Source organism: Cygnus olor, chromosome 3 (assembly GCF_009769625.2).
Source record: "Cygnus olor isolate bCygOlo1 chromosome 3, bCygOlo1.pri.v2, whole genome shotgun sequence".
Lineage (NCBI taxonomy): Eukaryota > Metazoa > Chordata > Aves > Anseriformes > Anatidae > Cygnus > Cygnus olor.
The window spans coordinates 110,518,943-110,646,042 of record NC_049171.1 but is presented as its reverse complement, the minus strand read 5'-3'; the positions used below and the strand labels follow the sequence as shown (position 1 = coordinate 110,646,042).

Genomic DNA, 127,100 nt, shown 5'->3' with positions numbered 1-127,100 from the left:
TCCACATGCGGGTGATGGCAAGGGAAAGGAAAGGTAGCATTGAAGTGTGTTAAATTAATCTGTTATTTCAATTAATTTCAGGAAAAAAAAAGAAAAAAAAAGACATTCCATACATAATGTGAATTAGAAATTGGCAATTTGCAGTGACTGAAGCAAGATGAGGTATGACCAGAAATTTCAGAGCTGACTATACCACGGAAGTAGGACGTGAGGGCAGACTGCCAGGTGCTTGGTAAATAGGCCACGTGTGAGAATATTGGAGAGATTAAATCCTGACTCCTGTGTCACTTGGAAGCAGCATACAAGAGGTTAGGAGATGGAAACATCTGTATGCTGGCTTCCTGGTCTGTGGGATGCAGGAAAGCCTACTGTGCTACTGTGCTGCAGGGTGTTTCAAGCTCCCCTTCTTCACAGTGCTTGTTCTGCTGTCCTTGGAGAGCTTTACACAATGGTTTGAAGACCAGGCAGGTTTGACCAAACGAGAGACATTTCATAATGAAATGCAGTCTCCTTCATTAAGTAGCTTTTCCAGAAGGTGTAAGAATTGCCACTGTGGTTCGAATTGCACTTTTCACTTGTTTGCAAAAGACTTAGCTTTTTAAAACCCTTTTGTTTTTAACAAAGACCAAACTGATTTTAAAAAATAGGATGGATTTCTCAGAAATGCTGGACATTTGCAAAGTTGATTGATTTATATGCAGTGCAGATGCTCAGCAGATTCACTTTTTTACCATACTCCATTTAGTGGTAAGAACTTTATTATATGTAAGCAACCCAAGACCTATTTCAAAAATAGTGGGGTTTTTGTTTGTTTGTTTCTTTCTTTCTTTCTTTCTTTGTTTTGCTTGTTTGTCTTCTGCTTACTGCCATGGCATAAGGGAACTAATTTGTTCAGTGTTGAGGTGGGAACTAGTGAGTAGTGTCCTTGAAATTCCTCACTGCAGACTTCTGGAAGCCACCTTGGTTGGATGAAAGCTAAAACTTACTAAGATTAAGAATGAAAATGCAGAAATAGCTAAAATAAGTGGATGCTCCACCAGCTTAAAATAAGGAAAACCTCTCTTCTGTTCATACACTGAAAAATATCTGAAACTTTCAATGACCAATTTTGCAGAGATTATTTGCCCTACATTTCAAATGAAATAAGGCAAAATAGATGGGAAAGGAAAGGAAATAAAGGCATTTATTTTTTGTAAATTTCAAGTGAAAATTGAATGTAGCCAAAACTTTTGTCTGAAAATTGTTCTGCTTCCTTACAAGGAGAATATCAAGGTTTCAGGCTAGAAACTAACACCGTCATGCACATTTCCTTTGATTCCAGTAGCCAGGCTCATGAAAAGAAAGTCTCAGACTGTGAGTTTTTAGCCTAATTGATTAGAAGCAAAGAACCATCAGACATCTGAAGTGTGCAAAGCATAAGTCTGTCCTATAATTTCTTAATTTCAGGGTTTTTCATGCCACTTGAATGTGAGGTTAGGATTAATCATTGGGAAAAAATGCAACCTTTCTGTCTTTAATCTTTCTTCCTTTAATCAGCAGTTTGTAAGCACTGTAACATGTTTCAGATGTCAGTAATTCATTTTTATCTGCCAGTTGTTGAACGTGTATCATAAAATGAAGAGGTCCATTTTTTGAAACACAGCATAGTGAAACACAGCATGGTGCTGCCTGAGGAGGAAATCATCTCCTTTTTGGATTTTCATTAGATCTAATAGCTATGGATATCCGTGGAAGTGTAACGGTTTGTAAGTTATATTGCCAACATATTGCACAGCTGCTCTACTTCCTGTAGCTCATGTAAATCTTTGTGACTGATTGTTTTTGAAGAAACATCCTTTCTTTCTAGAATTAGCCTTACAAACAAAGGAGTTGTAGGAGAAGCTCCTTGATCAGGTTACTAATTTGCCAGTGAGTGACTAGGGATTTAAGACAGGAGGTGGCAGCCTTGAGTAGCAACTCACTGCTCTATCTGCCGAGTTAAGCTCAGATCTGAACTGTAATAGGAGGTAGGCACAAATAAATCGGGATCTGGGTCCTTTTTCTTAAACGTTGCAATGACAAGCTGCTTAGATATTGAAGACAGCAACAACTAGCTTTGTGCTTTGTGTCTGGTAATTAAAAATGTAGCTAAGTTGTTATATGGCTGTAATGTCGGAGTTGTATGAGTTTTCTCAGATTTTTTTTTTATATTTGTATCAATATCTGCAGAGGGAAAAACTAACACAGAGGAGAAGCAGAATTGAATCTATCCTATTTTCCTCTGGGTTTGTTTCTTCTTACTTGCAAAATCATGTTGCAACATAAAATACCGTCTCATTTTATTTCAAAATAGATGTATCTAATTCTGGTGCTCCTGTAGGTATCCTGGAAGGTTGGGTGTTTCTCCATTGCTCCTTGGTGGCCAGAAGCAGATAGTAAGACACTTCTGTCTCTCTCATGAACTACCACAAAGTAATGGCAAATGAGCCTACTTTTATTAAAAAATGTCACTGACTGAAATTTTCTAATCCACAAGACAGTGCAAAACCTTGCAATTACCCTGTCTCAGCAGAGTGGGGAACTGGATGACATCATTGTTTTTTCCCTGTGAATGAAAAAGCTTAGCTGGAAAAAGACAGAAAAAGATCAAGTGAATCACAGTAGCTACATGCAACATCCCATTTTTAATCTTTGAATAATCTTGAAGAGGCCCACTCACTGGGATGATCAAAACGTAGCCAAGGGAGTTCTGCAACATTGCTTTTTTCCACTGGCTATTAACAGTAGGATTTTTTACTTGTAAATTTTACTGTAAAATTTGTGCATCTCTCGATTGATTTTTTTCCCCAGAGTCCCACATTTTAAAAATATGTATTTTTGACAAAATATCAGTTTATATTTTTTTTTTCATTCTGATGCACGTGCAATGTCTTCCTCCAAAAATTTACATGTAGCAAAAGTTACACTCAAAATCCTTCAGATAGGATCAGTTGCGACTCTGTTCTACATAGAAGGTATACGTTTGTGTAAGCCTTGATCCATGACAGAACTACAGAACTCATTTCCTAAGCTTGTTTTTTGTCACAGCCTATAGACAAAAACTCTTTTTATTATTATTTTTTATATTATTTTTTATTTTATTTCCCCTGTGGCTGGAATCCTTCAGTTAGACTGTGCATGCACAAATCCGTCTGCTCCCCACAGAGACAGTGGTCTACCTGGATGGATGTAAATGCAAGACTGGGTTTTCTGTGATACTCCAGTCCTGTTAGACCTAGCAGACATTGTCGTGAAACCTTTTGTTTAATCTTTTCATTAAACAAATATTTTGGTAAGTTTGCATAAGCAGTCGCCTAGCCATGGCTTCCACACCGCCTTTTAATGACTAGCAGGGTGTGGTGATTAAATTTCCTCAGAGGCTTTTCTTCCATCTGACTACCAAAGAGTAATTTATTCCTCAGTTAACATCATTTGCTTGCTTTGCTTCTTCAGCCTCCTTCATCTGCAGGAGATAGATCAGTGAGTTAATAGTTGTTTTTTTTTTAGTGCACAGGTGGGGGGGGGGTGTGATTCGTTGATTTATTCCCTAAAGAAATAAGGATTATGCGATCATACTCTGCCTATCCCAACACTCAGCACTAATAACACGGAACCCCCTTGGCCATTTCACTTAAATATGAAAGACAGAGGACTCCAGTCTTGCAGCACATGGAATTGATAAATTTTATGAAAACAGGTAGCTGGGAAGAGGGAAGAGATCCTGCTACTAACTTCAAGAGAAAGAAAGCTTGTAGTGTGAGCTCATTTCTTACTTGCCAACTGAAAATTTATTCAGGCTCTCCTTTGAGGCAGAGATCTCCAAGAGGCTGGTGTTCACTACTGCGCCCATTGCTCAATTCAGTATTGCTCACATTGTTCGCATTGCTCACCATATATTCATCTAGGGATAGTTCTCGCTTTGGTGGCTACTAGTGGAGACAAGGCACAAGCTGGTCTTAAACAGTATTTGTACTTTGGTTTTGTGGAGTTCTGCAGTGGGATGACAGCTGCCACAATGTGAACATGTGGCTTACCTTTGTAGTGAATACGAGGCTGTCCCGTGCCTCTTATATCTCGATGAGGTACCTGCACGTGGGTGTCGTGGGGCTGTTTTAGATAACTCGGTCTCTAAACATTCCTGTGTCCTTCTGGAGGTGCAATGCAACGTACTCAATGCTTAGGAGGTATGAAACGCACAGAATTTTGGAGTGTCTGTAACAGAAAATGGTATTTGTTCATTTAGAATATAAACGCTCAGTTTCAGATAGCAAAGTGATTTATTTGGGGTCAAGATGAGTACCCATCGTTGTGTGTGCATGTGTTTATTTTTTAAATAAGGCCACCGAAATCATGAAAGAAAGTGCAAAATTTGCTTCACACAGTTGAGCAGTACTGGTCTTACAGCAGTCTTAGCTGGAGGGCTGAGTCGAACAGCTGTTCTGGGTATGTCTTTAAACTAAACTTTTTAATTTTTACTCCTTCACAGTCATGTTTTGGGGACTGGAGAGTATGCCAAAATTTTGCTCTATGAAAAAGTGCAATAAACTTGAACCTTATAATGTCTGTGGTGCAAGAGAAATATGGTTTCCTTTTAAAATTTTTTTTAGACTGCTAAGGACTTCATTTCTGTTTCTTGGTTTTCACAAGACAAAAGTAGCTGCAGCCTTGGCTAGTCTAGAACACGGGCAGAAGTTTGCTCCAGATCCAGATGTGCAGAGGAAGGAGATTTTCCATCCACAGCTACATGGGTCCTTCTAGCTGTTACAGACTGACCAGTCACACAGCAGGTTCTGTGAGTCCTCTCTAATTCATATTAAGCACAGTTAGGTAGATTGTATTAAGCAGTTTAAAATCCTAGTCTGAGATACGGCAGGTAGCTTTGCGTCACCTGAATTAGCAGTACCCCCATAAACTCTTCTGTTAGCACATTTGAAGAGTGGCGAGGAACTTCTGTGGTTGTTAAACCTATCCACTGGCATTGCAAGATGTAGAAGAAATCATCTGTACATGGCCTGAAGCCCTGTTGATAATGCACAGGCACATGGCATCACGGGCATGACTTCTGCCTGCACAAAAGAGAAATTAATACCGTTTGGGAGCTTGAATATCCAAACTTAATGAACACAGAGAAAAAGACTGACTCGTATACGTATATATACCAATGTCAGTGAGCAGGATCACATTTTAAATACGGCCACTTAGGCAAATGGTTTCTACACTGAGAAAAATCATAGGTGGATGGAAGTGGTGTATTTAAAGAACTACACAATGGTTTGGGGCACCAAGGAGATCTACTCTGAGTATGGAAAGAAGTCCTCGCTAAATACACACTGGAGATTTAAAGAGGAAGGGATAGCTGGAGTATAAGGGATAATCTTGGACTGTGAATGGCACGAGCAGATATTTAAGGAACCCTAACTCTCTGTGTGGTAGGAAAGTTTAAGAGAAATGAGCAAGTACTTTCACGAGCAATGGAATCAGTGAAGCCTGATTTCCGATAGGTTTGTGTCCCATAGTGGATTCTGTTACATCTAGTCAGATGCAAGATCTGATCCACGGTTTTCCCCTGGCCTGGATGCTCTTTGTATCTGTCCTAGATGGATTGTCTTGTGTCTGCTAAGAATGGGGCTTTTACTGCGTCCTTTCCCATGGCTGGAGGTGATGTTTGTATCTCTTCTTCCTAGCTGGCCGCTTATTTCTGCTAAACTTGCAGCAAATTTGTATCTTGAAGCCTGTGTTACGCTTTCAAATTTATTTGAAAAGCAGGCACTGGATTCAAAAGCTATTTGAAGAGGAAGTGAAGACAGCAGAATAGGCGCTCACACAGAATGATGATATAAGCCTTTTTTCCTTAGGAAATCGGAACAGTTAAAGAAGGCACTTCCCTAGATATGGTGGTTTCCAGCACTGGCAAGGTCATTGCACATTGAGGGGTTCTTGTTGGCATAGAGAGCATAGACATGGAAGCAGCACTGAAGCCTGTTTTCACTTTGTGGCCCTTGAAGTTGTTTCGCAGGGAGCTGGCATACAAGTTCATAGCGTTGTACTCTTGTGGTGGGTTTGCTGGAGTTTTTTTCTTTCGTTGTTGTTGTTTTGTTTTGTTTTGTTTTTTAAACTTGATTATTACTAGGTGAAAATATTCATAGTTCAAATTCCAGATTTGCTCAAAATCTATGTATAGATTAATTTTTTGTTAGGCTGGCATTACTGATATGATTTACTTTGCTTAACCTGTTAGTCATTCCAATATATATTTTCTTTTCTATGAGAGAGTTGCATGTATGTGCGGGAAAACAAAATCCAGTAACAGGTGCATAAAACAATCTACCTAAACATGCATCTAGATCAATTTTAATAGGCACATTTTGTGAACTGGAGCAATTTTCTGTAGTTCTTATCAGCATCTTTATCAATTCTTCATTCCAGTAGGTCAAAACTCCATTGTTTTGCTAATGTTTTTGTTAACTTGAAAAATAACCCTCCTTTGACTATTTCAGACCCCGTAGCTGGAATATGTGGCAGAGGTAGGCTATTCTTTTGTCTTAGGAAAAAAAAGAAATGCTTCAATGGAACAAGAAAGGAGAAACTGTCAGAAGAGTTGTACAAAACAACTCTGTCTCTGAAAATTTCATTTAGCTCCTGCCATGGGTTTGGATAATCTAGTTCATATTTTCAAAAACAGTTAAAAATTTACTGTATACAGTAATATATACCTCGTATCAGAATTAGTAAAATAAAATGTAGACTTTGTGTAGATTACATCATTGTATGTAAAAGATACACATGCTTTGCACAAAGCAGACTGCTCTATCTAGATGCTTATCCAAGTACAAGTTTTCCCACCAAATACAAAACATCTGTTGATGTAACTAGAACAGGAGACTCTCTGTAGATATTGGCAATAACAAGACTTCTTTGCCTCTACGAAATAGTCTGTACGATCCTCCCAGCTACTAGGGCTTGTAATAGAATAGCCATTTCAGTTAAACAAACTGTGAGATTATGCTTCCAGAAAGTGGTAATGCCTCTACAACAGCGATACATAGACTAGACCTTAGTACGTCTGCTAGAGTGGTCTAACAACACAGTTCTTATCCAAGGATAAATTTGTTTTAAATCTGAGAAAGTTAATGTCTATTAACTGCTTTTATATAATTTCTTATATTACTCTGTGAAATAGTAGATTCCCATATTCAGTTCCTGCCTTCCAATCATTCCTTTTTCAATCCTAATAAGCAGTCAGCTTGCAAGGCACGAGCCCTTCTATCAACAGTTGCAGTTCATAATATTGAACAATGCTGAAGCAGATAGATTGGGATTCCCCTCTGTAAGGAACTCAGGGCATTGCAAAACCCCCCAAATGACTCCTTTACAACACTCTGACACAGATGGCATGACTGGTGTGCTCAGCTGACTCCTGTCCGAGTAGTGCAGGGGTGGTTGTAAACAAGCAGTACCTTGACTGGTCAGATCTGTGATTGCATAAGCTTAGCCAACATCTGAATTAACTCCTGGTATAAAAAAGGTAGCAGTGTTGGTTTTTTTTTAGGCTCATTAGACCATTTTCCTGCACTGAATGTAAGGTTTGTCAGCAGAATGGAACTGAACCTTGGATATCATCTGTGAGTTTGTTGGGTATGTACAGTAAAAAAAAGAGTTGTCTTCCAAAGAACTCCTTTTAGTTAAAATTGTCAATAGCAAATCCTTAAATTTGACCCGAGAGGTGCTTAGAAGAAAGAAAGCTGTTCTCTTTCATTCCTTTACAGTGTATGAAAAAGGCCTGGCAGGTTATTTCTTAAGTGAGAGGAGGAAGTCTTGGCCTCTACTTCTGCTGCTCCAGAACAAAAATATTCAGCTGATACCTACGGCTAGCTGCTACACCAAGAGCTGAAAAAGGTAGAATTACTGAATCTTAAAAAAAAAATAAAAAAAAAATAGTAATAATCCGCATTCCCAAGTATTAATTCATTAATGAGGGTTCATATTTTTAATGCATAAGATAAAAAGCATTATTCATTATTCAAAAGCTCAACTGTCATGTTACGATGTTTTAATTCCACTACTTTATAACTGTAGTATTCTTTCAGTAAGGACCAGAACTCCTTATATGTAAAAACAAGTTTGGGAAGAAAAGAAAATATAGTTTGAGGCCTCCATGAGATATTACGAGGGTTAAATGCCCTCTTTCTGTTTGTAGTAACACTTTATATACTGTGTGAAGGAGAAAGAACACACAAAAGATTTAAGTAATTACCCTGTATTCAAAATACATTCAAATTGGTGTAGGAATAAGGCTAGTAGGAAAAAATGATGCATCTTTCAAAAATACTAAAGAATATTGTCAGCTTAAAAAATAAGTGTTGTTCAAGAGTATTTCACTGATTTCATTGGTGCATATCTAAGAAAATCTGAAAGCTATAGCTCGTGAGCAGGACAATTTTTCATTCCATTTATTTTTCTTTCCTTCTCCCCATACTTTTTTCTCCTTGAAGCTGTCAAAGCCTTGCATGTTGGGAATTTTACTCCCTGGTCTCATGCCCTGAAATATGACCTCATCATTCCAGACCAGTTTGTGGCAGTCATTTAGCAGTACCTCTGCAAAATATGGGGATATTGAAAAAGCTATCAAAAAGCATGCAGCTTACTTTCTAGAACCCAGGTTAAAAATTTAGTGCCAATGCAAGACACGTCTGCTTTTCTCTGGTGAAAATGAGAAGACTGAATTACTGAGACAATAAAGATGGAGTCCCATGATGGTGTTGTACACAGCTTTTCTTTTCTTTAAGAGACCTCAGAAGTAATTGACAAAATAAAATGAATCACACCCTAAATTTCAGGCATTTTGTCTCAGCAAATGGTCAATAGTCAAGGAGCAGCAGGCATTTGAGAAAATGATTTGTTCCATTTATCTTAGACACCCATATTGAGATAGAAGAACTTGTCCCTTAGAAGGAGGAAGGGATACTTGTCTTGTACGTGCAGCTATCGTCGCTTGGCTTTTAAATGAATTCTACTCTAACTAGCCCATCTGACCTGTTTTCTGGTACTGGAAACAAACGAAAATACGATCAGTATTTGCAAATGCAAAGCTCTACAGAAATAGAATTAATTATTCTATATTTCACCCTACTTCACAGAGAGGAAGAGAAGATTTATTTATTTATTTTTTTAATCTACCCAGTAAGAACGAAGTGCTGATTTGTGTCTATGGTTCTTGGAAACTGCCTTTGCTCTGCTATTTCCTGTTATTTTCTCAAGCTGTGTATTTCAGATGTGAATGGGAACCTACTCAAAGACTCTGTTTGTAGCAGTATGATATGATGCCTTGGACAGATGTAGATGAGTGTTACTTGCCAGTGAAAAGGCAATGGAAAGTGAAAGCATGGCATAAAGTTTTCTCATTTTAGTTCTGAGGATTTGATCCTCCCTGTCTATGCACTACGGTAAACACCCATAGCCCTCACCAATGCTGACCTTGCTTGGCATGTTCAGCAGAAGCTGCATCCTAAATCTCATTCCCTGGTAAGACCTTCAGCACTTTGCATGACTGTTGCTCGTTTCATCCTCAGACACACTTTACACTGCCACACGGTGAGACAGCAAGTGCTTGCTTCTGTAGCGTTGGCAGTAGCACCGAGCAACTCCTCTCACAGCGCTTTGCTGCAGTCTGACACTGGGAAGTTGTCTGCAGGCCAGACAGTGCTGCAGGACAAGCAGGCACTTCTGAACAAAATTTCTGGCTGTGTCAACAGATGATTAAATTTAAAGACTAGGCATCGCCACTGTTCATTTGAATGATTGTGGTGCTTCAGCGCATGCTAGTGTTTGGTGACATATGTAATTTATAGGAATTTGTCTGTGTGTCTTGGGAGGGGGAAATATATCGTTGCAGTGATCTGACACCTCATCTATGTTGGTGGCCTTATTTCAAATCTTTTTGCAAGCCAAATGGAATAAGGTGCTTTCAGAATCTGTAAATGACCTGGTAGGAACCGAATGATTGTCCTTAAAACCATTTGTACTTTCTGTTTTGTGACCTTGGCAGATCAGCGATTGGGAAAGTTGTTCACATGCCATCTGCACCTGCTAGTTTTGCAATGCAGCAAGAGGTCATTTCCTTTCCAAACATGACTGGCTTCTGATACCAGTGGGAAATTGGCAGCTCTTATATGAAAGCAGTAGATTCCAGTTTCTTCTTTTGGCTTTTCACTGAGATAGGAAAGGAGTTGTTATTGTTATGGCCCCAGTGCTCTGTGTCAGAGCTCTCTTCCCCACGTAACGGCTTTTTCAGTCACTCAGAAACAGTTTGTCAATAGTATATGGCATCATATCTTGTATTGTATAATATTATATTGCCCTGAGATACTTTTTTTCCCAGTATCACGGCCTTAATTCTAAACAGAGCTGCACAACCTACCGCAAAAATATTTGCCTTTTATTTTGTATCATGGCCTTTCTTTCTCTTTTCTGTGAGAGAAGAGGAGAGTGCAGAATAAAGTTGCTATCTAGACCTCCATGTGGTAGGGCTTAAGAAACAACATAGCAGGATCAAAGTGTGCTTTTCTCCTTATTTCTTTGCCATATCAAAAAGATGAGATAAAGGGGTGTTTGTTGTTCTTCTAATTCTCTTCTCCAGAGAGGATGGAAGCTGTTGCAACTTCTTTATAAGATGTCCTTAATATCAGTGGGTAGGGAATCACAGCACACATGGCCTCATGTCCAGCCTGAAGCAACACCTTTGCAGAGAGAGAAGTGTAACGGAGCTGTGCTGCTGGGCAGGGAGTGAAAGGAGATGGTGAATTTTGTTCTCATTCTTAACAGCATAAAACAGCTGCATTGGCTTTACGTGTGCTTCAAAGATTTGCTTTCTCTGAAAGTTAGGGCAAATTGGTGCGTACAACGTGTGTCTTTACACATGCATGGTCTTTTTCTTCCTGTCAGCTATTAGAGATGGTGATAGGATCATGTGTTTTTGTCCACGTTTTCTTGTAGCCTTGTTAATGAAACAGGTAATCCTATTTGTCTTAAAATCAAGGCAAATATCTCTCGTGGTCTGTCCATCTGTTCCAGACACTAACAGCATGCTCATCACCATGGTATTGGAACAGTCTGGTACACAAATAGCAATCAGCAGTTATTAACATAATATTATTACTTGGTCCATAAAGCTAATATTGGCAGAGATACTAGACATCACACACTGTGAGCTAGTTTCTCAGCAGATGTACTTTGTTCTGCCAGAATATGATAATATTATGTATAAAAATGAGTAAAAGGATGTATTTTTTAAATTATTTCTTGAAAACAGCATAAATTGCCAGTATAATATAAATCAAAAGTTTCTCTTTACATCAAGTTAACAATTCCCGTTAACAATCCCATTGCTATCTTGAAGAACAGTATTCTTCACAAAACAAAGTTTTGTTGTTTTTTTCTTATTGTTGTTTTTTACATGTATTAACTAACATCAAACCACTGAAAGTTCCTTTCTTCTCTTCTCTGTCCTCCAGTCGTTGATGCAGACTGATACGGAAGTGACTCTTTACATGCAGAAGGTCATTTATCTCAAACCTGAACTGCACAAGCTAAGGTCTATTCAGGACGAGATCTTCCTGCCAGGAAATGGTAAGTCGCACTACTTCTGCACATGCTGCAGAGCTTCGATACTTTTTGAAAGGAATAAAACTTGCTTTCTGCTTTGCTGGCCTGTGGAAGGAACGGGGACATTTCAGACCAACTTTTTCAGGACTCATGTTCTAAGGGAAGCAGACTGCAGTCCCCCAAAATATTCTGACCACCCTGTAAAATTTGGAGGTTCCCTACCTGTCCTTACACCCCTCCATGCATCTCATTTTCACACACTCAAGAAGTCCAGCTTCAAGTGTCTCCTTTTCATTTGGTCCCTCTTCCTATGATATAATGTAAAGATTTGTTTCAGAGTTGAACAGCCACACTTTTTTAATCTCTCGTTAATTGCTCGTTAAAATGAGTCGTTTCCTCTCAGGTGTCATATTTGTGCAGATCTGGTTCAAGGAATAGCTCATATATATGTATATATGATTTTCCTTTCCTTTCTTAATCAGAATATATTCCAGGGAGACCTATTCTGCGAGCTTGTCTACTGAGACTTCTGTACAGAATCAAAATGGAGCCTTTTCAGATTGCAGCTTTGCAGTTGCGGTGTTAAAAGTATGAAGCAAAAGTGAAACTGGGCCATCATATTTGCTAGTTTTCATATACAACTACTTTTCCTTGCTTTAGATAGCAAATTCCTGCTAAACTAACATTTCTGTAAGCATGAAAGTGTCCAAACGTGCTGCTGTAATGAAAGGAAACATCTTTATCTGAGCTGGTTGTGATTATGTCAGACACAAACAGGTTGTGGCAGTAGTTCCTCTTTCACTGAACATGAAACTTCAGCAGTCACGATAGTGGTTCAGTCTCCATTTTCATATCAATAGCACTTTTATTTTTTTAATGTTAACATAAAAAAATTACACTTGTAAAGCAAACTAATTAAAAATGTAAATGGAACATTAATAGCGCTGTTGCCAAGCAGGCTGTATATGTGTGTAACCTTGCTAAAATGGATGGAAAGACCAGGAGGAATCTTGTTATAAAAACAGAGGATCATTCCCTACAGCTCAGTTCTGCCTTCAGCACTTAGCTGTTGGCTCCACTGTGGGAAGGAGTCTAAAGTACTGGGTGACTTTCATACATGTCTAGATACAGTGCAGGGCAAAGTACAATATTTTTTATCCTGTCATTCCCTTTTATCAATCTTAGTTATTAAGCAAGTGGTGCAAATTAAGATCAACCTTGACTTTAACATTTAATAAGGATTTCTCATTAGGCAAACTACATACATGTGTCCCACTACACTTCTTGCAGGGTCTGTGACTCATGGATGCCTGCCAGGCTGTCCATTCGAGATAGAGTCCAGCGAGTAGGGAAAGAAATATGTTTGGCATGACTGCAATGAACTTAAAAATAAATAAATAAATAAAGTTGGAACTTTCTTGGATCACTCTCTTCTGTCTTGCTATTGTAGGCCAATATCTTGGTTCTCTGCTGTCGATTGCTTTGAAGCAATGTTATTGAGAAGAATGAGTCACTTCTGTCTCGGTTTAATGCGGTTATCAGGACTGAAAAAGCCATAGCTGGACAAAATGCCTTCTCCGCAGTTCACTTTATGTAGCTCTTTTTATCATGTACAGTGACTGCCCACCAAAAGAAAATGAAGATGCATCACTTCCCTTTTTTTTTTTTTTTTTTTAACAGGATCTCTTAACAAGTTTTGTTGTATCCATGAACGGAAAGTAGTTACAAAGGTCTAGCTTTATCTGCTCCCCTGATTGCAACGGATATTGCAATATTACCTAATGCCACCGTGGAGTTCTCACTTGGTCTCTTAATTTTAGATAGGCTGCATCTGCCTCAACAATCTTTTACGTTTATGACTTGAAGCATAATATGTAACCACTAAAATAGGGTGGAACATTATTTTGCACAATTTTGAATGGCTACTCAAAGTAGGAGCTGGGGGAGAATGATGGCCTCGTAGTTTTGTAGAAGTTGGTGCCTCCCAAAATGGCTGCTCTGAGTTGGGGTCATTTGACAAATGTTGCTTTAGTACACGGGCACACTCTAGAAAAGATCAGGTGGAATGCTTTGAATGGAGGCTGGGGTCTCTGATAATGGTAATTACATGCTGGAAACTGCAATAGTCCCCTGCTCTTTCTGAACCGTACTACTAGAATTAAAAGCAGCTGAAAATCATCTCAGCGGAAGCTATTACCCTTGTTCCCTCATGTGCTGTATTTCTTCTGTGAGGATCTCCAGTGGATACCAAGCAGGCAAGCAAGTGTAGTTGTCCTGATTTTTTATTCATCAGCTGCTATCTCAGATAATAAGTCTGTGTGGCTTTCTGACCCACCCCACTTGGTGATGCTCTTGATTTAGATATGATTTTGCTACGTGTTCTGAGCCATGTATTTTAGCAGATTTTGTATTTGGGCATAAAACCCCAGCCATGCAATGAATATTACATGGGACAGTATTGTGTTAGATAGCAGCTGAATCCGAATAATGTCATGTATTCAAAATGTGACCTTTTTTTTCTACAGTACAAAAAGAATCTCATTACTTAATGAACATAGGCAATACTTGCAGTGTGTAGGGATTGATTGTGTTTAACTGTGAACTACTTGATCTTTAAATGGCTTTTTGTTTTTTTTTCTTAAGCTAAAAGGAAGAAATAATTTCAGTACCTGATCTTGAATAACATTCTTTCAAATTATTTTTCAGCACAGTAGCCAGTGAAATGTAAATTTTTTTTATTTTTTATTTTTTAATTCCTTAGCAGTGAATTTATAGCTCCTGAAATTATATATCTGTTCTGTCTCCTTTTGTTTGCTTCTAGGGAGAAACTGAAGCTGCTTCACCAGTGCCATTTCCATACTGCGTTTGATCTCAGGAAAAGGTCTGCATTGATGAATTAGTGCAACAACACTACCAGCCATAAAAGAATACATCTAATGAGAAAATCCAGCGGTGACTTCTAGGCTGGATTGGTCATCCCTCACCCACAGTGGTAAGCAGTCTTTTGAGATCTGGGGGAAACTTTTTGGTATACCTGGAAATCAGTCTTATTATTTAAGCATCTAAATATAGAATTTGGAATTTAGCATTATGTGCTCTATGAGAAAAAAAAAAAAGTATAATTAATTTCCACTGTGGACATTTTAGTACTGAATTATATTTTCATTTTGGTAATGTGTCTTGTATCTCAAAGCCTTTGCTTTCACAGTTTGTTTTTTTAAAGTTTGTCGGACATTACACAATGTCATTTTGAATCCAACAAAGCACCCTTCGGTCATGCTGAGTGGTTCCAGTGAATACCAATTGCAGAATTAGTCTGCTAGTAATTAAATGTTGCTGTCTCTTAGCTTGAAAATGAAACACCTCTATTGAATTTAATGCTTTATTTAGTTTGTGTGTCTAAATAGTATGGATAGGTGTACCAGGTCAGTGTAGACACCATTCAATCTGAAAGAAAGAAAGAAAGGAAAAGGAAAGAGGGAAGAAGAGAGCATGACAGAGAAAGTGAGAGAAGGAAGAAAGAATCCACCCAATCATTAAAACATTGAACTGCAGTGGAAAATTTTCACGCTTAGCTGAACCCTGAGTGTAATTTCCTAATTTTGCCTATGTGCTATCCAGATAAAGGGTTCATGTCTATATTAATTTTCACTTACAGGAACTGTATTTGAAAATCAAATGACTATTCACAATTTGCAAGTGATAAATTGTGTAAAATAGAATGCATTACCTATTTGTTGAAGCCTACAGGTGAGGGTGTACTTATTTCAATAAAGCAGAATCTAGGTTCATTACCTTTTGTGGACTAAAGAACCTGTTGAGTGCTCGCTTCCCATCTTGGCCTTACTACTGTGCTGAGCTTTACTGCTTGAATTCAATCATTAATGTCTTAAGCAGAATTAAGCCTCTATTATTATTAATTTTTTTCAAACACTTTTTCCAAAAAAGAGTATTTTACAGTTTAGACAGCACTTTGCTTCTTCAAAGACTTTATTAAACTGATCTATGCCATCCTCCTCACAGGACTCTAGTAGGGTACCCTTGAATGATACAAATGAAAAGAATTGTTAGATTCTGTCTAAAATAATAAGGATGATACCTAATCCTGAACTGACATCTGAAAGATTTGATATAAAGGTTAGCAATTACAAATCTGTAAGCTAGCCTCAATTAGCATTGTCTGTGCTGCTTCAGGATGAAGATGAAGGCATTTGACTGTTAACAGACACAAAGCCTGAGCTTTCTCTCTCGGGTTTTTGTTACATTTAAGGACTCATGCTGAATAACAATAACAAAAGATGAATCCCATCTGGTTTTCTGTTGATTGTTAGTTTAATTCAGTGTATGACTACTCAAAGTTTAGTCTGCCAGCCAAGGAAGGTATGCAGTTATCAACATTACTGATAGGATAAACCAATTATGTAAGCTTATTTTCAAAGTCTCTCCAAATCCCATAATACATAACAAAGCAAAACTCTTGAGGTGAAATGCACCTGTTTACAGAAAGGTTCAGTATGAAATAGAGGTGTCATTTAGAGCTTTGGGTAGACTAAATGACCTTGTTGACTGATTCTCTGCCTCCAGTTCTCTCTTCCCTATTGCCATTTTTAGGCATGAAATAGAGCAGGAAACTTAAAAGGAAGTATGAACAAGAAAAACACAGAGTTGTAAGAAAGATTTTTGTGTATAGAAGGCTGTGGGGGCCCAGGCACCGACAAGATCAGAATGTGCTGTGTTTGGGGGGTCTAGTTATTGCTGTACCTTTGAACTTTCACAGTATTTCCCAAACTGTATCTCCAACCATTGACATGGCAGGGGTACAAATTAATTCTGTGTGGGAGGATTAATACTGTGGGGAAAGAAAAGTGCCTGTGGGACTTGGCAGAAGTTGCTTGTCCTTTCCTCACGAAGATATGCATTTGTTCCTGGGTAGTGTGGGAGGTGGCTCCTCCTTTCTCCCTGCATTTGAAGACACCGTGATAACAGATGATTGCAGGAGACAATCAACTATGCAACTGCAGACCCAAATGTCATTGTAGAGGTCTGAGATTCTTTCTCCCAACACACAACTAAGCTGTGCGTGCACATGTAAGCAGCTTCACAAGGTCACTAACAAATGCCCCAAACCAAGTTAAATGGAGCTCACTTGGGGTGTGAGAACAAAATGTGAAGGGGTCAGAAAAAAGAAAAAGCACGAACAATAGGAAATCTTAAAAAAATTAAGAGGTCAGAAGGGAAAATAATGGCATTAAAGGCTGATATTGAAGAAAAGGTGTGAGGCAGTGGAAGATGAAAGAAAGTACAGCCAATGACGTGATTTGTCACTGTTCATTCGAACTGTATCCCTTTGCCCACTTCTGGATGCCATATGCATATGTAAGAAAATACCACCTTTTTAGCCTTTTTAGGACTCTCCAGAACCCTCTCCTCCAGAACCCTGGCATCAAAACACAATAAAACAACCTTTGGTTTTAAGTCATTGACAGTTTTAAATAACATCTGTGCCCAGCAGAGAGATGCCAGCCCAGCTGGATGAATACATGCCAGAGCATTTAGATGATAACTGGTATGATGAAGCAAACAAATACCCAGGTACGAGAGCAGAGCGACCAAATTCCAGGGTGCACTACCCTGCTATCTCCGCTGGGTTGCAAAATGCATGACTCAGAGGTAGGAGATAGCCCTTGGCAGTATCTGCGAAGAGTACTATGATCCCCACTTAAGCAAACCAGTGGGTTCTTACTTCCTGATATTTCTGGGTCCTTTTCAAGTGTGCTTTCTAGCAGTACTCTGTCCCAGTGTTTATGTGGCAGTCAACCAAAGTCTGCATCAGTAACAAAGGGTTCACTACTAGAAGGAAATAGCTTAAGCTAGCTTGAGCTCTCTCTTCTTTATCTCTGGTGGCACTGAAGATTATAATTAAAAAGATGCCCAGGATATAACCAATGAAGTAACATGTACTGAACTCACCAGCAACCTTAACTGAAAGCCTGAGCTGCTTAATTTATCCTTGGAATCATTTTACTACTGAGCTTTTTTAGGTTTCTTGTGGGTGCTGTCATAAATGGCCTACGGGAACAGGGGAATTGCCACTTCTGGAAGGCTTTAAGAATATTGCTGTTGGGATTTAAATAGATACAACTGAAGCAGAGGAAACAATGAGATTGTCTCTTAGTGTCTCTTCCAATGTTACTTTTTTCTCTGATTTTAGCAGATGCATTCAATTACAGCCCTGAGCTTGTAGTGTTCAACTGCTTCCACTAGGCTTGTGCAACAAAAGGTCTAACTACCAAACCCCCTGCTTCCTCTGTGGCACCTCATGCAATACAGAATGCGGTCTTGTCAGTTTTGCAGCAGGTTGGGAAATCAAGATCTGAACTGTGTCGACACTACAAACTAAAGTAAAAAGTAAAGAAAGGTATCAGAGTTAATAGTTTTTTCAGCTTAGTTTCCTCTGCTGCTCAAAATTATCTTCTTCAAATTTGATTTACAGTTACCTCGAGAACTCCCATGTGCTCACCACAGCACTGAAGCAAAACCGGGCCTGGATTCTGAAGAAAAGAGCCAGAACAAGGTGCTAGATCTCCTTCCATAAGTTTCCCAACAGAGATTTACCTGGCCAGAGTTAGATGGCTGCTCTTCAAGGAGAATGCCCTTCCCATCCCACCAAATGCTCTTGACACTTCACCCTGCTTGTACCTACTTGTTTCCGCCTGCGACTGGAACCAATGTGAAACCTCAGGATCTGGTCTCCTCGCTGTAAGATGAAAAAGCACAGGCTGTATGAGGCAAAAATAAGAGGTAGAGATGGACATCAGGTGATTCCTGGTGATTTTCAGACCTGTAAGTTCTATTACACCATCTAGTTACCCGCCTCCTGTAAGAAGCAATGCGTGATAGTGGGCCAGCACTTTTAAATGGTTCCAGAATACTATTTCCCTCCCCAATTCTGTTTTTCTGACATCAGACTGTACCTGAGTGTTGGTTCATTGGTTCTGTCCCTCACAGTGGCACCCAAAGGTCCCTTTCCAATGGGCAACTTAGTTCTCCCTTGCCCTTTGCTTCCTAAATCAAGAATTAATAAAGAAGAGAAGAATGTGGCAACACCATTTTAGATGTGCTGCCAGCACATCTGAAATGGGCTGGTTGTATTGTCAGAAAAAACATCGATAGCTGAAAAGCACTGCAGAGAAATTAAATACATGGGAGGATTGTGAGCAATACAAGAGAGACATGCTGCTATTGATAAGTCAAAAACACTGTTTGTTTGTTCCCCAGCACTCTCAGTATTAAAAGAGTCATTTGCAACGTCTCAGCTTGCTGTTGTGTATTCCTGGTACCTGACCTTCTCAGTCTGGCTGTTGTGCATCTGTTAGCCTGTGACCTTCCCACTGCATGGATCAGATATTGAGAAGGCAGGGGAGAAGGAAGAGCAGAGGAAGGCAGGTAGGGAAATAAATAACTGAATCATTTGTTTTGTTTTGTTGTTTGTTTGTTTATTTTTGGTTTTGTTTGTTTCATTTTTTTTCTTAATTTATGCATAGTCTAGGGAAAAGGACGCTGCCAGAGGCCAAATGATATCTGAATGCCACTGTACTAACATGACAGCCTTATGGGGAGGCAATACCTGAGTCAGAGGCATGATTCCCCTTACCAATGGTTCAAGAACTGTTACACAGGTCAGAGAAAAACTTTTTCAGGTTAAAAACCGTTAAAAACTGGTAGAGAGCAGACCTGAAACCATCCCTCGCCCTGTGAGCGTGTGGCATGATTAAATAGCTTTAAAAAAATATTGACCATTTTGTATGAAATAAGGGCAGAAGAGGAAGGCAGAGTGAATCCTATGTAGCTCCCCACTTCCTGCAGGCTGCAGTCTGTAGGGGCAATACCCTTATGGTCCCACCAACAGTACTGAAGTGGAGTGGTCATGTGGGTTCCATACTGCAACAAAAAACGTGCTCAGAAGTGGATTATGCAGCTGTAGCATTCTTTCTCCATCATTTGTGCTGGTTCATTCCTCTACACCCTTAAACCTGCCTGTGGCCATCGCCACTTGCTCTCTCCTTCCCTTCCACTCCCTGACCCATGCCCTGTCCCCTTCTACCCTCATTTCCCCGAGCATCCTCTGGCAGTGGCTGCCACAGGCATCTTTTGTGGCCTCAGAAGGAGAGAGATGGGAAATGGCAGGTCTCAGCTTGCCACCTGAGCAGGGACAACAGCAGGGATCAGCAGAGTTCAGCCTCAGAAACAGGAGTTAGTGGGTCAGAATAGTGCCCTGGGGTGCAGAGAACCAGGGGAGGCGATTATAGTTCAAGGTAATCTGCACTCATGGCTTTTCCTAGGCTGCTCCAGTAGAGCAGTAGAGCCAAAGCCAAAGGAAATTCCGCAGCTGATTTCCCTAACAGGATAAAATCAGCTGCTATTGGCACAGGCAGAATGCAGCCCTGGAGGTATATGAATAATGTTTCCCCAACTGGCATCTGAAATCGCTGCTTGCGTTATGCTCCTTTTAGTGAGAGACAAGCAAGGCATCTCAGACCGTCCAGTGGTTTGTGGTGTTCAGGACAAACCATGAATGCCTACTTAAGCAAGGGGGAGGAACAGGACACAACGTGATACACTGACAGTAAAATTATCGCTCTGATCCCAGCGAGAAACCAGGCAGGGGTCCTGAGCCTGTTCATCTGGTTAAACAGGTACACGTGCAGAAACTGTGACAGCAACAGATGACCTCAGCCTACAACATGGGCAATGGAAGGTCATCCCTGCACCTCTCTGCAGAGCTGACGGAGACCCACCTTTTGTGCTGCCCCCAGAGAGCTGACACCCAGCCTGGAAGTGACAGGTTACCATGCCTGCCATGCCGCTGCTTCAGTTGCACAGATAAAATATGCTCTTCTCAGACACGGAAGCTATTACTTCTCTGCGATGAAACAGCATCCCACACTCTTATTAACCTGTGCCCTACTTCAGAAGCAAATTTAATTTGCAGCTTTCATAGTTAGGTAGCGCTAGCATTGGTTTGTTCCTGTGCCTGCTCTGAGTTTGCTGGATCTGTACAGTCCCAAGTATGGCTGAGCCCTATTTACTGTGGCCTATAAGCATTATTCCTCAGAAAAAGAAAAAAAAAAGGAAAAAAAAAAAAGAAAAAAGAAAAAAAAGAATAAGGCATTGGGGTGGTTGAAGCTTTTTGTTTCACTGGAGAAAAGTCAAGGCACAAGTGTTAAAAATGTCCCTGCAAAAATGACTTCTGTATCAGCAGAGAGTGATGTTCTGTCTGCTAAATGAAGTTTGTCATCTGGGATATTCCTACACATCTGGTCACTTTACACAGAGCATTTCAAGAACCATGCTGTATGGGAGAGAAAAGAGAGTTTCAAAGGATTCTCTGGATTTCTGATGGCAAGCATCACACAAAAAAGGGTATGGTTTCACAAATACACCAAGTAATAGGGAAAGGGAAGTAAGAGTCTTCAGTGATGGCCACCACAAAAGCAGCACATACAGTAATTTATGTGGTAGATTTACACGTAGATCATTACCGAACGAGCAACTCAAAAAGCAAAGGACACCCATTTTTTTAACCAATGTTTAATATTTTAATTTATAGTTCACACAGTTTGTTGACTTCTTTTAAGGAAATGAATGTAACCACTAAAAACACGAAGATATGTGGAGCGTGAATGGCTTTTCACTGTCTTATTGTGGGGAAAAAAAAAGGATAAGACTATGCAATTTCAGTTCCTCTGGGGATTCAGCTCTGTCGCTGCCCAATTGCAAGACTCCTGTTCACATCGGTTATTTTGGTAACCCCTTGTACTTGCATGGCTGGTGACTTGCAGCTTGGTGGAAGTCAGTTTGTGAACAGATTAATATCTGGATTGCTGCAGTAACACTTTTCAGCTTGCCATGTGAAGATGACATAAGCACTACACACACTTCTTTGCCTGCCTAGGATGTTTCGGTGATGTGGTAGTCTTTTTGTGGACTGTTTCTCCCATCCTTTGAGCCGGCTGGAAGATAAACTTTGGTCAATATGTTACACTATGCCCTTTGTAATGAAATAACATCAGATAATATGTGTTTAGTGGGGATTTAAATTCCTGAGCTGATTATGAGGAGCTGTTAAGACGTGTAAGGTTTAGCAGTTCCCTGTGTACGATTCTAGAACGACGACATACAGTATTTCAGTGACGTGCTCCTTCTGATGGCGTTTGAAAGGGCAGGACTTTGTTAGGAATACACTTGAAAGCGTAAGCAACCAAAAATACCAGTGACACAACTTGATGGTTAGTAGGAATTTAAGTGAAAACTAGAAAACTAAGCTCCTAAATTCTGAGTTCTTCTAGGTTTAATGAGACTTTTGCTTGGAGGTATCAGGAGTATGACAGGGTCGCCATCCCTTTGCTTCCCAGGAGGAAAACGAGTGTAGTAATGTTTAATGTACCTGAAGGACGTTATGTGACTGAATAATGCTTGGAAACCGCTTTAGATAACAGATGTAATGGTTGTTGTGTGGAAAGGGACTGATCCTTATTACTGGGGGGGGGGGGGGCGCAGAGTATGATTTCATGAGGTGATTTCGTGAGGTGATTTCATGTTTTTTTTAATTTATTTCGGCGGGCAGGCAGCTGGCCCCGCCGGGCACGGCAGAGCCGGGCCGGCAGCGAGGCCCTGTGGGCTCCGCGCCCCTCAGAGCTGAGGCCCCAGGCCCAGGCCGCGGCCGCGCCCGGGCCCAGCCGGGTGGGGAGGGCGCCGGCCCCGCCCCTCGGCGCTTAAGCCCCGCCTCCCTCCGCCCGCCCCGCGACTCGCCCGGGCTGCCACGTCTGCCCGCTGACGTCACCCCCGGCCGGCCCCTCCCCGGCCAATCCGCTGCGCCCACCGCCGCGCCGAGCCGACGGGGCCGAGGGAAGAAAGGCCGGCCGACGCGCATGCGCCGCCGCCGCCGCGGGGGCCGCCGGGAGAGCGAGTCCCGGAGGGCGGGGCGCGGCCGGCCGCGGGCGCGGGGCGGCGGGCGTGGCGCGGACTCGGTTTCCCGGCATGCCCCGCCGCCTCCCCCCGGCCATGTAAGCGCTGCTGGGCGAGCGGCCGCCCCGTTTCCTGGTCGGGCAGCGGCGGCCATTTTGGGCTGAGGAGCGAGCGCGGAGGCCGCGGAGCGGAGCGGGGCCGGGCGGAGGGGGCAGGCCGGGCCGAGCCGAGCCGGGCGCAGGCGGCAGCCCTCGCACCCCCTGCATCCGCGGAGCGCCCGCCTGGGCGGCGGCAGGTGCCAGGCCGCCAGCGCCCTCCCCTCGCAGCGCCCTACGCCGTCCCTCGGGCCGCGGGCCCCACGGACATGTCCAGCATGAACCCCGAGTAGTGAGTGCGGGGCGGGGGCGGTAAGGGGGACGGGGCCAGGGGGCTGGGGGCGCAGCGGAGCCGGGGGGAGGCCCCCCAGGCCTTGGGGGTGGGGGGAGCCCCCGGGTGCCCCCCCCCGGTGCCGCCCTTTTGGGGGGACCCAAAGGGTGCGGGCGCCTCGCCCTGCCCCGGGGCCGCCCCCCGGTGAGCCCCGCCTGGGGGGAGCGGCAGGGGGGGCAGCCGGGAGAAACAGCTCCTCTCCGCGGGGGCTGCGCGCCCCGGCCCGCTGGCAGGCTGGGCAGGCGGAGGTCCGCCCTGCCCCGCTCCGGCTGCGAGTCATGTGTGTGTCACATGGCGCTTGCAAAACACTCGGGGCCGCTGTGGGTTCTGCAACGCTCCGGCTTGGTCATGAAGCAAGTGATCTTCGGGGTTGGACTGAGCCGAAGTAGGAGCTGCCTGGAGAGCCTGGTGATGGCACGGGGTTGTGGTTTTCTCTGGAGGGTCGTGGTGTGAGGGTGGCCTTGTGCTCGGCAGCGGGGATGGCTGAGGGCTCTGGGCAGTAGTTGTCTGGGGTCTGGCAGCAGTAAGAGCAGCGGCTTGCCCACTAGGGTGTTGGGGACAACAAACCTCGGCTCCCTCATCTTTTATTTGAGGGACTGGGGATTCATTTAAAAAGCACTTTAAAGCCAGCCACTTTGCTCTCACTACTTCAGTGCCAAAGAGTGGTTTTAGGATTCTTTCGCCTATGCTGGCACTCCAGTTTGGGATGACAAAGCTGCCATGCCCTCTAATGCAACTGACGTGGTTTTGCTCTTGAGCCCCGTGTGTGGTATGACATTACTGCTCTAGATCCCACCACCTCTTTATGGGTGAGACTCAACCAACTTTTGTCCTCAGACCTTGTGTTCCCACGCAGCTGTGGCTGCTGGTGTGCATGGTCACGGCTTTCATGCTCCCTGTGTGTGGCAGTGTGACTGCAGGCACTCTGTGCCCATTAAAATCACCTGGAGAGTGAGCAGGAATAGAAGGCGAAGTAATCATCAGCTAGCTCCAGATAGTTGGTGAAAACTGAGAGGTTCAGCCAGGAACTCAAGTTACATCTTGGCAAGATTACATAACAGGTTTGCTGGTATGGCTTCTGGAAGCACTAAAACAGTAGCTGGATGTAACCAGTGGATAAACAACAATTTGTTGGTTGGTGCCTTCGTGGTGGTAAAGGGTCTCAGGGTTAAATTCGACTTCATCTCGTGGACAGGTGGGGTTTGGCACTGGAAGGCTGCCTGTGAAGTGTTAGGCCCTTCTGGGTGGAAGCAGGTGGAAGGGGCTCTTCCCCCACAGATTATTTCTGGCCTTTACTGAAGCCTCCCAGCTTTTTAGGAAGAGCTGACTGAGAGCATAGCTTCCTGCAGTCAGATAACAAGTGCTGCTATGAAGGCGAAAAAGCATTTTGTGGGAGCCTTGTTCTCAGTGGAGTGTGTTCATCCCTGGAGGTGGGGACTGGACTCTTAAAATGAAGAGGGAAGACTAGTTTAAGATTAATTTGGAATAGTAAATTGTTACTTTTGGCGGGGTTGTGTCTGCTGGATGAGGATAAGAGATGGGAAGAGCACAGTGAGATTTAAGGATATTTTTCTCTCCCTATAATAAGTGTACTTGGATCAGTGTTAAACCGGGAGTAAGATTTGTGGGGTTCTAGTATTCTTCCTAGTCCATCTCTAACAGGTGCAGGTATCCATTTGTGCTTTTAGTGGTACCTTGCCTGTAATGTATGTTCTCAGCTCCTTATCAGGGCTTCAGATGGGGCTGTAGCCCAGATCCTCTGTCCTGGGCGTGTCAGAAGTCAGTGGGTTAGCTAAATCTTTTTGTTAAACTTGCCTCCTTCAGTTTTCTTATTCAAAAAGCTGCAGGATTAGAAGCTACTGGTGTCAGGGTTTGAAGGGAGTCTGCTTCTGAGCTCCCCTGAAATTTCAGTGCTGTAGGACAGCTTGGTGGACTAACAAGTGTGCTTTTTGTGTGTGAGAAGGAGCTAGGGAGGGCTGGGTGAGCTGTTAGCGCTAGCATTTGTGAAGCTAAATTCTCAAAACATCTGTCCAGCCAGTGCTGGGTTGTGTTCCTTTTGTGTTCCTCCCCCATTATGGTGTTTAAATAGTCAAAATGTCAATATTGACTCTGTTGTGACTAGATCATGCTGAGGTCTTTCAGGCTTGGTGCTTCCTACCCCTTGTGCAACTGCATGCAGCAGGCTGGCTTGCACAGATCCACCGGGGGGTGAGCCCTTGCACAGATAAGCAGGCCTGGGAGTTAATCTTGATGAATGCTCTGTAGTGTCTGGGTCTCATTCCAGAGACCTTCCCTAAGGGGTGATAAGGGAACAAAGTGATGTTGGAATAAACCTGGTTTTGGTATTCAGAGGTGTTAGTGAGCCCCTGTGTGGGCTTCTCAGGCTTGTGTGGTGGAGGTCAGTGGGTGACAGGTGAGTGACAGCTTCTGGAAACATCTGAAATTATTTGTTCCAGCCTTTCTAAGCCATAATCTGCGATGCAGAGTGGCCTCTTGTCTTCTGGATTCTGTTTACTTGCACATGCAGTGTGTAATCAGAGTGACAGTCATGCTCCTCTTCAAAATTTCTTGGGTGGTGGAACAAAGACAGAGGATTTGAGGCTGCTGTGAGTATCTGTTTACAATAAACCTGCAGCTGACATCAATGATTAAAGCTGACTCCAACAGTTCCTTGTAGGAGATGGATGACTACCTCATCTTGTCTGTTTGGGATAAAGCCTTCCTGGTTCTAGGAAAGAAGTGCGTCTGCCTACATAAACAACGTGCTTTAGAGGCATGCGGATCCCTTGTCCTGCACAGCTTTGGCCAGCTCTGCTGAGCTTGCTGGCTGTGGCATGGAAAGTGCCTGTGGTGGAGTGCTGCTCCCCTCTCAGATGTGGCAGGGCCCTCCTGGAGGTGCCTTTTTTGCAAGAATTGCAGTGTATCTAGCAGTTCTCCTTGGCAAAAGGAAGTTAGCCTGTTCTCCTCCTGATTAGAAGGGTTTGAAAGCCTCACTCATGCTGACAGCACCTGCCTGCCCTGCTGCCGCACATCCTCCAGCGAGCAGTCTTGTGTAGTGTGAAGTATGACTGCTTATATAAAGAGTGAGAAGTGGCTGAACGATCAGTCCGAGTTCACGCCACCTCCAAGTGCTGTGGAGAAGGCTGTGCTGCATGGCCTGTGCCCAGCCTGCGCTACGGGGGCTTCCTGAGCTCCAGGAGCTAATGGCCCAGGTCTTCAGACTGGGAAAGCTAAGCTCACAGCTTCAGAAGTGATTGAGGCTTTTCAGGAGCAAGCACCAGAATTAACCTGGGTGACTGGGATGCGTCACCACAACTGAAGCTGTTTACTCGAATATATTCCATCAGCAGGGTTCAGTCTGGAAATACATTTCAGCAAAACTTTGTAGCTTGTTCTCCTTTTTCTTGGATTTAGGCTGTTGTTCTGTGGTCTCAGCCACCACACCGTGTGTAACATAGTTCTCAAGGTCCACATACAGACACCTGGTGTTGTAAAACACCCTAAAGCAGCTGTATGTGGAAGTGGAGCGCATTTTTGGGTATTAAGCATGCAGCAACTTTAATTTTTGAAAACCTAAACAGCAAGGTTGCACTTTAATTATCTTGGAGTTGATGCAGGTCTAAGTTTCAGTCTTGCTTATCTGGCAGAACTAGGTTTGTGACACAGCAGCCTGTTCTAGGGTAAGAGTGACTTGATAAAGGCTGTTTGCCTCTTGCCTCAGCCTGAGCTGTGCTGGCCCTGCTTTGGGTGAGGCAGCTGGCTGGAGCTGCTGTGTGACCCGGTGATTGCTGTCTGAAACAACGGAGCCCAGAGTCGGGACACGTTTTGATAGTAGAGATGTCAAAAGCAGCATTTAAGGACTTTTGGATTCCTGCTGCTTCACCCACAGCACTACTGCTAAGTTACACTATGGCTGCTCCTGTTTGCTTCTGGCCAGGGAATGCCTGCATATAAAATGGAGGACTTAATAGCAGGGTAGGCCTGGCTGGGAGCTGCCCGGGAGTCTGAGGGATGCGAGAGGAGGACAAACCCTGCAGGGTTTGGGGGCTGAGGAGACCTGGGCCCTCCTTGGAAGCAAGGGGGGCTTGGGAGCTGTAGCTCAAGTCTTACCTAGGAAGGAATTAAATGTTTTCTAGTGACATGAGCAGTGAAATTCAGGTGAAAGCACAGTGGTAATATTCCTGTGTTACCATTCTTAAGGGGATTATGCCATGCTGCAGGCTCTAGTACTTGGAAGGGTATTACTGCTTTCTATAAGTAATAATTTAGCTTTGCAGAGAACTGGCTGACCCAAACTTGCTGTTAAATCTGAAAGCTGTGTGTGTCAATTTGTGTGTGATAACCTAACAGAGGGCCAGATGTGAGAGCTGGTGTGCCATCACCCTGTTCTCTAGCCCGTGTCAGCTTTGGGGAGCTGCAGTTATTAGTGGGGGAAAGGGGAGGGAGCTCGCTCCTTCCTCAGCTCCGGGCTGGGGGCGGTGGCTGGGAGGCCGCAGAGGGAAGGGTCAGACAGTCCCGCTGTGCTGGGGCGGGCAGTTAGGCCTGGAGTGGTTTTCTCCTGATAAAGCACAGCGGGGTGCCCGCAGTCAGCTCGTCCGTGTGGCTGGGGCAGCTTCTGCAAGCGGAGCCACAGGAAACGCGAAGCCGCTTCTGAAGGGCGCGGGGAGGAAGTGTGCAGGGCGGTGTGTCGGGGCAGGGACAGCGGTGTCAGCTCCTGGGCTGCCCTAGCTCCACGAGGGGGTCCTGCGTGGTCCTGGGGAGCGAGCAGTTGTAGTGCCGCTGGTAAGTAGCGGTGCCTCGACTGGTTTGAAGCTGTTCGGGTAAGTGGGTTGTGATGCAACCTCACTTACCTCCTCTGAACTACGCGGGGTAGTAAGTGCACTGCACTAAAACCATCCTGCCTTGGTGCCGCACACCGTTTGACAGTAGTGAGCTCTGAGCCCCAGAAACTAAGTATCTTCAGATGACTTTGATTTCTGAAGTACCTTGAGTGCTTTCACTTCAGGCTGGGGAGGGGTGAGCCTGCATTTTTAAGATTAGCTTATTAGTCGTTACATTTAGCACTTTGACTTCCCTCTAGCCTTGAGAGAAGTGCTGCGGCAGTGGGTCTCCTCCGTAGAACGTGTTCTCACAGCGAGTCACTGGGGCACTTGAGCTGAGGAGTGGAGGAGAGCCTGGTGGCTGGCTGCTGAGGGTGGGTGCAGTGCCCTGGCTGGACTCGTGGCAGTGGTGGGGAATAGTGGGGACAGCTGACTTCAGGTTTATTTTTGTTTGGTTAAGTGGGGGTGGAAATGTGCCTCTTGTAAGCTTTGGTGGTTAAATGAGCATGGGACTTAATTCTGGGTGTTGTGGGGCTGAAGAGCTACAAGCCTGGAACTAGCTTACCTAACAAAAGGTATTGCTGTGAGTGGTGCTTGGTTTTTTCTGTTCTGCTTGGTCTCTGGTATTAAACCACCCCATTTGGCTTGTGACTAACATAACAGTTTAATGTTTTGCTAACAGTGAAGTCTTCGTTGCTCTCTGACATGTAAGGTAGGTCAGCCATACTGTGCTTGTGCCCCCAGTATTGGGAGGGCTCAGCATTAAACAAAACACAAATTGTTACCCCTACCGATGTGAATTAAGAATTATTACACCATACCTGACAGGAATGTGTGCTGACATCACACCTGAGTGTGGATGTATTACCTGGCAATGTGTGCTTCGTTCTTAAAAGATGAGTGGAATATATGGCCACTAATATGGCTGTTAATAGCCTAGCATGGAAGGCAGATGTTCATTCTGCTTCAGCAGGTCATTAAACCTGGTGCTAATGGCTTGTACACCTCCGTCGTGTGTTCTGTTGGATCCTGCTGAAAGCTCAGTCTGGGTAACTTAAACTGAGGAAGGACGTGGCTGCTTTTGGCCAGCTACGTGGAACTTGTGCATACAGGCAGTGGAGCGAAGCCTTTGACTTACAGATGGTATGAGCTGGCTTGCTGTCCACCAGAACTATTATTGCTGATGTGTTGTTCTACCAACCAGTGAGGCTCGTACGTAACTGGGAAGTGTGGTTTTAGTTTCAGCTAGACCACAAAGGGCTGAAGTAGGACTCTTCGCCTTGCTGATAGCTACCAATATCCCCGTTGTAACTTCCTGGAACAGCACGCTTCAATGCAAATGCTGTGCCCAGGGCATCCACCTCACACCTCCCTTACACAGCAACTTACGTGAACTGAGAGCACCTCACCTGGCCAGAGGGGTTCGGAGTTGGAGGGTCTGTTCCCTAGCAGTGAACTGATCTGCCTGACTCAAACAGTGTACTGGCTGTCAGCAGCATTTGTCACTAAGTGCCATTTTTTTCTCCCTGCAGTGACTATTTATTCAAGCTACTTCTGATTGGAGACTCCGGTGTTGGGAAATCTTGCCTTCTACTTAGGTTTGCAGTAAGTGATCATGCTTAAACTTTTATATAAAAGCTGCCTCAGGTACTTAGCAAGAATTTCTCCGCTAGAAGAGCGGCTTGAAAGGACTGATGGCTGTCAGGCCTGGTGTACCAAGGAATAATCAGTGTTTCAAAGCCTTCTTGTCTCCTGAATGTTTCCAGCTAATGTATTCATGAGTCATATCAGAGATATATCAAGAATGCCCGGTTAAATTTGATTCTCATTTTCCTGTTACTTGAGAACAAAATATCCTAATATAAGTTCCACCATTGTGGTGGTGGTAGAACTCTGAAGGTGGAAGAACGTACTTGAGGTCTGGGGTCTCGTAGTCCTCATTTTCAAAGTTGTAATGTATGCCAAAGACCTTAATTAGTTATTACTTGATCTGAATATTTTCAGCTGGGTGAAGTTTGACATCTGCATTGAAAAGGCCTACCAATTGCTTAGCCTGGGGGAGAGGTAATTAAAATAATAATCTAGGAATAATAAGGCCTTAATGCTTCCTTTAGTGAAGGAACGTATACAAAACTTTAAAATTGCTGGTGGGCTGCTGTCTTGAACTTCATGCAAGAGGCTCCAATGTTCTTGTCAACAGGGAGAGTTTGAAATGTTTGACAGCTCCTGGTGGGAAGAGCTGGAGTCCAGAGAACTCTTCACCTGTGTCTAGCTTAAAGTGTTGCTGTGGGAGGAGATTCGAAACTAAGTTTTGATACTAGTGCAAGACAATGGTGGCAGTTTCAGACTATAAACAGCTGCTCCAGGCACCTCTGGAAGTTCCCTGTTACTTAGGTGAAGTGGGTGTCTGCTGTGTGCAAATAGCATTGCACCAGTGGGAGCCCCCATGGCCACTGCAGTGCTACTGTAGTAGGACAAGGCAATGCTAAAACCAGTGCGAGCACCAGAGTGGTGTAACCTGCTCTGCTCAGAGCTCAGTTAGTGGATTGGAAGTGACACCGAGGCTGGAGCAGTACTCACACATCAGTGTAGCCTGTTTTCTTGCAGATGTTTCACATGAAGTCAAATTTATTCAAAAGCATCCATCTATTCTTTTGGATAACCAGCTTATGTTTGTGCTCAGTTATCTGGTGTTTCTTCAGCTAAGAAGCTTTTTCCTGTGGAAATTTGACTTTCTAAACTAAGCTTTTTTACATCGAATGCTGCAATAAGTCCTTATGTTGCTTAATATGTTCCTGCTGCAGGTTAAACAGCAGCAGGCTTTTCAAACATACCTTTTTGAGTATTGGAACTTAAGGAAATGAATGTCATGTCATTGTAAAAGGCTTAATGCTTTCCCGTTACTTGCGTCTGTTCCTTCAGACAGCTGTATTATCTGAGGTGTCTTCCATTCACAGCACAAAGAAACCCCTTGCTTTTGTGAGAGCTGCTGGTTACGTAAAGCCTTTTGTGGCATGTTTAAGTTCTGTCCTGCTGGTACTTTGCAAATAACCTTCCTTCACGCCAGTAGGCTAATGAACACTCGCATGTAGTGGAGGCTGACCCAAAGGTTTCTGTGTGCCGAAGACCAGGTGGGGCCTCAGCAGCCAGGTCTGTGCAGGCTGTTAGAGCAGCGCTGTGTTTCCTGTGCTCACTCAGACCATGCAGCAGAGGACTCATCACGAGTACCTAAGCTGTAACTCTAAACTGCTGTAGTGGCAGGGGATCTGAAATTCAGATGCGGAGGGCGAATGAGGCAAAGCCTCTCACTTGGTATAGGTAGCTGCCATGTAACAGATGAAAAAACACCAAAGGAAGATAAAAATTGGAGGCACTTCAGTGACCTTAATGGTTATTCTAAGTAGCTCTTCAGTCTGCCAACTTGAACAAAGGCTGTCTTCTGAACTACAATTCAGGACTTAACGCTATAGCATTTTTGGAATGAGTTATTGACTAGTTGGGGAACACAAACCTTGCGGTATGAGGTGCTTAAAAGTTTTTTGAAGAATTTCTAAAGAGTAAGTGTTCAGTGAAAAGATCTAGATTGCTGCTGGACTTTGCAATGGATGATCAGACCATTTTTTCCTAGGAAATCAAGTACCTTTGTCTGCATGGTGTTTGCCTATTGCATAATAAAGTAGGTGACTGTGGAAGTGCAGCTGGCTTGACTTATGTTCACTCTTCTTCCTAGGATGACACGTACACAGAAAGTTACATCAGCACAATTGGTGTGGACTTCAAAATCAGAACTATAGAACTAGATGGGAAAACAATCAAACTTCAGATAGTAAGTAGTATTTCTCAACTCCTGGGCACCTTAATCTGTTCAAGCACAATTGCATTCATGATTACTGGTACTTATCTTTGTTTCTATTTTAATGATTAAAGTACAGTGTATTCCCTGTTCCAAGAGGCTAGGCAGTTTTCACAGGACTTCCCATGACCTGTCCCTGAAGAAGGATGTGATCAATGCTGCCTGCCTGAAAGGGGAAGTGAGATGTTAATCTTTTTTCCTTTGGGAAGAAAAAGCTTAAGTTTTAAAAGGCACCATGGGCAGTGAGCTGAAGGGTAGGATCCTGTGCTGGTTTGCTCTCATCAAAACCAGTATAGTTTTGCAGTAACTGTTGAGGATCTGTGTAAGTGCAAGAACATCACGGTTGTCCAAGATGCCAGAGTTCTCCAGCAGCTGTTAACAGCTGTGTGCACTACCTGGTGCTGGGAGTGTGCTTTTGTGGGTCTGAAAGGAAAAACTGACACGTGTGCTTGCAACTGGCTTGTCTGCCTTAGTGCTGAGTAGTGTCTTCTGGCTGTTTGGCCTTCCCCTGCAATAGGCAGGGGCAGAGACTTGGCAGTTCTCTCCTCTAATCTTGAAGTGCTCTAAAACGGTGACTTGTGTACTGAAATCTAATATCTATGCAAGGTCACACAATCCTTGTCAGCCACTGCTTCCAGCTCCAGCAGAGGCTCTCAGGACTGGAAGGCAATGACTCAGGGATTCCAGGCTGCGCTGTGGAGCAGCCTCTAGTTCCCAGCCAGAAGCCTGGGCACAGTTGTGAGCCTGCAGACCATCAGAACAGCCCACCAGGAATCTGTCTGCGAGTCTATTTTTAATACGTGCTAGCCCTACTCCTGACATGGCTTTGGGAACAGCGGTGTGTAGGTGACTTCCTGCCCTGCTGGGGGGAGGTGAAGCACCAAATGCCCTTCCTCCCCTCTGCCAGCAGGAGGAAGGAACCAGGTTTGAGTTGTTGCACTTCATCTTTCAAGGAGGATGTTGCCTGTAAATACCTTTGCAGCTCTTGTACCAAGGCTGCTGAAGGGAGTGGTGATGTTAGGTACCCCACATCTCTCAGATCTTAGCCTGAACGGGTTTTCAAGCCCTGCCTTGCATTTGTTCTGACCACTGAACCATGGCTTCTGTTTATATGTGCAGAAAGGGCTTCTGTTTGGGTCAGAATGACTTGAAATGTTTTCTGTGAGATCTCTTCAGTGCACTCGGTATAAAACCAAACAAATGAGCAGTTCTAGAAAAGCACCTACTGAAGCGTACTTCCCAGTTAAAATATATTGGTTATCTTGAATCCTGTTTGACCATCTCGGAGCAGTTTCTGCAGCTGGGACTTGGAGATGCTTGCAGTTGGGTGGCAGGTCAGCTGAGTTGTGTTCTGTGAGCTCCTGTGACCCCGGCACCCTGCTCTGCAGTAACTGATCCTGTTTGCCTTGCAGTGGGACACAGCGGGACAGGAGAGGTTTCGAACTATCACTTCCAGTTACTATAGAGGCGCTCATGGCATCATAGTTGTGTATGATGTTACGGATCAGGTAAGTGGTGAACTTGTGCCAGGAGGGGTTCTCCAGGTGGAATGCACGAGGCTGACGTGTAAATAAAATGCAATTTGATGCACTATGTAGGATTTACCAACTCAGCGTTTCTGAAGCATGCAGTGACTGTTCTCCAGCTGTGTTGAAGTTTATTGAGCTGAATGGACAACAGTCTCCAGTTTGGGGCTAAACAAGTACAGGGAGCTGTGAGATAGGTGGGATACTACTCTAAAGTAACAGTGTCTTAGGCTTAACCTGGAACTTGCTGGGTAGGTAAGTGACTGAATACTTCTCAACCTGCCTTTAGTGGTGAGGAGTCTGAATTACTGATACTGTTCAAAAATTTCTGGATGTACTTGAACTTTGGTCTACAATAAACAAATCTGAAACTGAAAAATGTCAGCATGTGCGCAGTGTACAACTGAGGCAGTGTTTTTTGTGAAAATCTCTGAAGATCAGTGGTGCTGTTGTCCTGTTTGAAGGGCTCTTCGGAAGTGTAGAGTTTCCTGAACTAATAGGAAGGGAACAGTTGGCTTCTGTTGCTAACTCGAATGTCAGCTCAGTGCGGCAGTTCTGTATTTTTGGAGTCAAAGGTTGTTCCAGCATCTCTCTCCACAACAATGTGACTTGCACCTAATAGCTGGTGCTTTGTAAATGCCTGGGATTCTTCTGCTTTCAGCTGTGTACTGTATCTTCTGCCTGCTACAGGAAGAGGAGGAGGAGGAGTCCCTGATGGTATTTGTTCGCTATTCAGTATGGAGCAGGGAAAAATAATGGGGGGGAGCCCAGCCAGGGAGGAAGGGGCTGATTGTGCACTGCTTGGAGCAGTGGCCTGAAGAATGGTCTAGACCCTGTGGTGACTCCCTTATCCAGAGGGAATTGGGAGCGGTGGTATGGATAAAATACAGTAGCATTAGTAGTGTTGTGTCCCTTGTAGTTGTGAAGCACACTGATATGTACGTTGCTTTACCTTTTTTCCAGTTATTGCTGAATAGTGTTGAACTTCCCTTGTGGTAGGGGTTCTGCTTACAGCTCTCTTGTCTCCTAGGAGTCTTTCAATAATGTAAAACAGTGGCTGCAGGAGATAGACCGCTATGCCAGTGAAAACGTCAACAAGTTGTTGGTGGGGAACAAATGTGATCTGACCACAAAGAAAGTAGTAGACTATACAACAGCAAAGGTATGTTGGTACTGACATGGGCTGGCTTGGCTCAGTGCTAGGCTGGGTCATAAATGCAGTTGAGTTCAGTGTAGGGAAGCAGCTCGGTACACAGATGTCAGTGTGCCACAAATGCAGACAGCTCAGTGACCTGCTAAGTACTTCAGTACAAGTCAAATTGGGGTTTGGGTGGGGGTCTGCGAACTTGGGGTGGATGCGGAGGTGCACCAGGAAACCAGGTGAGCTGTGAGTGTTGGCGTGTGAGCTTACTGTTTGCTGTTTCTCGATTCACAGGAATTTGCAGATTCTCTTGGAATTCCGTTTTTGGAAACCAGTGCAAAGAACGCCACAAATGTAGAACAGTCTTTCATGACCATGGCTGCTGAGATTAAAAAACGAATGGGTCCTGGAGCAACAGCTGGTGGTGCGGAGAAGTCCAATGTTAAAATTCAGAGCACTCCAGTCAAGCAGTCTAGTGGAGGTTGCTGCTAAAACTTGCCTCCCCCCTTTTGTCTCACAACAATGAATTTGCAATCTGAACCCAAGTGAAAAAAATTTGCCTGAATTGTACTGTATGTAGCTGCACTACAACAGATTCTTACCGTCTCCACAAAGGTCAGAGATTGTAAATGGTCAATACTGACTTTTTTTATTCCCTTGACTCAAGACAGCTAACTTCATTTTCAGAACTGTTTTAAACCTTTGTGTGCTGGTTTATAAACGTGTAATCCTTGTTGCTTTTCCTGATACCAGACTGTTTCCTGTGGTTGGTTAGGATGTATTTTTGTTTTGATGTTTCTATTGGCATGTTTAGATGTCAGGTTTAGTCTTCTGAAGATGAAGTTTAGCCATTTTGTATCAAACAGCACAACAGTGTCTGTCAGTTTCCATGCATAAAATTTAGTAAGATATATGTAAGATCTGATTTGCTAGTTCCTTCTTGTAGAATTATAAATGGAAAGATCACACTATCTCTGATTAATAGTTTCTTCATACTCTGCATATAATTTGTGGCTGCAGAATATTGTAATTTGTTGCACAATATGTAACAAAACTGAAGAAATGTTTAATAAATATTGTACTTATTGGAAGTAATATCAAACTGTATGGTGATAAATATTGTCTTAATTTGTATTGGCTAAGGGGGAAATCAGGCTTGCATTGTGCACAAAACATACCTTTGTGCAGCCATGGCTCTCAGACCTTGTAGTAGACCCAGAGACCTTCCCTGCAACAAAACTAGTGACTATGGCCCAAAAGACTGAGGTGTTGTGGTGCTTAAGGCATGTGCGCTGTACCAGGAACACCTAGCCAATGTCCATGGAGGCATAATGCACTCTGAATGTACTACAGTTCCCTAACTTAGTCTCGGAACTTAATTTATTTCTCAAGGACTTGACTTAGGGAATACCTGTCTGCTTTGTGTAGCAGGGGGACAGAAGGGTATTTCCCTAATGTGAATACTTCAGCATAACCTTGAGGTGGTAAAACTTTGTACCAGTATATTATGTCTTTTCTATATACTGTTAATTCCATCCTCTTTTAATTAATACTCTTCGTAATGCAACAGCTTAGTTTCTCTTTGGTTATGCATAAAGGCATCAGAAGGATGAAATGGGGACAGTGAGATCCCACACCAGACTGTTGCTCATGTAGGCGCTCTTTCAAACAATTTGGAACTAACCAGCAGCCAAGAGGTTTTGGGCAGTGTGATTCTTTGTACAGAGCTAATCAAATCATTAGTGCCTGATGTCTAGCTAAAAGCCACAGGAAAGCTAGCCTATAACACTTCCTATACATGTAAAATTGTTCAGCTTTATCTAAACTCAACTGTTCAGCCTATTCTGTAAATAGTCTCATCTTTGAAAGACCATGTAACATTCCCCTAGTAGTAAATACACCCTGTGATAGTAACAAATATAGCCTAGGTATGTTGTGAGGTATAAACTAAAACTGGTGCAAATAGCCTCTGATTTTTTTTTGGGGGGGGGAACTTTGGCTAACAGCTTTCTTCAACATAGTTGCATCAATGAACAGGCAATTGTAATACATAAAGTATTGTCATGGTTAAGTTGAACTCTTCCACGTGAGACCTTCACAAAATAAAGTGATGTGCTTTCTATTAGAGATGTGCTTGTTGGTATAATTCATTATGTGACTCGCTCCTCCTGGAGAGCAGGAGCTGTAGGAGTAGTGAGTGCTGCTAAGATCAGGAAGCGAACCAGAAGGAGGTGTACTGAGGGTAAAACATCTTCCCTCTAGAGAACTGCACAAATGAACTTAAATGTCAAGATGCCTGCTACATACTATCCAAAACAATGTTAATATATACAGTAATAAAAGCATTGCAAAACCAACTTGGGCTACACCAGTTGTTTGGTGGTTATTTTTTTCCCTAAGTTACAACTTGACAGGGTGGCACCGTTAAAAGCTCCAGCCAGGTGTCAGGCTCGAGTACACAGCAGAGGACCCAGCAGGTTTTAAAAAAATCCTGGCTGAAGGGTTCTCACCTGTGAGCTGACTTACTAAATAGCTTCAGCAGCCTGGGCCAGGCCTACAACTGGCACACGGAGACAAAGAGGCAGCAGTAGCGTTTCCTTTCATCAAAGCCGGGGTGATGTTGGCTGGGTAATTCCTGGCTGGTCCTGCTGCAGTAAGACTCCCAGAGTGCCCGCCTGCAGGGGAGCCTGGGGTGGTGAGGCCAGAGTGAGAGCAGTCTCACTGCAGCACTGTCCTGGTGCACGCTGAGCTGGGAATTGTCACCTGCAGCCTCGTGACTTAAAAACCTGCTCTTGAAGCTGAGGGGGAGGATAGGGGAGGGTATTAAAAAACAAAACAACCCCAAGCCCCCAAACTAAAACAGTTAAGAGCTCTAAATAATTTCACTGTGCTTTCCCCCTTCTACTTGCGTGGTACACAAACCTTATCCGCTCTGTTCATAAGAATGGGAGGAAATGATGTATTCTGCAGGAGAACACAATGATAACCATTTAGTTTAAAGGTTAATTAAAACCAAGTACCAACAGTCTGTAATTGGCTGTAACTTTTTTTTTTGGCCACTTACCTTGTTAATTCAGGCCTGCCCTTTTCTATGGCAGAAGGGGTTTGGGAGCCCTTTCCAATGGCTTTGCTAGCACCGATGAGCAGTGCGAGCTGTGAGGGAATGGCTCCATCCTCTTCACCCAGGGAAACCAGCACTGTGTTCGCAGAACTACTGCAAGGGGTGGCAGCAGTTCACACACAGCTTGCCTGAGTACGCACCTGCTTGTTACTTCATCAGGAGCCACCCACAGCATTGGCTCTTTGCATTTCTGCCTAATACAACATTAAAGAGGCACTGCTGCAGCAGTGGATGGTAATTGTAAGGAAGAGTTCTGTTTGCTCCCAAGAACCAGAAAGAGCTGCTAGTTCTTGGCTTCCAGCAGCTATTTTTGAAGGGTATAAACACAAAATGAGAACACTTCTATTATAATCACACAGCTTTACTTAGGAGTTGCACTGCACACTATGGATTACTCAGATTAAAAAAGTGTGTGCCTGACATTTTGCTAATGCATGGAACAGGCCACTTCAGTAAAAGGGAACGCTACATAAAAAAAAGGAGAAAAGAACCAGCTGTACAATCCTCACTCACAAAACCCCCAACTTAGTCAGCAATATTAAATAGAAATACAAGTAGCCAAGTAACTGCACAGCTTGCCTGTCTCAAGCCACAGTAAAAAACAAGTTGAAATCAGCCCGGGCTGGCTAACTCCAGACGCAGTGATTCAACACGTTTTGGCATCTCTGCAGGAGTTGGACGTAGCGGTTTGTTGCGTGCTGCGGTTCTGCTCAGCCGTCCTGAGAGCAGCCAACAAAGCCCAGGTCTGATGGAGGCAGCACCTGAAATAAAGCGGAAAGTTTGTTCCTGTGCAGTGGCTGCAATCCCAAAACAAAAACAATGAATGCACACTGTACCTGAATCACCTCCACCTGTCCTCTGTAGTGTGTAGGGTACAGCTATATTCATTAGTCAATTTAAAAACAAAAAAAGCTATGCAATATATTATTACTCTTCTAAAGTTCTGGAAATATCTTTCCCCTCTGCAAGCCAAAATTTTAAAGTGAGCCAGGGAGAAATTGAAATTCTTGAGCTAACCTCCCTCCTCCCCCAGAACCCAGTTATCTTCCAGCTCCTGAATTCCTACCTCTGGGTGTGCAGGAGCTGCACGAGCCTTCCTGCGGCCCTGCACTGGGCTCCTTGCTAGCACCAGCAGTCATTTCGTAAGGACACAGTTTTATAGCAACTCCCAGTTACCGCTCCAATGGCTTAGGGAAATCTGTCCGGATCTACTCCGATGTGACTTTGCCCTCAATCACCACTCAATACAAACGTCCCCTCACCCCTTACTCTCACACTCCTGTCATTCCCTCCCGAAATGCTGTTGTCTCTGCCATTGTAATTGAAGGGAGGTGTTCAAGAAGTCAGCCAACAAGTTTTCTAGCACATATTTTACACCTGGATTGCCTCGCTTCCCTTTCCCACCATTAAATGAGGAGTACAATTTTTCTGTGAGGAAACAGAAGAGAGCCATCTCCCTCTTCCCTGCTGCTCAGTGATTTCGGTAAAGCAGCTGCCTGTGCCTGGGCTGCTGAAATCCCATCCCCTGCACCCTGCGTTTAGTGCCTGCCTGCTCGATGCGTCCCTCTGACACGCTGGCAGCGCCCTCACCACACTCTTGTCTCAGCAGCGGGTTCTCCAATGCACTGCTCTGTCCCTGACACACTTGAAGACTAAGGGCATCCATTTCGAGATCACCCTCAGTTTTCTCTCCTTCCAGGCCTTGCAAACATCAGATTAAAAAAAAAAAAGCCTGATTTACAGTGTGCTAATTTAAGTGCTTCTCTTCCTATGCTTCCCTCTCTCCCACCTCCAGGGAAGGGCCGGTTTGCTCCCCTGCTTACCCACTGAGCTGCTGCCTGCCGCGTGCTGTCATCCTGCTCCCTGTCCTCCCCCTGCACAGGATCCACAGCAGCCAGAACCGACTTGTACAAGCGCTCCGCGTGGCTCTCCAGCTCTTCTGACTGCTTTGCGATCAAGCCCAGCGTTTCTTTCAAAGCTGGAAAACAGAAAGGATGGAGGAGGCAGTATTAACGTGACAATTCAGGCTGGAAGAACAAAGAAAAGGGTTCCTGGCAGACACCACTAAGCTGACGGCTGCCCCTTCCAAACTGTGATGCAATGTTACGGGGGCAGCGGGAAGTGACCCAGGAGGCTCCAGCTTAAGGCTGATTACAAAAACAGGGGCTCCCAAAGACATGCTCAAACAGACGTGGGAAACCTCCTTTAGGACCAGGTAAAAAAAAAAATAATAAATCCATCTGGATGCAAACCCAGACCACTAAAAACCCTTTAGTGACTGCAGACACGGGGTTTTGGGGACCCAAAAACCCACAGAGAGCCACGTGTGGCCACACACCGTTTGTGGGCTCCCTTCACCTTTCCAGTGTCCCTACCACCCTGAGCAGTCTGTGCGGTCTTTCCTTTAGAAATACTGGGGGGCCCCAAATTGCTGCTACCAGCTCTGGGATTCACCCACTGCAAGCAGGTCGTAAAAATCACCCTGAATGATGAAAGAATTTTCTCCCAGCTGCAGGCTGACAGCAACCCAGGGCCCGGCAGGAGCTGGCCAGGCAGTGGTTAAGATAAAGCCTAAGGCGGCGCCCACAGGAGGCAGAAACACATCCATCACCCACACGAGCAGCAAGCACCCGTGATGGATGGGGTGGCGTGAAGCAAGGTCAAGGCACAGGGCAGCACCAGCACCTCCAGGCAGCAATGGAGGTGTAAACCTCAGCAGCATCAGTCCTTTCCCTAAAATCTGTCTCTGACCTCCCAGAGCTGCTGAATGGCAAACTCTGCCCACCACGTCTCCACCCCTACCCCCCTGGGGCCAGGGATTTTGGGGGCAGATGCCAGTGCCAGCACTGCCAGATGTGCCCGCGAGCAGCCAGGTGGAAGTGCCCGTTCCCCCAATCCCCACCCAAAGGCCCCTCTCACCTGGTGAATTCGATGCCATGCACTCGAGGAGAGCTTCTCCCCGCTGCAGCACGCTCTCTGTCAGACTCTGGTGGTCAGCCACGTCCTTCCTGAACTCCTAGGAGGAGAGGAGCGCTGCTTACAAGTGTTTGGGGCAGCACACACCTGGAAGACCCGCCTGTGCTGCACGGCCACACGCTGCCGGGGGAGTGCTTCTCCCCACGCAGGTCCCAGATTTGGCTCTGCACACCCGCTGCACTCTGCAGCACCTGCCTGGGTGGTGCCTCGCTCCGTGCTGCAGCTCAGGAAGCCCCGAGAGGGCGTGGGGCACCCAGCCTGTGCTCCCAGTGCCAGACGCCAGCTTCAGGTACTTATCTACCCTATGCAGAGACACGTCCCTGCCTCGCTGCTGCTGCACAGACCCAGTCGAGGCCGATGCGAAGCGTTCCTGCCTGCAGCACTGCGTGGAGAGGAAGAAGAGATGAGGGTGAAACCTACCAAGTAACGGCACAGCGCTGCCTTCACGCTCGCAGCGTCTGGCGTCGGTGGTATCCAGCTGTCCGTGAGGTCTGCTACATCATACAGCCAGCAAATGAGCTCTTCCAGCTGGCAGCAAAACATCTACTTAACAAATCATAACAAAAGGCATTACTTATCTATTTCTCTAACAAAGAAGAGGCAGCAGCAGGGATACACGACTGAGCAGCCTTTCGGAGAGCACCTGCTCCCTGCTGCTCCCCTTTTGCAGAGCCAGTGGCGTCTGCCATCCCTCCCAGCACACAAACATCCCTAAGCTCAGGTCAACAGAAAAAAGACAAGGAAAAAAAAAAGGCACGAAGGAAATTAACCCCCTAAACATACCCAAAATACCATGTGGAAAGAAGCAAGCGTCGCCATTAAATGGCTGCTATGGAGAGGTGTCAAAAGCCAGCAGCACCCAGGCTGAAGGAGGGGCTTTGCCTCCACCACCTCCCTGCCAAAGAAACGCCCTCCTCCTCGTGGCAAACCAGACCCACCGAGTTAATTTGCAGTTTCTTCTCCCTGAGGGTTTGTCTCGTTCAATTAAGTGCTTCCATTTATTTTTAAAGCGTCTTGGTAAGGGATTGTTTTTGTAAGATGCTGTGTAAAACCCTGGGGCCTCTGCTCCTGCTGAAACCAGCCTCCAGCCCTGCTTCTGTTCCTCAGGAGCTGAGTTTTGTTAAAAAGCTGAGCTGCTTCTCCCTGGCTCTGGGGCACGATAACCAGATACACCTGGGAAACTTCCCAGACAAAGCCTGCCTGGCCTTATTATATCTACAGGCAAGACCCAGTCTGGGGAAGGCGAGCGAGCCGGGGCTGAGCTGCAGGGATGGCCACGCCACATCAAAAAAGCCTGGAGCGATGGAGCAGGCAGCAAACACGGGTTTCGTGCTGGCCAGGTCCAGCCTGCCCCTGGCTCTTGTATCTTGCAGCTTTGCTGCAGGAAGGAAGGGCTTGGGAAGACAAATCACCACATTTCCGTCAAGCCCAGCCCCACGACGCTGAGCCCTGGGAGAGGCGAGCCTGGAAAGCAAGGCACTAAAATGGGAAGAATTTGTTTGTGCTGCTGCACCCGCCGCTAAGGAGCGTTACAGGGGAAGGTCCTGGGCAGACACACACCTCTGTTCTGCAGTGTGGCTGCACCCTGAAATTCAAGCCCTCCCAAAAAGCTGTGGCTACCTTTAGATGGACTCAGACCACCAGCGGGGATACCCCAGACACCAGAAATGCTGTGAGGCTGCAAAACCCTTCACTGCCAGAGAGGTTCTTGCTCCATCAAAAGAAATCATCTGCTCCAGTGAGCCGCCCTGCGTAAATTACTACCAGCTGCCAGGGACCAAACATCATGCAAAAGGCACTGGGAGGCCAGGAACTAAATATAGGCACGCTGCACACGAGATCTTCCCAGAATACGCTTCAGTTTCTGGTCTTAGCTTACCTTAATGCACTGGGCCAGGGACTCGCCCTGCTGGCCCTTCTCTTTAGGATGCCGCTTAGCACCCAGCTCACTGGGGCACATCCCGTCCAACGCGCCCCTGACATCTGCAGGTAGGTGAAGCCTGCTCAGAGGATCCCTATCGACCTGGCTACACGATCCAGTGTTTTCCCAGCTGGGCTTTTGGAAGCCGTAGGGTTGACACAGCCCAACAAAACCTTCGGTGCTCTCTCTTTGGTGTCTGCTGCATGCTGCTCTGAAAGGAGACCGCTCGGACTTGCTGTCGCCGTAAGGTGGAGGGGTTTGGTGGTCTTGCCTGGATGTCCTTTCAGTTAAGGAAAGTTCGGACAAGATCTGAGACAACCTCTCCAGCTCCCTGAGCCGAGGAGGCAGGGAAAGAAATTCTTCATCACCATCCCACTCTTTCCTCAGGGGGAGCACTTGTGTTGTAGGTAAAAACCTGCTAGTGCTTTTTGCCTGTCCTTTGTAACTTGACGAGGGGCTCCCTTTCAAATGGCACCAGCTTCTCCCATCCACATCAGGGCGATCAAATGAACTCAGCCCCGCTATCTCCATCCTTAAGTCCTTAGGAAAACCTCTGGAAGGACCCGCTGTGCCATTAGAGGAAGCACTCTTTGCAACAGATGCTTTTGCAGTGGCTGAAGGTTCACAGTATGAGATAGCTCTCACACAGCCTGGTTTTCTAGACACTGGGGTCGAGTATCTCCTCACAGAGGCCCCAAACCCCTGATGTGGATTTTCTCTGCTTCCCTGAGCCTGCCAACCTTGACCGTAGATGCTGGTGGATGTCAGAGTGCCCTCGGGAGAAAGGGAAAAGCTGTCCAAATCTATTCCTGAATCGTGGAAGAAAGGCTCTGGCGCCTTTCCAAGCTTGTACCTCGGCCTCAGCGGATAGGCGTAATCCAGCAAGTCCTCGTACTCCTTGTTGGGGTTCCAGTGGGGTGACTGACGGTCTGGGGAAGGGGGCAAGGAGTCCGGAATGGCGCACGCCCAGTAATCAGCCTGGTAGGATGACATCTTCCTCACACGCCCCACAGTTATGTGGTCATCCAGCAGAGGAGCGAGCGACTCACGTGCCCGCGGTGCCTTCCCTTCCGTCACGCCCGGCCGACGCCGCAGGTCCCAGGTGGCGGTGGCTGCAGGAGGCACGTCCAAACCAGCTGGCGAGCCCGGGGATTGCTTCACCTCCTGCTGCTCGGAGGCGCTGTTTTCTTCTAAAGAGAGGGTAGAGAAGCTCGATCTGGAGCGGCTCCGCGAAGGGCTGAGAGGGGTCGGCTGAGGCAAGGACTCCAGGGTGGAGGAGAAGGGGGACGGGGGTCTTTGGCTGCACTGGCTGGTAGAGATGTCGTGAGAGACGTCCGCAATGCTGCTCACCTCTGTGGAGCTCTGCGCGTTGGGAGCGCTGGACATTGGCTCCAAGCAGCCCACCATTTTCGTCTGCTTGGACATCCATGGATGAGGGACCCAGGGAGGGGAGAAAAAAGAGAGAGAGAGGCATAAAATGAAGGTAATTCACACGCTTGCTCGGTTTACAACCTCTGCTGTGTTACATGCCTCCTACACCACTGGGAAACCCCAGCAGAAAGAACCGGGAGAAACATTTCTGACACTTAGGGAATGGTGAATAATACTCGCATTCTGTGCCTGGACAAAAAGCCCCTTCATGCAGCCAGGCTACAGAGATAAAAGCCCAGCCCGGGATCTGCCCGAAGAGGAGGCTCGAACGTGAACCCTGCTCCTTCTGTGGGACTGCACGCAGCTCCTCCGGGCCTGCACGGGATTTGTTTTTACGGAAAGGCATCTCGAGGACTTGGAAGGCTGCGTGAGTCATTTGGCAGCCACAGGCACTGTTACTTAAGGAGCTCCATCTTGAGCAGCTTCCAGCTCCACGGCGGCAACGCAGGAACCAAGGCAACAGCTTGGGCATCGGTGCCCGATCCCTTCCCCGCCGCGGGAGAAGGGAAGCCCCCAGCAGCTGCCTCCTGCCAACACCCCCAGCTCACATTTTTAAGCGCTGACGTTTTTAACTGCTTAAAACCGAAGGGCTTCTCCTTCCTGCTTGGGGTGAGGGTGTTTCTGGCTCACCTCAGCACGGTTTCAAGCACGCAGCAGCTGGCAGGGCAGCAAACGCAGTGTCAGGGGATGTGTACTTTCCTTCTACGCTACAGAAGGATTTTGTTTGATGTCAGACAAGGTCCCTCACCTCTGGGCCTCTCCTTCCACTTGAAATGAAAGCTCTTTGGGGCACACACTCCTTCCCTCTTTCACAGGGCCCAGACAAACAAATCCCCACCTTGCCTGGGCCTGACACAGCAGCAGCAGGCAGTACAACCCTCTTACCTGCTGCTCTTCCGAGGAGAGGAAACGGTGGCTGAGGTGAGGATGGGAATCACCGCCACGAGCAGCTCTGGACGTGGGTGCCAAAGGGACCCTGGGAAATCTGGACGTGGGGGCTGAAGACGCTTCTCTGCAGTAGCTCGAGCCTCTCTGGGTGATACCAGCGACCAAGCAACCGTGTCCACTCTTTGGCAGGCTCTCCATCCCTTTCAGGGAGGGTTTGGCTTCCTCTGCCTCTAAGAGCCAGTGCACGCTGTCAGCCAGCTCTGGGCAGTCCGTGTGTATGTCTGTGTAGTCCCACCTTCCATAGCACTTGGCCTTCTGGCTCAGCGAGGCTTCAGAGAGGGATTTTCCCACATCCAAGGCCATCGGCACAGAACTCCTGAGAGGTGCTGCTGCGGCCTGGGCTCTCTGAAACACACAACACACGGCAGCACCTCATCACCTCCCCTCATCTCCTCGCGAAGCAAAGAAGCTGGCTACGTTTAATAGCAAAGATCATAAGCATGTTCTGGAGCAAACCCCCAAAATCATAAAAATCACGTCTTGGAACGTCAAGTGAACACAGGGAAGAGCAAAGTGGCCTTCCAGTCCAACCGGTGTTTCCTGGTTTCCGTGACAAGCCGTGCAGGCACAAACTAATTAAAAGCTCTTACCGCTCCGGGAACAAACCTGTGTTTTACACCTTGCTGGCACAGCACAGCTCTGTCCTGAATGAATAGCCAACCTCACCAACAGTTCATTGGGCCCAGATGAGACATCATTAATTAGAACCTAAAGCATGTATTAACGTGGCTGAGCCCTGAAGGGTGCTGAGGTGGAAAGTTGAGGTTTTTTTTTTTAAAAGAAAAATACAAAAAACTTGAAATGGAAGCCACCCAGAAGTTAAAAGTATATAAAAAAAGTTAGAGGGGGAGGTAGGAGGCTATAAAACCCAAATCTTGGCACTTCGCTGTGCAACTTCTACCCCAACTCACAAGTGTTCATGAAATCAACTTCTTGTGAAAGTAATTAGTGGAAACACTTGCTCAGCTGATGACACATTTGCAAGCAAGCTGTAGAGCCAAGCCCACTGCATCTCACTGCAGAACCATCAGACAGCTCTCCTGAAGCCTGAGCCCCGGAGCCCTGTAAATATGTGGGGCTCCTTTCTCTCTGGTTTCGGCCTCTGATTCACACACGTACACACGCCAGAGCACGCCTGTGCCTGGCCGCACGCCTGTCAGCTCAGACAGGTCTGACAAAAGCCATCTCAGGTGACTGGCTTTCAGACCACTCCTAATTTCCACCCGCACAGTGACGGTTTGGGAAGCCAAGGAGAGTGCCTACTGCTGCCTCTGCAGGCCGAGCAACCCGAGGCAACGCGTCGCAGCCTCTCGAGGAGCCATGTGGCCGGGGCACGAGGAGCTGCCCTTGTATTGGGTTTGTTTGCTTTAGCAGCTGCTCCCGGCGCTTGGGTAAAGTCCTGAGAGGGTGCTGGGGAGGTGGGACGGGCACCCAGCTCCTGCCGGGGATGGATTCGGGCTCTGCAGGCACTCCACGCACAGGGATGCTCTGCCAGCACCCTCTTGCTGCCCTTGCTGGACCCCCGCTGAGAAGCTGCAACAGGGTAGAAGAGTTGGGTTTTAATAATGCACACCGAGCACTGTTAGGAAACAAAGGATCCCGGCAAAAAGCCAAGTTTAAAAAAAAATGTGAAAAATGAGCTTGTTACAGCACACAGCCCACCACTGTAACTAAAGCTTGTGCTGTTTGCATACCCTCGTGATGCAGAAGCAGCTCTGCTTTTCAGACCTCAGTGGCTCAAATTTGCCCCCTCCCAGCACCCTGTAAAGAGGGCAGGGCTCCCCCCAGGCGGGGTGAGGCACTTGGCAGCATCAAATCCCACTGGCAGCCTCTCCGAGGTTACGACCTGCAGGGCCTCTGCTCGCCTCCGAGCTCTGATGCAGTGTAGCTCAGAGCAAACATCACCAAAAACAACAACCAGCAATGGGGCAAAGTGCTGATCCTCACTGCGCTCGGCGTCTATCTACAGAGGGAAGGAAGAGTGTGCTTCGGCTGGTGTCCTTTAATGCTCACTAAGCCAATAAAACGATAACGTGAATGATCCATCTTGTCAGCTAGCACACTGCTGCACAGGTCCCCAAACAGGGAGCCTACGAGCTCTCTAATCCTCCCCAGGTGGAAGCTCCCAACAAAGGCTTGCAGAGGACAGAGCCAATTTAAGCTAACAAGCATGTGGCAGGTTTTAAAGCGCTTACTAATTAGGCTAGCTGGGTCTGGGCAGATTCAAGATCATAACTTCAGGCAACAAATACTACCCCCTCCAGGGAAAGCAGAAGTCATGGGAACAAGCAGCAGTTCGGGCCACAGGATGATCTCTGTCAGCAAAGCCGCGCTCCTGGCTTTCAAAGAAACACAGGCTCGCTACGTTTAGCTAAATCAAGGCGACTGGAAATAGCACACGGGGAATCTTGTTTTGCAAATGTGGGCCAGCGCTGAGCGCCTCTGCTTGCATTTGCCAAGCTAGCAGGAGTCAGAGGTACTCCAAGGAACAAATGACACCTGGTGGGCTCCCTGCAGAGGCAGCCAAGCAGCGAAAGCGGTGCTGCCAAACTCCCCACGTCCAGGCTTCGCGCTGCTCGGTCACAGGCATGCATCTGGCAAAGCTGCTCGGGCTCCTCAGAGCTTCCTGAGCACCAAGGCATCTTCCAGCAACACCAGCGCCGAGCACGAGGAAAACATGGACTGGTTTTGCTGGTGCTCATCCAGCTGCAGCTGGGCCAGCGACGGAGCAAAAAGAGGCCAGCCAAGGGAGCACCAAGAGCAAATTCAACTTTAAAAAAAGGAGGAAAGAAAGAGGGTGAAATTATTATTATTGCTTTTTAAAATCATCTTTTTTCTCCCATTTTTTCCCTGGGACCCTGGCCTCTCACCATAAAGGGATGGCAGCAAGAGGTCACTTCAAGCAGCGACACGCTGCGAGGAAGAAGCATTTTGGAGCTTTCTGCCACTTAAAGTAAGGAAAGGCAGGCACAGCCCTGGGTGACAGTGCTCTGCAGAGCACGAGGCCCCGTGCAGCTGCCTGACCCTGCGACCACCAGGGTGAGTTCTGCATGCTCTGAGTGTGATTTCAGTGCAGGCTGAAGAAGATGGGGCTGGCGGCTGCGCTGCTGCGAACAGCAGGGGGTTGCGTGGCTTTTCTGGAGCCCTGTGCCCACCTGTCCCCTCCGCTGCTTGTTTCAGCATCCCTTGCTCCCCATTTGCCTGCACAGCACAGCCCAGGCTACAAAGGTCACCCCTGTCAGGTGTGCTCAGGCCAAGCAGCAGGCAGGAACGGGCTGCAGGTAGGTTTGCAGCAGGGGGTAGAGAGAAGCTGGTCCCTAGCACGAGGGCTCAGGAGCAGAGCTCTGTCCTCAGCACTGAACAGAGAGGGCAGAAACCTTAAAGCCACCAATTCAAACAATACTTGGAAGCGGGGAGCAAGGCAATACTCACACCCTCCATCAGCGCCTTTGTTGTGAGCTGGTTTTATGACCTGCCTCCCCGACAAGCAAGGTGCTCCCACAGGCAGAGCCAACGTGCTTCTATAGCACGAGGGCAGCGGGACGACGTGCTGGGGCTCCAGGGGAGACCGGGTCCCTGACGTGACCCACAGCAGGCACTGTAGCTGCTCCTGTGTTATCTTCCTCCTTCCTGAATGCTGACGGCCTTGGGGAACATGATCGCCGTGCAAGTGCTAGGCTGCTATATTCAGCGTGGCAGCAGCTGCGGTGGCGGGCAGATAACGCCTGGACTCTCCCAACCCTCCATCCCGGGCTGTTCCTCTAGCCATCACCTGGATTCATTCGCTTATTTGTCACGGTCACTCAGGTCACTATCACGTACAGTCCTATGCATTATCATTTTATCCTAAAATTGATAATTTTGTGCTCTTTTTACCCCCCCGAAAAAAATGGATATCCAGGTAAAACGGCATGGTAATTGCAAGGAAAGTAATTAATAAACCTACCCCTTTTACATATTATACAAGTCTATCATAAAAAGATACATGTGCTTATCTATCTTGCTTAGCAGTAGGTAAATTTGTGATGCTAACAGCAACAGCATCCCAAACCATTCACAAGCTCACAAATCCACCTCTGTTTTCTGTTGCACCAGCACAGCACACGCAGTTTCTTCAAGTATTCGGTACAGTTTTTATGACGGTGGTCTTCTGGATCCCAAGAGGCAGCACGCTATTGTTTGGCAGTCCTAACTGGTTTCCAGCCAGCTACTTTGCTTTCAGAACTAATTTCCATGTTTTGTTTGAACAAGTCACGCACAGAAGTCCTGGCGAATCGAATGCCAAAAGGTCAAGTCCAACTTACGGGTGATTTAAATGCCCAGAAAATCCTCTGAGATATATTTGTGTGGCTGGCTTTGAAAGCCAGGGTCTGTGCACCAGGGAGAAGTGACACTTGCAGTTGGATTCCTGCTGTTCTAACCCAAATGGCCTAACGTGCAAAAATAACAGCCAGGCTGACAAATTTTAAGGTACCACGTATTAAATCCCAGTATCCCTTTCAGAGCCTAACAGCCTGCCTGCCCCCTGTCCTACCTCGCACTCACCCTTTTTGGTGCTTTCCTTCCCGACAAAAAGCAGGCGACTGAGCAGGGGACATCACTGGTGATCAGGATGTGAGCGGACATCCCAGCAGCTCGCTCCCTTCTTGCTGGCATGTTTCACATGCTCGCAGTGCCTTCCCTGTGCCGTCATTAAGCAGCAGGCAGGCATTTATGGCTGGATCTCCGAGAAGCTAACACAAACCCAACCGTTTGGGATGTAGGTTCAGTCCCTGACTTCACGGCTTAAGAAATGCTCTTCCCTTCTCTATGCAATTCTCTCTCATCATTAATATGTATTTATAGTACATCACGCTGTTCACATGAACATAATCCTTTCAATTAAACCCTCCCCGGGGGCTTGAAGTTACCACAGTAAGATGTATTCACATCCCCTGCAGCCAGCACACAAGCAGGAAGCCGCTCTTTCTGTACATTCAAAAGTGATCCAGATTTTCAATTCCATCCAAATCCTATCAGCCAGCAGGGCTCGAGAAACCCACAGATTAGGACACAAATGCCTTTACAACCAGTTAATTAAAATTAGAAAAAACAGAAAAGAAAGAAAAGCTTAGCAAGGTATCAAAGCATACTTCATAGGTTTAAATTTCATGTGCATTAATTAACGACCAACCTTGGCACACCTCTTTGTTTTAAAGAGATGCTGTACATCGCTATTTCTATCAGATTTAGTGGCTTAAGTCTCGCGTCAGTCAGCCCAATAATAACAGATACCTACAGCCCACACACTCAGGGCAGCTGGACAATAAGTCGTATTTAAAAACAGACTGAAAATGCAGTTTCTGTAAATTTTCAAACACTCCTCCTCCTACTACTAATGCACTAAGTTACAATTCCCAAGAGCACCTAGACAGTAAGGTTTCTCACCATTTTCCAATACTAGTAACACCGAAGTTTATGTTGCTGGTGGCCAGGACGCACCAAGATCGAGCCCCATGACGGGATGCGAGCCCCAGCCCTTGGCCAGGACAAAGAGAACCTCGACACAGCCACGAAGTGACGTACAGCCACGGCTTTAGGCACAGCGGAGACTTTCCACTGGCCTTAAAACCCCAGGAAAGCAGCCAGAAATCCTCACTACAGCGGAGCCTTCAGTTGTCTCACCAGCAATGGAGCAGCACAGAAACAGCACTCATGGCCATTTCTCAGATAAAACAATGAATGAAAACAAAAAGCTTTTTATTCACCTCAACAGGGGCAAGTCCAGAAGGAGTAACGGGATCTCTTCGGAAAGCGATCCCTCAACTTTTTCCCATCGTCAAGAGGAAGCTGCCTGCCAAAAAGTTGCCACAAAACTCTGTGGAAAACAAGGGCTCTGCCCCAACCCGCTGCGTCCCACCGCCATCGCTCGGCCCACGGGCTGCAACAAAAGCGGTGACGCGGCCAGAGCTTCCGTCCCGGGGTCCTGCTCAGCTGGGCACTTCTTTTTGTTTGGGGATCACACGCACTCCCGGGCACTTCTTTTTGTTTGGGGATCACACGCACTCCCGGGCACTTCTTTTTGCTGTTTTGGGATCACACCCACACCAGCATTGCTTTTTGGGCCTGCAGGATTTTTTTTTTTTTTCATTGCTGTTTTTCTTTTTCTGGCATGCTTTTCTCCCGAAAAGCCCTTCTGCGGCTAAAAAAAAAAAGGCTCGAAATCGTACTTCAACCCCACCAAAAAAGGAGAAGACCAGCAGGACCCACCGAAGCATGCCCTATTAACGCAGCAACCACGGCTGCAACACCGCTACCTCTAACGGAGAGGGGCCAAAACAGCAGAAGCCGCCCGCTTCTCCCCCACGGACACTCCCCGGGCTCACGGAGCCCCCGGATCCCCCCCAGCAGCTCCCCAGGATCCCCCCCGAGCCCCGCACCCCCGGGCCCGGCCCGCACCTACCGAGCAGCGGCCCCAGCACCCCCTCTCTCCCCCGGCCCCGGCACCGCGCCCCTTTCCCCTGCGTCTTAGCCAATGGGAGCGCGGGGCGCCGCGTCACAATGGGAGCACGGCGAGCTGCCGGCCAATAGGAGCAGGGCGTGCGCCCCCCTCCCCCTACCGGGGGCCCCCCCCCCCCCCCCCCCCCCCCCCCCCCCCCCCCCTTTCTTTCTTCAGGGCTGCTTCGGAGAGGCTGGGAGGCTGCGGCAGGGCAGGGCCCGGCGGTCCTGGGACGGGTTCGTGGGGGGGGGGTTCACGCAAAAAAGAGCCATGTCCCCCGTGAAGGGGAAGCCCCTTAAAACGTAGCGTGTTGCCCCAGGGAGCCGGCTGCCTGCCGTGCTGATTTCAGCCAAGTGGAAAGGGTGAAGCGAAGGCAGCTGGGTGCTGGTTTGTATGGAGCTCGCCTGGTTGAAGCTTTGTGTGCCTCCAAAGCTGCCAGACCTCCTTCTTTCATCCGTATCACGCTGCCAAATCCAGCCAAGCTCCTACCCCAGGTCACTCACGGTTGGCGAACACCGATGCGGACACTTTGCTGTTGGTCTGAGAGCTCAGGACCTGAGCTTCCCAGCGAGAAGTCTCTGCAACGAAGAGAAAGGATTTAATCCGTTCTGCGGGTGCTGGCACTTCAGGAGCAATTCCCGTACCTACGACACAAAGCAGTGCTTGCTTGCAATGATCAAACGTGAAAGTGCTGTACTTCTGTCCTCTGGAAAGTTGGGATCGAAGTCTCCATTTTGTTTGTGGGGTTTTCACCACTTCGGTCTGTAATCGCTTCCAATTTGAGTGGTCTCGCACTACAAGCCAGGCAGTTAATGCTCAGCGAGGAAACCCAAGGCCCGGGTGTGCACCACATACTCTTGCAGAGCATTCGCACTGGCTTCAGCATCAAGTTTCAGTCTAACAACGCAAATGTTTGGGGGAGACATCAGCAAACGCAGGGCTTGGGCCTGACCTATGTGTTCCCAGAGCATTGCTAGGGATATTAATAGTGCTGCAGGGGAAAGAAAGAACAGTTGGAGCCGCTTTGCCACCTTTTGGCCAGTAATATGGTATCCTCTATGTGTGGGGGTTCCCTGCGTTTGGAAAAATATTCTGTTTCTGGTGCCGGGCCTTAAAGAGCCACAGAGTTAATGTTACGTGTAACCCATCAGTTCACCTGCCTGTCTCGCAGCGGTACCATCCGGGTGGGAAGGAGCTGACACAAGTCTTCCTTGCTTCTGTTGGCTATGTGGAAGTGACTGACGTTATCCCCGTCCTGTGTAAAAATGGCTCAGGCACTGAGTTTCAACATACCTGTGTTGCAACCTGGCAGCGCTGCATTCCTCGCTCCTTAAGGACGGGCAAGCTCTGTGACCCATGCTGGTGGGCAGGAGCCGTCCGGGCACAGGGCACAGAACTGCTCCGACCCCTCTCTGTGAGGTGCTAGCAGCCCAGCTGTGGTGATGTGCTCATGCGTTTTGCTATTAGCCCCGGCGTTAGCACTCGGATGCCTTTGGATGTGCCAGCCCATTCGGGCAAAAGGAGAGGTCAGGCTCTGTTTGCTTGTCACTGCAAGGAGACAGCACAGCCCCCTTTTGTATTATTAAAGTTCCTTTCAGAAGGTTTCACCTAGGCCTTCCTTGCTTTAATTTATGCTCACCCTTTCTTTAGTCCTTCAGCCCCAGCCTGAGCTATGATGTGGGTGTACCTTCTGCCAGACCTGTTCCTAAATTGATCGGTCTCACAGGACTGGGGAAGATCCTTTTCTTCCTGGGGTTAACAACCCTTTTTACCCACCAATGTCTGGATTTCCATGTCGTGGACCATTCCCCTTGTTCTCTTGATTCACTCTCCCTGGGACACGCTTCTTTGAAGATCAACACCTAAACCTGGTCCAAAACTCTAGCACAGGCCTGGTTATGATAAGGCAAATCTAGTGTGGTTCTCCAGGCTGTGTTCCTGTTTACACATCCTGGTATGCTACCTGATTATTCACATAGCAGGGCACTTGACTCATGCTTCAAACTGCCCGTAACTTCCTGATCCAGCTCCTTAATCCACCGCTTCCCGACAGTATTTGTGCAGTTAATTATTCTCATCTAGATTAATTCTTCGGATCCTCTGTTTTCCAGACCCTCTGCCAATTTTTCTGATGTTGCTCTGCATTTCAGCCCTGCCCTCTTCCCTGTACCTTTTCTTCCAGGTGAGACCTGCAGATTTCCTGTTCCAAAACGGTTGTCGTTAATCAAATACTTACAGCCATATGGTAGGCACCTGGGGAACCCAGTCCTTCAGCTGCACATTTACTCTAGTAACATCTGAGTAAGCAGGTTCACTTCAGCCATGTTGCTTTAGCTTCTTTTTAGTTATAAAAAGCTCACCAAAAGCCTAGAAACCTTCCCTTACCTATATATTGAGATCACGTAAAACATTTAGATAAAAGTCACTACTGCAGTGTTACTAAGGCTTTCCAAAAAAAAGGTAGCTGCTCCTTCTCCTTCCTAATTTTGCAGAAACACCAGAAAATATGACTTAAGGGAGCTCAAAGCAGCTCACAAATAAAACATACAAGGCAGGATTAATGAATAATTGAGGAAAAACAGAGTGATACCTATTTTAGTGTCAACATTGAAGTGCAGGGAAATTAAACTCACTGTTAGCAGCTGGACAACTTCGGTTCTTTACCACTTAGTTGCTCAGCTGGACAAAGTAGAAGGATTTAGCCCAAGAAAAAGGCCAAGTAGAAACTGCACTTCTCCTTTTTGGCCACACGATGTACCCATCACACCATAAACATCCTGGCTTAACTGCTAGCAACATGCAATCCAGCCCCAAAGGCAGGTGTTTCCAGTTTCCACATTCTCCCAAAGCATCTCCTTACCTCTGTCCAGGCCGAGGCAGCGTTGTCATTCCTCCAGAACACCCAGGCAGTGCAGATGAAGGCTCGGTGCTGTTGTGCAGATGGGGATGAATGGGACAGAGTTGTTCTAGGGACAGAAATGCTCTGACTTTCCTCTTGTCAGCTGAAGGTGATGCATTGCTGTGGAATAAATATGAGCCAAGTGGTCAGGACGTGGTGGCAGCTTTCAGTCAAAATAAATTATAATGGCAATGAATAATTGGGACTAATTTGACTTTTTAATTGTGAGATTTTAACACTGCTTTCGATGGGGAACTTGAGGGATTTCTTTTTCATTCTAATTCCAGGGTTGTATTGGTCCTTTGTCATTTGTTTGTTGTCCTGAGCAGAACTCAGAGACTCTTCAAAACCGGAGTTGTGATCTGCACGAACCAATCATCAGCACAGAGGTTTGTAAAAGAAATAGAAGGTTTGGTATAAATTTAAAATTAGTTAATGTAAGCATCACAATAGCAAAGCAGTGGCTTGAAGAATGATGCCATCATAACAAATGATGCCATGCCTAGCAAAAGGTTTGGCCTTTGTTGTTTTTGCCAAGCTCAGAAGGCCTGCGCACAACTAAGACCATAGCACAGTCAACTTGTTCAAAGAAGACCCTGCTCTCTGATAATAGGAGGATGGCATCGGGGTCGCAGCATACCACATCTCCTATTCCTTCTCTTGGCAGCCTAGCAGGAAGAGAGACTGCAGCACAGGACCATCAAAAAACAACAATTCTTAAAGATTATTAAAGAACTCTCCAAAAACTAGGAGATTTAGTGAAGATTTGACAGCCACCATCCCATTTTGCTTATGTTGCACTCAGGTGATTTGGACCAGACCACTTGGACACAAATTTTGTGGCTTGCGAGCGTGAATAAATGAAATCTATAAAAAATGAGTGTGAGTGGGTAAAATCAGCTTACATGCAAATTCTTTAAATAAATACCATATTCCCCTTCTGTAAGATCTTATTCTGAGTTTGGCTACACTGGTTTCCTAACTCAGCAAGAATGGTACTGCTGAAAGGACAAAGCCCCATGCCTTAAGGAAGCTCAGTGAGCCAAATTACTTGAGCTAATTAATGTTGCAGTACCAGGGAAGTAATGTTTAATCTCAGTGGCTCTGTTGCTGTTGGTTGGAACCTGCTCAGCTTGCAAGATTTGAGTTACAAACATTTGGAGGCCTCCCTCAACCTCTGGTAGCTGTAGGCATCTCCATCTAATTATATTGTAGCATACCACAGTGAAGAGAATCCAGATCTGCCTGATTGTGTACAAGTTTTTGTGACACAGTAATTACAGTAATTTACATTGCATCGCTGATCACTATCCCGTGGAGATGGTGAAGTCTAGTTACCCAAGACTGTGGAGTGGCTTTGTGTTGCATCTCTGGTCCTAGGTTTCAGAGCCAGTTGGTAATTTGTCTGGTCTCTGGCATAAAGTTTGACAAACCCAACCCTTACGATCATGAAGATAACTTTCAAAATGTGGAAATAAATTCCAGCTGCTACCCTTCCTGCCCAGTCTAAAACCACAGGTATCCTCCTTAGCATGGTGGCTCTACTCTGACATCCAAGATGAAAGAACTTGCAAGAACAGCAAGTTAGCTGTAAACTTGCCAAGCTATTTTCATGCAGATCACAGCTCACGAGACTCCCAAGAGGTACAACATACTTGTACGTTCGCTTGAATGCCCATAATGGGAAGACAGCAGAGATCTGATTTTCAATAACATCACTCCACATATCTGAAAGATGACCTGACTATTAGCACAGCCATACCACACAACCTGTTAGACCCAAACCATTCCTTTGATAGCAGAACAAAATGGTGTTGTCTTTCAACCTTTTAGCTGACTCACAAAGCACTTCCCTACAATTATATCTACCTTAATCAAGCAAACTGAGGATTTAAAAAAAAAAAAAACTAATCTGCTCCTTGGCCATAATTGGATTTCACCTCCACATATTGAGTTACAGCAGTAGCAGCTGCTTTTGTTATAAATTTATTTTAAATGCTTTTCTTTGTGTGAACTACTAAAACGTGTGGTCTGCCTTTTTAACCCCTCACTAGAGTTTTTAGAAGGAAAAAGTGAAGTACATTTTCTTGAAAGCTCTCTTCTTAAAAAATGATTGAATTACTATGAAATTTAAAAGCATGTGGCCAGATTCGAAGGTGGTGGTAGAAATATCATGCAAAACGTTATCTGTTTTGTTTAGTGTAAATAACAGTGCCTGGCAAGCTCTAATAATGTCTGGACTGAGTCAGCTGGGACTCAGTCTAGTGCTTGACGTGGTTCTCATTAAAGACAAAGAAATCACTCCACATTTTTCCACAGGTCTCATAAAGCTTCATGGCTTTCAAATGGTGAGGCACTACAGCTCTGACAATCACCACTTACCTCAGAAAGTTTCAGAAAAGCTGCTTGTTTCAGGCAGCAGCCATCTCTGTATCCAAAGCTGACACTTGAACAGATCGTGACTAAGGTGCAAGAGCACTCCTCTGGCAGCTCGCTGGTCCAGCAGCGTTCCTCCAGGTATCTCCTTAAGGTTTCAGCAGGGAAGCAAGAAGACAAAGACACAACCCTGAGGTCAGATAGGCTTTTTGGAAAACACCACATTCATAGATTCATAAAATTAACATACCAAGACAATACCATTACAATTTGTAAATCACACGTGCACAGGTCCTTCAAATTACACTTCTTTCTTCTGGTGCTCGCAATTCTTATGAATTCGCACCCTTCTTTTTTAGTTCCGGGACCTGAATTTAATGCTTGAAACTAGCAAAAATACACTTATATAGTAGATTTTTATCAGGATTTGTGATATTCTGCATCTCAGTATAAAATCTACCCTACATACAAGCTTTTAATGGAAATGTTGTATCAAAACCACTTGTTTCCAAACCCAGGTCCTCAGTTCTGAAACCATCACACTGATCAGACTGGGCATGGGTGCCAAATGCAAAATTACCCCAAACATACCAATCTATTGCAAAGGATTTGCTGCATGATTTCTCCCAAAACTAAATCCTCTTCCAAAGAATGAAGTCTGCTCATTTGGCAGAACAGGCAACAGGTCTGTCAGCCCTTGTGCTCCACTATGATGCACGTCTCTAAAAACTATGTACTAGTCTCAGCTCTCCTGAAGACCTTTTAGAGCTGAGTATCTGTGCAGAGGGCTTGAAGAAATGTTACCTAGCATCAGGTTGCCATGAGCTTCAGGGGAAGGAGGTAAATGGAATGATATGCAGTTAATCAGTGACATCAGCATGCCAGCAAAGGTCATGATCTTGCAAAGTGGACCCAAACACCAAGGTACACGATTTTCATTCAGGGGCATTTCCAACGGAATCACAGAGTTTGCTCAGGTTACGGTATCAGCATGGAGCCCGAGATCCCAGTCCAGTAAAAGGCCTGGCCAACTAGGGCAAACGTTGATCCAGCTAAAAGGCTAGGTCTTCTCCAAACAAAGACCAAAACATGAATTCTATTTGGGGTGATTTTTATTTCAGATTGAGAAGCTACACAAAGAGAGAACAAATATACATTTCCATGACAGAAGGGAAAAAGAGAGAGCATCCAATTGTGTCACCCTTCTAATGCAGCAAACCATCTCAACCTGAACCACAGGACCGTCTTCTCCCCAGACGGGCAGGGAGAATTTTAACACCGAAGAGAGCCCTACACAGTAAACATCTGTAATATCTACCCCAGGGTCACACCCCCCAGACACAGCAATATGGTCCTTTTTGCATATCCATCTGTTCTCGGTAGATAATAAAAAGGCTGATACAGAGTCACGTGGATCAAACCCACTGCTTTAGAACAGGAACAGTTACAGAAGTTCACAAGCATCAACACACCCACATGGCACACGTACACAATGGAGTGATTGCTCTATGTGCATTCAGCAGTAGGTTTTATCTGAAGGCAGGTACCTTTGTATCTGTGAATTTGGATTGTACTGGAGCAGATGGCAGTGAATTTCAGAGTTCATCCGTGTGTCACTTTATTAAAGTAATTAATCAAATGGTTTAGCATGTAAAAATACAAGGATCCTCCCTTCTAATTAGAGCGATTTGTGTTCATGTAGAAATAAAAGCACACAGAGGCAGGACTGCTGACAGAAAACTTAGAGGATAAAAGAAACCTACTTTCCCAGTCTTATAGATCAGGCTTTCACCTCACATCAGCACATCTTGTTCTCCCTCCTGTCTGTAGGGACAACGGAGTCTCTTGCCTTTGGTGCATAGTTTCAATAAAAACCCAAACAAGGCACCTTTAAGGGTAGTAAGGCAAATCGCGTACCTCTGCGGCAGAAGGAGACACCTTGTGTCTTAGTGGTGGTCCTGCTGTCCCTGAATCTAGAGGGCTAATCAAAACCTTCACCCTCCCTAAGTGTGAGTGAGTCAGTCTCAGATTACCACAAAGAAGAAGCAATTCAGAAAAAGAGGCACATCTCCCCTTAGCAGAGGTACACACAGTTATTTGTACTGCTACTCACAGTCTCCACCCTGCACAGCATACACTTTGTGCATGACCTTACAGAAGTGTAGCCAGGATAGTAACAGATTTAAGTCTAAATAAGACTACGTTCTTCAAAGACTGGAATATTCAGGAATGGCAAACATTACCTCTATGTTGGTGCTCAGGGAAGTAACGTCAACAGAACATCCATTGTGGGGCAGACCAAGGAGGCAGTAAGGGCTAGGTTGGTCACAAGTTTTTGAGTTATTAAGTGCAAAATGTCATTTAGGTATTGCCTTCACATAGGGTTGTTTGTTTTTTTCAGTCCAGCTCCTCCTCCGAAGTTGAATCTTTGTCTTTGTCCCCACATAACAGGATGGGAGGTATTCTACGTCCTCCCATGGAGCTAGAATATCTTTAAGTTTAACCCATGTACTATAGAAGCCTGGTCCTGCTGGGGTCTCAGCAGATTTTAAGGACCGCAGCAGACCCTGCAAGAGGGACACAGAGAAGGAAAACTGATCTGAATATCAGGAAGCCTTGCTTCTGCATCAACACTGACCATCTAGAAAACACATTTGTCTTGTGTGAGGCACTAATTCATGGGAGTACTGTGAGCACATAAAATGCCTCTAGCTGCAGCCGACAAGTTTTAAAAATGTCCCTTTATTGGGCATTTCAAGGACATTATCTTCTTAAGAGGACCAACTCAAACCCCTATGCTGCTGGGGAGGTATCATCCCCATCAGAAGTCCATAGGCCACTGAAAGCTCATGAAATTACATTAATGCACTCTAGCAAAGACCCTGGCTCGTGTATTTTGTGGCATTCCTTTGGGTTCTTAAAAAGCTGCCATCCGTACCAGTTAATACTTGGGGTATTTTTATGGTTAAGCACATTTTTTTCTGTGGGAACATACAGCAGGGGTTTTAGGCATGTGCAAACAGTTTCCTTAAGAAAAGATTTCCCTTCACAATTTTTTTGTGCAATCTGTAACAGAAATCAAGTTGTACCAACACGCCATACACAGTTTAACCTCGGTTACTAAATACACGTCTGCAAAGAAGCTGATTATTTTTCTCGGTGTTGTTATCAGAAGGACCAAGTGAAAGATACCCTAAGGAACATCTAATACTGAATTTCTTGGTCTCTGTGGCTTTAAACCACACTGTTAACTTTGCATTACAAGAGGGCTGGCTCAAAATTCATTTCCTCGTGCTGCTTCTTGTTGGTATGCCTGCTTGCCTTGCAAACAGCATCTGTGGCCTTGTGGGAACTTGCAGCCTTGGGGAATACAAGTATAAAAGTCTCTCGGGTGGGAATTTGAGTCAGAGCAGTTGGCCTGCTGAAATGTTCAGAGCCATCACCTCCTGCTGCCACTAAGATCAGTGGTTAAATCCAAATGAGATTTCACAGGTGATGAGGATGATATGTCTGCTGACACTGAGATAGAATCAGGCCCTTTGATACGTAACCATACTGTGAACTCTTGAATGAAAAAAATAGTTTTTCCTCTCTATATTAAAAAATACATCCTAGAGAGAAGATAACCCTACTTCTACACTTCTTGTCTTTCATCCTCCCTAAAAGATGAATGATCATCCTGCACTATCATGCTATTAATATGATGGTATAAATACTCAAATTATTTATAAACCCTCAGATGTTAACTTTTTTAGGGGGGTGAAGTTTGTTAGCTAACAACAGCCCTTCAGGATTCGAGGTCTGCTCCTAGCCCACCTGATGATTCTTCACTTGATTCAAGAAAGCATCCTTTTCCTTTTTTCTGCGCATACTCACTGCTGGAGCTGTGAAATTAACTTCCTAAGATGGTGCTTCAGATGCAAAGAGAGAAAGCTATGGGAGTCCTATAAAGCTCTTGATCACTTTTTGTCAAAGTACTCAGGGGCAACTGTCTCGATGCATTGCCTAATGTTTGGAAAAAGTTTAAGACCATTTGCCTTATCCATTTCCTCCCTGAAACAGGAGCAGCAAGTGAACACGGCTTTCATCAACATGCTCACGTAGATAACAACAAGCTCATCTTTGTCCTCAGAGAATAAGGGCTACCATGCATTTATCTGAAGAGAATTTGTCTCAGCTACTGTGTGAGGAGGAATGTGGGTCAATCCCTGATCCAGAGCTGTACTGTCATTTCTCTGTGGTCACGGCGAGCAGCCAGGAGCAGCTTATCAGAGCCCCATGCCGCTCTGCTGTATGCTTAGTTGTTGCTCAGTGACAGTGTGCTTCAGAAATATCAGCACTCAGCCTCTGCCTCCCCTTGCAAAGCCTTGCCAGTTGGGGCAGGGATGTGCATCATCTCTAATACATGCTGAACAAATGCCTGCAGTCTTTCTGATGCCATCCATATCAAAACCCCAAGGAAAAGATGCTTCCTTCAGTGCCATAGTTTCTTTAAATATTTAACTGCCCTATCCTCTGTGATGCTCTGCCTGCAGTCCTCAAGATCTTCCTTCTTTTTCTCCACCCTTTGTCCCATACTGCCACCAAGATGACTTGTCTTGTTAGCTGAAAAGCTCTTCCATTGAAGCTAGACAGAAACTAAGCTGACAAGGCTCTTAATTTAGGTGTTGAATCCATGGTGAAGCCTGCTGTTTTACCTAAACATGGGCTTTCATCGCATCCTGGATGGAGATGGAAGGAGGAAGACAAAGCAGAGCAACTCGATCTGACACCAGCTCCCACTCTTCCCATGAGTTAGCCCAGCAAATGGATCTCCTGTCAGACAGTCATTCACATTTTAGCACAATGCAACTCTGACTTCATGATGCATACTTTAATTATTTGATTCCCTTCCGATTTTGGATAAATTTATTATTATCCAAGATTTAGTGCTCTGTATCTTAAGAGTGCTTTACATTATCCTCCACATTGTTGCCTGTGAGAGACTGATAAGTATCTGTAAAGCTAATTTACAGAAAAGGAAGCACAGGCAGAGAATTTGTGTGACCTGCCTAATTCTGTGCTGTTCCATCAGTCATTACAAGCATGTCTGGAAGTGACTGTAAGCTGTCATGGCCCAGTTAAAATTCGTGAAAATGTGACATTTTTCCTTGGTGAGAGTTTGTCTTTTGACCCCTTGGCTTCCTACCTGAAGCACAATGCTTGTGACCTGTGGAAAGGTCAGGGGAAAAATAACTTCCAACAGGATGTCTTCTAGGGACTGAAAAAATGTGCGGTGCTAGCAGAAGATGGGAGTGAAGATTCAGCCCAAAGTGTTGAGCGACACTACAGATCTTTGCAGAAAGAAGCAGTGGCTTTATACCTTAGGCAAGCCCTCAAGGAGGCAACCTCCAACATATGCAGAGCTGAAAGAGGAAGCTCTCCTTTCAACAACAAATAGTCTCAGTTTTCATTATTTCTACTGTAAAATATTAAAGCACACACAAGAGAAGTAATCTAAGAATGGTCACCAATGGATCATGTTTAACTCTGGCACCGTCCACAGCAAATGCTCAGGGCAGAGTGCAGGAACAGAGCAAGCACATATGAAAGCTTCCTTCCCCTCACACTATCCTCACAACCTCCCAGTGCCTCCAGCTCAGGGCACTGCCTCTTCAGGTAGTGACAAGGCTGCCCAGCAAAGACAAAGCAGAGGTTGGTTTACCAGCCGATTCTGTACTTGGCTGGCTCCCCATTTCTGTTATGTCAAAAGGACACAGTCCTGTTCGTCGTGACACTTCAGGAAAACCCCTGTTTGGCCCTAGCTTGCAAGATATGTCCCAAGAGAGGTCTAAAGGCCTTTGGAATTACTGAATCTTGTAGTGCAACTACCAACATGCTAGCAGGGACTCAGCTAAAGCTCAATTCCTGGTGATAATGGGTGTTTACTGAAAATATTCTAACAGCCAAGTGCTGGCACCCTTCATTGCTCACTACTGCTTGTCAGGCAGTCATGTCATAGCTACGTCTCATAGCACAGAACCTTTCCCAGGATGAGAGACAGATGCTGCTCAGCAAGCACTCTCTAAGCAACTCTTAAAGAGTTACTAAGCCTCACAAATCCTTGTTGAGGTAAGGGCAGGAGCAAGGCAGAATGCAAAACACATTCCCAAGGACCATCTGAAAACTACATCCATCACACACAGAAAAGCTTAGGGCATTTCAGAAAACGCAGTGAGATGAAGTAGTGACTGATAAAGCATGGAGTAGAAATTCTGTCACAGAGAAGAAGTAAAAGATGGTCCAAACCAGTCAAAGGCACTTCACTGAAAAAGAGAAGGTAAAAGGGAAAGAACAGGGTCAGAGTGAAAAAAGCATTGGGTATGCCAAAGACTTACAAACACTTCTCTTCCATATTCCTGTATTTTTCTCCTAAAAAGTAATCATGGCACTAGAGGGTTGGGCATCAGCCGTTTATAGCCTGCTTTCCTGAAATGAAGAGGCTTTTCTGATCACAGGGCTGCTGTGTATGTGCACCCTCCCTTTTCTGACCAGTAATACTAGAATTTACTACTTTTTTTCCAGTCCCATTTCACCAGCGCAGCATGAAAGTCTCCATCATGGTAATAAATGACGTATATAGAAGGAGATGCCTCCAGTACTCCTCTTGAATTGAAAGGATGTGACTGGAGCTCCCCTTGTGAGAAACAGCTCTTAAAAAGGAAAAATAGCAGCAGGAATTCACTCTTGGACCCAAGACACAAACCCATCAGAAGCCTATAAATGAAATGAAAATGAATTGTGGCAGGAAAGGCAATGGCATCCCCCAGGAAGTTGTGAATACCTTAAGAAAAACACCAGAAGGGATGAAAAGGATCTGTACTTTCCGAAAGAAAGACTAAAACCAAACAAGGAAAACAGCATTATCTAGATGGAATTTATTTCCTCCTGAAATAAAAAGCAGCTGACTAAAGGATTCACTTTTACAGTCAAGTTGGGAGAATTCATACGTCCACTCAAAAGACACTGAAGTACCATACTTGTGACAGATTTGTGGAGTGCCTGGGTAAGAGCAGAGCAGGTGCCACCAGCTGCACCTGCACTGCTGCTGAGCACCTTCTTAGCCAGCTCACAGCCTCTTGGTATGAGGCTGCATGGGGACCTGAAGTAGGAAGCTCCCAGTGTAGCGCTGCGGGTCGAGGACTGCATCTAAAGAGCACAGAAAAATGCACGTCCTCCAACGGCCCTTCCATTTTTCTCCCAGAGACCTTACCTGAAGACCTTGACCACTTAAAGCAAGTGTCAAAGTCTGCCATCTCAGTCAGGACTCACACTGTTACAAGGGCAGCTGTTGGAATGTGTCATTTTTTTTTACAGTCCAAGAGAGTGCAATAACAGATCTTTTACATTTGTACCTTAGGAAAAAATAATCTGAAGCCAAGCGGAGAGCCCTAGAAGATATGACAAGGCCATCACAATGAATGGGAACATCACAGAAAAATAAGAAATGTAATTTCTGACACAGATAATAACATAAAGGACCAAGAAGATATTTGGAAAAGCAGTCATTAACCAGCATTCACGCTTCCATGGAAAACTCTGGGACCCCTCTTGCTGCGTGCGAACAACAAAAGAACTGGCAGCTTTCTAAATCTAAAGTAGGGTTTCTGCAAGATTACAAATTTCTGGCAAGATAAAAGGCTGGTCCTAAATACTCAATGTTTCATATAAACCCAATGGCACCTGGAGGAGGAGTATTAAATTTCCTTTGTTCAATTCCAGCTATAGGAATGATTTGGCCTCCTTAAAGCTCACTGCTTTAACAAGCTTTACACAGGACTAGACATTCACCTTGACACGAAACATGGCAATCCACTAATGGGGACTCAGAGATGCATTCTTCAGCAAAGACATTTAGCTTCTGCATTGCTAGTGGAAGATATTAAGACAACTCTGAGATAATTGGCATTAATTTAACCATTTTCTGGGATCTACTGCCAGAAAGAATGCCCCACAGCCTACATCATGCTGCTTAGAGGAACAGGGTACAATCAAGCAGCACCACAGGGAAGGAAGATCAATAAAGCAGTGGCTAGGTGTTGTCTGTGAGGAAGCCCAGCCTTCACTCACCCCTAGAGTACTTTCATCTGTTGGCAACACTAGCTCTGGGTTGAAAAATCAAAACTGAGCAACTTCCTATTCTCAAATGTTGCTGTGACGCTTCACAGGAATTACCGTTTGGGTGCTGCCTGGTCTCATGTCTTCAGCTGAGCTGAATGTGTCATGGTGAGGGAGAGCATCAAAGGAGCTAAATGTCTGATGGGAGATAGAAATGCATCTAACAGAACCCAGCCTGCAGGGAACAGTTTTGATTTCCAGTTCTCCTGAAGTATCCATATGCTGTTTTAAAATCAAAATATTTGCAGTTCTGGTGCATTCACATTTTTCCATGAAACATCTAGACTTGTTAAAAAAAGAGGGGGGCGTAGAGAACCATTTTTTCAAACCTCAAACATTTTTCAAAACGCTTCTTACTTGTTGACTTTCATTGTCAGCTACAAAGCACAGTTTTAGTTTCCTGAGTTGAAAGGAATTGGGATGATTCTAACTGGAGGAAATGCAAAGTTTCAGCAGGTCTTGATCTGCCAAGAATGAAATAATAAATATTGGCCAAAGGATGTCCCTAGAGAATTGTTTGTCTTCTTCCATTTTTAAACTGAGCCAACAATTGATCCAATTTTGTGGACATGGCTATAAATAAGCCACTTAAAAAGAAACTTCACCTGTAGTTTCACAGTGGGCTGACTAATCCCTTCTTACTTTGTTTGCATAGTGCTGCAGCACACAATTAAACAGCCAGTCATGACGCACTCACTGTGTTCTCCCTCAGAGGTGGCCACATCTCATTCTGAGCGTCTTTTTGCAAAATTCATTGTGTCCCTTTACCAGGAAAGATGCTTTGCAAATGAAGGCTGCTGCTGCTATAAAATTGGAGCTGCCTCTTCCTAGTGCCGTGAACATAAACATCAGCAACGGGATATCTTTCCAAGATAGCTTCCTCTGAAGCAAGAGAGGAGAAAGAAAAGGGGAGACTTATCATTATTGTACATCAAAGCTAAGTGTAAATATATATTACTGAGTTAACAGTGTGGAGGACTGACCGCATGCACTCATCTCGCTAAAGCAGCCAAATGAAAGTGTCACAAGTCCAGGCAAATCTTGGCGTATGCACAGCTATCATTTTGTAACTACGTGCTGTCCAAAATGCCAAGAGAAATCAACAGGACTTTTGCAATGTTTGCCGGACTTTGATCAGGTTTGGGGTGCAAAATCAGGAAGTTTGTGGTAAAGGAAAAAAGGTGGAGTCAGAATCCAGAAGCATCTGGATCAGCTTCAAGCAAAGTTTACCATCTGCCATTAAGCATTACCCCAGCCCAGCACCACCCAGAAGTAAATGTAAGCTGCTGCTGGAAGTACATTTGTAGCAGGACCAAACTCCTAGCAGGATCACGTATACAACTGTCCTAACGCTCAGAGATCACTGAACGTTTGTAACAGGACCAAATTCCCAACAGGAAAAGGGATACAACTGTCCCAACATTCAGAGATTACTGAACGTTTGTAACAGGACCAAATTCCTAGCAGGAACAGGTATGCAACTGTTCCAGAGATCACTGAGGTTAGAAACTCACCTCCTTTCTTCCCCTTTCAAGCCAACAATCAGACCTGCCTGTCGTCAGTTCCCACATGTGTTCAGATTTTTTTCTCCCCTGTTCAATTTTGCCGGAAAAGGGATATGGCTTAATTTGTTTGGACTGACCCATTAAACAAACATGAGCAGGACATGGAGTGCTAGCAAAGGTGCATGTGTGTTTTCATGAAGGGAACTGACTTCTTGCTTTCTTGATGTCACAGGCAAGCCTCTTTTAGACATATTTATGCTGGAACAGAATCCACATTTTTTAAGCCCCAGAGGGATTACTTTAACAAAATTTGTGCTTCCTCTGGACTTTTTTCTCAACAACTTGCTAAGAGGGGAGGAGAAAACCAGTTCCTGATCTGCTCTAAGATATCCTTCGTTTGGTTCCAAAGTTTGGGAATTACTCACCAAAAGGCAAGAAAGCTGCTATGAGCTGCAATGCAGTGGGGGAATGGAACAAGGTTTGGACCCCTGTGATTAATTCAGATATGACACTTTAAAAAAAAAAAAACAAAAAACTACTTTCCAGGTTCTATTTGATGTTTTCAAGTGACTGGAGAACAGGAGAGGAAGCGGAGTGGGAGAAAAATGTTGCTTCATATTGTGTGTATAATTGACAGTAACTGTTTCCAGGCAAGAAACTAAATTAAAGCAACATTCTCACCCACTCTGGAGTTTCTAAACTGTATCTCCATTTGAACAGCAGCACAATAAGCTTACTAATTTCTCCCTACAATAAGCATTTACTGGGATTTGTCTACTTCCCCACCTCCAACTCATAAGGGCCTTTACTAACAGATTTCTTGTAAAAACAGAAGTCTCAAATGGCATTGCTTTCCCCTACATGTATATGTGTGTGTACATGCAACACATATATACATGTATACATGGGAATTATCAAAACACTATTATAAAGCCAGCGTTCTTTCTCGCTGCCCCTTCTCTCCCCAACCCACCTCCCTCCCCTTCCCGTGGTCAGCAAATTTCAAAACAGACTGGAACTTAAAACTTTCAAGAGCCATCCAGCCCTTGTTAGCACTGCAAACGTCTAGGTGCGTTAACAAGTCCCCGGTCCACTTCTAGGACGCGTGTTGACAAACGGCCTCTAGTTCACAATACTGATTCCTTGGATTCAGGGTCTGCTGTACTGGTTGCGTTGGAGACTTGGTTTTTGTGGGTTACCAAAGGCGACGTCTCCTCTTCAGACTTGCTGTTAGCAACTGCTTCTACGCTGACTTCTTTTAGCTCCTGCTCTTTATCTTTCTTGTCTTTTTCATTCAGGTAATTGAGGATACCTGCTCCTAGGGCGTCCCCTTCCACATTGACAACTGTGGTGGTTCGGTCCCTGGTTAAGATTAAAAACAAGAAAACAAAGCAGTGGCCTTTTAGTTTAAGAGAGTTACAACACCGTAAGGAGAGCCAAATTCATCTCCCCAGATCCACTAACATTAATGGAGCTACAGATGGAAGATGTTGTTACCGAAGGTATTTTCCACAGAAATATTATCACCATTTCAGAACTAAAGATGTGCACCAGAGAGAGTTCAAGGCAGGCCCAACTGTTACTATCAATTAGTTCTGGTCTCTCAGCAGGTCGCAGCAATGCTACTGCTGTTTCTCAGAGGTCCTTCTTTTTCCAGACCACCCCCCTCCCCTTCCCTGGGCCAGCAGATTTCCAATGCAAGTTCAGAGCAGGAACTTGATTTAGGCTTATTCAGAAAGTGATTCAAAGCACCCAATTCTCTGTTTTTAACTGTAGAAAAACTAGTATCTTAGCCCAAACATGTACATAAGGCGTCCTTCCAAAAGCAAGCAGAATGACTGGGTTCTCTAGATTTCTTGTTAGCAGCACCCGTCCTAATCATCAGTCCTACAGCACAAAACCACTGTGTCTCAGGGTCAAACAGAAGATGTTTATGGCTCAAAGAAAACAATTTCTCCAGTGCCTTTTGAGATTTCCGTTAGTGATTCTGCAGCATTACTTCAGCATGTGCTTAACTTGTAACTGTGGTCTTCTTTGGCAATTAAACAGCTGGCATTAAAATGAGATACAGGGCTCTTCTGTCCCTCCTCCCTGCTTTTGTTACCACAAGGCTGAATTCCTCAACTGGAACAACAGTGTTGACCACAGAGGGATACTACATATTTTGAAACAAAAGCAGCCAGCGTGACACAGGCTAAGGGTAGCCCAGTGAGAAAGGAACAGCAAGTTTTACACTCGTGCCTCCAGGCACTTCCGAGTACAGCTTGTGGAAAGCACAGCTACCACTGTAATCCCTCAGGAGATGAGACACGAAGGGCTAGCCAGTGCTTTGCCTCCCTCTCCTGTCCTTTGGAGGTGGCTGATCCCCAGGTGGTGACAGCAAGAAAGAGTTCAGTAGCCCTAACAAAAATGTAGGAGCAAGATCAAGCTCCATAGATGCGTGTTGGTGTGTGAAAGGAAGGAGGCAATACAGCTGCCTTCTTCCCCAGCCTTGGCAACTCAAGACTGTCTTAAGACATCCTAATTTCCACATCTTCTGTGGAAGTAGGACATCTGTATAGAGAGGCTGGTGTTTCCAAACAGCAATGTGGAAAGACTATGTTCATCTAAACCAGGAACTGCCCCCAAACCTGTTAAGTGGAAAAAATCCTAGCAGGATCCAGATTGCTTTACCTTTACTGGCCAGTGGTTCAGCACTACCCAACTTCAACCAGCTGGCTTGAGAGCAGTTTGTGCTTTTAAATTATCACATCGGGCTTATTGCACTAGTATTTAAAGTGCAGGCATGCTGTAAATCCTAAGTGCTCGGAGATGCCCTTGCAGTTTGATTTTTTCTAGTATTCTAAGAACTCTTGATTTTCTAGTACTTCTAAGGACTGCGGACAGACGAGCTTGTTTGAGAAGAAAAGCTGGGAGACCCTTTTCCAAGAGCTCATTTAAGCAATAAGAAAACATCTGGATGTGGCATTTACTCTTATCATGTGGCTTGTGGATGGGTCCCCAATACTCAAAGCAAATTTTCTAGGCTTTCCTTAATCTAATTTAGGTGGGACAAAAGATAAATGAAGGCTTTAATGAGGACATAACTACATGAGTGGTGAGATAAGCTCTTCCCAACAGAGCTGGGCAAGGAGATAATCTCTCATGTTTCAAGGAGGGAAACCGCTCTTGGAAAGGAGAGAAGGAGCTGAGCAAAGGTCTGACCCCTTAGGTCTTTCCCAGAAGATGGAAGGGAAAGGTGATAATACTGTGTACTAAACTTGTGATTCCCAGCAGCATGTTCCAGCTGTGACACTGCCCACATTTGTGATGAATGTTGCAAGGCCTCTGTGTGCCTGCCCTGCCAATGGACAGCAGCTCTCTGTGATGCCTGTGTTGGTGCTTTGATCAGTCTTGCTTTTATAGTTCAAACAATAGCTGGCAACAGCTTCTGATGAAGACTGCTGCACGCATATGGCTGGGAAAGCTTTCCACCACTGTTCAGATTCAATTTCCTTTTTCCTCCTTCCCTTCCAGTGTCCAACTAATTTCCAGCAGTGTCAATACCTTCTCGAACAAACTTTTAACAATTCTTCTGGAGGGAACTGAAACCAGGAAGAAATATGTTTCATTAAAGGCTCAGTAAAAAAACAGAAGAGGGATTGTAACATTCTAACTGCTTTAACTGAGCAGGGACTGCCTTTTCCATCATTCTCCATCACCTGTCAGGAATTCCCTGTCCTGTAGACAGCTACGTCTTGTCAAGTTTTATTTTATACTACTCTACTTTGACTACCCTGAGCCATATTTCCAGCTGAAAACACTGTCATGCAACAGCACGTACACGTGGCCTAAAGTACTTACACAATCCAGTCCACTGCTAGTATCAAGGAGAGATCGTTGGTCGGAAGTCCAATGGCCTCCAAGATAATAGCAATGGTGAGGACTCCCCCGGCTGGGACCCCGGCTGCACCCACGCTGGACGCAGTTGCTGTCACACTGCAAACCAATTTGTATTTCTGGTTAGCATTACAGCACACATTTCCCCGCTACGGCAATTGTAAACACAGTCTACAGCAAGGACACGCAGATCATTTGCTTCCCAGGCAAATCCCTTCCTGCTTGTTGATGCGTAGTAATGGGAATAGAGTACAGTTGCTCAGCAGGCATCTGCAGCAGCTACCAAGGTAATGGCTCTGTTTTTAATACTATCATTGCCTTTTTTGGGGGAAAAAAACAAAACCTGAACTATTTCCCACTACCTTACTACTATGTCCATTTCCAAGTCACGTATTGGTTCAAAGATGCTGAATACATTTTATCTTTTGGCCCCACATGCAAAAAGGTAAACTGTGCCGTGCACTGAAAAGGGTACAGAGGAAGCCAGCTCCACAACAGGGAGCAGCACTGTCGAGCTAGGGCTATGCCGAAGCTAATTAGCTCTGACCAAGACTTCAAAACCCAGCCTGAGTGCTGTGCAGGACTAATGTGCTTTAAGACCTCGTCTCAAAAGTCCAAGTATGCTGTTCATAGACACATGCTAATGGCACTATCCCTTCTCTGTGTTTCGCTTGCATCCAAACAGACCTGAAAGCAGTGCATGTGCTAATGGACATGGATCATGCACCTTTTTGTTTGCAGATGTCTATAACGGTATTTTCCTTGGGCTGTTATTGGGTAGTCCTCAGGCCTGTGTTAACGCCTGATTCACTGTGAGTACCTGAAAGGCTAATTTCGCCATCTGCAAAGAAAATAATGCCCCAGCCCTGTCTTAAATAGACAAACAATATACTGAGAAATGCAATAAGGAAGGAAATAAAACCTGGCCAGGAAGGGTAAAAAATGCAAGGTCCTAAGAGGTATCTGGTGGATACAGCTTATGGATTCTTGGCACAGTGAGGGGGGGCTAGAAATCCTAGGATACTCACTTCAGGGATTTTGGGGAGCGAATTAAAGAGATTGACACTTCATGGGATATGGGACCTGGGAGGATGTTCCAGGCATGGAGAGGATAGAGTCCCAGAGAAGGAGGCAGGACTGAGGTGGTGGAGGAGATAATGGGGAAAAGCATAACAATCAGGAGGGGGATGATCATTGTCTGACCTGGGAAACCAGTGATGCGGTGTTTGGAAGGGCAGAGGTAAACAAGAACAGAGTCTTCAGTATGACATTGATACAAAAGGAACTGAGAAGCTGGCAGGAGGATTTTCTAGGACATTCAGAAGGTAAATATGGGGTAGCTTTCTGCTTAGAGCAGCATGCCACAGTTATTCAGCTTAACGGCAAGTGGAGTTACGGGAGATCCTTAAAGAAGGAGACGAATTTGATACAAGGAACAGCTTTAAACAGCTCAAAGTCTGTTTCATAATTCAGTTACTCCTCCCAGGTCCCACCTTTTATTAAATAGAGATTCTAGCCTGTCTTCTAAAGCTTGAAAGACTCTGTTCTTTAATGACCCTGTAATTATGTTTCATAGCAGTTTGCTAGCTTGAAGTCAGAGATGTGGAATGCAAACTGCTAGCTATTAACAGGGAGACCACAGGCTTTAATGTGTCTGGGGGCCAGAAGGATGTGGTTACAATAGCAAGCAACTTACAGAATAGTGAAGATTTGCCCAGCGTTGAGGTCAACATTGTTCAGCTGAGCAATGAACACGGCTGCCATGCACTGAAAAATAGCAGCTCCATCCATGTTCACAGTTGCACCGATAGGAAGGATAAACCTGCTGATCCTGTGGTCGACTCCATTGTTTTCCTCAATACACTTAATCATTGATGGAAGAGTGGCTGAACTAGAAACACAGAATAGGAAAAAAAAAAATCAAACACAAAGCATCAGGGTGCACTGAATGGAAAGCCGCTGCCTCACGACTGTCATGTTTCTAACATGCTGCAGAACAGACTGTCAAGAAGATGATGCCATTTTGTAGTCCCTCTCTGTCATGACAGCAGCATCCCTCCTTGTTGGTCTTCAGTCACAGTATTTAATAATTTGCTTCCATCCAGAAATAGCTGGTAAGGACTCAAACCTCCAAGACGCAAGAACTCACAACCTAACTCAGTATGAGGCATAATAGTGCTGTGGAACGATAAGGTCTCAAAACCTGCTGTACTATTACTTTCTCAAATGAACAGGCAAATCAAAAAACACTGCTGGACTTACTTCTTGCATTATAAATTGTAAGGTTTCATTCATAAACTCTCTCCTACTTCGTGTTTAACTGGGATCCTGTGACAGTCATGCATCTACTCCTTTTGGAGATGACCTGAAATGATTTTATTTAGTTATGATCTTTGATCAGGAGCTCGCCCCTTGGGAAAAGTGTAAATGCCATGCTCAATAATTTGGCAGTCTTTGGTTACGACAAATAAAAGCTGTTCATGCCAGAGCTTTGACATCAAGAATGCTAAGTCACTTTACACTAGCTAATAAATCTGCTTTACCCCTGCAAAATCAGTCTACAGTTGTTCTAGATCCTGCTGAACTTGGATAACTAAACATCACGGGACAAAGTCCCTCACTACTGATGCTCACTTTACTTAAAATTGAAAGGACAGCTGGCAAGATCTTTTTAAGGCAAATACTTTCACCTTTTCCCCCCAGAATTTCCAACTCAGCATAATGCTACATTCCCAGTATCTTGAGGAATTGTTTTCAACAGCTAATTATCAGTATTTTCTGTGCGATGGGCTGCTGACAACAGTGTGACTCCCTATGCTCAGTAGCCTCTTTTTGCAATCTCAGGAATAGTATTTTCACCTAAAACTCAACACAATTTGGTGTTAGGATATAACCAGCTTGCAGTCACTAATACAACTGGTCTATAGTCCCAGAAGAAGCACGGAAACCCACCTAGAGCAAGTGGCAAAGGCAGTGGCAAACGGTGTGATGAGTCCTAAGAGAAAACGGTACGGATTTTGACGTGTGGATGCAAAATAAATGAGCGGCAGAATGATTCCTCCATGGATGAAGTGGCCCAGAATAGAGGCGAAGATGTATTTTCCCAGGCTGGTCACCAGAAGTACAATATCTTCCATTTCCACAATCTTGCTCCCAACAAGGAACATAATGCCAATAGGTACATACCTGTGTGAAGAAATATGGCCTGTCATTAAGTACAATAAAATAAAACACCTTGAAAAACATGCTTTTTTCCCCTCTAGAGATAACATTCTTCTAAGAATATGGTGCTCCTACTGAAGAGAAGCACCATACCCCACCACACGCTCAGGTTACTCAAATTTCGTAGGCCTCTTTTACACACTTGCTTGGTGGAAGGCAAACAGTCAAACTGGAAAAGCTCTGTTCAGCTAGACACTCAGAGAAATATCCAGGAAAATGCAGAAAGGAAGCCTAGCAAGAAGTAGAAACACTGGCTGAAGCTGAAGACACTGGTGTGATGCTTTAGCGCATCAGGGAGGAAGGCAGGCAAAGACCCTAAGCTAAGGTCACTACTGAAGGGAAGGTAGATGTTCAAAAAGGAGCAGTATCATGTCAATGGAGTGGAGAAAAAATTGGAAGAGTGAGGTGAATTTAGGTCATTAAAATGGTGGACACACTGGGTGCCAACACGTTCAGTGTGGGAAAGAAGCAGCTATGCCCATACCAGTGACCCATACTGCAGAGCTCAGCTAAAAGCTGCTGATGCACTTGCCAAAGAAAGCAATTAACTCTGCTATTTGCCTACCAAAGAAAGACTAAGTCAAACGACCAGGCTTCCAGAGCCTCCCTCAAGTCAGCAGCCACGTATGTACATTCCCACCTCTCCTATCTAGAAATGTCTTCGGACGTCAGCGTTTGTTTGAAGTTTCCTTTGTCAGAAAGGCTTGGAACTGTTCCAGGGGAAGGGCCACATGTGGGACACAGCCACACCTCTGCCCATAATAGTGCAGCTGAGAACAGCCCTGAAAAGACAGAACTGCTCTTACATCTGCAGCACAACAGCTACTAAGCGAACTTTTGGAATCACTTCAGACCCAGCCTCATTTCCTCCGAAGCTGTATTTGGCAAGCCTGTGTCTGAGTACCTCTACCTATTACTGTATCTGAGATTAAAAAAAGACTAAAAGGTCACACGGCTCTCCAAAACGCTGCCCCAGACACACATGACTGCAAAAGATATGCATGCACATCTCAGGAATAAAGGAAGTTTTTATCCCACTCTTGCCTGCAACCCAGTGCTTGTGTTCAGCAATGCTGATCAGTGGAGTCAGCACAGACTTCAAAAGGTTTGGAAACATGTGCAAGCCTTAAGGCTGCCGAGATCAGCCGCTTCTTCCTCATCTGCTGAGGGAGACCTTAGCAGTTGTGCAGCTCCTCTGTTCTGCACCTCCTTATGTCCCAGGTCAATGTGAGCGTCCTTTCTCTGGCCTCTACTGGCCAAATCTCTGGAAGGGCGTGTTGAACCTTCCCCACCTAGCCTTTGCCAGACCAGCCAGGTCTATCTGAGCCCCAGTCCTGCAAGAGCTCTCCAAACACAAACGCTGGACTTGGACCTGAGGCTGGATACCTCCCTTTGAAGATGGAGGCTGGAGAGGAAGGAGCTGGGAGTTGAGACTAAAGTGCTGCTAAATACAAGGAAGGCTGATGAATGGGACTGTAAAAGAGCCTTTTCTCTTGGTAACATGATTTGACTCATTCCACAGCGTCCTCTGGGAAGCACATGCAGCTCAATATATTTTGGATAAATACCGGGATGACACAAGAGCCTTAAGGAAGGAAAGAGAAGAAGTAAGGACTGTGGTGCAATACAATGTTAAGAGTCAGCTGTGGTCCCAATAATCCCAAAGTAAAGGATTACATACCATCTGATTAGCCTGAAGTGTTAGCACTATAATCAGCTGAATACAAGAACTGCCTCTTATCAGTATTCAGTGTCCAAGGAATTACACTCAGGAGCAAAAGACTTAAGCTGCTTTCAAACTTCAAATTTTTCAATCCCTTAGGACAGCAACTAACAGAGAGATCTGCCTGTGTAAATTCAGGTCTTTTCTTAAAACCTTTCTGCTTCTTAGAGGGAGAAAAATAGTAGGAATCAAAAAATGCAGAAAGAGGGGAGAAAACACACCTTTGCTGAGGTAACCTTATAGCTTTTCCAGCATAACTTTAGAAAGGGAGTGAGAAATATCCTACTGTTAATTTGTTAGCTCACTGTCCTTATGAATATTTTTATTTTTGCATGTGAGGTATTATTAGCACCACTGGTTTCACAGGAGGAACTTAGACCCTCCCAGCTGCACAAGAGCGACCATGCTACTGCTCTGAGGCCTAGATTCACACTGCCTGATAGACAAAACCTGGTCAGGAGGCTGCTCCAGAGCTTAGGTTGCCTGAACCTATTGATTTCTCTCTGGACAGAAAGTTCAGTGTACCCTTGTTCCTAACATACAGGCTTTTGCTGGGTGCCAAAAGCTTTGTGAGATCTGTCAGAGCAACATCCACAACATAAATGTGTCTGGACTTCAGGGAATTGAGTGAAGTAATGGATTTGCTCATTAAGAGGCAGGAGACAAACGATCAAACCTTAGGAAACACCTATTCTTTGGCATGGGATAGCAAGAAGCATCCTTGGAGAAGCACAAACAAGAAACAAACTCTCTGCTAGTTACACTGGTTCCTGCTTCACCCAGGAAAATGAATAAAATCTTAGAATATGAACAGAGATTTAAAGATCCGCTATTATCTGCTGATAAAAATAACGGACACTCAATAGCCAGCACTACTGTTTCAGTAGGATGGAGACCATTCCCCTGGAGACTATTTCCCCCTTCTGTGGAAAGGGATGTAGGTTCTGTCACCCTGTGATCCAAGTGGACACGCGGGGCTCTGTATTCTTGCACTCAGCAAGGCTCCTCTCAAACCACGTAACAGTGAGCGGGGCTATCTTTTGATCTCCTCGGGTATCTTTCAGGTCAGTACAAGAAACCATCTGACCATCAGAAAAGCCGAGGCATGAAGCTACAAGCATGATTTTGGCACCGCATTTAGCACATTTGAAGGTGCACTCCAAGAACAAACAACCCTGGCTTTTACGTGGCCACGTTCCTCACTTGCTCACACCTCATTTATTCATGCAAAACCGTTGCCTTTAGGCACATGATGGCAGCTAGCCATGGGCTTATGTTGTTTTGAAATAGAGCGTTGTCCTTCCTCTAATTGAAACGGAGTTCTGGAGAGGACTTTTAAGCAGCAATCTATCTCATACCTTAGCTATGCACAACAGGTTGAAGGCAAGAAGAAAATACACTACAGAGTAACATCATGACATTCACTTTTGCTGTGGTGAAGGATCTGGTGTGAAAAAGCTGGAGAGATGGACAGATGGTGGGATTCCTGAACTAAGCATAACGATCTAGTGCGGATGTACCTGCAGTCACACACTTACCACATAATCCAGGTGACCAAGACCATAGTTGCCTCATTGAACGAATTAAAGAAGCGAATGAGATCTTCTCCTTCCCGGCCAAGCTTCTTCAGTGCCACTCCTAAAACCAGAGCAAACAGCACAAGGCCCAGGATATTCATCCCTTCAATCTCATTACCGACAGGGATCTGTAGAGGTAAAATAAGGAGACTTGTTAGATGTGAGACTGATGCAAAACCCAACAAAAGGGTCATCTCGTCTTGTTGCTGTCTGACTGACCTAAAGTCAACATGCAGAACTTATTTTGGGAAGGACAGCACTTTACTTGAGACAGCTCAGCATTGCAGAACGGAAACGCTGTACGCAGTTGAAAGGAACCAAACAAGATCTGGATTTAGTCCTGATACAAAATTCCTTGGTTCCAGCTAGCGTGGATTTACTGAAGAGGGAAAGGGCCTGCTGCTACCTGCCCTTACACCCTTCAATACACTATAATATCCAAACACACTGTTATTCCCTGACACTTCTGAGAGGAATCTACTTTCAGAAACTGCTAGCTCCATTGCTTTAGTACAATTTTTATACCGAGGTGAAAACCATGAGAAAACATTCAATGTTACAAAGTGGAAAGGAGAAAAAAGGCAGAGTAAAGTAGCAAAGTGGGAAAGCCACTCATTCATGTCTCCACATCAGCCAGGGGAGATGCACAGAGAACAGAAGAAATACGTGTTCTCCTTCTCAGAAATTGTGTGTCTGTGTGGTACAAGTAAGAGGATAAAAACCAGGATCTGTCTATTCACAAAAACTAACCTACTCATAAGTCTGGTCAGCTGCTCCTTCACGATTCGCCTCTCAAGAAGAGCTGGGACTTTTTTGGCAAAGTAGTATTGCATGAACTGAGGGAATGTTCTTGTGGCTTCATAAAAATACAACTGTTTTGACAAATATTTTTTTCCTCCAACTTGGCAGTACAAGCTCTACATGTCAATTTTTTGTTTTATTTGGAAGGGCTTCTAAAACAAATTAGATTTATGGACAAGTTTTGTCCTTTTGGCTAGTTTAAGTAGACACTAGCTCAACACTAGGAAAGAAAAACATATTCTCAGCTAAAAGCTTAAAATGAATATTGACTAAAGAACTCAGGGTACTGATCTCCTACAGATAAAAGCAGCGTGCCTGGGATGATACTTGCTCTGGAAATATACTGCTGAACTGGACTGTCTCTTAGTGACAGGTGGAAAGAAAGAGCTGCACAGAAGGGGATAAAATAAATTATACACAAACCAGTGCGAAGGTTAAACTGCTGTTAACAACAGTGTTTATGAGGACAGACACTGAAGGTTCTGGCTTTTTATTTGATAGCTACTAAATAATTAGATATAGGAGCTGTGATTTTTTTTTTTAAGGTAGTTGCTTGTTCAGGGCAAAGTTAGTATTTATTTGATTTCAGACTGAAAGAAGTGAAAACATGGACAGCATATTAGTACTGGGACTCAGTGTATCTCCAGAGATGTCTGAAGAAATGTGTTGTTTTCTGCACACACAGCAACTTTTCCGTCTGCTAGTTTTGTCTGTATTCTCTTTTGTGTGTCTGAAAACCCTAAACTCTTCTCGGGCTTAGACAAGTTAGACAAAAAAAATGAGACCTTCCTACTAATTCAATAAACGGTCTGTGTACACAGTATGTGCACATTTTTCTACTTTTCACTTTTGTTGGTAAAAATAGGATAGGAAAACGGTTCTAGCAGCCTTATAGTAAATCTTAACTAAGTTTCAGTGACAGTTCATCAGATCAATGTATGAGCGTTGAATTTTATGACAGATTTATTCACAGAAAGTAAATAAATATGCAGTAAAATAATGCTGCTTGACTTTTTTTTTTTTCTTGTAGGCCACGTCATTTCATCAAAACAAAGATTGCTCTGAGAAATGTCAACTCAGGTAAGGTAAGCGTTTTTACGTCAGAAAACAGTTCACACGGAGCAAATGGAATACTTTGCCATTTCGACACAACTTTTCACCTTGGTATTTTAGAATTATTATTCTATTATATAACATCTTATATCAGGTTCATTTGATACAAGGTTAATATGAAAATCCCTGCTTGGAACAAAATTTTACCATAATGGGCCCCAATTTTTTCCACCCCAAAGAATGTTTTTACAAAAACAAACCAAGACAAACAAACAAAAACAAAAACAAACCCACAACACTGAATGGTCTTTTTGTTTGTTTCAGTTCTCATTCAGGCAAAAAAAAAATCTGTATCAAACTTTGCTATGCAACACACACAGTGTTTCAAGCTGCTGAAAGTGCCCAGCATCCTGACCTGGATGTTAGCAGGAGGGAATTTCACGACACTACTTACACCAGTGTTTTGCAAAGTATCTCTATCCTTTAAACCCCTTCTGCTGGAGAACTGCTTCTCAACTCATTAATGCAGCAGCGTGAGCCTGAAGCCTAGCAACCCGCTACCGTTTGGGCTTCCCAACGATCTGCTCTCAAGAATGAGGCAGAACTGCGCTGAATCTGCAAGAGGATCACGCAGCTTCCCACCAGCTGTGTACGGCATCCAGGGACACAGAGCGGGACCCAGAGAGAGCTCCTTGTGCCCAATTTGGAACATCATTTCCCTGATTAGAGTAGGTCAGTGCTCTTCTGGTTCATTCAGACCCCACAAGCATCAGCCACTCCACCTCATTCATAGCAATGGGTGTCAAAGGCTTGCCAAATTTTGCTCCTGGAAAGGTAGGAGGGCAAGACATGCTACTCTCACCTCCAGTTAGCTACAGCCAGGGTACACGCAGCTTCTCACCTTCTGTTAACGTTCACAGTGGCCTACTGTGCATAAACCGGCCAATTCTTCTCAAAGTCCTTCACCCCATCCCTCTCCAGAATGACAATACACGGAGTTTAGTCCTCTTTCGTCCTTGGAGATGTCTCTCTCCACCTTGCTCCCAGCTGCTGCTGTTCTCCAGGTGCTCACACTTCAGAGCCCTTTTAAGCCTAGCTCTTGGAATTTAGAGACCCCTGAGCTCTTGGTGACAAGAGAGAGGACTCTGTGCACAGCCACCGAAAACTTCTTAGCTGTTTCCCTCTTCGTTGTCGTGTCCCCCCTGCCTTCACATCTTGCTCACATTTTCTTCCTTTTCAGCCCATTTCTTTCCAACACACAGCGTTCCCCATCACCTATTATCACTGAGAATTTAGGCAGAAGTTCCCTTGATGTTCAGGGAAGAGTCTGCAGTATTCGGGGAATTTCGTTTCCTTGCAGCAAAATACGGAAAAAGCCCAGCAGTAAATCCTCAGCGGAAGATCCTCTCAATCCCTGCCTCTAAAACTGGCAGATGCTGAACAGCCTTTTTGTACTCTAACAGAAGAGTCCATCATCCCAAAGGAGCTGCCAAGCCAAGCAGCATTGTGGACACCAAACAAAAACAGCTTTAATGAGAGCTTTGTTCCTGGGTAAACTATGGAGCGCGTTATTGTTTGCCTGAAATTATGTCCCCTAATAGAAAGATTCATAGATCTCTTCTGGTCCTTGAAGCCTCTGAAGATCCTATTGTTTTTTAGCTCTTAAAAACAAAACGTGTATTAAGGAAACAACTGCTGACATTGAGCTATCCCAGTAGTAGGTGGCTGAAAAGAAAGTGCAGCCATGTGATGCGAGGAAGAAGAGCAATGAGCAGTTTGTGTATTTTTTCTACAGCCACAAGAGGAACTCAGCATCCCTCACAGCCTCCCGTTGCTGCAGATGGGGAACTAAGATAGTCTGTGCCCCAGGAAGCCTTGCTGCCAAAGAGACAGAGAGGATGTAGCCATAAAAGCTAGGTAAACACGAGGGAGCATGTGAAACAACACGAAGAATGTGGCTGAGCAGACACCTACGTGCCCCACTACTCATATCCACAGCAAGAGAAGACAGGAATTATTAACCAGTGGAAAAAAAATCAACGTAACATTTTGTTCTACACAGTTTATATGGAAAGAAGAAAGAAAAAATTTCCCGTCTTCAAATATTCTGCTGATGAAAGAAAACATTAGATAGGAATACCATCTTGCTTCCTGCAACCCAGCTTCTATGGCTATGATATTTATACTATGCATTATCCAAAAATCATACTCTTCCTTTCCAAACTTAATTCTCATCTATCCGTAACTAATGTAGTCAGACCGGTACTGAAACTGAGCTAACAACACTGAGATGGTATTTTTTGTTTTTATTATTATTTGGTCCCTTCTTCCCTAGAGACAGTAGGACGTCTTCTGTAATTATAGAAGCTGAGATCTAGTTTCATTCCAAAAACTGAAGAAAGTTTTGGGAAAGTAATAGGGGAAATAACATTTACATCATAACCACTGGCAAAACCAGACACCAGTGACAAATTCAGAATATTTTTTTGTGATATTACATCAATCTGGAATCTGCTAAGTGAGAAAAAAAGCAAGAAAACTGAAAAATAATCTCACATTTCAAATTGACTAAAGGCGCATTTTTATCTGTTGAGGAAGCACGATGACTTTAAAAAGAATTTTAGAAGTGCTCCGTGTCTGAGCCTACGTCCAATGGGTATGGTTGGCCCCAATCAGTGCTTGGTTGGCAAGAAGCTCCTCCAATCTTATTCACTGAAGATGAATAAGAGGAGTCTTATCCACCTTCCATTTACTCCTGCTTAAATGAATAACTTCACACTCTGTAAGCAAACACACATGCCTAAGTACATATTGTTACAGCTTTTCATGTTGAAATTGGTTGCAGCAGCACAAGGCTGCACAGGCATGTATTGCCTGAGGATATAATGGCATGAGAAAAGAAAGTGCTCTTTTGGGGTCACATGGCTCTTCTGCAGTCATTCCCACGCACCCGTGTCAGATAGGGTGAGCGCAGATCTGGGCTAATGCGATCTTACAGGCACGGGCAGAGCCCGAGCAGATGGGGCTGCCTCCTTCCCCAGTTAAACTGCTCGCTGCAGGATAGAAGGCTTGACTTTTCCCCTGCTCAGCTCTTGTGCCATCGAAGTCACCTGCCACCCTGCCTCCAGGACTGGTGAAAGTTCAGCCCGTGAGCCCAAAGCAGAGTTTGAAAACACAGCATTCTGCATCGCCTGCTCACATGCCATGCACGGAGAGGAGAAGGTAATGAGGCCAGTACTTCCTGCACTCGGGATTCGCTTCAGAGCATAAACTGCCTTCCACACAGATTGGTGGAACTGGTGGGCAAGCCCCACCTCAGCCCTTTCACAACAAGGTGACAAAGGTCTTGCCCTAGTGAGATATAAATCATACTAAAAACACAGTAGTATATCTGATAATCATTTTAGACAGTCAGGGCAAACCTGAGAAATACAAAAAAAAACTGAAAGTCATTTCCAGGGTCAGTCCTGTCTCCCCAAAATCCCACAAAAGCACATGGGACATTTCATTTGGAGTGAGGTGAAATGCTGTAGGGTGAGATGCCTGGTCTGTTTTGTAGCATGCTGTCTGTAAGGCAAAGTTAATTACTGCTGGATCTGTAACATGTTGGCTCTGGCCAGTAATGAAGATGTTTGATTTTCTGATTGCTACTTAACTCCAAGGCTACAGAAAATTATTTGGAAATACGAGGTAGAGGGACTAATCAAAACTTAGATCAGGTGAGTCTGGGTCTCAGAAAGCATGTCTTAAAAATAAGGTATCAAGTGTAAGCTTAGTTGAGTCCAACTCTCTTATCCATCATAGCTTTGTTTTGTGACTGTGACTAACTCATCAGGCTTGTGTGTCTAAGTTCCAGACAAAGAGAAGTATCTTGTTTCTTTCCTATGAGTGCTGGGAGGGATTAAAGACTGTGAGGCAGTCAAATATTATAGCTACCATGGGTGTGTATAAAAACCGAAGAAGTAACCTTACCTTTTCCACCGTGACATTTCCAGAGGTAGTATTTCTGAGCACTGTCTTATACTCTGTTACATACTGCAGGTAAGGAAAAAGAAAGAAAAAAAACAGTTTATGCTGAGCAGATCATCAATGTAACTCTATCACCTAGTATTTCACAAAAAGGAGGCTACTATCGGGAACTTGCTCTGGAGACCATACCGTGGAGGAAATGATCCTGCCTTGTGCAGGAAAAGGGGAGCAACAGCACTTGCAGCTCCTTCCCCATGTGGGAACAGAGAGGTGCTATGTGACAACCAAGCTCCCAGGTTTGGGTAGGAGCAGAGGAATTCCCCTCTCCTCTACCCTGCTCTTGCTCATGCACCACACAGTTGCACTGGCTCCTGTGGAAGGCAAGTGGTGCTCGCACTGTTTCACCACTAGAAAACGGTGAGACAGACATTAAAATTGTCAGTAAAGCACCTGAAATCAAGGCCAACAGTTTACTTTGATAAAGAAGCTCACAAGAGCAGGGCACTTCTTTCGGTCTTACTTCTCCAGATACAGCTTTCATGCTTGCCAATTACCTGTGACAATGGCAGCACAGAGGCAAGGAGGACTTGAGTTCATCCCTGAACATACAGAGCCCTGCAAAATCACACCATTTGCCATGGAATTCGTATGTCTGATTACATCAGGTGCTTTTAGAAATTCCCCCTACTGCAAGTTATATGACTTCTTTCTGGCCTTTTTGTTGTTGTTGTTGTTGTTTGGTTTGTTTTTAAATAACAGCAGTCACTTGGTCTCTCTGCAATGCAATTCATGTCCAAAATCCACACATATCTTACCGTTCGGAAAGCTGCAGCAACAAGATTTGCAGGAAACAGGTTTCTGTAAAATACAAACAAGAAAATGAAATATTTCTTTTAGAACTTCTAATATGAATGCATCAGGATGTTCTGCTCTCAGAAACTAAATTCCTTTTGCAAAGGCAAGCACATTGGCATTAGCGAGGTACGTACTACAGCAGAAAGTCTGGCAGCGTGGAGCAAATGTCTTGCTGCTTCTCCAGAGGTGTGACATCTCCACACCTTCTCCTCTTGCTCATCCAGAAAGCCCCTGCTTGCACCCACAGCTGACCATTTGGGTTGGACATCAGAGGCAATCAGACACGACGCTAGTTAAACACACCAGCCAGTGGCTACACAAACTGGCTTAGCCACGCTGGCTGCAGCAACAGCTTACGGCCTCCAGGGTTCGGCAGATTTTTAACATTACTCATGTGATTACAGTTTGCCCACAGCACGAACACGAAGGACAATCTAATCAGCACAATCCACCTCAGCGAACAGCTTAAGCCTTCAGCACAACAAGGTCGGCTTTCCTGAACACGAAGCTGAAGCAGAACAATGCCATGGGCCAGAGCTGTCTGCGAGTGCTGGAGCGGTTAAACGGCATGGATGAACGTAGTGGCACATGGTAGGGAAAGCTGCAACACCCGAATTCACAGTGCCTTCACCCAGAAATGCACATTGAGCAGCAGGTCTGTGCAGAGAGGATAGCGTGCAAAGTGACAAACGCTTGCATCGGGCACTCGGTGCATCTATTAAGCAACACAGACAGGCAAAATGATTAACTGGGGCATGTAAGGAAGAAGTTGCTTCTTGTTGCATTTTATAGTTCACCAGTTGTTTTTAATGCCACGCTTCCTTTCTTTCCATACGGTGGGTAAAGAGCATGAGCTTCCTGAGCCAAACAGCAGCTTTTTTTGCTGTGTCAGAACGCAAAATGGGCACAGAAGCAGCTCCTCACCAGGCAGACGACAGGACCCTAGCTGGTGAGGGCAGGGAGGCTGGGGGGATGAACTGGAAACACTGCCAGCTGTACGGAGGGACAGGAATTCTCATGGTAAGAAAACAAAAGACCTTACCCAGAGCCAATTAATTGTGGCAAAAAGAATTGGGGTAGCTTCTCCCCATCCTTTGCTCCTCGCACTGCACAGAAATGGGCTCAAAGAAAGCCGCAGTTCTCTTCAATCTCTGTCCTGTTATCCCCCCCAGTTTTGCTGTACTTATCCTGGCAAACACAATTTTAAATCAGGGTTTTGGTTGCGATCATCCCATGAAAGCTCAAATCCAAACCACAACAAGAAACAGAGCAGCAGAGTCAAATCTTCGAAAGCAAGAGGGAGAGGAGCTCATGAAAGATTAAGATACGGCACAGATAAGGACTTCGGTCTTTTCCATTGCGCAGCTCTGTAACCCTGCCACACGACGAGGATTTTCCCACAGCCTTGACAACAGTGCGAAGCACACAGCCCTTCATCAAACGTGGGGCTGCTGAGAACTGCCTCACCCCCTCCTCCTGTTGCACTACAAGTGTGTCAGGAGGCAGCTGTATAGGACAACCTGTTTTAAGAATAATTGGACTTTTTGAGTCTAAATTCCACTTAGCATGCAATTTTTTCTCCTTTGCCAATATAGCCGTCTGCCTGAAAGCAGGAGACAGCTCTAACCCCACAAAGATGCTTAAGAACTGGTCATGTAGTACATATGGAGCTGCTAAAATGCAGAAATGCTTTCACAGCTGGAACTTTTGGGTGCAGAAAAACCTCCCAAAGTCAAAGCACACTTATTTCTATCTGGAGTAAAATGCCACATGTATGAATGGGCCAGCTCAGTGCATATTTTTAACCAAAAGAAAAAGGAAAACATGCTGTTGGAAAAATCAGAACACATCATTTCAATTTTTCGTATCGGGGTGGTTATTAGAAAAGAATTGACTGGATTTTGAAGGAGCAGAGAGATGAAAAAAGACTGAAAACCACCCAGAAATCAATTTTTTTTTTTTTTAAATCAGCTTTTCCATCCTGACAAAACAAAACCATAGGAAGCAACCCCAAAGCCCAAACAATATGTTTCTCCAGCGTTTAAATGTGGCCGAGGAACCCAAACCTCCATAATTTACACAGTACGTCAGGCATGGGCCCCAGTAATTAAACACTAACTTAACTACAAGCATATACTTAAAGCACATACTTGAGTGATGTCAGTAGCCCTACTACATGAAGACAAGGGGCAGGTTCTTGCTTCAGACGCAAAGCAGCGCACTAAGCTATTCAAACGCGAGCATACTGCAGCCGCTCTGCTTCACCCCTGCAGCACCGGCCACTGGACTCGTTTCTGAGGACAGAGAAGAGTGTTTTTGACAGTCCACCAAGTGGTAAATTTGGCTCTCACTCAGTTCAGCAGCTCAGGAGGACCCAAAGGTTCCCTTGCATCACGCGTTTTGTTCCGTCCAACTTTTAAGCACACCTGACTAATTCACGGCATGTATAGAAACGTTTTGCTCCTCTTTGTTTCAAATCCTGGTGTTGAAGAAAAGCACCGAGCTCATAAAAAGCAATCCCCAAATACACAGCTTATCACAGAGACACGAGTTCTGCACAGACCATGCTCATCCCTCACTAAGATCAGTTAGCATGCGAATTAAATTAAGCTTTAATTACACGTGAGTCAGACCGCAGGTTTTCAGCTCCATCACGTAAGATGTCTTTGTGCAAAAACACCACCCCAGTGCCTAAAAAACAGGGGCCAGGATGCCGGGAGCTTCAGGAGGAGACAAAAGCCGCCTCGTGACCTGCCTGGGCACATCTGTGCCCGCAGGCTTCGCTCAGCGTGTGTGGCGAAGCAAAGCTCACCGACCGCAGCAAAGCAGACCCGGGTCTGTCCCCACGAGTCCGCGTCCCCAGGCGAGCCGAGGGGTCGCGCAGGGAAGCGCAAACACCCCTGCTGCCCGGGTGAAGCAGCGAACAGAAAAGCTGGGTAATTGGGCGTGCAAATTAAATGCGGGTGCCTGCCAGCTGGTGCTCCTGCACGGCCCAGATCTGTAGGTTTCTAGCTCTGGATGACATGGATGACATGTCCACACCAGACATGGATAGGGAGCTGAAGGAAATCAGCACGGCTCTGTCACTGGATTGCTGGTTACTGCTGCTCGTTTTGCTGACCCCGTCCCTGCCACTGCCGTGCCCTTGCTGAAGAACGTGGTCGGCTTTTCGCAGCGGGTTATCACAAGAGCATGCCCGCGAGCAAACCCTGAGTCTGGGTGATAAGGAGCCTGGCGCAGGGCTCTGGGATCAGGCAGCCTGGGGCCCATGACGCAAAGAGGTGAAACCTTCGTACTGGTCGAGTATCTGATACAGAGAGACTCTGTGCCCCTCTCGGAGCTGCAGACAGACAAAAAGAACAAAAATCCACAGCTGTCAAGAGTAACAGCTGCACCTTGGGGCCAGAGCGGCAGCTGGGCTGAGCAAGGAAAGCCCCACGTACCTGCACATCGCCTGGTGTGAGGAAGCACCAATCTCAAATTCTCTTAAAATAGGAACCAGATACAGCGACAGCACCAGCAGCAGAAGTTTCGGGGTTTGCATACTTTGTTTGGCTACTCTAAAGAGGAGTTCCTGTAAAGGCTAAAGAAAGATGTATTTTGCCATGCCAGAGCTCACACAAAAGGGAAAGGGGGTTATCGGAGGTGAGGAAGCACAGTATACACCAAGTGTGCAACTGCAGCTCCACGGCAGTGCTCCGGAGACTGTAGCTCCCACTCTTATCGATTTTGACATTATGGTCAAATTCCTCTCTCCTCCTTACCCTGTGTCTTTCCACCAGTGGGGTAAGGCTGGCACAGGAACTCCTTTGCTGTATGTATAAGGGATTATTATTAATCACTGTTTCTAAATGATCCTTTTGCTAGAGCTCTGCAAATTGCTTTGCTCTGGCAGCAAAACCATGAAGGGAAATCCAGGCAAGCAGAACAAAACCCTAAAATAACAAGCATTCCTCTTCTATTGCTTCTTACAAAAAGGTTCCACTTCTGAGGCCAAAAGCCTTGCTGTTGGAAAACGTATTTTTCTGAGGACGCCTGGACCAAGTGGGTGAACATTAGAAAAAAAATATTCTGTATTGTTATCTCCTGTTTTTCAATGAAGTCTTTTCAATGGTAGGAGTCCACCGACAGCAACTTCACTGCCATCTGAAAATCTGCCAGAACACATCACAGTCTGGATTGCTCTAGTAGCTTTACTTTTCTTTCTGTCTCAGGATTTTCATTCACTATCACACAAGAATTTTTCTGGTCTGCATTTCTGTAGGTATGTGGATGCACAATGCAAGTCTTGGATATATACATTAATTGTGAGTGTGTGCATCTGCTTTAACTCGCAGAAACTTGAAGATGTTATTTACTTATAACAGATATTTGATTTTTTTTTTGTCTTAATGGTCCAGTCTGTACTTACTTTGCCTGGGAAATAAAGCATAACTGGGAGGAGTCAGCAGTAAAAGGGAACTAGTTCTGAGAGAAAGGAACACACATGTTCAGAAGCTTTCTACAGATAATTTTAAAAACATATACAGTGCAGGCAGGTGAACAAAAATGCCAAGTGCTTACTACAAAACTCAGTCAGCAACCCCTCCGCTTCAAGGGAGGATCCAGGCTGAGAAAATGACACAAGCAAAGGTGGACAGTAACATTTACTATTTCTTCTTTTTCTGAGGGTACCCCAGAGTTAACAGCTAGTCATCCAGCTACAAAACCTCGTGGTTAGCATATCTCAGGAACATCTGCATAACTGCAGCTGCTCCCAGTCACCTCTTAAATCTAGTTACCACCACGAAGGTGGCATCTCCCCCTCCTTTCCTAACTGTAAAGTTTTGCTCTCTGTTTCCACATCAGGATTTCAGAGTGGAAAACTAGGGCTTTAAGGAGCAAGTGTTTCCGGGGTGACTGGTGTCTGAACAAGTGCTCTGGAGCCCACCTTCTCCAAGGTCCATCCTGGCCCTCTGCTCCTCAGGCCACCTGGCAAAACGCGGTCGCTGCTTTTCCCTGTGCTCAAACTCACGCCTGCCTTTCCTCCGGCTTCGACGGCGCTTGGAGGTAATTCACGGGCTTGCTCACAGCGCCGTGGGTACTCCCTTTGGCAGCCCAGCTGGTAACCTCTGGCAGTGAGACAGAAAGGAGCAATAAAATTTAAACTGCAGTAGGCTTGTCTGTCGGCCCGAGAAACCCTGACCTTACTGCTTGAGGCAAACACCTGGACCTCTGCATACCCTTCCTATAAAAAGCTAATGATGCTACCTCGTTCCCACTCACAACTGCTACAGCTACGGCTGGATTAAAAACAAAAACAGAATTCCCGTCCCAAAGCCAACGCCATGGTTTCAAAATATGTTTTCATCCCAAAATAGGGCAAAGAAAACCACCATCTGAGACCTTTTTTCCACTAAAAGTACTGTAAAATACTTTGTTGAAATGTTCCTTTTTGATGAGTGAGATTTTCTACTCAAGTCTTTCGTTTATAATTCCAGCAAAACATTGACCTCACTGAAACGAAATGTCAGGACCATCCGCCGTTGGAAATTTCGACTGAATCAATAAGTTCCCGCGAAACTGTTCAATGTTGTTGAATCGACAAATACACATCAGAGCCAAAACAAAACTCTGACCTTATTGAAACATGCAGTCTTGACAATTGCCCATCAGAAGCGTTGACAAATCGATAGATTCTTGCAAAACATTTGATCTTGCTGATTCAACCACCTTCCACCGAGCTACGAGGGGGATGTGTTAGTTGGCGGCTGCTGTCACCTCCTCCTCACCACTCCACCTGTCTCTCCCTGGTCAGGCTCTGTCCTCATCTTCTGCTGCTCTGATGTTTGGCACAACGGAGCTGCTCTCCGCGTCAGATGCTCTGGAGATGTTCACAAGGCCCATCTATAGCTGAGACCAGCAGCCTCTGGTTCACCAGTGAGTCACCATTCATTTATTTCTGAAGCCCAAGATAAATCTCTTTTCCAGAGGCCACGTCTGCATGCATAGATGTGTATTTATGTGGAAGCTTTAGACTGGGAAACAGAAAACCATGACCAAGTATTAAGATGACCTCCAGACATCACTGCGACGACGGAAAGCAGCGTCTTTGGTCATTAATTAATAAACTTCCCAAGCGCAGAAAGGATCTGCATCCTGGGAAAGGACACCCTGTGTCATCCCTGCAGAAGCCATGGTAAATATTTGACTCACAGCCGTGACTTCCTTAGGCCACGTGTTGCATGTTTTCAGTACTGCTGGGGGACTCAGCCCGGTTGCTCCTTTTATCTGAAAATGATAGTGATGGTTTTCACCTTTCATCTGAAAATGACTGAGCAGTAAAGCCTTGAGGGACACAAGGACTCTTGTGACACAACTGAAAAACTGAGTTCTCTTTTGTCTAATGGGAAGTTTCATGAACCAAAAACCAAAAAAGCTCAGAGCTGCGAGACCCACCCATGCTGAAGGCAATGGTTTCGGCCCTCCAGAGCTGAGGCCTCCTTAACTGAAGACAAGGCTGGTCTCCTGGAGCCTTCCACCACAGCAGGGACCGAGACCAATTCTCAAACCAAAATTTCCACGTTTTCAAGAACAGTTAAAAAAAATAATAATTAAAAGGGAGAGGTAGGTATTATTTCCAGAGAGTCACACAACTCACTCCATCCCCAGGCCTGTCAGGGATCTATGTTAAGATCAGGAGTTTTAGAGGACAGCACAGTGATGGCTCTGTGTCCAAAATCCTCTCTTTCTGACTAAATTTCGCTGTCATGGCTCTGGCAACTGGACTGCCCGGCGTGGCCACCATAACTCTTGCCTGGAGCTCTGAGAAAAAGTTGAATTCAAAGGGCACCACACATGTGTTGGGGGAAAGCCCCTGGCACCTCACTTCCCGGAGGAAATCAGTCTGCAATCAGCACGCTTCCCCCAAGTCTCGCCATAATGAGCATAACTTTGGAGTGAAGGTCTCAACCCCATCTGCGTTATAACTTGGAAGATGAACTCCCCATCTGCATTTACAGCCCAGAGCAAGAAGCAGCTTTCTGCTCCCAAGTTCACAGACAACATCCACAGTCGCAAGCTCACTGGATCATCCCTGTCCCATTTCTCAGCTACATCCTACTCCACGCAGCATGGCGACACAGCAAAAAAAACACCAGCTGCAGCAGCCATGCTAGGATGCACCCCGGGACAGCCACAACAGTCATCTGCTTCCCAGCACCTACTATCGTGCTGACTCCTCCTTTTGTGATTTTCCTTCACGCTGCTTTTATCAGCCCCTTGCCACCTTCACAGCCAGGCCACCTGCTCCCACTGTCCTGTTATTACTTCTCAACACGGTCTGTCAAGAATTGTCAGGGTTGGCCGTAAGAGGTTACGGATATGAAATATATGATGGCCAATGGGCCACTGGACTGGTCTATCTGGAGATGGGGGAGAAAAGGACAAAAACACGGATTTCTAAATATAGATTTTCTCTTTAGAAACTCTTTTTATCTTTGCTGTCATGTCTGTTTACCCAGATGCATCAAAAAGTCTCTCAGTTGAAAAACTGAACTCAAAAAGCAAAGATACAAATTAAGAGTCCTCCCCTCTGCTTTGCGATGACCAAGATACCTGCTAAGCACAGCTCTTCGGCCACTTGGCTGGTACGTTGCAGGTCATCTCCCTTACCCTTCTGTCTACATCTCGGTAAGAAGACCTGCCACCTCCACAGCCCTCCATTTTCCGACATTTCTGCGAACTTCCACACTCTGTCCTCCACCACTTCCCGTTACTCCCTCAGCTGCATCTGCCAGGGGAGCCCCGGCGGCAGCTCCCCGGTTTTACCTTATTCCACCACTTCCCTCAGACGCTCGCGGTACTTCCCTGTGACCGCCCTCGGGTATGAAAAAGTGGCAGAATCTGACCCAGGATAACAAGACGCATCAGTCCTTCGCGTCTCGGGTTCTGCACCACAAGTCAGCAGAGCGTGAACGCTGCTGGAAGTCTGGGACTCGAGAAGTTGCCTGGATGTCTGCCTCATTTATGTAATTGTTTCTCTTTTATTTAAAGAGCTGGGCAGATCTTGACAAGGCATGGGCTCTGAGAAAAAAGAAAAAAGGTTATGTCTGCAGCTTTTGCCCTTTATGGAGGGTGCTAACATGCCGCGTGATGTTCTGGGTACCTCCTTGATGAAAATACAGGGTTGTGTTTCCACACCTGTACCTAAGGGAGGTGAAGGTGCAACAAGAGGCAAAGACAGGTTGGGATTCCTGTGAAGAGACCGAACAAAGGTTGGAGGGGGGGAAATACAAAAACACAAAAGAAAAAGGTGTGTGTGACAGATGAGAAGAGCTGCCTGGCTCCGGAGACAACAGGCAGTGGAGCAGGAGAAGGTGCCGGGCACCCAGCCCTGGGCAAACACTCGCCACCCTCACAACCACCAGGCCAAAAAGATTAGGAGAGAGGGTGGGAGGAAGGTTGAGGGAAGGCAGGCTGAGGGATGGAAGAAGGCTGAGGGAAGGCAGGCTGAGGGAGCGAGGCGGCCAGCCCGCAGGAGGGAGGAGGGAGGAGGAAGGAGGAAGGAGGGGGGTGCCCGAGCGGCAGCGTGCAACATCGCCGGGTCTGTCATCATCCTCCGGGTCGGGAGGGAGGGAGGGAGGGAAGGAGGGAGGGAGGCCCTACCTGACGAGGTCGAGGAAGGAGTCCACCGTCTTCTTGCTGGGGGGGCGCAGCGCCCGGCAGCCCCAAGCCGGGCGTGTTGAGGGCGGATGCCCCGGCGCCGGGGCGGATGATGAAGCCGAGGGCGACGGCGAGGCCGGAGGCCAGCAGCGTGGTGCCTAAGAAGTAGGCGACGGCGATGCCTCCCAGGCGGCCGAGGGAGCGCGTGTCGAGGCTGGCGGCGCCCGACACCAGGCTGCAGACCACCAGCGGCAGGATGACCATGCGCAGCATGCGCAGCAGCAGCTCCCCGGGGAAGGCCAGGTAAGCCACCTGCGCCGGGCTCAGCGCCGCTCCCCGCACCGCGGCGCCCAGCGCCACGCCGGCCACCACCCCCGACACGGTCAGCACCACCAGCGCGTTGCGCCGCAGGAAGCCCCGGCAGCCCCGCAGCCGCCCTCCTCCTCCGCCGCCGCCTTCCTCAGCGCCCTCCGCGTGGCCGTTGCCCGCCTTCTCCCCGCCGTCCCCCTTCTCCATGCTGCCCGCCGGCTCCATGCTGCTGGCGGCTCGCTCCGTGCTCGCTCGCTGCCTGCGTCCCGCTAGCCGCCCGCCTCTCGCTACCCGCCCGCCCCGGAGGAGGGAGGGACCCGGCGGCCGAGGGGCGGTGCTGCCCCGGCGCGGCCCGGAACGGGACGGCGCGGAAGGGAGCGGGTCGGAGCGACCCCAGCCCGCGCCGCCGCAGCCGTTTGCCTGCCGCTGCCCGGCCCCTCAGCGCCATGGCTGGCCGAGGGACGCGCACGGCCCCTCCGCGCCCCCCGAGCGGTGTCCCCGCCGCGCGCACGTGGGCCCTCAGTGCCCCAACGGCTCTCACATGGCCCCCCGGTGTCCCCCTTGGGGGCCCCACAGCTCGCATATGTCCCCTCGGTGTCCTCACAGCTCTCAAATGACCCTTCAGTGTCCCCACGGTAATCACAGGTCCCTATAGTGTCCTCCTCAGAGGGCCCCTTAGTGTCCACACAGTGCACACGTGTTCCCTCAGTGTCCCCACAGCTTTCATGTCAACTCTGTGTCCCCCTTGGGGGCCCCACAGCTCACATATGTCCCCTCAGTGTCCCCATGGCTCTCACAAGACCCGTTAATGTCCCCATAGTAGTCACAGGTCCCTTCAGTGTCACCCTGTGTCCCCACAGCTCTCGCATTTCCCCTCTGTGATCCCTTTGGTGGCCCCACAGCTCACATACGTCACCTTAGTGTCTCCCTTAGAGTGTCTCTCAGTGTCCCCACAGTGCACACTCCCTTCATTGTCCCCACAGATCTCACATGTCCCCTTTAGTGTCCCCATAGAGTGTCCCACAGTGACACCACAGAACACACATCTCCCTTTATTGTCCCCACAGCTCTCACATGTTCCCTCAGTGTCTCCTCAATGTCCCCACAACACACACACGTGCCCCCTCAGTGTCCCCACAGCACACATCTCCCTTCATCATCCCCACAGCTCTCACATGTCCCCTCAGTGTCCTCCTTGGTGTCCCCCTCACTGTCCCCACGGCTCATACCATTCCCTCAGTGTCCCAGGGCTCACACTGGCCCCTCCATATCTACCCATAGTGCCTCCATAGCACACACTTGCCCCCAGATTTGGAAAGAGGCTTTGTTTCAGTTAATTTCCTTGACATCAGCAAAACACAGCCTAGCAGAAAACGCGCTGTAAAAATAGCCAGCAGCACATTTGCTTTTTGAGTAGCCCAGAGTAATTAAGCAGGCTGACAGGGTGTGATGGGGCCATAATCCTGATTTAATGAGAGTCTTTTCTACTTTCCAGCCTCATGGATAGACCTAAAGATCCTTACCTTGTGGCTGGAGCTCCTGGGAATTGTCACCACAACTGTGTCCACCACCACCTGCCTCAGAGCTCAATGCAGTCTTGACTTGCAGCTTGTTCACACATGTGACTCAAGGTACCAGGTATATTTTTCTTGATTTTCTTTTTTTCCTGATAACTTTTAAGGAACACTTGATTTGTGGAACTATGAGGGAGAATTAAGAGGACTAAACAGGAAAGTAAGCATCTGCAGACACTTTCAAAGACATTCAATTCCACCTATTTCAAAAAGAAGTGAAAAGATACGTGGGTGCTTTAAAACTGTTTTTTTTTTAAAGATATAAGCTATTTACTTAAATTTAATTTAAGTAATTTAAATTAAAAATTTAATTTAAATTTTACTTAAATTTATTTAAAGATACAACCTATTTACAGGGCATTGCAAACTGGAAATGTGTTTTTGACCTATTCCCATGCAGACCTCAAATATGTACTTGAGGCCCTGAACAGAGAGGTTTAACCTGTCTTTTTGCAAAGGTTGCACTATTTTTTATTATAGAGATAGAAGATTAAGTTTATTAGAGACATATCCAGTCCACTTCCTACCCTAGCAGAAAATTAATTCTCCTTACACCCATCATAACAAATGCTGGTCTCACCTGGTTTTAGACTTCTAGTGATGCAGATGCCACAGACTCTCTAATCCATCCCTTACGGAAACCCCACCATTACTGTTACAAAGCGTTTCTTGATGATTTCACTCATTGCATTCTAAGCCCACTGTGACTTACTGTACCCACAAGACCACTGAAAATTGTCCTCATGTGCCTACTCCCTGCTGCACTGTAAAGTCCAATGGAAAAAAAACAAAATGTTACTCCTCTTCTGCCCTTGGCTGTGGCAAAAATCCTATTGACTTTAATAATACTCATTAATATCATGCATTAATTAATTAGTAATTTTCATGGATTACTTTAATAATACGCAAATGGTGTGTTCCCATATGCAGACTGAAAACCTAGGGGAGAAATTCAGGGATGCGTGAGCAAGAAGAACATATGAAATCGGAAAACTCATGGATAGCAGCACAGTGTATAAGGCAAGTGCAAGAATTAAAATCGGGCCTTTTCCACATTATCAGTCAATCTCTCCATGGTCGTGCATGGTTGGCTTTGCTCAGAGCAGTGTCAGGAGAACAGCCGGTTGACCCGCAGGAGCACACCCTCAACCCAAAATCCTAGATCCCACTGCATGTTTTTCAACCTGTGCTAAGGCTGGTCAGTCTTCCCTTTGGGAAGAACACCCCAACGTAGGGATGCCTGTGTCAAGCTTCCTCGTCATGACCTTATGAGGTTTCAGGTTTCCAGTATTCTCTCCATTTTCTTCTCTTCATTTTTTTGATCCAAACACCATTCCAAACAGTTATACTACTCTTAATATTTCTTCTGGTGAACCATATGAATGACCATCATCCCAAAAAAAGTTCTAGGCAGAACTAACTGTTTTTCTGCACCCTGTGAGAGTTCATGGATGGCTGCAGCAATTAACATTGAAGCCTGCTGATTTATTCAGTAGGAAGTGTTGACTGATCTGTTGTGTCATGTTTTCATTTCAGCACTTGTAGATCTTGGTAGCTTTCCAGTGAATGAGCCTGCATGTTTCCAATGTCCACTCCCATGGTGCTTCTAAATTAGGGTTTTTGACTTCCCCTATTGCAACTTTAAGATTTTGGTTTTGTCTTGGCTTTCACCTGCACCAGGCTAGAGTCCTTCCTCCAGAAAACATCAGAGAGATCATAAGCAGGCAAAAACAAACAGATAATCAAACTGTTCCTTTTAAATGAAACCAAATTTCCTTTTGCTTTGAAAGAGGAGAGAGCAAACATAGTTTTCACTGCTGCCCCAGGAATGAAGAGGTCCTGCTGATTTTCAGTCAAATTCTGTTTGATACCTCTTTTTCATGGTGGGTATTTGAAATTTCAGCCTCAGTGAAGGGAATGAAAAAACCCTGACAACTGTAGTGGAATCAGGTCCTTCCCCTCTATTTTTCAGCACCAAGCAAGCAGAGTACAGGACTTATTTTGAGCCATTTCTCTCCAAAAAAAGTCCTACTTTTTTTAGGGAAGTTAATACAGAAACTTCCTCAGACAAAAACCTCTGAGGAAAGATTTCCAATTCCTTTTTCCTACTGCTCGTCCATTCCCATTATTAATGTTTACCATGATTTTGCTGAAAACCAGTGGGATGGACACTTAGGATGGGAGTTATGTAATTTAACTAATTTACCTAGAAGTTTAATTTCTAATCTAGGCAAATCTTGTTTTTTCCATAGTCAACAGAGATACAGGTAAGGTCACCCCCATCTAAGAGAGGCAGATGAGATGAAATTCCCATGGGGGTATCAAGCACACTCCACTGCATGTAGAGAAGACCTAGATGATTAGCTTAGGATATCCAGCTTTCAGTTATTTTCTGTCAGGTGAACCCCCAACTCACAATGCAGGTGTCACCATAAAAAAGACTGTACAACAATACTGCAGAAAATCATTATTTACCTCCCGGTGTGACTTCTGTATACATTACCTTCATTCCACCTTACACACTCAAGCTATTTTTCCTCAGAGCAGATTTAAGCTGGCTTCTGAGCTGCATCCTTTTTTTTTTTTTTTTTCCTGGCCTGGCCTCTAAAATTCAGGTGTACTTTGGGCTCCAAGGACATCCACATCTGGAGCTAGCTCTGAGCTTCATGGTGGCCTCTGTGTAAAATCAAGCCCCTGGAGGGCAAGAGCTGTGTTATCTGCAAAAAGTCACATCTGACTGCTAACGTCACAGTGCTGCACATCTCAGCCATAAATGAAGGTATGAAAGCCAGGTTCTGCTTTGTGATTTTGTTTCTGGGGATGGAAAAAAGTGGAATCCACCCTGCATTTCCATGGATTTAGTACACAGAATCTGTCTGTCCTACTGAATATGTTAGGTGTCATTATATACTACCACAAAGCACACACACAATGCACTGTATGTAACAGATACTTTTGAAAGAGCAAAGTACATGAAGTGAAGCAGTGATTGCTACACCCCTAGGTTTCCCAGAGAAGAAACTTTTTACCTGAGCAAGGTCAACAAAATGTCTAAAAGAAATCGTATTTGAGTTTCTTTGCTAAGGGAGGAATCAGATGAAAGAAGAGGAAGGGTTGTTTTCAGCGTCTTGAGTCTCACTCTTGATTCATGCCCTCTTGACACAGATTAGGGCAGCCCTTGGACCATATTTCCTACAAAACCTCTTACCAATTGTATACAGCAAACACTAGTCATGCCACCTCTGCTTCCTTCTTTCCTCCTGCTGGTAGGTATCACCCTTTTCATACAACCAGCAAGTTCTTTTGCAGCTTTCAGGAGCTTCCTTGGGTGAGAGAAATTTTCTTCTGCAGAGATCTGGTTGCTGTTTAGCCTCTGTTCTTCTGAGACCTAACATGAATGTGCCTCTGTAGGTTTAGAAATAGATCATCTGCCCATTTCCTGTGACTGCTTTAATTTGAAGTAGTTCGAAGACTGACGCATGAAAGTCACAGTGGGTGGAGAAAGGAGTGAGATGAAAGGGAAGAGGGCAGGAAGGGTTTGGTTGTATATTTTTGTTTTTCAATTGAAGTTTGAATAAAGGTGCTCCAAAACATCTCAGCTGAGATGTTCTGGGCAGCTTGCAGTGTCCCAAGGGGCCATATTACAGAGTGGCCTTGTTTCCTGAGGAGAAGGCATGAAAAGCATGTGGGAGAGAGCTTGTTTTCCACAAGGCAAAATGAAGTCCTCAGAGGAGCTGCATCACACCGGCTGAGGCAGGAAGGCCTAGAGTACTGCCTCGGTATGCAGACTTTAGCTTGGCAAGAAGACTTTGTTGGGCCTGGGATGCCAAGCGATTTGGACAGACTCCAGCCACATCACAGAAATGCTCCCTGCCGGCCTCTGGCAGGAAGGAGAAGTGTGCTGGAGGTACCACCATCATGCTCACCTCACCGCTGGCCGACTGCAGGGTCCAGCCACCTGCACGAAGCAACCTGTACCATCTGACTAAACCTGATTTTGAGACATCTGAAATCACAGAAACAAGTCCCAAGACTATTCCTCATAGAGATTCCTGGCCAGCACCCGAAATAAGCCAGTCCCAGACATAATCCTATCATACTGTCACATCTGGATTCGCCGTCTTTCCAGGCCGTGTATGTTCTCATGCCTGACTGAAAATATTCTGAGTGTGAAAGAAAATAGGTCTTTGTGTGCATATTTTATAATAGCAGAGGCAGGCAGGGAATTTTGCAAATACCGCTTGTGTGCCCAAACTCCAACAAAACATAAACTCTGCAGACAGGGATGGTTGATCTGGGGTAAATATTTAACTTTATTCTCCAAAGGCACATGCAGTTTTACCAACAATTAAATAAAAAATATAGAATAATACCCTCCCACACACATGACCTTGTTTACTGTAAGGCTCCTTTGAGTGGCTTTGGAAACAAAGTTGTATTGAACCAGGAATAAATTTAAAACTGTGTGTGTTGTCTACTTCTTCAAAATCAGAATGGTTTCGAGGCCTAAATATAACAGAGTTTACAAACATGAAGAAAAATAAATCTCCATGTGCTGAAAAAGAAGGTTCTCAACTCATAATGGCATTTCCTCCTTCGTAGGGTCTCCATCAGGTTGTTTTTTGAGGGTAAAGAGGGAGAAGGGCAGGAAAAAAAGAGCAAGAACAAGCACAGCTGTTCAGGACTTGGACGCGTGACATCCTGTCATAGGAGGGGACGTCACTTCTAGCTCACTGGGAAATGCAGGGTCAAGCTTTTCAAAACAAGCAGGTCTGATCTGAAAACGAGCTGTGTGATCTCTCACAGGGAAGCTTTGCTACTTGAGAAGAAAGGGAAATGATCAGAGGTAGCCTTTCATCTAGGGGAAACGTGGTTGAATGAAGAGCTGGTGAGTGGTGGAAGTGGAAGTGCTGATGGTTTCTCCTGTGCTTGGAGGTAAGAGGCTGGTAGGCTGGGCAGCTGAGGCTTTCCCCGGCATTCAGGATCAAAACACTCCTTGATTTACACCAGCTGTAAGGAATATGCTATAAAAATCTACCCTACGGAAAGAAAAAAAAAAGAGTAATTTCTGAACACCAGTTGTGATTCAGTTACTCAGAGCAGCACAGGGAATATCTGTTCTTACATATTTTATCCCTGCTATGGTATGACAGTGAATAGTTTCCCTGATGACGAGTGACAGCAGACCAGGATGACAGTGAATGGGAGCAGTAAGGCTGACACCAGAAGACATGTGCCGCTGTGCAGCTGCCCTTTGCCCACTGGAGAACATCTTCCCATGCACCCAGCTTGCTGTGGGATTGTGACGGTGGCCACACCAAGGGGCTGTTCGTGGTCCAAACAAGTCTCTGAAAAATAACCACAGGCTCAGACTGCACAGCAGAGTAAAGAGCAGCAGAAAAGAAAAATACAAAAGCAAGGCAAGAACATGTGGTATCTTCTAAGAATACTTTCCACGTGTCCAACAACCTGCAGCTCAGGTGTTCCCCATGATGGCGGCTGAGTCCTTTGGATTTAAAAGCCTTCCATGCATTGTTCTCCTGTGAATTCATGCACTAGGGTTCTTTGTTTGTTTGTTTTGAACCCTCAGTTGTCTCTTTTCCAGACTAAAGAGAAACCCTACAGAGCTCACTGTGTGCTTTTGTCACCCTCTGCACCTTTCCTGGCTCTTCTGTACTCCTTGAGATGAGAGCACAAGAGCACGGCGTGCATTTACAATCGGTGGAAACTCCTCTCTCCCTGGCCCATTACTGCCGAGGCAGCGGGCAGGAGCTAACGAAGGCAGCCCCTTACAGCCACAGATGTTGTTCCCCTACTTCCAGCTGCACTTCATCAGTAACTCTGCGAGTGCACTGCTGCCAAGCCCCTGACTCAGCCACCACCAGTAGCTACAAGGCCCCTGATGGCTATGCATGAATTAAGCAGAAAAGTAACCAGACAAGAGCAAAGAGCAAGTTCTCGGTGCATGTTGGTGTTGCTGCACTGCTGTAGCAGGAGTAAAAGTGCCGAGGCTAAGCAGGCATTTCCATTTTGCAGACTGCTTTAGCCTAGCACTGCTTTGCCTGAGATTGCCAGAAGTGATGTTGCTATAACAACTACACCCCTTCTTCGTCAGCATCCGAAATAACATTTCTGTCAGGGGTTGGAGTAGAGCCTTCTCGTCCTCCCTGAAAAATTAGGTTTACACCTGGCTGGTATAAAGAAGCAGAGGCTGTTGAAGATAAGTACTTGGTTGTTTATGGCAAGACCCCAGGACTGTATAAACGTCTTTCAAACCAGAGAACAAGAGATGGGGAGCTACCAGGACTGCATCTTACCTACAGATGCAGGCACCTGGCCAGCAATGTGTTCTGGCTTGGTTGATTCACCAGGTGGGTGTATTAACCACCCATGAGAAGTATCAAACCTCGAAATCTTACCATGTTTGCTACAGCCGTGGAATATATATTTAGCGAAATGTTACAGCTTCTTTGCCTCTGTCTTTCAGTCCCCTGGTAAACTTGCTCCCTTTGTAACAAAGGGAGTTTGACACTTAGGCGCAGGAGATGCAATTTTCCAACCCATTTGTGAGGTCCTCCTGCTTGCTTTAGTCCCTGCTGCTCATGTCACCACAGAGCCGTCTTGGTCCCATCAGAACAGGTTCCAGCACCATTCAGGTGCAACATCTTCACCTCCTAGGTGCCATGTCCCTGAGCTGAGGTCCCGGTGTACTTATATCAGCAGAAGTCTGTACCAACAGAACGAAACCCTGCTTTCCTCCCTGTGAGAGTCTGTGGCTATGGCTGCAGAACCCCCCTGTGCACCCTTTAACTGCCTACTAGCAGGGAAACTCAGCCCTGTGTTCTCCAAGTGAGAAGCAAAGAGAGAAGAGAGATGTCAATTTTCCCTTTTAAACTGAAAAGATACATAGGAATCAGAGGAAATTTGGGAAGTGACACATGAATAGGGTAAATGGCAAACACATGCTGTTTTCCTGGGCAGCGAAATCAAAAAGCCAAATATAAGAGAAAAAGGAAACACAGCAACTCATGTGATATGACTGCAGGTTAGAGTGAAAATAACTTCAAATGGTTGAGAAGTCGCAGCTGTGTGTTGCATTGCTGCTCTCTCCCTATCCTCCCATCACATTTGCATCATGGGAAATGAGCTTTTTGGTCCTAAAGTCCACAGTGTCAGAAGTGTTTCTTAGCCAGATCTGTACGGGCACCTAATGTGGGTTGTAATTCTCATTGATCTCAAAGTCTTTGAGAATCTGAGCTTATATTATCTATCATTCCATTTTCAAAGCTGTCTAGGATACTGGCTAATGTGGGCATCTGGGAGAATTGCTGGGATGTCAAAAGGCTCTTTTACTAACCTGCATTAAAGCAAGTTGGACTCTCTAGTTAAATAGCATCATTATCAAATCCAGAAGAAAAAAAGCCAACAGCAAACCCACGCAGAGTATATTACACACTACTGTGGCTGTTTAAGAGTCGGTCAGTGCGGATTTTAGAGTATCAGCCCTACTGGGACATAGGGAGAGGAAAACAAGGCAGAAGAAGCATATCACCTGCCTTAAATTAGAGCTGAGACTTCCTGCATCAGGGAGTGTGAGTTCAGTCTCTGGCACAGCGCAGGCCCATGCCCCGGGCTGAAGCCCCCTGGTCCTGCTGACTCGTGGGGCATTAGTTGTGCGTCTCGGGGGGGGTGAGGAGGTCCAACCTCTGCCTTGTAACCCCAAGCTTGCAAAGGAGCTTTGAGAAAAATGAATGAGCGGCTCCATTAGCAGCAGAGGATACGTTGAGCAGAGCCACCACATGTTGCTGGTGGACACGGTGAGGCAGTGGGGGCAGCAGCAGGAGCGGGCTGAAAGCTTTTTCCGAGTGCCACAGGAAAAGCAACCATTATGAGAGTGCACTAAAAGCCTATTCATTGCTAAGGAAAGGGCTACTGAAGAATGTGGGACCCATGCCGAAAGCTGCCAGCCAGAGCAACAGGAAGATTATTAAGGCCTTTGCAAAGCGCCCCGTCTCCTTCCTTTGGCAGTGGTGATTCTGGACATGGAGTCATTTCAGACCTACCCATTGAAATCCTGTAAATAGCTGTCTGCAGGGAGGGAGAAGCTGCGTTACAGCAAAGGGTGTTTCTTCGTGTGGGAACCATAGGTAAAACACCCCTAGCAGGGCCAGATCTGGTCGGGAAGGAGAGCGAATGCACACCCTGGACAAGCTCTTCTTGAGCTTTTGGACGTTAAAGGGAGTGACTTGAACTCCCAGAGGAAGCAAACGTGGCAGTTTTCTTCTGTGCTCCTCAGCAGCAGGCAGTGATGTCCTAATTCATGCTGGCTGCTTGTGTGGGGTCTGTGCACACAGGAGGCTGGGACTGGGAAAGCTTTCCAGTCTTCAGACGGGAATATTTCACCTCGAGTCCGCAGCTACCTGTTCTGACCGATGAGAGAGCCATCTTTTGCTTTCTGCCTTCCTTCTTCTCCCGCTCTTCTATTCCCTTCCTTTTCCCCACCTCCGTTTTCATCTCCTTGGAGCCATTTGGGAAAAGTGCCTGCCAGACAAATCCTAGCCAAGGGGCACCCATCCAAGGAACAAAATCCCCGAGAAATGCCTCCTACAGGCTCTCTCTTTGCTCTCTATGGTGATGCTGATCCTGTGGCCCTTGAAGGAGATTGCTGTGCTCACAACTATTACTAAAAGCAAGGCACAACCTGTAGGGGTAGGTGCTGCACAAACAGCAATGGAGAAAATTCCTGCCTTCAGGAGTTTCTGCGGGGTGAGAAGAGAAGTCGAGTCACGGGGAGGTAAAGTGACTTGCCCAAGGTTACCCAGTCCATCCAGCTCTTTGATACGCTTTGTCCCGTGATGTCCTCTCCCTGGGTCTGTACCATGGATGAGGAGGCAATAGCAGAGCTCCAGACTGGAAGCGCCGCTCTCCTGCCACTGGGAACAGCTTGGCAAGGCACCAGCACAGATAAGGAGGTGAAGAGGGGTGGTGATCACCACCCGTGGGGTGGTGATGGTCTGTTGACTACTCTTGACTGCCAGGAGACTCCAACATCACTGCTTTCATAGCCAACTGCTTAAAAGCCATGACTCTGTCCCCTCCAAAATCATGAGACTTTATAGTTTAGAAGCGTGGGGTTTAAAAGAAAAAACGTTCTTCATTTACCTTTGGATCTGAAGCCCGTGGGTCGTATTTCTGAGCTTTTTCCCCCACAGCCATAATATTTAGAAACATACCTCTCCTGCCCTTCAGTTAGAAAACACAGAACATCTTCCTTGCCTGCTCATTCACACATATTCACAGACCTGAAGTCTTTTAGCCCTCCAACTCTCTGTCCATCTCCATTAATGTTGGCCAATGGCTTCAAGCTAAGAAAGAAGCAGCAGGTAGAGAGAAAGACATATATGTACCACACACACCACCACTGAAAGCACCTTGCATCCTTAGAAATTGGGACAGAAGAAGAGATGTAAAAGGTTACTGCAACTTTTTTGAAGGATAAAACTGGATCTTGTCAAAGTGGAGGAGAGGAAAGACATGGAAACTTAATGTGTTGGAAAACCAGCCTAGGGTCTGGATCAGGAGTCTCTCTGGAAAGAAGAGAGGACATTCAATAACCAAGCTCAGCTGAAGCAAAACCATAGAAAACAAACAGCCTGTGCCAGGAATTCGGGGAAAGGGCCAGTACTGGGAGAAGGAGAGAAAAGAACACAAAGAAATATTTAGTTCAAGTAAAAACAGAGCAGTACATCTAAAGAACATAACAGGGATGTGCATGTTACAACCGGCCGGGATAAAAAGAATCAAAAAAAGAAAGCAGAAACAAACACAGCTTTAGAAGTAATGAATGAGAAATCAGATTTTCAGGCAGAGCTCAGACATGTCAGCTAAGTGGAGCCTTGTGAGCGCTGCATGATGCTTAATCCGAAAGGAATCCCATATTCCAGTAACAATATCCACCTCAAACCAGCAGATGCATGGTCTCACCCACACCCTTGGGGCGCAGAAAAACACTGGTGTTTGGTGGTTTGCCCTTCCCTGCATCCACCCTGAATTCTGGCTTACCTGTGCAGGGGCCAGAGCTCCTAACGAGGCAGGAAAGGAGACGGGCAGCTGGGCCCAGCTAACGAAGGGGTCGGAGATGTGCCTGCAACACCCTCACAGTGCTTTCCTCCCAGCGTGGCCGGGGTATTTGTGGCTGAAGGGGACGGGATTGCAGGTCGCTTTGGTCTCCCTGACTTCTCTCCCCAAACTTAAGTGATTCAGTTCTTATCAGTTCTCCTCCACGGGGCCACGCAGGGAGCACTCAGATACTTCCAGCACTGCAAGAAATGATGGAAGTGGTGGCTGGCTGGTATACCAGAGCATGGTGCCCAATGAGCTGGTACTGAGCAGAAGGAAAGGGGAGCAGCCCCCGGACCTGCAGGGGGACAAACCACGGCCACCAGCCGTGGGAACAGACACTGGCCTTGCCCCCAGCTGGAGACAGAGAGAGGTTCAGGGCAAATTGCAAGACCCAGCCTGTGCTGAAGGCGTGAAGCTGAAGGGGACAGGAGGTCGGTAACATGGGTCTTGCGAGGTAGGAAGTTCCTCTGTGGTGAATCACCGCTGCTTCTGCTCCATCCAAAGTGCAGAGTGGGCACAGCCGTGTCCCACCCTCGGCAGCACGCACATCGCTCTTGTTGATTCAGTTCATTCCCCCTTGGGGCAGGATGGGGCAGGGTTTGGCCCTCGGGAGGCTTGCAAGCAATGAACTGTAAAAAATGAAGAGTCGACAATTAAATGTTCAAAATCTACAAGGACTTTGTCCAGAGTGGGCTAAGCAAACAAGTACTTTGGAGTGACCTATGATCTGCACAGTTAAGGGTGTACTCTACACTGCTTCATTTGTTTTAATCATATTAATTTACGACCCGGGTTTCTTGCTTAATTAGCCAAATGAAGAATGAAGAGTGAATGCACAGCAGTAAGCCTCGACTTGTTCAGCTGGCTTCTAACCTCCTTTCCTGAGCTGGGAGAGTCGTGGTGCTTTGATGCCTCTGAGGTTGAATGTGCCTGCTCACAAGGTGAAGAAAATGGCCAAGAACCAAACTCAAATGAAGGGACTGAGATGTTCAGTAGTGCTCAACCTCAGGTCCTCTCGGTGAAAACCGAGGCACTGACCACGGGGTGTTCTTGGAGGGATTATTTTGAGTAAAGCAGGATGCAAACCTTCGAGATGCTGCTGCTTGCGGCGCAGCGCCTGACCGCAGACCTGGAGCAAGGCTCCCTTTTCACCCCCAAACGATTGCCCCAGGAGCACGAGGCGGATCACCGGGGCAGGAGAGCACCACCAGCCAGTTCCAGCAGGTTCTGGACACATTTTTCTCCGCGGGACATTGATCACTGTTGATTCCACTCATGTGGAACAAAGCCACACCATCTCCCGTGTGCCTTCAGGTGAATAAAGAGGAGCACATGGAAAATGGCAGAAAATCTTCCCTGGGTCAGCATTTTCAGAAAGAAAGCTGTTTTCGGGGAATGAATTCTGATGATATGGCAGAAATAGTGTTTTTTTGTATGTTTTTTTTTTTTTTTTCACAAGGAAAACAATCTTCTTGCTTCAGAGGTTTTTTTCTCCATACTGTCAAATAGGAAAAATAATCCAAAAAAATATGTTGCAAATGCCTCAGCTTTCTTTTTTTTTCCCCCTCTTCTTTCTGCTACTTTAATTTTTGGACCAGCTCTATTATTGGATAATTATATTGGCTAATCGCATTTAAACAGTTTTAGCAAGATCAGATAATTGCATTCAGAGCAATTGGGCTGAAAACACACAGAATCTGGTAGGAGTATTTCACAAGAAACTGGACTGGATAAACACGATGGGATGTGTTGGTTAATGTGAGGATACATGCATGCTTAGGGTGCACGGCTCCGACTCTAACCAGGGAAATATTCTGACCCCGAGCCGCTCCCCAGGGCTGGGGCTCTGTGGAAAGCAATTCTTAAGGGCAATAGGGGGATTCCTAAATATATGACTAGAATTTAATTAACACAAGATAAATCAATTTGAAAAGTGAAAAAATAAATAAAAATCTTAGCAGCTTGTCCTGATGCACTTGTCATCACGTTAGAAGCAAATGCAACTTTTATTTCTAAATAGTTTCAGTGAAATCCAAGTCTCTAACGAACTGTTGCCATCCGGTATCTAGCTGTAGTCTTGGTTCTCTTCTAGCCAGCAGGAAGACAGCAGCTGCCTTTTAGCTTTGTGCATATTCAGAAATAATTTTCTGGGAGCTTATAGCCTACTTTGTCAACTAAGTAGCCGGCATGATGGGGAGTGGGACAGTTTTACCAAATTTCTTGTTGCTGGCTCCTTCCTAAGCCCTCTCTGCAGCTGGCTTCTTCATGCAGAGCTTCCTGCAGATGGAAAGGCTAGTGGAAATGTTTCAGATTTTGGTGAAACATTTCTGGACAAACCAGGAGGACCCCCAGATGCACGTAGAGCCATCACAGCATCCCATACGAGTTGCTTGCTCTCATCCTGACTGTCAGGACCCCACAACACACAAGAAATTTCACCTCTCTAGCACTCTGCTTCAGTCCTGGTGAGGAAACGAAGTCCTCTCATTTTCTGCTCCCAGGGAAGGGTTAACTGAAGAGCAGGCATGAGCTGCCTGGCAAAAGACCACTAACAACATCTCCAATTTAACTAAAGCAATTTGCAGAGCCTGGGATGAAACCTGCACCAGGCTGCCTCCTTACCCATCCTTCCTCTATCTCTCTGCCCAATCTGAAAGCAAGGCACAAGGCTGTGAGTCAGAAACAGCCTAATTTGAGAAAAGCCAAAGCCTCTCCTGAGAGCCTCTGGCTTGTGGGCGAGACCTCCAGCCAGTCCCACCGAGGCATCCAGCTCAGAAAAAAACATGTGCCATGCAGCCCGGGCAAAGCACTTGTCATTAAATGACTCTGGCAGAAATCATTTAACGAAGGGCATCTTGAGGATGGTCCTTTGGGCCAGGGCTGTGACTCCTGCATGTTAAACTTAATGTCCACACTTGGCATGAAGAGGGGCGGTGGATGGGCAGAAAAGCCAGGTGGATGGGTCTGAGCCAAGGGCTTCAGCCTTGGGGATTTCTGAGCCTTGCAGCCTGTGTGGGCGCTGGACAGGCACGAGTCTGGGCAAAGCTTGATGTTGTGCAGCTGCAGAGGCAGAATTTAATGTTGCCACCCAAAAGGTGGCAAGTAGGGCATATGGGGAAAGGGACGGTGGGGCAGTGAGCCTGCTGCTCCTGTTAGAGGAAGAAAGATGGGGAGTGGTGAGGCTGATCTTAGGAGAAACTGGCTCCCAAGCTCCAACACATGTGACAGAGCCACAGTTTCCTTGCTTCATTTTCCATAAAACCTCACAGATTTCACCGCAAGGGCAGAGTTTGGCTTTTCTACCAGCAAATATAAAAACCGCACCATTCTGATAGCAAATCCCATGGAAGTGGACGTTGCCACTTGGCACTCCCTTGCAGTTGAGCACCGTTCACCCAAGCAGAGCAGATGCTGTGCAGAAGAGGGTGAAGGTCCAGCCTGCATGGTTTTCATACCCCTGTGCCCCAGGGCCTCCACAGAAGGGAGCACAGAGGCTGATGTTGCAATGCTGGGATGCATAAAAGCAGCGTGTCTCAGGGAAACTGGTGTTTTCTCACACCCAGAAATCTCCCCTGGGACAAGAGCCCCTTGTTGCCCCATCTGGTCCCAGTAAAACGAACCTAGCTGGAGCTACAAGGAGGCATATGGCATCGCTGCCAGCAAGCAGACCGAGCCAGCCCCTAGCTAGCGTGAGCGAACGTGCACCCACTGGTCTCTGAAGCTGGGCGGATTTATGCAGACCAGAGAATATAAAGAGCTGGCATAAAATCCACAGAGTTGTTTGCTTTAAAATAAAGAAGAGCAGGGCAAACACTGGCATGGCCACATCTTTTGGTCATTCTCCCATAAAATTTTTCCAAACATCTTCTAGAAGAACAAATAGCTCCTGCATCACCCTAGGGTAAACGTGAGGTTTCTGTGGTCCCAGGGACACTGTATCTGCCAAGGGAAGCCTGGTCCCACGTCACCATTACAGGCAGGGCCACCACAAACCCTTGTTTGCCCAGGCTAGTGCAGACCCCGTCGTGTGACATTGAGCATTTGCAGCTCACAGACTCACTTTGTTTGCTTTCTGTTTCCCAGGCATGACTTACATCCTTGCTGATGGCGGTATCCACACAGCCAGCGTGCCAGGCTGGGCACAGCCTGTCCCCTGTTTGTGCTCCAGTTTCCTTGCTCAGACCTTTATCTGCCTCAGGGAACTTGAACTGGGCAAGATGTGTCAAAGAGCAGAGGACCCTTGGATAAAAAGCCCTCTAGGGAGATGAGGTATTGTTCTTTTACAACCCCTCCATTACCCTGGCTGCAGCAGGGTCCCACATTATTTGGGCTGCCTGAATAATGTGTGAGTACACAGTGTTTTGCTCCTAGCATCATCATTAAGGGTCATTTTCACTGAGGGTAAAAGCAGGACTTGCCCAAATGGCTGTAACCCTGTCCTATTTGAAGAAGCAAACAGAAGTTTAATTCCCCTCCTCGCCTCTATGTGTTTGTGGTTTGCTCCATGGATTTGAAAGCTGGTCCTGTTCCTTAAAGCAGGGACAACTTTCCATTCAACTGAGCACCACTGCAAACCTAAACTGGGTTGCCCGTGAACCCTAAGCAGCTCCTACCTTAAACCTCTCACAAGCACCCAGAGCAGAGGCAGGAGACACTGACACCTCCTGGTGTAATGCACCACTTGGAAATGATTCACCGAAACTGGAAACTGCTCTGGGACATACCCAATACAGCACACTATTTCTGCTCTGGTGCGTGGGCCACCTTGAAACATGTTGATGCTTTGAGATGCCAGGAGATCCTGTATTTTTATTTATTCGTGGTCAGTTCACATTAGCAGAAGTTTTGCAATGGGAGCTAATTAGGGCGAGTCTCCTGTAAGAAAGTCCTACAGCAGATGAAAGGCAGACCCAACTATCTCCCTTGCATCTCTAGTAGAAGAGAAATGCAAAGGAAAATTATTGCAACAGATGTAAATCCAGTTCCATATCTCTTGTTATTAAGATTGAGCCACAACACCGAGCCCCGGGCACTACAGGTATTTTAAAAGTTGTTTGTAGGAGAGAGAGTGTCACAAATTAGTACAGCCCTCAAAAAGTGGACAAGCAATTAGACTGTGTTTTACAAGACAATAGGACAACAAAGTAGGAGCCATCCCAACTTTTTCTAATTGATGCTTCTTGGTCCTTAAAACAAACAAAAGGCTGAGAAGAGCACAACACAAAGCAGGCTCAGCCTTCAGAGCAACTTTACCACTTCTGATTTTCCTAGAAAAACATCCTCGAGACAGCCCGAAGCTGGCTGCGCGAATCCCCCTGCGCTAAACCTTGCTTTCGAGATGAAAAGCGAAGATTGGAGCAGTGGAAGCGGAGCTATTTTGGTGACATAGTGCCACCCACTGTCGGAGGGACAGACAGCACCCTGGCCCTGCTCGGCCATGTGCTACGCTTGCTGTTCGGAGAGCTGTGTCTGCAACATGTAATTCAGGTATCAGATATCTAAGGTATCTATAAGGCGGCTATATACATGCAGTGGGATATTTACACGTAGCTATACGTATGCTGATGGCTAAGGCAGCTGTGTTGTCCTACTGGAGATGCTTATGCTCATGAATAATTCCAGTTTGGATGGGCGACAGAAATCCGGTGTGTAGCCAGGGGCTGTGCTCAGCGGAAAAATCTGGAGCAAGTGACAGTGAAAACGTGTCACATAGGTGGCAGTCCCCCTCAGTGTTCTCAGACGTGGAAGGGATGGGTGAGAGGCTGGCATGGGGAAGAGGGGTGGAGATATGGAGCCACGTGGACACACAGCCCCATGCGTGCATTTTTGCGACACTTGATTTTGTATGGATTTGATGTGCACTTGGATTATTGGTTGCTCGTGTGTGTTGTGATGGGGGGAACTATCTGATGGAAGAAATGACCCAAAGAACCACACCACGCTTGGGGCTATGCGTATGTCCACGATAAGGAAGATATTTCCACCTGTCTTACGAGGAGCTCAGACCAGAGCATCCCAAGGCATCTCCGAACCAATAAAATGCCGTGTCCTGGGAAAAGATGGAGTGGCATTGCTCCGTACACCCACCAAAGACAAACCAAGAAGTCTTTTCCAAACCGGAGAGCGGGGCGTGCCCTGGTGCCTTGGTGAGCAGCGAGCTCTCGCAGGATGGTGTGTGCTCCTCCGCAGAGATGCCCTCGGAGAAGAGATCTTTCATTAAGATTGTCATTCACTACGATTTCCATCCCCGCGGAGGCTGCTTCCTCGGCAGGCGCTGTCTCCAGGGGAGGGAGCGGTTGTGAAATATTCATACATCAGAAGAATTGCATTTGTGAGCGTGGACCGCAGAGCCACAACTGGCTGGAGGGGCGTGCGGGGGAAAACAATAGCAGCGAAGGAGGGAATAAAAAAAAGGCAGAATCCAGGATGTGAAAGGTGAGCCTGCCCCTTGTCCAAATGCTCAATGAGCCCCCAACCAGGCTGGTGACAGTGAGGAGCATCCCAGGGTCTGGTTTCTGGTGGCTGCAGAGCTGCTTGAGCCCACTTCAGGGTAGGAGAATTGGCTGGCTCTGAGCATGTGAAGCTAATTGATTTTCTCCTCATACAGCGATGGCTAAGCAGCTTTTGCGTTCATGCTTCTGCGAGTCTGAGGAATAACCTTAGCAGAGCACGCACGAGAGACCAAATGGCCCCCGAACCAGCTCTGTGTCACAGGCTTGATGCCTCGGGCATCTCTTCAGCGGCTCCCTCCTATAGGCTACCACAGTTTCAAATAACTTTAAGAAAAAAAAAAAAAAAAACAGGAAAAAAACACACATTTAGGGATCTATGGTCAACTTGGATTGAATTAAGAGTGACACGTACACATGCTCACACAGGGCAGCTGTGTATGCATCCTTTCCATGGGATGCTGTTGTAAAGTGTGGCATGGTTAAGGGTCAGACAACCCCCAACAAGCCATGGGATTTGAGAAAAAGGCCAGCAGTAAACGCAGCGGAGAACAGTGAGGTGCCACACTCTGGGAGAAAAGCTGAAGCAGACGATTTGGGTTGGAAAGCTGTGCAAGGGCATTTCCATGGGGAAATATACCGGTCCAGCCCTCGGGTATCTCAGCACACAGCTGCAAATCCTTTACATCATAGTGGACCAAGAAGCCCACAAGCATGGTTCAACACCTCCCTGAAAGATGCACATTGCCTCCTAAACCATCCAATTTCCTTCCAGTGCTCTCCATGTCTCACGCTGAGGACTCAATTCCTCCTTGGGTTCCACAGGCTATCTCTATAACAGCGAGAATAACAGTAAACCCAAGAATAATAAGGGTTTTTTTAATGCTTTAGAGTGATTATTAGGACCTGCTGCTCTCTGTTGCCCACCATTGCTTTAATTTGCTGGGATCCTACAGGGAAGCCGTCCCTGCACATGCTTTCTCGAGGGGGTCGTTTTTCCCCCGCGAAGGAAGGATGCTCACAGCCTCCCGACGCCAAGCTGCATCCGACCAGCTCGCTCCTCGCCTCCCTCTCGGGAAGCATACGCACGCTTGCACGCCGCAGGAGCAAGTTTTGACTATTTTAGGGCCTGAAATTTCCTGGTCGGCATGGCAACTTCCGACTCCGCACCTCTGACGGAAGCGGCTTAAAATAGAAAATCCAGAAAAGCAGCAGCAAGCCTGGCTCCAGCACCACCGGCAAGAAGCCCGGGGTGCTGCAGGCAGGATCTGGCCTCTTGGGGTCAATGAGGACAACCCGTGGGGCCGCCACCTCAATGACCACATTTCTTAAAACATCGCCCGAACCTTCTTTTTGATTGGAAGGTATCCACTCCTGTCACCCCTTCTTTGCTCAGCAAAGCTTTGGTTCCTTATCCACGGCCTATTCATGGCCATCAAACCTCCATGGATGCTGGCTCCATCCCAAATATATTTTCCTGTAGACCTTCCAGGGCTGTCCAGTGTCACGGGACTGCCATTTCGAGGAAGCCTTCCCAACCCCTCGAGGTTCTTTTGTATGATTCCTTTTGTTCAGTTTGGAAAACCCATTAATTTTTACAATCGTTTTTCCCCAAACCATTTTTTTCCCGGCTCACTTATAAACAATCACAATCGCACAGGGCGAAGCAGGCATGTGGTGCATCTCCTCTAATCCCCGCTTAACCTAATTCATTTTCCATCTACAAACCAAACTGCACGAGATTCATTGAAGGAGCCTGGATTATGTCTCTGTCAGCCCACAACGCTCGCGTAGGATTAGTGAATAAAAGACCTAGAAGTTCTCCGCGAGCCACTAAACCTGCAGCAACCAAAACACCTAGAAAATCCCCTTCCAATCACGGAAACATCACCAGCAGTGCAGAGCCCAGTCCTCGGAGCTATTTCATGTCTTTGAGGATCTGGACCTCTCTGTTGTGTTTTGTTTCTGTTGTTTTTTGTTTGTTTGTTTTGTTTTGTTTTCCCCTTTTCTGCTCTTTTTGCCCAAAGCTTTCTGGAGGGTTCAATGGGCGAGCCTGGATGGGTGTGGGTTTTATTTGGCTTTCTGGTGGGAAATGTAGGTGAGCTGTGATCAGCCAGCTGAAGCTGGAAAAATAAAAACAAACTTCTGCGCAGCGAAGAAGGGCCCATTTTGTGCAAGCACAATCACTGCTGCTTGTTGTTGCTTCTAGGAGAGCTAGCTGACATTTTTTCAATCAAAACGCTTTCCACTTTCCCTTCAGTTGATGCTTTCTTTTTCTTTTTTTCGTCAAGTTTTGGCAGGAAAACATTATTTAATGTATGTTGTTTTTTTTAAAACAATTTATGCGCTTTCACTTTGATGTGTTTTTGGAAGTGCAACCAAATGTCCAAACATTTTATTTCTCCTTTATGCCAACGTGCAATGTATTGATATAAAATCAATATTCTTTGATACCCTCTTTGCCCTGGCTGTTTTACTCTTTCCCATCCCCTTAACAAGGCATCTCAGGCCAGAGCTTGCTGCAAGCTCTTGGCTCCAGGGGGAAGCAGGAGAGAGCTGGGTGGAGAAGCCCTTTCCAAGCACAGGAGAGAAGGCTGAGCTTCCCTTGCAGCTGTTTCCAAGTTTTTTAGGGTACACAATCTCTTCTAAAAGCTGCTGGTGGAAATGGGGACCAATGCATCTTACCCAGGGTGGTAAACTCCCAGTGGCAGGGGAGCTGCTGTGGTCTCAAAGAAGACCGAGAGGTGGCTGGAATATCAAGAAAGAGCATTTAATGGGGTGGCCTCCAACCTTTGGAGACAGTGAGGCAATGCTTCCCCAGAAAAGTGAAGCAGGAGAGGAAAGGCAAGTGACAACTGGACCCAGCTATCACTTAATCAAGATTTTATTTCTAATGAAAATTCCCCGGGTAGGTTTTACAGGCTGCTCAAAGCACGCTCCATACCTCAGGGTTAGTCTGATTATTCAAAATCCCCTCTCTCCCCTCCCCAAATACACATCTGATGCTGCGTGCGGGACATCTGCCAGGGAAGGATGATGTGACAAAGGGAGTGAACATAAATCACAGCTGCTCATTGCAAAAGCTGCATGTATCTGTCCTTGCCCTTTTGTGCCTTCACCTTCAGTCCATGGCTTGCCCGTTCGATCCATCTCCCTGTCGTTACTGCTCTTTTCACCTCTCTCCATAGTGCTCCCCTTTTTGCTGCCTGGAAGCACAGCCTCTTCTTCCCCGTCACCAGCCTGGCTTCTTGTGTCTCTGTCCTTGAGCATCTCTGGCCTTCATCTTTGCCATCCTTTTATATTCCTCCTCTTCTCCCTCCAGCATCGCTGCCCTCCTTACCTCTGCCTTTGTCTCTATGAACAGACACACATGAAATATTTCACTGTCACCGTGCTTTTCAGATGTAAACTAATTACAGTCCATGAGCCAGCGGGTCAAAGGTATTATCCTCATTTTTGCAGCAGGCAGACTGCAGCTCTCCATCCCGCTGTGTCAATGCACACACACACAGAAAGGATGACGTGGGGACGTGGGTCAGACTCATCACGCTGAGGACCCACAGGCCAAAGTTTTGTCCCCTTTGCAAGCACGGTCTGCTCGAGAGAAAACCCTCACCAGCTGCAGGTTAACGTCACGAAATATCCTGGAGAGAAAGCTGCCAACCATGGGGTCATCTCCTCAGCCCTTAACACATCGACCAGCCCTGTACGTGGCAGCAGATTTTTTTTTGCCATTTCTGGATGGTGGAAAACATCTGGACTGTGGGATCTCGGTGCCAGCAGATCTTGTTAACAAGCTAGTCTAGTGTTCGCATGAAGCACAAGGAGAGTGGGTTACGTGTCTTATTGATCTAACGTCAGCCATCACCTCCAGGAATGGATGTTTTCAATAGAGAAAGCAGATTAGCAATAGGCTCGTGGACGTTTGGCCAGTTCAGGAGATGGTAGGGTACAAATGGCTTCCCCTAATGAGATATACCTTACAGGCAAGATCTAGCAGAGGACCCTGCCACTATCAAGGTGCTATGACACAGCCGTGGTTTACTGGATTAAAAAATCACAGTGTTGCTGATCATTACTGAACATTAACACTGAACATTACGATCGTGATACTGTCCCTTTGGGGAGGAGCAGTGGAACACCTGGTGAAAGGTAGTGCATGTTGCTGAGTGTCTTTGAAGCTCTGGGCATAGGATTCACTTTCCCTGTACTGAAAATCTTGGCTGATGATGGATCATCCCTGTGGATGGAAACAGCAAGCTAAAAACAGCACCTGGAATAAATACAAGCAATGTGAGACAGAGAGGGTTTCCTCAGCTGAAAAAAAGAAAAAAAAAAAAAAAAGCCAGAAAGGGTATTGGAGAATCACAGAAAGGTTGAGGTGGGAAGGGACCTCTGGAGGCCATCTGGTCCAGGCCCCTGCTCAGGCAGGGCCACCCAGAGCTGCTGGCCCAGAACCACATCCGGGTGGCTTCTGAAGATCTGCAGAGCTCTCTCCAGTAAGTCCAGGTCTCCTTTGTACTGGGGAGCCCTGGACTGGACCCAGCACTCCAGGTGTGGCCTCATCAGTGCTGAGCAGAGGGGAAGGACCGGCTCCCTCCATCCGATGGCAACACTTCCAATGCAGCCCAAGAGACCGTTGGCTTTCTTTGGTGCGTTGCTGGGTCATGTTCAATTTGGCATCCACCAGGATCTCCAGGTTCTTCTCTGCAGAACCATTTTGCAGCCAGCTGGCCTCCAGCACACACGGGTACCTGGGGTTGTTCCTCCCCAGGGGCAGGACCTTGCATTTCCCTGTGCAAAACATCATGAGAGCCCAACTCTCCAGCCTGGCCAGGTCCCTTTGGATGGCAGCCAGGTCCCATCTGGTGTACCAGCTGCTCCTCCCGGTTTTGTATTACCTGCACGTTCATTGTGGATGCACCCTGTGCTGTCATTCAAGTGGCACAAGGGAGATGTTGAGGAGCATTGGCCCCAGTACCATCCCCTGGGGCACACCACTTGCCCCCAGGTGGACTTTGTGCCACTGATCACAACCTTCTGGACCACTCAGATGGTTTTCAACCCACCTCACCATCCATTCCTCTAACATGTACTATGTCAGCTTGCCTACGAGGACGTTAGGGGAGACAGAGCCAAAATCCACACCAAAACCAAGGTGAAACAACACCCACTGCTCCCCACTCACCTGCCCAGCCACCTCGCTGCAGAAGGCGATCGGGCTGGGTAAACATGGTTTCCCCTCCATATTTCCCCTTGTGCTGGAATAGCAGCAGAGCACCAGGACATGATATTTTAAGAAAACAATGAGATTAAGAGACAGACACTAAGTGTTCGCAGCGCTTCTGACAGAGATAAACTGCAGTATCGGTTTCTATCAGATTGAGAGCACGCGGCCTGCACTTCAGGGGGGAGGCTTAATGATTTAACAGGGCTTTCCCATCTCTCGCTAGCAAGCTCCAACAGCACAGATAGGCGAGTATCAGGCGGAGACAATTGCAGCTGTAAATAAATAATGAACCCACTGCATGCGGAAGCCCTCACCCAGGAACCAAATCCTGAAGATGCTGCTCGGGCATCTTTCACACGAGACACAAGCCAGGTTTCCCCGTGCCCAGTTATGTTCCACATCTCCTGGAGGAGGGATATTGTTTTGTCTCTCTACTTTCTTTCTACCCACCCTGGGGCTACAGCATGCTTTTTTTTTCTTTTTTTTCAGGCTGTTTCACCAGCTCTTAATGTTCATGGGAGGGTACAGTGATCATGCACATGGTGGGAGGGGGCCAAAGAGTAGGGGTTTGGCTTCTGTGTCATTTCCTTCTTCTTTTTATTGCCTGCCTCCTTCCACACCTTTCCCACAGTTTCTGTTTCCCAGCTAAGCTACTTTACGTTACCCTGCTAAGCAAGGACATTCCGCAGTATGTCTCTGTGTTGTCACTGCTCTGTCACCTCCACTCTTACCCTTGGATAGGTAGAAACCTCTGATCTTTGATGAGATGGAAAAGGAAGAAAGACCTGAAACTCCCACATGTTCCCTGTCTGCTGGGGAATAGGGACTTGTAACTCCTGCATCCTCACTCACCTCATCACAGAGGAGGGATGCCTTCTGCAAGCTTCATCCTCACTGCATAATATTGAGTCTTCAGGGCCAGCATTTAATCTTTTAAACATGACAACATATGTGGCTCCAACAAGTCCTACCAAGATTTCTCTGCAAGGAAAAATGAAGCTTACATGGTACCAACTGCTCTATTTCCTCTTAACTCCAGATCGTTGGCAGGTATTAACTATGACAGCTATTAGCTATGACAGGTATTAACTATGACAGCTAATAAACACAGTATATCCTGATACAATTAAAGAACAGAAAAGGGGAAGAACGTGACTAAAAATCAAGATCAAATATACAGATCAACAAAGACGAAAAGTCCTGAAAATGCCACAAAATCTACCAGCCTTCCTTATTGCTGCCACTGGGAAAAAAAAAAAAAGATATTTTTAAATACAATGATAGAGGGCAGCAGATAGACCAAAGAAGAAAAGAAAGGTGTGCTTTCCACAACCCCCCAAGAAATCCTCCTCCTTGCAGCTGTCTATGTGCCCATTCACCTTCCTGATTCTTTTTGAACACCCTGCTTAGACCACCATACCAACGACAAACTCGATTGAGTTACTTCCCTAAAATGAGGATGTCTACACTGATGTGCACCCCAGGAAGATCTGGTCCCAAATTCCACATGAGAGGCTCTGGCATCCGCAAGTTTTCTGTGACTTGTGGGTGCTCAGCATCTCCTGGGCAGGGTTTGTCCTCAAATGACAGAAAGGAGGAAAAAAAAAAAAAACAACCCTCCTCTCAAAATACAAGTGAAACGTGCTTCTGATGCAAAATTAGCATTTGGCAGAGAAGTGACTCACAGTGACTGAGGGCTTCGTGCAACCCTTCTCTGAAGCATCCAGGATCTTTTTCTGGCTCGTGAATCACCCAAAAATGGCAGCTGAGCATGTCTTGTCCTAAGTAAAGCTGAGGGTGTTGAGAAGAAGATGAAGGGCTCTGCTCTGCTCTCTGAAACGGCACCGCTGGCAATGTTTGTGATGCCAGGAAGAGGGGAAACAGCATTGCCATGGGTTAAAACATGGAAAGTTTGATTTACAGTGAATACTTGGGCTTTGGAGACTGTGAGCTGAAGGTGGATTCAGCTGTACACAGAGCAGGGTCCTGCGTGGGAGGGACCAGATATTTAAAAACATGCATGCAAATAGGGATCCTTTTTATGGCTGAAAACATTCCCCTCTGTCAGCAGAGGATTCCCTTTGGATAGTTGCTCACCACAGAATAGTCCCTTCCCAGGCACCCCTCATTACTAAGCACCCTGACCAATATTTCCAGCACCTTCCTAGTGCAAAAACATCACCACACTGTTTTCACGGTTTAACCTAAGCTCATCCTAACGTAGCTCACATTTTGCAGGAAATGTAGGCACAACAGCAAAGAAATACGCAAGGTAAATACCAGAGGTCCTCAGACTTGTAAGGAAGGAGAGAATCACTTCCCACCTGGAAGGAGAGCTGTAGGACATTGCTGATGAAGGAGACTCAAGGAGGAGCCCACAAAGGCTTTCTGCAAGGACAATGTGCAGTAGGATCACCCGCCTGCCCCAAAGTACCTGCAGAACATTTCTGCTGAGCAGCAGAAGAGCAATTTGAGAGCAACATCGGGCTGGTCGCACAAAGCCGCCTGCAGAAAGCTGCCTTAGCAAGACTGCCACATCGGGCTCTTTAGCTCAGCACGGCAACAAAGACAGGCAAGGGGGAAAAAAAAAAAAGGAGTAAAATTCAAATACTGCCATTGCTTTCACGGTAATCAGCACAGCATTATGCAGAATGATTTGTAATTTTACACTGACGGCTATTATCTTCTGGCAGCCACCATGACTGAAACAAATGTCTGATATTCCAAGGGGCTGGGTTTTTGTGTCTTTGACAAGAACCTCACCACAATAAGGAGACCAAAGAGAGGGAAACGTTGTTCTGCAGTCTCTCTGTCTACCCTGATGTATGAATTGTGGCAGTCCTTCATTGGCGCTCATTATGCTCAGTGCTGACGGCATCGCTTTGATGTCAACCTCACTTGAAATGTCTTTTGCATAGCAATAGAAGAAGCACGCCCCATGGACTTTGCTTGTAACATTCTCCTTTTCCTTCGGGTGGAGAAGTGCTGTGACAGGGCACGCAACAAGAAACTCCCCAGCTTGGCCCAACATGATGTTAGGCAAATTTGAAATATGAATAAGGGATGTCAAAGCAATATCCAGCCTCTCACTTGAGCAGAAACATCTAAAATATATATATCTTTAAATGCCTTCCAGGTGGACAAAGCATGCAGGGAATCCCTGGGTAATAAGTGATTAAAGAACTTCAGCTGTGCAGGTTCACCCCAAACCTTCTCATCTTCCTTATCGCTCATATCATTAAAGAAGGGAGGTAGGAAAGCAAGAAGAAGGAAAAAATACAGAAAATGAGAAATAACCTATTTTGTCTTGGCTTTTGTCTTGTATTTTTAACCAAAACTCTCAGAAATCTGAATTTGGAACTGCCTGATCCTGGACACTGTATGGGATCAAACACAAAACAGGATGAGGCTCCAGAGCTAGAATTCCCCAGTTTGGGTTCATTCATAATCCGTGATACTCACATTTCTCCTGCCATGAGGTCTTCTTCGTTCATCCTGAGTTGCTCAGGTTCTCCCAGCAACCAGAAGACACTGCCATCCACAGGGATTTCCTATAGTGATATTTTAAGAAAATTTTAGAAATCTGAATCAAAGAAAAGCTGCCTAGGCCAGCAGTTCACCCAGGTCAAGTCTGGCTAATTATCAATCAAACTTTTCATTAAATGTTCAAGTTTTGATAGAAAAAGACAGAAAAGGATTTAGTACACTGTCTAGGAAGTTTTTGTAGGGAAAAATTTTGCCTTTCAAGCAAACCAGCTATACTTTGCCCAAAGCCAATCCACACTTACTGAACTTCATTGTTTTATAGGGATATTTCTAGTTTTTGTCTGGCTACATTTGATGGTTTATTTAAGCATATTTAAGTTGTTGGCATGAATTAACTATTTCTGAGCACTTTTTTAAAGCTTTTAAGGTCTTTGCTTTTACCCTGGAAGTGTTCGTGTGCCCAACAGCTGACAAGCTGTTTCCAGCTCTAGCGTCTTGTCCAATAAAATACATTAACATTCCTTACAGCCTTGATCCATTTCTGGGATGCTCAGAAAAGTAAAGGGCTGCCATTCCCACCTCAAAGCCTCTCACCAAGTAGTCTGCTTGGTATGTAAAAACCCTGCTGTCCTGAGGCACCTGTGGTTTAAAGCGGAGGGGATATGATGTAGTAACTACTTCAGTTCCCATGGTGCCAAAATTCAAAGCCATCCCCTGGTAGCTTCAGGAGGCTTTGGCACAAAACCAGGGCTCCTTGTTTTCTGTCATTTTGTCCTTTTCTGCATACTTCATCATCTGATTTTGACTGAGCAAGCACATCAGCTGTCCAAAAAGCCATCTTCTTTCACCATGCCTATAAGGCACCATAAAGGGGAACAAATTCATAGAGGGGAAACACCCCATCTTGTCCAGAAGCCAAGCCACTTCAAGGAGTCTTGATTATGGCACTACATGGCAGCACACCCCAAGTTATAAGTCAATTTTGTAAATCTTGCCTGACACCACTCAAAGCTCCTTAGCCTAAAAAAGACTTTCTGAAATGTTTTATTTATTTTTTTTTCCCCTGGCAATTCTTTGTTTTCTTTTCAGGAGCTTCCTATTTAGGGAGGGGAGGTGTGAGCATCTCTTTGAAGTGTTGTCTGCTGCTAAATCACAGAACCATAGAATAATTAAGGTTGGAAAAGACATCCAAGATCGTGAAAGTCAGCTTATTGCTGGTCTCCATTTGTGCTCAGATGGGGAAAGTCCAGGCTTCTCTGAGCAGATTCTCTTCTAGGGCGAAGTGTGGCCCAACAGAGCTCATCAGGGCAAAATAAAAGGTGAGGGAGGTCCAGCAGAGGCAGCAGAGGTGAGGACATCTTTCCTTCTCCAAAGGCAGAGAATACGGTGTTGCATACAGATGAGCATTAGCGTTTATTTTTTGGAGGAAAACCAATTTGCTGGACAATTAAATGTGGCATCAGTGCACCCAGGTTGCTTCCATCTTACCTGCTAGCTTATCCCACCCAATAATCCATTCTTTTTATGGGTGAATTCACCAAATGCGTACATCTCCACTCTTTCCCAAGACATTTGCTCATCATAAAGATGCAGATGCAGGGTTTGTCCATGGGGTCACATCTCTGAGCTGCTGTCTCCTGCACGTATTTACCTTCTGCAACGACAAGACTTGCCAGGCTCTCACACCATCGAGGCGAGCAGCTCCTCCTGAGATTTTTTTTTTTCCAGAGAAAAGTGTCCGTAGCCACTCAGCCCCCTCCTCCCCAAGCCTTTGCTTGGCCCTGGGGTCCTCTAATGTTTGAGATCTTCCTTTTGATCTCAGATTTAGCCTTGAGAAGAGTAAACTGTTCTCCGCCTGGCTGGAGCCGGCCAGAAGCTACTCCCCAGTAAACATCTGGTCCTTTGTTTTTCCCCAGGACTGTTATCTAGGGCATTGTTTTACCTTTCCTGCCCAGCCTAGCTTGCAGCCCCTTTTGGGGCTGTCTCTGCAGCAGGTAATGCCAACGAGCTGAAAAGTGCCCCCTAGTTATATGCCCTAATACCAGTAGCTCCCAGTTTGCAGGATGAACCTTTACTGATCCTTTGTGTAGCCACCTCCTTGGCGCCCGCTTTCAGCATTGTCCTTCATTTGCCCAAATGGGTTTTCTGTAAAAAGACCAGGGTGGGCTGCAGCTCCCTGCCTTGGGGCAGCGGTTATCTGAGAGTCGGGAATAGCCCCTTTCATCTCAGCAAATTAATTCTGCAGGAGAAAGATGGTGACAGATCCGAGAGCAGCTGAGTTTATCACAGCTTTTAATTTAGAAGAAACAACCCGCTAATGTGTGCTCTGAGCAGATGGGTGTCACAGAAGCCAGGGTTTTATGAAGCGTTCCCGAATTTTCCAGACTTCTCTTCTTAAGATCTTCCCATTACTTTTATTTAGTGCCATAGAGACCAACGAGGGATCAATAGTGTGAGATGCTGTGTGAGATGCTGGTGCAGCAGCCACCGGGAAAAGGCTGGAGGACCACTGGCCCAGGTTGGGAGCCTCCAGGATGCTCTACCTTCTGCCCCACAAGGATCCGCAAAGGATAACACTCTCCCACGAGCAGAGGATTTGCTTCTGGAGCCATTGCTCCTGTGCTCACTCGACAAACTGCTTTTCTCACCAGGAAAATGCCCTCCTCGAGGGGAGGATGTCACAAAGGTCTTAATCTGGTCTTGGCAGATAATGGAGAGGCTGGATTTGCAAAAGCCTCCAAAGTATTTTCTTTTCATTCCTGGAATGAAACATAAGGAATTGCTGGGATTTTGTCTTATATTTCTAGCCCTTTGCTTGTGCTTACATTCATTTCCAAAATATCCAGCCTCGCAGGAGGGTCAGCAGGATCCTGGTGTCCTCCCCTCCGAGTACAAGTAGGTGTGAGTGGGCATGCGATAACTCATAGCCTGCCTGCCTGGCTGCTCATTTTGGGAGCTGCCTGTTGAGGCACATAGCACCAGGAAAATGGTTTTATTGCCAAATAATCCTTCATTCCTGAAATCCTCTGCCCCAGCACTCTGAAATACCAAGCGATAAATGCTAATTTCAGCGATTCCCAGAGCCACGTTCACAGAGCTTGTTCACAGCATTTATCTGTAATGCTTCAGCCAAAAATTGTCGCAATACTTTTTTTCTTAGTAATCACTTGAAAAAGCCATTGCAACGTGCCACCTGCCCCTCCGTGCAATATGCCCGTGCCATTCTTTCACTGGCAGCTACAGAAACCAGATGCTAAGGTGCAGAAGATAATTTCCTCATGGCAGGGCACATCTGGCTCTCTGGCAAACTCCAAAGACCACTGTGCTGAACAACCGCTCCAGAGTCACTTTTGGCTCTACAATGAGGTTGCATGTGAGCTGGCACCAAGACCTTGCCCCTCCCGGCACCTTCTGTCTTCAGGTGACTTTTAAACGTAGAGGATTTGTTGCTTTGCCCAAAACACCTGGTTCCTTCAAAGCTTCTCACCTTATCTATTCTGTCCTTGTTTTTTCAGATGAACATTTTTGCTGGCCCCAGACCTAACCAGCCTTCTGCAGCCTCCTCCCTTACAAGTGGTTTGTGTTCTCTGCTGCAACAAGATTTGCAGACTTTTTCTCCACACTTCACCTCTGCTTGTATTTGTCCCACCCAGACTTAAGCAGTTACTTGAATGTAAATTAGGAACTTTGTCATCCTGGGTTCTCCCTGCAGTCAATGGCGTGGAAAAAGGAAGAAAAACTCATCCCAACAGGAGTTATAGCTAGGCAGGATCATCCTCTGCAGGGTGTCTCTTTCTGATGAGTCTAGATGAAGCCTTGAGTGACCACGGCCTTATCTTGGACAGCTTAGTGACACGCCATTCGCTAACTCATAATTCACTCCTTCTGTAATGACACCGGGGATGCTTCACCCAGACTTTATGGAGATCTGCTTTGGGGAAGTATCATGGGCGTAAAATTCAACCCAGCTCAGTGAGATGCGTGGGGATCTGTATGAATGCCAATGGCCACACCAAGCGCAATGCAGGGAAGAAAGTCAGCCTCCACTAACAATATTTTTTGGCTGATGAAAAACATGCCTTCTGTATTCTATCAAATGCACTAAAATATAGGGGTTTTAAATTAAATAATTTCCTCCATTTTTTTTTAATACCTAGTAGGTTTTTTCATATGTAAACATTTGCTATAGTAGAGTGGTGAATTATTGTGGTAGGACTAAACTGCTGTGGCTTGAAGAATTTTGCGAAAATAGTTGTTTTATATTAGACAAACATGGAGTTTTGGTTAGTCTGAGGTAGCAGCAAATGAGGCAGAAATAAAAAACTTGGAAAGTTAAGAGGCTGCTCTCTCCGTTTGGTTTGTTACCTACGTCAGAGGCATTCTTGATTTTATAAGAAACTTTCTTTAGGCCCCCCCTGAATCTGATGTTGTTCTTTGCCAGGACCTGGACTATCCTTCATTTAAGTCCATCAATTATGAGAAATTTACACCTTGAACGTCTACAAGTCTGCTTGAATAGCAATGCTCTCTGTTCAAATTCCCTGTCTGGCAGCCAACTGCTGGCCTCCCCAATTATTTGTTCACAGCCTGCTGAAACAGGGTCCATTTGGGGTGAAATGAAGCATTCTTGTAGTTTCCCCATTGCTATTAATACAGTTGATCACTCTCACAACATCAAAAAATGACACAGAGACAGAGTAAAGACCTAGTCCTTAACAATCTACCCATGAACCCATGGCAAACTCAAGTCCTGAAGGGAAGAAGGAAGAGATTCTCCAGCCATCACCACCACTTGGACCCCAGATTTCTTCTGTGAATCCCTCTGGGATTAACAAACCACCCTGCAGGCATTTTTTGGCACTGGTGTTTCCCCAGTATGGATCAGGAACACCAGACTGCTTTGAAACCAGGCTTTCCCTGAGCTTTGATGGAAAGAAGGATGCTGGACTTGGTCTACTGGGGCCCACTTCATCTTTCCCATGGAGCACGTCCTGCCCACTCCTCTCGCCTGCAGAGGGAGAGAAGAACACAGAACTCATGGTCTTCACTTGTTTCTCCCAAACCTGCTCTAATAACACTTTGGGGGTCTTACTGCACATCTTATCTAGGCCAAGGTCTGATGCTAGAGGGGCTTCCCTGGCTGTTTTCCAAAACGCCCTGCAGCTGTGTCCAGGCAGGATTTTCTACCTGATTAAATATGCACTCTCTGAGGGAACTTCGTGACCTGAATTATCTCTTTAGGGCACGTTTCAACTGCACAAAAGACATTGGTAGGAGTACAAGAAAGCTTAGTTAGATTTAGGGGTACAAAACCCTTCAGGGGTCTCCCAAAACCCACTGACATGTTCATGCGTGGGTGTTTCTCATTTGGGGCTTTCTTTTTGGCATCTCTAGCTCGGCAAAAAGAGAGTGACCACCACATCCCTGTCACAGCCATAGGCAAAAGCCCTAGGAGACTAGGTTAGTGCAGAGCTAGGTGTGGAATAGCTGCTCTCACGAAATGGCCGCGGGTTACGTGTCAGAGTGGAAAAACTTTACTAAGAGGTGCATTGTGCTGCCTAAAAATAACTACATCTTCTTTATCCAAACCACATCCCTCTGGAGGACTCCAGTATTTAAGCACATTTGGATGCTTAGAGGAATCCTAATCAGTGAGACATTTCGCTTTGGCCGCGGACCTCTCTGAAGTCACTCAGAAGCATATGCAGAGCTGATCAGAGAATTTGGCCTTCGCCCGTGCCCACACGCTGCAGCAGCGAGTTTGCTGTTTTAGCGGTTTCCTTTAATCGGAGTGATCACTTCCATGCAGAGGGGCAAATTAAAATCCCCTGAACCAAGCTGTAAAAAGAAGCCCATGGCAAGGTGGGCAGGGCAGGACTCATTGACATGTAGCAGGAGGCGCCCTTTGTCACCCATCTTCCAACCTGAGGTGGAAAACATCCCCTCCAGACACTGCATTTGCTTTTTTTTCAGGGGTGTTTGCCTGGAGGAAACAGGTTCCCTGGGCTCCAGTGTCTTCCCATGGGCTGTCTGCAGCATGCTTTGGAAGGAAGCCGTGCCACTGAGCTGGTGCCTCCAAGCTTGCTCCTTACCTTGCGCCAGTGCCCGGGGGATGTCCCATCGCACCAGGCTGCCAAACCCAAATCTGCTCCTACCTCTGCCAGCAACTCAGAAACACAAATAAATATCACACTGGACACATTGCTGAGCATGCGAACAAGCCTCATTCTCCTGGGATCTGCCTCACCCCTCAGTAGGACTCCCTGCACCTTCCTCTCAAGCAGGTGGATGGGATTCTGACCTGGAAGGTCAAGGTCCAGTTGAATCCAGCAGCTCCCAAATGCTCCCACTCCTCTCCCACCATCTCCCTTCTGGGACTGACCACCACTCTTCCCTGGCTCCTTCGGTGAGAGCAGACAATTCAAATGTTATTAAAATAAAATTAACAAATTGTCCCATGCCACTTCCAGTTTCTAAAGCGTCCCTTTTTATTCCCTGCAAGTGGTTTTTACTTCTTTAAATTTAAGATGGTGCTGGTCACCTTTGCTCCAAAAATACACAAAGCTGCTGCATAACTATTTTCCAAATAATTAATCTTTCCAGTGGAATAACTTAAAGCCCCACGTTTCCTGTTATGTTATACAGCTGCAATTTGTAACTAGAGATCCTGCACTGCGCTACGTGGGCAGAGGGCCAAGGACATGGCGCTTTACCTACACAAGAGCCCTACATAAATAATCCTTAACCACAAGTTAAACAGTTAGGCACTGTTCGGTTCAAGAAAAAGGACAGGGAAACAAAAGCCTTTCTTCTGGTCGTCGTTGTTTCACAGTTCAGCGTTAAAATTTAGGTGGATGTTGCTGGTATTTTATTTTGCACGCTCCAGTGGCAGGGCATGCTTCTTTCTCATGTGCAGGCATTCGTGTGGCGGGGAAATACGTCCTCTGTTCTACCACCAAAAGTGGTTTTATTGATTAATTCACGTTTCACACAAATCTTTTGGCTGTCATAAAGATTACAGATGCCTTCTTAGCTTATCTTCAAGATATGTCAGGCATAAATCCTTGCTTTCCTCCCCAGAAGCGGGGCTAACAAGATCCTACTAACTGGCAGCATGAACTGGGACTGCACCTGGATTTGTGGTGGCACAATGGAAACCAATTCCTCCCTTCTCCTCTGGGCCTTTTCTTTGCAGCCACATGCTGTTCAACCCGTGATCCTGATTAAAACAGCCCGTCAAGGGCTCACCTCCACCTTCCCCATGCAGGCTCCGGAAATCACCAAGTCTTACTCGCCACGTGCGTTTTGTGTGCCTCTGATAACAAAATCATGTGCGTTGGTGGGGTGGGGGAATGCAGAGCTTAGATGCAATAGTGGCAGAATTTATATGCATTAAAATTCATCCGAATCGTGCATACTACTCTTACACCTTCATGTGCTCATGTGTCACGTTCCCAAAGCTATCTCATCCCTGAAGACACAGCAATGCGCCTGGAGGAAGGTTGTGGTGGGATGGTAAGATCCACAAGCACCTAAGCCAGGTCAGCATCTAACTCCCCATGCTGTCAGTGGGATTTTACGTGTCTATTTGCACTTCCCAGCCCCTAAATATACCTGAAGTATCTAACTCGTGGTTAATAGGGGCTAATGCAAGCAGTATGGGATCCAGTGGTCACATGTCCCCTGTGGGAGCAGGCATCATCTGCTTGCCTCCTCTTTTTGGGGAGAAAATGAGGAGCCAGCAGGTGGGATGTGCTGCCCTGGTGCCTGGGGCACTCCACAACCCCATCATTCCCCAAACCAGCCCCTGCCAGCGTGGAAAAACCAAAGTTCCCACCACACCGGTCAGGAGGAGCCCATCAAGAGGGAAATGATCTGAAATGAGGCAAACTTGAACACGGCTTCCGCAAGGCGTGAAAATTATCTTGTTTCATGCTTAGAATAACCCCATTACTGCAATATCCTGAATGAATTACGCCAAACTTGCCATGCGCACGCACAAAAAAAAATTTCCCTTTGGGCTACTTAACAACAGCGAGAAAT

General features: G+C 46.0%; 3 protein-coding genes and 3 long non-coding RNA genes across 17 annotated transcripts; 4 read left to right on the top strand and 2 right to left on the bottom strand.

Moving 5' to 3' along the window:
• The first annotated feature begins 7,572 nt into the window (after positions 1-7,572).
• LOC121068128 lies at positions 7,573-21,753 on the top strand. The gene is made up of 6 exons (XR_005818637.1): positions 7,573-7,653; positions 7,785-7,914; positions 11,529-11,643; positions 14,441-14,611; positions 18,113-19,065; positions 20,133-21,753. It is a non-coding gene; the product is annotated as an uncharacterized LOC121068128 (long non-coding RNA).
• A 976-nt stretch (positions 21,754-22,729) lies between these two features.
• On the top strand, positions 22,730-35,455 carry RAB1A (RAB1A, member RAS oncogene family). Its single transcript, XM_040553172.1, has 6 exons — positions 22,730-22,974; positions 29,366-29,438; positions 31,564-31,659; positions 33,099-33,194; positions 34,243-34,374; positions 34,648-35,455. The coding sequence occupies exons 1-6, from the start codon at positions 22,952-22,954 to the stop codon at positions 34,843-34,845; spliced, it is 618 nt and encodes a 205-aa protein (XP_040409106.1). The 5' UTR covers positions 22,730-22,951; the 3' UTR covers positions 34,846-35,455.
• Positions 35,456-37,823: 2,368 nt separating this feature from the next.
• CEP68 (centrosomal protein 68) lies at positions 37,824-56,645 on the bottom strand. Of its 9 annotated transcripts, XM_040553132.1 has the most exons (9): positions 51,193-51,212; positions 50,498-50,931; positions 49,296-49,483; positions 44,688-45,095; positions 42,330-43,784; positions 40,871-40,993; positions 40,394-40,490; positions 39,298-39,452; positions 37,824-38,235 (listed from the first exon to the last, which is right to left on the bottom strand). In XM_040553132.1, the coding sequence occupies exons 3-9, from the start codon at positions 49,404-49,406 to the stop codon at positions 38,185-38,187; spliced, it is 2,400 nt and encodes a 799-aa protein (XP_040409066.1). In that variant the 5' UTR covers positions 49,407-49,483; positions 50,498-50,931; positions 51,193-51,212; the 3' UTR covers positions 37,824-38,184. The 9 variants fall into 9 exon arrangements, with proteins under 9 accessions (XP_040409066.1, XP_040409072.1, XP_040409071.1 ...); XM_040553138.1 differs by lacking the exons at positions 49,296-49,483; positions 50,498-50,931; positions 51,193-51,212 and adding exons at positions 54,089-54,247; positions 56,510-56,645; XM_040553137.1 differs by lacking the exon at positions 49,296-49,483 and having other exon boundaries at positions 50,498-50,583; positions 51,193-51,220.
• On the top strand, positions 51,394-66,679 carry LOC121068120. 2 transcript variants are annotated; one of them, XR_005818611.1, is made up of 4 exons: positions 51,425-51,464; positions 53,340-53,410; positions 54,415-54,516; positions 56,447-66,679. It is a non-coding gene; the product is annotated as an uncharacterized LOC121068120 (long non-coding RNA). The 2 variants fall into 2 exon arrangements; XR_005818610.1 differs by having other exon boundaries at positions 51,394-53,410.
• SLC1A4 (solute carrier family 1 member 4) lies at positions 63,401-92,515 on the bottom strand. The gene is given in 9 exon segments (XM_040553149.1): positions 63,401-67,527; positions 70,009-70,143; positions 71,741-71,935; positions 72,997-73,230; positions 76,528-76,694; positions 82,393-82,455; positions 83,205-83,247; positions 91,891-91,929; positions 91,931-92,515. Coding segments are annotated over 9 exon segments (1,602 nt in total). The 5' UTR covers positions 92,422-92,515; the 3' UTR covers positions 63,401-67,292.
• LOC121068121 lies at positions 92,052-111,860 on the top strand. 3 transcript variants are annotated; one of them, XR_005818614.1, is made up of 5 exons: positions 92,052-92,190; positions 93,692-93,834; positions 96,386-96,549; positions 107,976-108,161; positions 109,164-111,860. It is a non-coding gene; the product is annotated as an uncharacterized LOC121068121 (long non-coding RNA). The 3 variants fall into 3 exon arrangements; XR_005818613.1 differs by lacking the exons at positions 107,976-108,161; positions 109,164-111,860 and having other exon boundaries at positions 93,692-93,827; positions 96,386-98,336; XR_005818612.1 differs by lacking the exons at positions 107,976-108,161; positions 109,164-111,860 and having other exon boundaries at positions 96,386-98,336.
• The last annotated feature ends 15,240 nt before the right edge of the window (positions 111,861-127,100 follow it).

Excerpts from the sequence above, each read along its gene's own strand:
- RAB1A (XM_040553172.1), top strand. The coding sequence starts at position 22,952 with ATGTCCAGCATGAACCCCGAGTA. Across the intron at positions 29,439-31,563 it reads GCCTTCTACTTAGGTTTGCA|GATGACACGTACACAGAAAG; the intron begins GTAAGTGATCAT and ends TCTTCTTCCTAG. Across the intron at positions 31,660-33,098 it reads AAACAATCAAACTTCAGATA|TGGGACACAGCGGGACAGGA; the intron begins GTAAGTAGTATT and ends TTTGCCTTGCAG.
- CEP68 (XM_040553132.1), bottom strand. The coding sequence starts at position 49,406 with ATGCCAGCAAGAAGGGAGCGAGCTGCTGGGATGTCCGCTCACATCCTG. Across the intron at positions 39,453-40,393 it reads CATGGCATCGAATTCACCAG|CTTTGAAAGAAACGCTGGGC; the intron begins GTGAGAGGGGCC and ends TCTGTTTTCCAG. Across the intron at positions 38,236-39,297 it reads GGCAGGCAGCAGCTCAGTGG|GTGCTGCCTCCATCAGACCT; the intron begins GTAAGCAGGGGA and ends GCTTTATTTCAG.